The 109,936-nt window shown below is 53.2% G+C and overlaps 3 protein-coding genes, 1 long non-coding RNA gene and 1 other non-coding gene across 6 annotated transcripts; 2 read left to right on the forward strand and 3 right to left on the reverse strand.

Annotated features, from left to right (window-relative positions):
- Window positions 1–2,772: 2,772 nt before the first annotated feature.
- Window positions 2,773–23,923, reverse strand: CYGB (cytoglobin). Of its 2 annotated transcripts, XM_074160258.1 has the most exons (4): window positions 23,373–23,923; window positions 12,396–12,627; window positions 11,717–11,845; window positions 2,773–3,293 (listed from the first exon to the last, which is right to left on the reverse strand). In XM_074160258.1, the coding sequence occupies exons 1-4, from the start codon at window positions 23,513–23,515 to the stop codon at window positions 3,237–3,239; spliced, it is 561 nt and encodes a 186-aa protein (XP_074016359.1). In that variant the 5' UTR covers window positions 23,516–23,923; the 3' UTR covers window positions 2,773–3,236. The 2 variants fall into 2 exon arrangements, with proteins under 2 accessions (XP_074016359.1, XP_074016360.1); XM_074160259.1 differs by lacking the exon at window positions 2,773–3,293 and having other exon boundaries at window positions 10,352–11,845; window positions 23,373–23,907.
- Window positions 23,924–57,415: 33,492 nt separating this feature from the next.
- Window positions 57,416–61,548, forward strand: LOC141472888 (uncharacterized). Its single transcript, XR_012463546.1, has 5 exons — window positions 57,416–58,252; window positions 59,293–59,382; window positions 60,096–60,166; window positions 60,456–60,598; window positions 60,763–61,548. It is a non-coding gene; the product is annotated as an uncharacterized lncRNA (long non-coding RNA).
- LOC141473088 (small nucleolar RNA R38) lies at window positions 58,009–58,083 on the forward strand. The gene has a single exon (XR_012463552.1). It is a non-coding gene; the product is annotated as a small nucleolar RNA R38 (small nucleolar RNA).
- Window positions 61,549–61,981: 433 nt separating the features above from the next.
- ST6GALNAC2 (ST6 N-acetylgalactosaminide alpha-2,6-sialyltransferase 2) lies at window positions 61,982–73,177 on the reverse strand. The gene is made up of 10 exons (XM_074160165.1): window positions 73,053–73,177; window positions 66,908–67,000; window positions 66,729–66,786; window positions 65,905–66,079; window positions 64,978–65,143; window positions 64,755–64,893; window positions 64,486–64,589; window positions 64,241–64,324; window positions 63,555–63,654; window positions 61,982–63,300 (listed from the first exon to the last, which is right to left on the reverse strand). The coding sequence occupies exons 1-10, from the start codon at window positions 73,175–73,177 to the stop codon at window positions 63,133–63,135; spliced, it is 1,212 nt and encodes a 403-aa protein (XP_074016266.1). The 3' UTR covers window positions 61,982–63,132.
- Window positions 73,178–81,091: 7,914 nt separating this feature from the next.
- On the reverse strand, window positions 81,092–94,064 carry ST6GALNAC1 (ST6 N-acetylgalactosaminide alpha-2,6-sialyltransferase 1). Its single transcript, XM_074160271.1, has 9 exons — window positions 93,934–94,064; window positions 90,209–90,845; window positions 85,853–86,021; window positions 85,495–85,666; window positions 84,978–85,116; window positions 84,486–84,589; window positions 83,820–83,909; window positions 82,431–82,530; window positions 81,092–82,027 (listed from the first exon to the last, which is right to left on the reverse strand). The coding sequence occupies exons 1-9, from the start codon at window positions 94,062–94,064 to the stop codon at window positions 81,857–81,859; spliced, it is 1,713 nt and encodes a 570-aa protein (XP_074016372.1). The 3' UTR covers window positions 81,092–81,856.
- Between the last annotated feature and the right edge of the window lie 15,872 nt (window positions 94,065–109,936).

Genomic DNA, 109,936 nt, shown 5'->3' on the forward strand with positions numbered 1-109,936 from the left:
GGGGGAAAAACCTCGCATGGAGGGGACAGATCCTGCCCCAGCCCTCGCCACCGTTTTGGACCCTGCCATGTGCCGCTCTCACTTTGTCTTGTCTCACCCAGGGTGTGCCAGGGTGACAGCAGCCCGGTGCCGGGGCTGGCTGCCTGCAGCGCTGCCGTTCCCAGTGCGAACGGCAGAGGCCAGGCCACGGCCGCGTTCGGCACCGCCGGGAGCCGGGTGGAAGCTGTTCCCAGCGGCAGCAGAGGATGCTCGGCCTCTGCCATCACTCCTTTCCCTCTCACCTCCATCTCACCAGCCTCTGCTGCCCCGCTCACCCATCCTGTCGGTGCCACGCTGGGTGTCACAGCTGTCACCCCCTGCCCCTGCCACCCCTGAGGGACACGGGGCACCCCGGGACCACGCAAAGACAGGGGAAGTTTTATCTATCAGGCAACCTGGGAACCCAGGTCTGATTCTGTGAAGGCAGAGAAGATGGAAAAGCCCCCCCCAAAGCCTTTCCCGTGGGCATCGTGGTGCCACCCATCTGTGCAGCAGATGGAGCTTGTCACAGAGTCCTCACATGCCCATCCCTGCTGCCCCCCTGCCCTGGCCATCGAGGGGCTGGGAGATGGGGAGCGGCACCCATTGCCCACCCATGCTGTCATCTGCGTCTGCCCTGTGCTCCATCACCTTTGCAAACACAGGGATGCTCCCGCTCACCTCCACGTCCACAGCCTGGGGAGCTGGGGGACCCCAGCTCCCGTCCTCAGAGGCACTGTCACCCCCAGATCCTGACCGAGCCACCCTAGCAGCACACAGACCCCTCCAGACACAGATACTGGTGGGAAATGTGTATTTTTACCCCCTTCAAGCGCTGTGTCCTCCCCCCTTCCCTCCCTCCTCGCCCAGACTGCGGTGGGAAAGCATGAAGAACTAGGACAATATCAAATGCAATCAAAAGCAGGCTGCTGGGAGTTTGTCTTTTGGGGTTTCCTTCTCTTTTATTGCATTCCCAAAGAATAAACATTTGGGAGGGCCCTGGGGTGATTTAGTGGAGCAGGAAAGGGCAGGAGGCCGGGAGCCGCCTGCTCCCTTTGGCAAATCTCACAGGACGATGGTCTGGCCTTGGGGATTTTCCTTCCAGTAGAAATGACTGCCCAGTCAGATGATAAGGCTGGGAATAGCCTGGCTTGATGGGGAGGCTGCTTTTCCCCCCGGCACTGGGGCTGGGGTCAGCAGGAGCTGCTGGGATGGGGGACAGGAGGGAGGAGGAGAAATTGAAGCGGGTGAATCCACAGCGGTGCGGAGGAAGCGGTGACCTTTGAGAAGCAATCTTCCTCGCCTGCTGCTATTTATCCAGCCTTCCCCAGCGGCTCCTTCTGCAGAGCCAGACCCCGTACGCGCAGGCCAGGCTGGGAGATGCTGGGCTGCCCTGGTGCTGAGCCACGGCCGTCTCCGCTCCAGGGGTGGTTCCGGTTTGTGGAGCTGAATGCAACGGTTCCTGCTGGAACAGCAGCTCTGCAAGGGGATGGACCTTCCTGCCTGCCAGGTGTCCTTGGGCAGGGGAGGTCCCTTTGTCCCTGAGCATCCCCCTTGCCTTGCTGTCCTCCCTCCTGCCACTGCTTGGGCTGCGGGACGAGCTGCGCCCGGGCTCGGTGGGTCGGTTCTCAGCTGAGCGGAGGCTGCAGCACAGTGTTTACCTGCACAGTCGCCTGCATTCACCTTCCGAGAGGTGACCTGCCTGCCACCGGCACCGAGCCAAGCTGCATCCAGTGGCTGGGCTGGTGGGGAGAGCAGAGCTCCAGCTGTCTATGCACCACGGCCCCCCATCACCCCCCCAGGCCCTTTTAGCCGTGGAAGGGCTAAGACTTCAGCATCCCTGGCTGCAGGACCCCCAGGGAGACGGGTGCTTGGTACAGGGCAAGGGTGGACTGCCAAAACTGCTTCTTCCCAAGCACATCCTTGTCAGCATCCGCATCTCTGCTGGCACCATCCCTCCATAGGCACCCCAGCATCTGCAGGCAGCTCTCTCTGTCTTCACCTCGACCCCTCTGCCAGCCTCTGGTCCCAAAGTGGCATGGGTGGGTTTGCGTGGAGGGGAGGGACGGCCGCTGTCTCACTGACCCCTGGCCCATCCATCATCACTAGGGTTATTTTTAAATCAGGTTCCCGAAGCTGACACTGCAATTTCCAGGACCTGCTCCCTGCCTTTTGCACCTCCTCGTCACCTGCAGCACCGGTGCGGATGTCACCCCGTGCCCTGGCAGACGCGGGCCAGGGACACTCCGTGGCAAGGGACAGAAAACAGCTCAGCGGGAAGCGCCTGGGCACATCCTGGCAGTGGGCACGGGCAGGGCACGGGCAGGGCACAGGCAGGGCAGCCAGCCCCGGGCCCGGGGAACAGTGGCAGCACCACAGGACACATGAAGACGTGTCCCAAGCACCACCAAGACCTCAAAACACTTCTATAGGATGTAGGTATATATAAAATATATTGTTAAATCCTGAGTATAATCATAATTTCCTGGTAGCAGAACCCCAAATGATGCCCAGCTCTTGGCAGACAGATGAGACATGGGCTTTCTTAAGTTTTAAACAAACCAATTTACCTGCCCAAGCAGTGCTGGGCTTTTTGTCAAACCAATTTCTTCCTTCACCAAGAAACAATAGAATAAGTATTTGTAGTTATTCACTGAAATGTCTAAAGAAAGTAAATGAAAATCACATTATTGCTTAGAAAAGTATCCCCAAAACAAATCCCCCTGCTATATAAATATAAAACCACAACAATGTGGCAGAGCCTGATGATTATTTTATTTCAGGAGCTATTTGGAACATCAGCCTCAAAACTGATCAAACATGAACAACAGTGTCTGCGGGGCAGTTTTCTAAAGCTTTCCTTTAAAGCAAATATACTTCTCAATTAATAAAAAGGATTTGTAGGAAACAGCAGTAGATGTCCCATCAAAAAAGAAAAAAAAAAGGGATTTGTAATAAGCAGCACTAGACGTCCCGGCTGCGTGGGGACGGGAATCCTCCCAGCAGCAAAGCTGTTTGGTTCGGGTGACCTCGCGGTGTTCAATGCGCCGAGCAACGGGAATGTGCTTTTTGCTGGTTTATTCCCCAAAGAGAGGGGAGCGGGTGCTTGTTAGTGTGGGGGTGGCGATTGCCCCCGAGGTCCCAGGCTAATGTGCAGGGACCCAGCAGCGGGGGGGGGAAGGCGAGGGAGGCTCCTCTCTCGGGCTCGGTGCCGGGGTTCAGGTGTCCGGGAGCGCCCCGGTGCCTTCGGCGCTGCTGCCTCCGCCCGGGGGGTCCTGCAAAACCAGAGGGCAATTTGGCTGCGGGTCGTGTCCCCCACCAACCCCCCCCCCCGGATCCCGTCCCCAACCACCCCTGGGTCCCCGGCCAAGCACTTTTGGGCACCATGGGGTGAGCTCCTGCACATGGGGGAAATGTGGTTTTCCCAATCATTCCCACTCCCTTGGCTCCCGGTGGGGGGGAAGAGAAGGAGGAGCCAGCTTGCCCCCCCCCCGAGAGCCATCCTCCTCCTGGTCCTCTCCCCCATCCTCCCTCTGCCCTCAGCTCTGCTCTCTCTCAAAAATGCCTGAGAGAAGAGAAACCTGGCTGTAAATTAGCTGGGAGTTTTTTTCAATCTGAGATGTGCACTTTCCCCCCCGCCCCCCGCAGCAGCGCTGTTATTTCATCTCTTGGCTGCCAAACTCCCGGGAATTAATCCCGGCCGGCGCTGACAGCGTTTACATTCAGCGCTGCTCAGATAAACCATATCAGCCGGCGCAGCTGAAGAGGAGCCGGGCGCGGAAGGAAGGGCCGGCTCCTGCTCAGTGTCAGCCCCACCGGGGTGGGATGATATTTTCCTGTCTCTTTTTTTTTTTCCCTTTTTTTTTTTTTTCCCCTGGGGGTTTTGCTCTGAGCAAGGAGCCGCCGCGAACCCTCCATGGCTGAGGGTGGCCATGGGGTGGTTCATACAGCCAGGAGCTCCTGGCTCTTATCTCGGTGCAGATAATGGAGAAGAAGGGAGATGTCCTTCAAGCCGGTGGGAGCCTGCGAGCTCACCCAGCACACAAGGGAGGGCTTCTTCTCACCTCCAAGCTCCCGCAGGATGGGTTTTAATAGGTATTTGCACAGCACAATTATTGCATATTCTCTTTTTTAATCTCCCTCTTGCAGATGTATTTCTGCCTGTCCCTCGCAGTAGCCTCCTGGCTCTCCCCTTGGCTGTCACTGGGTGCCGGTGGGATATGGAGATAGGGTGGAGACGTGCTACCTCTGAGCCAAATCTGCATGGGGCTCGTGAAGCCGTAACTCCCCTCTCCCTCCTCTCCCCAGCCCCTAAAGCATCTCTGGGACCACCGAGGTGGTGTCTAAGAGCAGGATCTCCTCTGGCTCCCTCAAGCGAGGGTTGTCTCCTGGAAAACAGCATCCCCGGGCTGTGATGCTTGGAAACAGGGTGGGTGTAGCCCCACCATGGGCACAGGGAGGCAGGAGGGCGTAAGCCCATCACCCATGCACCTGGGCCAGTGTTTCAGCGTATGGTCAGCCTCATCCTCCCCCCCTGTCTCCTTTCCCCCCAGTGTTTGCAGAGCACTGGCGTGGCCGTGGGGTCCGGGTCACAGTGTGATCGTCACAGCCACTCCGAAGTGACGGGATCTGGGGGTAAATATTAGTATGAAGTGAAGGGCTGTGTACATATTTTCTCCCCGCAAGGTAATGCTGAAATTCCCAGCTCCTTTTCCACAAGCTGTTGGAAAACCCAGTCCTGCGTCAGCGCCCTCCGGCCACCGCTGGTTCTGGGTAGTCCCAGCCCAGCCTGCAAAGGTCTAAGAGCTTCAGGTCCCCACTGCGACCTCCCCACTGCTGAGCCCTTTGCTTGTGGTTTCCAAGTCAGTGTTTCCCATCTGGAGCACACCAGCGTGAGGGCTCTGCTGACCGTGCACTTCCCCCTGGAAGTGTATACAGGATGTGGTGGAGACTCCAAGGACGGCTTATTAATTGCATTAACAGCACCAAGTGGTTTTCCCCCCCTGAAGAAGATGCAGTGGGAGAAGACAGATTGAACCAGGCAGTTATTTCCCTCCCTACATGGGTTGGCCTTTGTTTCCCTTCTCCATGGCCATGGCTGGTTGGGCTTGCCTTGTCTAAGCTGTAGGGGAAGAAATAGGCTCCCCTCGCACGGTCACCCTGCTCCCTGTAGCTTAGGAACCCTGGAGCAGCTCAAGTGCCTGCCCACGCAAGAGCTACCCCACCATGTGCAGGGCTGGAGAACATCATCTTTGCCCTCAGCCCAACAGGATACAAGCCAACACCAGGCTCCCCAGGACCCTGGGCAGCCTCCAAGGCACTGATGTCTGCCCTCCTCCCTCTCAGACCCCACTGAGCACCCCCCCCAGCCTCAGACGGGGGTCCTAAGCTGGGATTGCTTCCCTTAACATTGTAGGTGGCCAGGTGCTGGTGTTTTCTACCACGCTGGTGGGATGAGCTTTCCCTTCCCTGAAAGCCATTTCCAACTTGTGCTGATGTACTTGGCATCAGCAGAGAGGAGCACAACAAAAAGGATTGCTTGGATTTCTTTTCCAAGACTTGCATCCCGAGGAAATGGGGCCTATGGGACTGTAACATGCCTCTGTCTGTCTGTGTCCATCCGCCCTCTGCCAACAACTTGGGAAAGGTTGGCCAGCATCAACCAAATTTGACAGAGGTCTCGAGTGCATCACGGGCCTGTTTTGCAAAAGAGGGAGCTGGAAAGACCCACAGAGGGAAACCACAGCATGACCCAACCGTGCTGGGACCCGTCCCACTCCAACATGATTCAGCCGCAGCGTGAGGCACAGGAGGAGCCGCGTGGGACAGAGCCACGGAAAACTTGGCTGCTTCTGCTCAGGGAGATGTTTGTTATTTTTAAAGGCTGGGAACTATCTCACAGACCTTGGAGGTCATGGTTGCTCTATCTTGTGGCCATCATCACCACCGGTTTCATGTCCAGCTCTGCCCCGCTGCCTCCTGCAGCGGAGAGGAGCCTTCATCTCAGCGCCTGCCCAGATTCGTGTGCCATGGAGGCTGTGAATCAGCCTTAGGATGCCTGTTAAGGAGAGTCCTGGGCTGATCCCATACAGGTCATCCTCCCTGTGTGCATTTTGGGCTGGTGAAGACACGGGAACAGTTCCTGATTCAGGGAAAGCCCCTGGAGGTTGGCACAATGTACCTGGAAGCCAAGGAAAGAACCTGGAGGAGGAGCAGACCTTCCCCTTCTCACTTGAGCCCGTCAGTAAAAGGCTCATCTCCTCCCTTTGCTGCTGCTTTCCAGCCACAAAGCTCCCTCCCCAGTACCCCAGAGCGAACAGGACCTCACAAACCCATCTGGCCCCAGGACAGCCCCCCACAGACCCCCCCTGCCTCGCAGCCACCCCACCACAAAGAAACCAAGAGGAGCTGGAGGGGTTTGATCGATTTATCCACTGAAGATACAAGTTTCGGTTTAATAACACCATTCTGTCCGGTTACAAACATACTAAAAACCTACAAAAAGAAAAACAAGTTACACCCATCGTACACGGAACGGCATGTATAAAACCAGCACGGAAGCGCCGAGAAACACGTACATGAACAGTATCCGCAGCAGTAACAGGAAAGACACGGAGTTACATCAGACCACGCCGGCTCATGTCTGTGGGTCATGGTGGGACTGGTTAAGACATACTAACAATTAGAGACAGCTTTAGCTACGGAAAATAATTAGCGTGGCAGTCTGTTAAATAGGTCAGACCCAGGCAGGTAGTTTTATCCCTCCCTTTCTGTACGGTGGCCCAAGGTTAGCTCCTGGGTTTCCCTTCCACCCGTCCATCCGGCATGGCCGGCGCTGGCCCCGAGCAGTCCTCGCACCAACATCGGCGCACCAGGGCGGCTTCCCCACGGCAAGGGACAGGGAAGGCTGAGCTCTGGCGCCAGGGGCCAGCCAGCCCGAATCTGGTCCCCACTGAAGTCACTGGGCACTTCACCAAAAAGCAGGGAGAGGCTGGGATCCCCTTTACTGGGGAAAACTGGAGCAAACTGGCAGAGATGCAAGAGGAGTCCCCAGGGGCTCACCTGCCTCAGGGGTTTGTCTCGCCATAAGAGAAGACAAAGGTGGTGGCACAAGGTCCTTGGGGGTTCCTTGCCTGAGTGGCTCTGGTGGCGCTGGGGTGTCTCTCTGGCTGGCCAGGTGTATATGGATCTAGACCATAAGCGTTGGCCACAGGGAGGGGAGGGACAAGGGGACAGGATCTGTATCCCATCCCAACCTAACACTTCCCATCCCCTCCAGCACTGAGCTCCCTCTGACCAAACGCAGCATTGAACTCGGGGTGGGGGGCACACAAGCCGGTTGATGTGAGTGGTGTCCCCAGAGAGAGCCAGGACGAGGTGCGCGGGGGGGACCCTGCCCCAGGGATGCCAAATCCCCCCCTCACTCACCATTCACCTGCTGCTTGCAGGGGACATAAGGACATTCCCACCCGGGTCACGGGTCCGAGCCCAGCCCTGGTGCTCATGCAGAGGCACTGACTGAGCCAGGGGCTGGATCCTGCACTGGTTCTGGGAGGGCAGCTCCCAGTTGGGCTTGGCTGGCTTGCACGGGGGTGGCCACAATGGCATGGGCACCAGAGAGGAGCAGAGCGAGGAGGAGCAGCCCTGCAGCATCCCTGGGGCAGGCGAATGGGCCTGAGGGACATGGGGGTGTCCCCCCCCAAGGACAGGGTAGAGACCAGCCGGTCCCATGGCCTGAGCCCCCAGCTTCTTCCTCCTGAATTTTGGGGGGATCACTTTGCAAGTGGGTCCCTACTTGCCACTGCCAGGGAGAGTGAAGCCGAGCCCGAAGCAGGAACGGGCAGCACCCTCATCTCAGCCCAGGAGTGCCGGGAGGAGAAATGTGTCCCAGTAGCAGGAGCTGAAGCAAAGGAGGAATAATGGGGGACAAGGGGATCCCCAGGCGGCTGCGGTGGGTTTCGGGGGGGTAACAGGGAGCAGCTGTGCTTTCATGTGCACCAGAGAGCCATGCTCAGAGCCAGGACCCGGCCTCCCTTTCTGCGCTTCCACACGGCATTTATCAGCCCTGTCACTCTGGAATGGTATTTTTTCCTTTTTCTGTTCCTTTTCATCTCTCCCCAGACGAGATTTTACCCCGATTTAAGCAATGCCTGCTCTGCTGCGGGCGGCGAAGAGGGGGCGTTCACTTTATCTCCATCTCTTTCCCCCCACGAGCTCTGCCCCGGCCGCCCTCCCTGCTTCATTTTACTTCCTACAGAGCTGGTAAAAATAAACATGTTTTCGTTTGCATATATTCGACTGGCCTGCAATTTGGCTGATGGGGGGGGAGCTCCTCAAGGGACGGCAGCTGCACGCATCTGGATTCGCTTTAGAAAAATGTGCCTGGAAAAAAAACCAAAAAACCCCGAGCCCAGCATACACACGCATGGGTGCACAAGGTCACGGGCCAGTTTTTTCTAGGGATGCAAAAAAAAGAAGAAGAAACCAAGCCCTGTTGAAAGGGGAGGTGAGGGGACACCAAAGCCAAGGCACTCGGGTGGATCAGGCATGAGCACGAGGCCTTTGCAGCCACCCCAAGATCACTTCCCTGGTGATTGCGACCAAGCCCAATTTTGGTTGTGGGAAGGGAGAAAAAGGGTTTGCACTGGAAAGTAAGAATTCCCACCTGGAGAATATTAACCTCAAAGGTTAATGCGTGAACTTTGTCTAAAGACGAAACATCCCTGTACGGAAACATCCCTGCCCCAGCATCCGCAGAGCATGGGGAGTACATGAACTCATTGAAAATATGCGCTGCTGGCCCCGAGCTTTTGGCAGAAATGGGTGAAGATCATGAGAGTCCCGTGATGTACCCCAAAAAAAAAAAAAAAAAATTTAAGAAAATCTAACAGTCTTGCTCCGAGCGATCACTCTCCAGCCTCGCACTGGAGCAAAGTCAATGACTGGACAAGTCTTTTCCCATCTGCATGGACCTAATCCTGGCACCGGCCAGCAGCCGATGTCTGAGAGATGCCTCCACCAACGGCGCAAGGGAGAGGAGCTGCTTCACCATTCGGAAGCATCAGCTGCTGGCACCTTCACGGGTGCAGGCTGGTGGGGGTGAATTCTGGGGGTGCTGACCCTAAGTGACAGCCCACCCCATCAGTGAAGCAGCATCACTTGTCACCCTGTGCCTGTCCTTTCCTTTTATAAACCCCTTGCCTTGCACACTGCCCTGCCAAGGACCGTGCCCTGAGCAGTTCTTTCCACCCAACCCTCTGTGTACACCCAGGACATGCCATTGCTCCTCTCCACCTATTTTACTGCAGGACATAGGGAGGAAAGAACTGCAAGGCCAGAGAGTGGCTGTAGTGGCATTAGTGGTGCCCTCGGGCTATTTTGGGACTATCCAGGAGTCTGCAGGAAGGTGAAGGAGTTCTGGGAAACACAGTCAAGAGGTTTAGAGCCCTCCCCAGATCCTGGGCACTGGGTGATGGCACAAACTGCAGGCTGCATCTAATCAAGCCCAGATGAACAGGAAAAGACACATCCCCTGCTGCCACTTTCAACAGTCATCCCCAGGGTCACTGCCCAAGCATGGGCTGTGCCAGCCTCTTGGCATGAGCGACGGAAGGAGCAGGGCTGGGGTTTGCCCCTCCATACAGGCTTCCACAGATCCTGAACAGAAACCTGCTGTTACAGCCAGCAGAGCAGAGGGAAAAACCCCACTGAGAGCTTTTCTGGGAGCAGGCACCCAGTGCTGGCCACCCTGACAGTGCCAGGGCTGGGGAGCCCCTGGGCATGGAAGCAAGACACCAGAAACAGGAAAAAAAAAAATCCTATTCCCTGGGGATGATTAAAAGCAGAGATGAACTGGCTGCGGGTGAGCGAAGCAGGAGTTTCTGGCTGGCTGCTCCGGAGGAGGGAGGTCAGCCCCAAGGAGAGTTACTGGTGCCCCAGTGTCCCCATGCGGAAGAGGGGATGTCCCCAGGGCAGCCGTGGGGATCCCAGCCAGGACCGTGGGCTCGCTGCCTGTCAAGCCGACATTCAGGATGGGAGCTGGTCTCCCCTGGAAAGCTGCCAGCTCCCGAGGGCAGGAGTGGAGTGAGGCCAGAGGAAATCTCACAAGGGAACCCCTTCTCCTACTTCAATAGGTAACATCGCCATTAACATCAGAGCTTTAAAAATAACAGAGACATTTTGGGAAACACTGGCTGGCGAGGATGCCAAAGCTTCCTAGCACACCTGATGCTTCATCCTCAATCCTTTGGGAATCAGTCCCCGGAGCATCCTATAAATCCAAACAGATGTGTGCAGGAGGCAATGGGGCTGCTCCTCCTCCCTTTTTTTTTTTCGTAACCAAAGGGGAAACTGAGGCAGCAAAGCCAAGCAGACTCACCCACAGCTTCAGGAGGAGTTGGTGTTGGAGGCAAGATGAGTGCTGCGAGGCCCGCAGCCACCTCTCGTTTTTGGGGGGGAGGGCCCTTTGCCAGGCACAGGTGGGAGTGCTGCCAGACCCCGAGGAAGGACACAGCTCCTGCATGGGATGGTTGCTACCAGGCACTTTATTTGAAGGAGCCCAGTTTCACCAAGAGGGCAGGAAAATGCTCTATGTAACAAGGTTATTTAGTAAATTTAACAGAGCAGGGACCTTTCTTCACACCCAGGAATCCCTCCTGCTACGTCTACTTTGTCTTTCCCCCTCCTGATCACAGCCTGAACCCCTCTTCCCCCCGAGTGGGGCAGAGCCACCCCAGCCCTGCTGCTGGACGGACAGACCTACGCACACAGGCTCCCAGGGCAATGGCACAACGTGTGCCACCCATCCCCATCCTCCTGCCCGTCCCTGCTGTCCAGGGGAGCTGAAGGGAGGCGGGTGGGCTCACCAGCTCCCTGCATCTGGCACAGGGATCCCACCTACACGCCCTACTCCGAGCCACGGGGGAGGCAGCCCAAGGGCATTCCCGCTCCTTTCTCAGTTTCTAAGGCTGGAGGAGAAATCTCTCCCACCAGCCCCAAGAGGGTTTGCAACAGCCAGCCAAGGAGAGGGACTGGGGATGGTAGGAGAGGCGAGGGGTGCTGCTGGCCCATGGTGGAGGGTGATGGACAGCTGAGAGCGGCTCTGGCCGCAGCCATCAGCCCTGCCACCCTGCCAGGTGAGCAGAGAAAGTGCAAAGCAAAGCGTTTTCGGTGCCAGCCGGCAGTCTCTGTAAGCATCGTGCCCCCAAAAGTGAGGAGCCAGGTTTACCCGGGGGCTTCACATGGAAAATGGGGGCCATGTCATTCATCAGTGAACAGGGCTGCACGTCTCTGCTGCGCAGCAGAGCCTGTGCAAGGGACTTTGAGACGGCACAAGCGAGGTGCAGGATTTGGGGGGTGGTGATGGACAGGCCAGGACAGTAAGATGGAGCCAACAACCAACGCTCTCCACTCGTGCTCTGCATCCCCTTCCAGCGTCCCCTGCAACTGCTTCACCCCGACCCACCCACGCCCTTTGTGGTTCTATTTATTTGGCTTGTTTAGATTGTTTTTAAACCCCGTGGAGATCAAATTGTGACTTGGCAGCTAACAGAGCTGGCCCTACCGGGCTCCCCAGACTGAGCGAAGATCTTGAGAAGAGACCAGAGTGAAGTCCTGGGGTGAGCGAAGCCCTCCCTGCCCTTTGCCCGGCCCCGCTGGCCGCTCACAGGGTGGCGGTGGGGTACTGCGCCCAGCCCACCTCCTTGTACGCCGCCGTCACGTGGGTGTAGATGAGGGTCTTCATCTTGGTCCAGGCACTGTGCGCCTCCGGGGTGAAGTCGTTGGCGTATTCCTCAGCGATGACCTCCAGCATGACACCAGTGAGTTTCTGGAGGGAGGCAGACAGCAAGGGGTTAATAATCTCCAAGGAGCGACTAACAGCAAATTTAGCTTTTTCCTCAGAAATCTCAATTTAATGCTGTGGTTGAATTCTGGGAATGACAACCCTTTTCAGGACAGGCAGACATTTAGGAGGCTAGGGAACACCCCAGGGAGCAGACAAGCTGGGGGAAGATGAGACCCAGCATGATGTGGTTCAAGGATCTCCCTAATTTGTGCACCTCACATTATTTAGTCCCTTCTTCCATGCTTGATTTCTAAAAGAAGGGACATGCGGCCACAGCCATGTCAGAGGGGCTGCAGGAAGATGTGTTCCTCTGGGCAGGGCGAGGTACTTGATGCTCCAGGGTTGGCTGCGTTTGGGAACGGTGGTCTGCATGGGACAGTATTGCTTTGGGACACTCTGGCCACATGGGGAGCAACCCCCACAACCAGCCAACCTTCTCCAGCTGAGGACAGGCAGCACCCACTCACCACACTCCCTAATTTCTACAGCATCCCAGAGATTCTTATTATGTTTTTTTGCTCCCATCCTTTACCTTAAAGTAGATGGGCTCCACTTTGTGCTTGAGGGCGTGGGCCTTGCCCACCAGGGCCAGGACAGAGGACACCTTTTCGGAGTCATTGAGGTTCTCCACCACAGTGTTAATGGCAGTCATGACCCGCCGAGCATGCTTACGCAGTTGCAAGCTCCTCTCCATCTCCAGCGGGTCCTCCATGTGCTTGAACTGGCTGAAGTACTGCTTGGCCGACGGGAAGTTGACAAAAAACCTTCAAGAAGGAACAGACACAAAATATCATCAGGAGGCTGAGAGGTTAAAGCAAAGCACGGAGTGATGAAGATGCTGGAAACCACCCCCTTGCACCCAACACAGCCAGGGCTGGTTTTCTCATTGAGTTCCCTGGTATCTGTGGCATTCAGCAGCCTGAAAATCATCAGGTTAATGCCTTTTTCTCCAGCCTTCCCCACCTGCTGCCGGGACATTGCAGCTGGATATTCATCTACAAACCAGAGGCAAGACTTGAGTTCTTGAGACTCCACCCAGGCGTGCCAGACACTGTACACATGCCCACATACATCAAAACACTGTGTCCTGTCTCAGAGAGCTGGACATGAGCATGAAAACCTCTCTCTATCCCACGCAGCCTCTCCCTGCCCCTCTTCTCCAGCCCCATGGGCTTTATTCCTTCATTACCACCCAAAAGAATCTCCCCCTGCCCAAGCTGCCCCTGACTTTTACAGATCAACCCCAATAGAATCTCCAGCAAGGTCACAGCCTTGAGCTCATCTGTGCCAGGACCCGTGTCCCCCAGCAGGAGGATGCCCCAAACACCCAGCCAGCCGCTCTGAAGGGCTGAGAACTCTCTTTTCTGTGGAATTAAATCAACCCCAATGAAATGCAGCTGAAGCAAATGAAGCTGCGGTCGCAGCTGACATGCAGAGCTCCCTGGGGAGTGGGAGGGCTGGAAGGGGTTTGAAGGGCACAAGGTGATGAGGTGCATGTCTGGGGCCACCAATACCAGCACCATCCATGCCAGCACCACAGCCAGTCAGTCTCAGCAGCTGGGGCTCATACTCAAGCCGTGTTAACCATCCCCTTCTACCCGATTTACTCAGAGAAAACCACATCGGCATTCGCTCCCCCCTTTCACCCAGGTCCCTCCCTCCGAGAGGGCTCTCCCTGCCTCCTCCAGGGCCTCCCTTCACCTGGACTAGTGAAGGATGCTCTAGAGGTGGCAGACGGCTCCCAGGGCTGTCCTCCATCATCCTGTGCTCCGGACAGACTGCCTCCTCCCCTCTGCCAGGCTGCTGTAACCCTCTCCCCAAACACCATCCCAAACCACGTGAACCCATCCCACCCCTTTTCCCAACTATCCCTACCTCCCTCCAGGGCCAGGTGGGATCCTCTTCCCCACTCCACTAATAAGCACAATATTGAGGACCAGGCTCATTTACCACTTCATTATCCTCCTTTTTCCCCCTCCCTTCCTTCCTTCCCCCGCTCCCTTGGCTTGTGAAACTCAGGGGCATTGCCAAGGAAGTGGCATGAAGCAGCGCCTGGAGTGCACCACCGCTTCTGTCGCTTCCCCGAGGCATCTGGGATTCATCAGGCAGCCTGAAATAGGTTTTGGAGGTGTGAAGAGTGTGCAGCGGAAAGGGTGGAGGAGGAAGGAAGGTGGAAGGGGAGACAAGGTGTTGCTTTTAAAACCTGGAGGGGACCCGTGACAAAACTCCTCTTGTTATTGTGCAGCCTTCCCCCTTCCCCCCCCCACCTCCAGCAAAGCTCCTCCTGACACATCTGGTCCCTGTCAGGAGAAATAATTTCCAGGCCCGGCTGCCTCCAGCTCCTGTCATCAGAGATGCCCAGTCCATACCTTTCAGCTCGGAGCTGTCGGAGAGGTGGTCAGGGATGGACACCGGTCCCCTGGCTAAGGACGGAGCCAGCTGGGGCCACACACATAGCACTGTTCCCAGGATTAAAGACTTCCACCCTGAGCACTTCTCAACAGAAGGACAAACGTTCCTCTCTTCTAATGGGACCATTTTTTTCCATCTGGCCCCAACATCCTTCTCCCCCTCTCCCATCTCTCTCCATCTCTGGGTAAGCTGCTGCAGTCCCTCATCCCACAGCTCCAGCAGCTTCCAGGTATTGACAGTGAACACCCCATCAAGGTTAGAGCCAAGGGTTTTGCCATCCCTGTTAGTGGATCTTTTCTCCCTCATCTCCCGGCTCCAGCAGGCATCCCCCCAGGCACTGGGAGCAGGGAGTGCTGCTGGAAGTGGGACCTGCTGCCCACAGACCCAAGTGCAGCGGATGGAGGCTGCCAGCCGGTCAGTGCGTGTCCAGGCTCTGAATCCCAAACCATCGGAAGTTCCCTGAAAAGCCCTATTTGATCTCAGCTCAAGGGCATGATACTGTGAAAACCCAGGGAATGAACTGAGAAAAATTCCTGGTTGAATCCAGGCTCTTCCAGCAGAAGAGGTACAGCAAGGGGTGATCGACCCCTGCATTCCCAGGAATCGCAGCATCCCACACACACCCAAGAAAAGGACCAGAAGGAGCCACTGGGGCCAATGCCCTTCAGGAGAAGCAGAGGCTTCACGCCTCTCCCGTGGCATCACCTCCACCTCTCTGCTGCTTTCAGTTGGCTATGCCAGGGGCAAAGATCGTTTAAACCCCCAAAAATCCCCAACCTGGGTGAGACCAGGCCAGTGAAGGATCCAAATCCTTGGTTTCTAACTTTTGCCCTCTTGGCAGACCCTCAAGGTGATGTCCTTGTGGGAGCTGAGCCCAGCAGCTTTCCTAAGGGACCTGCAAGAGGGACAGCAGTGGTTGCTGGAGGGATGTAAAACCAGCAAAACCCTGGCTAATGTGCTCAGCGCCATGAGCTGCCTGCTTTCGTTGATGGAGAACTGAAACAGGGGAGCCCAAACCATCTCTGCCTCAAGTTGAAAAGCAAATCCGTGGCCAGGCAGAGACCTGCAGCCGCCTTTCCTTGGCCAGTGCCTCTCTGAGGGCTGAACAGCAGGCGCCTGCGGCAAGAACTTCTGGCCTGGAGCAAATATTTGAGCTGTCGAACCAAGAAAAAAAGAGGGAAAGAGGCTCGCTCAGCGGTGATTGTGAATAAACAGAGAAGATTGATTTAATACAAAGGTTAAATATAACCAGAGGAAAGGAGGAACAAAAGAAAAAAAAAGAGGAAGAAATAAAATAACTCAAACAATAGCGAATTAGAAGAGGTGTCAGTTGGGGTTTTTCCATCTACAGAACATTTTTTGAGAGTTCAAACATCTCAGGCTCCGGAATTTTGTTGGCTCATTATGTGTGTGCGCTTTGCGCTCTTTTTCTTCATCAGAGTCATTAAAAAGATGATATTTACCATTGCATATCACACAAAATGATGATGGATAGAAACCAGATGCCTGCATACCGATCTCATTAAATTTCTTTTTAAACGATTCCATTCTGCACCCGCTAATTTGTACTCTGCGAGCTACATCTGGACCCAACTGACAGGATGTCAGGATTGCTTTTCCTCTCTCTTTTGCCCTTTTAACAACTTTAAGGACACAACCATTCCCAGTAGCAGAGCCAAAGGAAATAATTAAGGTGCAAAACCACTGCAGTCACTGGGAACCTGGTTTCTGTTCAGGAGGAGAGACACCACTTCTCCTCCCGTCTCCCCACCTCTCCCCAGACCCAGCAGAGCAAGCCCCACACAGAAGAAATCTTCAAGCCCATCCATCCCCTTTCTTTCCCACCTGGAAAAAGAAAGAAAGATGCTTTTTGGTCCCCCTGAGCACCAAAACTCTTGATGCTTCACTTACCCTGTTGGCAAATTGGGGGGAAAAAATACCAGCAAACCCTCAAAGCTGCTGGGGGGCTTCACCTGAACCCCCAACCAGCACTTGTAGACTTTTTTTTTTTTGCTAGATTTTCCTACCAATGCGTCCATGTTTTCTCTCGCCTCATCCCTCTATATGGGAGAAACTCAGCCTGGAGTCTCTTCGTGTCCCTTTTCAAACCTCTCCTCCCAGCTCCTTTCTGCTCGGGTGCCTACAGAGCAGCTGATAATGGGTAGGCAGGTGGTGTGTGGTGCTGCTATTCATTATGCCAAGGGCTGTCTCACCGCTTCGCCTGCACCTTCTCCCTGCTCCTCCTGGCCACCTGTAGCCCATCATCCTATTTTCAGGCTGGGGCAGGGGTGCCGGGTGCTGCCTGTGTTCACAGCTCCCAGCCCAAGGTGAAAAAGGTCTGGGCCATGTCAATGCCACCGCCAAGCGAGACAGAAAGGCAAATCTAACTGGAGTGAGAAGAGGACGGTGTCCCCACAGCACAGCTCTGCCCAGGTCCTCTCTCCGGGGGCTCACAGACCGGTGGAGAAGGTGGTAGGCAGCATCTCCAGCTCTGGTGTGGGAAGGCTGGAGGGAAAAGGGCCAAGCCCCCCATTCACACACTGATGCTAAATTCAACTCCTTCTACAGCTGAGGGAGAAGAGGTGTAGCTGGCCTTCCTCCAGGTGAAGCCCACATCCTGCTGCAAATCCTCGGGAGCAGACTCCAGCACGATGCTGAGCAGTGCTGGGAGGCTGTAACGCCCCAGGCACTGCAGAGCCCCAGGGCAGAGGGACCAGGACACCCCAGTGAGGCCAGGAGGGGGACCAGCAGCAAAGATGCAGCCAAATACATTTGGGCACAAGCTAGCAACTCCCGGGGGCACGTCCTGCTCGCTCGTGTGTGCACAGCTTACACCTCTGAGTCATCATTGCTGTTGTCTTCCCCCACCATGGATGTGGATTCAGCCCAAAGCCTCTTGGCCGCGTAGGTGAACCTTTAGGCTGTGGGTAAGGACAGCTTTCATCAGATGAATGAATTAACACTGCAAAGTGGCTTTCCCACACGCCTCTGATTTCCCATGGCCCTTGCAATCCCTTTCGCTCAGTGCCTTCATCCACAGCATCATCCTCCACACGTGTGTCCCTGCCCCTCTCTGCTGCCAAACTGCTGTCCCTGCCTGAGTCCCTGCCCGCTGGGTGCAGGCAGCACGCAGGGACAGCCGCGTTAGCCCCTTCCACCCCAACACCAGCATCTTCCCTTGACCAGGCACCCTCCCTACAGCTCTGCTGAGTGGGCTCAGCATGGCCCAGCAGGGTCCATGGGCATCAGGAAAGGATGCTAAAATGTGAGACTTGCCTCCAAGGCAGACGCACACTGAGGATGGAGCTTGCTGGAGCCCGGCTGTGTGTCCCCGACTGCCAGGCACAGTGGAGGGGTTTGGAGGCAGAAAACAACCTCCAACCAGGTGGAGGTGGGGTAACCCAGAGTCACAAGGACGTGGTGCCTGTGCTGGTGCCCGCCATCCATCCAGCAAAATCGGAAATCCGCCATTTGCTGGCGTCCACCAACACCTCTCCCTCTCCAACACACGATTTCCAGCCGCCCCGGCTCAGTGTTACGGGTGGCTCTGCCGGCCGCTCGCCCCCGGCACTGGGCTCCGGCAGGATTGCCAGGCAGCCAGCACTCCCCGTTCCCTGGCCGGGCTCGGCGCCTGCCAGCCCACCGAGGGCTGTCCTGACATTTCCCTGCCGTTAATGAGCACTGAAACTCCACAGACGGGCGCTTGCCGAGCCGCGTTCGGAGCTACAGCCCCACTCCGCTGCAGCAGCCTCATTAACAGAGGCAATTAGCAGAGTGGAGACTTGGCCCTCGCCTCCTGCTCTGGGGGAGGGATTTTCAGGGCTGGTACCAACACATCCAGGATGTCCTCAGCCACAGCCAGAGAAACCATCTGGGGACAGCCTTCGACCTCCCCTGTGCCTTTGCTTCCCTCGGCCAGGGATGTCCTTGCAGGTCTCAGGGTGTCGAGAGGGACCTTTCTAGCTCGCGAGGGATGCAAGGGCAGCCCTGGGACAGCGGATATGGGAAAGGCTCTTCTCGGGTCACCCTGAGAACTGCTGGCAGTCCCAAGGCTGAGGCTGGTGCAGGATGTGCCAAGGGGATCCCTGCGCAGCTGCCTTGGCCATAAAGCAGCCGAAAGGGCTGGTTCCAGGTGCTGTGAACGGAGAGAAAATGCCGTAAGAAAAGGGGCCGTTTCTAGACAGAGCTTGTTAAACCCGCACTCGCCCCCTTCTCTGCTCGTGGAGGGGGCTGTTGTTTTGGAAAATGTCCCTTGTGCATGTCCTTGTCAGCACAGCAGAGCCCTGCTGCTCTTGGTTTCTCCTCCTCTCCAGAAAAACATCTCTCCAGCTTGACCACAATGATTCACGAGCGTGTGACAAGCCATGGGACAGGGCCGTCCCCACACAGAAGGTCGGTCTTTTCATTGGGCCCCATTCAAAGTGAAATATGGCAACAGGGGGATCTTTCTGAGCAGCTTTGCTCTGAAATTTGCCTTTTGGCAGCCCCTTCCCTATGGACACCTCCGTGAAAAACATTGGCTCTGGGGGTAGGTGCAAAATCATTTCTTTAAATGCCATTTTTGGGTGGATTCAACCCATTATTTTTAGGTTCAGCTGGGAAAAAAAAAAAAAAAAGGGTTCTCTGCTTTGCCAGACTCATTACTCAGGCTCTTTGCTATTTTAACCTAAAACTTACAATAACGTCTGGCATCCAAGGAGTGCTTTTGTATTTCAAAGCTCTCTGCAAACTGTCTGAATCCAGGTGTGTTAGCTCAGACTAAGCAGCTGCCGAAATCCGGGTGCCTGACTCTGCGTTGGCAACCCTTTCGCTTCCCCTCCTACACCTCCTGAGAGGGAAAGAGCACATCAGGAGTGATGGAGAAGGTAAGAAATTTGGGAATTTGGAAAGCTGATGGGTCTGGAGATGGAGGCAACGGTGATGGAGAAACCCAGCGGCCGTGGCACAGCCTGCGGTGGCCGTGGCAGGTTGCATTGCCTGTGCCTGGCACAGCATTAACGTTTGGTGAGGATTTGCCTGGGAGCTAATAGAAATTATCCCTGGGTTTTTTTCCCTGATGGGATCTGTAAAGTTTTGTAGTTCCACATCCGTGCGTGTGTGTGGGTGTGGGAGCGAAGGCATGTGACGGTGGGGACAGGCTGCGGTTTTAGCCCTGGCGTCCCAGGCTTAGTCGGGGTCTGCAAAGGAGTGATGTCCCCGACCCCCCGCTGATGCTCACCCCTCTTTCCCTGAGTGCTTTGGGGCCCTGTGTGCCACAGAGGGTGGGCAGCGGGAAGGGCCGAGCCCCCCTGGAGTACTGGCACCCCCCCAGCACGGTCTCGGAGAGTGGTATATTGGCAATAAACCATTGTGAGGGTGTTGGAGAAAGGGGGATGCTTGGGGAGAGATGGCTAATTAGTGAGGGCTAATGCAGATGCCAGAGCTGCTGAAGGCTGCCCTGGTCCCCCCGCACGCCTGGGCTCCTCGGCTGGGAGCGCTCTAGTGAGGCGTGATTTTCAAAAAGGACCGATTCCTAAATTGCAGATGGGGAAACTGAGGCACAGCAGCGAGCCCAGCGACACGGGGAGGCTACGGGTGAGCTGCAGCCCGGTTACCCAAGTTGTGCTGGACAATGTGCCCGCTTGGGAGACACCCGGATGAAACACACAGCCCCAAATGTGCAGGTCGAGGGTCCAGCTCCAGCTCCAGCTCCAGCAAGGGTTAAGGTGGCCGCTGTGAGATGGAGCCCCCAGAGGCCCCCGAGCTCTGGAGGAGGAAGATGAGTGTGGCGAGGAGACTGTGCTTCCTCCGGTGCGAGGCTCCCCCACCGAGGAAATTGTCAATTAGCGACATAGTTTTAACCGCACAGCGCAGATTCCCATGATCCGGTGGCTGCTCAGCCAGAAGTCCCCATTATTCGTGTTTATGTCCCCTGGGGGCCCGGAGGCCCTGCGAGATCAGGACCCCACTGCGCTGCTGGCAGGGATTTACTATGGCTTCAAGCACCAGCAGCAGCCAGGAGGGCTGGGAACCTGATGTCCAGCTCTGTGCCTCAGTTTCCCCATCTGCAAAGCACAGAAAGGCTGGGGGTGCAGGAGGAGGTGGCAGGGCAGGGGCTGTAGGAGGGGCAGAGAGAGTTGGACTGAGCTCTTGTGGGACGCCAGCGCTGCAGCCCTCCCAATCGCTGCCTTTTGGGTGGCCATCGCTGTCTCTGCCTTCGGGGCACAGAATTGGGCCCCAGATTCACTTCAACCCTTTTTGTCCAGACCTGCTGCAAGCCCCCAGCCCTTCCCACATGGGAAAAAGTCATTCCCTGCCCTCAGCAGCTCCGAAGGGATGGAGCAGGATGGAGCAGGCAAGCACGGAGACCCTCTGCCATCAGACACAGGCACTCCCCAGTTGCAAACCTGACAACAGAAACGTGGCTGCAGATTTTCCCCAATTTTACTGGTCAGCAGCACAGCAGGGTTGCACAGAAGTGGGGCTCACAGCCGTGTATCCCCTTTCCCTCTCCCCAGCCACCCTTGTCCACACCACTTTCTGCCTCAGTTTCCCCAGCAGGGCGATGAGCAGCACCAGCCCCGTACCAGTAAAGCTGGGATGCTGGCAAAAGCGTGCTGGGCAGGTCAGCTTGCACCGCGCCGGCGGCCGCCCGCCGCCCCCTCCCCATCCTCGACCTCTGGAGCTGCTGAATCATGTCTTGGGAAGCAGCTGCCGCCTGCCCGCGCCGCCCGGGCTCCCGGCGGCCTCCACGCATGACCCACTTCTCCCGGCGGCTGATGCCAGCTGGGAAACGCAGCCGGGAGAGTGGCGGCCACCGGTGCTCCCAACCCCATCCAGGGCTGCCCTGCTTTCTCCAGCTTCCCCCGGGAGCTCAGGGTGAGCTCGTCGGAGCTCACAGGGGGAGACGGTCTCGGGGCAGCAGCACAAAGCCCTCGCTTTGGGGTTTACTGCTGGGGGGGACAGCCCAGCCACCTGAGCCACGGCACAGGGATGGAGGTGGATGGTAGCTCTCCTGAATTTCACCTTCATCCCTGGAGACACGCACCAAAAGTCCAGACCTCACTTGAAGCATCCCAGGGAAGCTCTGGCGGAGGGAGAGGGTGGTGGGTTTGGCTAGCATGTGCCAGGGCACATGGCATGGCCAAGCATGCAAAGGCTCCCAAGGAGCCCAGGGTCACCTCAGGTGCAGGCTCAGTCCTGCCCTGTTGGGACAGTGGAGGGAAACCCCTCGCTGCACTGCCACAACTCTCCCTGGAAAAAAACAAAAACTGGACCAGAAACTTCTACTGGGAAAGTTTGAATCGGGACCAGAGCTTGGCCACATGGTCCCTGCTGCCACAACTTGCTGTCCCTTGTCCCCTGCCTGGCTCCAAGCCCCACAACTGCACACAGGGACACCAAAAAGCAATATGCTGCCCTGGGTGAATCCCCCACGACATTGCCACAAGTCCCTTGGCTCTGGCTGTGGGCACTCGGCCACCCTCCCTGTGCTCGTGGGCAGGGGGCACCCGGCTGTGCTTGCAGATGGGACCATGGCATGACCTGGGTGCTGGACAATGACCTAGCTGTGCTCGGCTGCTGGCCAAGCCCTGTGCCAAAGCTCATGGGAGGGGAATTTTGCATCCCCCAGACCTCTGCCACCCAGCCCAGGTGGGTTTGGTGTCCCCAGCCATGGGGCTGTCACACCTCCCGGCCACCCTGGTTGGCTATATGGCTGTGAGGGAGCGGGCTCAGCCATCAGCTGGCTCCGAGAGAAGGAAATATTTGAGAAGGAGGCACAGAGGGGACTCAAATGTCATTTTGGATTCTCTGTGCAGGGGTCTTGCTAGGAAAATCCCGTTGCAGCGCTGGCAGCGAGCCTAGAGGGGAACCGGCTCCGCTCACCGGCACGTCCGGAGAGCCTCTGCTCTCCGCAGATTCCATGGAATCGGGCCATTAGCTCTCAGCCTCTTGGAAAACTTTTGGATGATTATTAATAAACAGCGCATCCATCCAAGGGGTTCTCCAAGCACCCGCAGTCCCCTTATGCAGGAGCAAAAGGGGAAGGACACATCTCAGCCTCCCGTCTCCTGCCGGCGTGCCTGGGGCTGGGTCCTGAGCAGGGAGAGCCCTGTGTTGCTGGTCCCCGGGATGGGTGGTGGGAGTTTGTCTCTCCCGAGAGCATCTTTGCCATTTGTCAACAGGTCAGTGCGGGCACCTCGCTTGCCCCTCTCCTTGCCTTGCCCTGCCCGTCCTCCCCCTCTTAAATAAGAGAAATGGCCTGCTGGTGCTGCACCCCACTGGTACCCCAAACTCCCGGTGTCCGTGGGACCCCATTGGATTCCTGCTCGGCGCTTTCCCTGGGTACCCGGACACGGGTACCAGACCACGCAAGAAAATCCACCCACCTCTGCTCCCCACCTCAGGAGCATCTCCCCCATTTTGCTTTCAGGCGCAGACACGGGGCTGCCCATCTCCCCCACGCAGCCCCACGCCATCAGGCGATGCTCCGCACCCCACTCCCGGGGCGGCTGGGTGCCGTCCCCCCTCTCCACTGCCCCCCTCTCCTGCCTGTGCCCCCCACACCTCCCCTTCCGCCGCCAACTTCAGCGCTCTCCTTCCCGCCGACGCTGCCGCCGGAGGGACAGATGGTGCCCTCGGAGACACACCTGCTTGGGTTTTATCTTGGCTCCCAACTTGCATTATTTCACCCGCCAGCCTGCGACGTACCGATGCCATCCACACGCAGCTAACTGGGGGGGGGGGGGGTATGTTTAAAAAAAATACCCCCCAACCCACCCGAGCCCGGTGAGTGAAGCCCGGCAATGCTCTCCCCCCGCCTCCACGGCCCCCCCGGCTCCGTCCGCGGGCTAAGGTGACCTTTGCGAGGGACGCAGCTTCCCCCAAAGTCCCCGGCAAGGCTCCCCCCGCTCCCCCCACCCGGCTCAAAGGTGTGGAAATCAGAGGAGTGCTGTGAAACCCTCCCTGCTCCCAAGCAGCGAATACACCCAGCCAGCTCCCCACTCGCTGTCATTCATCTCAGTTCAGTTATATATATTGTTCTGCCTCTTTCTCAGCTATAAAGAGCTTTAGTTGGATTTGCTGCTTCCTTTTTTTTGTTTGTTTTTTTAAATACCTGATGAGTATGGAGACCCCAACGTCCTCGCAGTTTGCATATACTCTGCTCCATGTCTCTTGAATAACCTTTTTTTCTGCGTCTGAAATCTCTTCACTTCTTTCCCATCTCTCAATCTCCATTTCTCCCTGGACTTTCTCCATGAAAAACAGCCGGCACGATCCTCCGGGAAGCCAGGAGGAGATAAAGAGAGATGTGTGTGAGCGGGTATATCCTGCGAGAAGAGACAAGGTGTTTGCTCAGCGGCCGTGCGGGTGCTGGCAGCTCTGCCGACGTGTGGATGTATATGTGTGTGTGTGCGAGCGCGGCTGCCTGTCGGCGTGTTTATATATGTAATTTAAAAAAATATCCCGGAGGTATGATGCATGCGATTAGATTTCAGATCTCCTAGTGCTGTCCATGGCTGTAGTTAGCTTCAGCTCGGCTTGGATGTGTGTGGCTGACTGATGGGGAACTGCCTAAAAGTAAAATATTCAAAGGCATTGCAAGACCAGCCTCTTTACCAACGTGTGAACGTGAGCTCACTTTCTCCTTCTCTCCTCCTCTCTCCCACTCCTCCCTCCTTCCCTTTTTTTTTTCTCCCCGAAAGGGAGGGATGAGGGAGATGTTCTGGGCAACATCAGGACAGTGCTGGGAGAGGGGGGGAGGTAAGGCTGGAAGTTTTTTTTTTCAGCCCTTGTAAACAGCTCAGAGGAAAATCAGAATCCAAAGTGCCGAGTTAAAGTTATCCCAACCGCTGGCTGTGCCGAGCTCTGCCTCGGCTCTCCCCCTTGCACTCCCCTATTTTGTGTTTTGAAGGACAGACCCTCGCTTGCCTCTGATTCTTGGGCTGCACGGAGAGTTGGGGCAAGAGGGGAGTGTGAGGTACCCCCACCCACCAGCATCTCTCTGCCACCCAAAGAGGTCATACTTTGTCCCATGGGGACTTTTTAAACGATGATAATTTGCTCTCCCTTCTTGTGGCAGGACCCAATTGTAAAGGTATCCAGAGTTAAGGCACTCACGAAATGAATACATTATTGTTGTTCTGTGATTGCATCGCCCCTGGTAGCGCCTTGGCAGGGACAAGGAGTGCAGGAACACCTCCACGCCAGGCTTCCCGCTGCCTTCGTGTGTGTGCTTTTGGGTTGTTTTTTACCCAAATGCCATTTCCAGCTCCCTGACAATCCGGCATATTAAACCCGCAGCACAGTCCATTTGCACAGAGAGAAGGAAAATACTACAGAGACTTGTAATAACCGACAATCCCCCAGAGGGGGATCAGAGACAAGAGAAGCAGCCTGGTGTGCACAGCCGCTTCCCGCACCCTGGCAGGGAAGACAAACAGACAGACGGACGGATGGACGGGCTGAGGGTGCAGCTCTGACAACCCGGGCAGGCAGGGGCTGGGGGGCAGCTGAGCCCCTTTGGGGGCTGGAGCTTTGTTATTGCAGATCTGCCGAGGCAAAAAAAGCTGTGTTTCTCCTCAAAACCAGCCTCAGTGAACAGCAGCCAGACCCACGGTGTCAGCAAATTTGCTCTTGCAGATTTAACGAGAGCTGGTGGAGAGGACGCTGCCCACCCCCACTGTGGGTCCCCCACCCAATTTGTGGTGGGATAGGCCAGGAATCCCATGCATCCGGGAACCCCTGGGCTCAGGGACACAAACCCCATCTCACCTGGGAGCTGCCAAACCCACCAGAGTGCAAACACAGCAGCGTGGCCAACCCTGCCCAGCCGGAGGTCGGGCATCATTCAGGTCCCCAATAACACCACCACCGGCTTCCAAATCATCAGATTTTCACCAGCCAGCTTAAAGTTTGGAGTTTTCCTGCTGTCCATTAGCCACTGGGATTAGCACCCGTGAGCCTGAGCTCAAATATTAACTACAACGTCCCCAGGTGGCCACCCGGCAGCAGAGAAACCCCTCTGGACCCAGGATGTCACAGCCAAGCCTATCGCCCTCCCTTAAAAACACAGAGGAGAAAGTGCTGAGCTTAGACCCAGCTTAAAACTAGAGCAAAACTGCAATGCAGCGCTAGCGCTTTCAAAAAGGGCAAAAAAACCTTAAATTCTGACAAGTATGAAAGCTTGGGCGATAATCATCGGTTAGGTTATTACTTGCTCTGTGTTTAAAGAAGAGGATTCTTTGAAGTTTTCATACCTTGTGCATTGGTTAATGCTGGGCTCAGAGCCAGGTACCTGGTTATGTGGTGAGCTTGGATGCAGCGGGAGCTTTGCCTCTCTCCCTGGCACCGGGAGTTGAAAGGTCTTGGCTCAAGAATCTCCATTTAGAAATCCTAGAATATTAGAAAATATTAGAAAAGTAAGTGAGAAATGCCCCAGCCTTTTCAAGGATTCTGCCTCCCCTCTTTGGGGACACCACATCTGGCCCTGGCAGCAGCCCAGCCCCGTTCCCACGTGCCATCCCGCTCTGCAAACAGGAGATGGTGAGCGAAGCGGCGGCGATGCTCCGCTGCCTTGGAATCCCAAACGAACCCCAACAGCCCTGAACTTCCGTGTCTCATCCCAGATGTGGGACATAAATCAGGGGCAGGAGCGCAGGCTCACACTGTCACGCACCAGCCGCCCGTTTCCATGGTTTCCCGTGACTATTGCTCTCGAGGGCTTGGGGTTAGGAGACGACTTGTTCCAGAAGGAGAAAGATGCTGTGTTGACACCATTGCTGCAAAATCCCAGCTGGGGATGGTGCTGGCAGGCAGGCGCCATTGCTCTGTGACGCCCTGCCAGCCTGTATGGTCCTGTAGTGACTCGGGTGACCCCCCCGGTCCCTTCAGTGCATGGTGCTGTGCGGAGGGAGGTGGCAGCCCTGGGAGTTGTGGTAGCATCTGCTCCCCCCGCCCAGCCCAAGCTGCCTGTGGTTGCTGCCTGCTGTCACAGAGGGGGGCTCAGCACCCTGCCCACTGCTGTGGCAGGGTGGTCCAGGGCCATGGGGACAGAGGATGTGGTCCCTATGGCCAGCATGAAGGCTGAGATGGGATCAGCCTGAGTAATCTGTGTGGAAGAAATCACTCCATCTCTCTTAGTTCCCAATTCATTTCAACACCCTGATCCCTCTCCCCTCTCCAGTCCAGCATCTCCTGCTTTCCACCTCCTTCCCATAGACCCATCCCCACAATGGAGTGTCACCATGGTGCCAGCCCTTGCACTGGGGCCCTGTCCCTGCTGAGCCCGAGCCTGATCCTCCTGCAGCTTCTCTACGGCAGGGAAAGATCAAGTGCCTGTTCAAGCCACCCTTCATTTGCACAGCCACAGGGGGTGAGGATGGGTTTCCAGGCCCCCGGAGCCTCTGATCCGTGTTCCTGCAGGGTCTGTACCCCGCTGCCGATGGCTTCTCCCACTCCCCCTGTGCGCTCCCACATCGCCTCTCCTCCTCCCCGCACGCTGGGTGCAATGAGAAATCTACTTGGCTCCCGATCCTCGAGTGGGAGGTGAAGGCAAAAAAACCCGAGACTTCAGCTCCACGGCGTGTGGGATGTGGATGATGGCAGATCCCCACCCTTGACTCCTCCACTGTCCCTGGGGTGAAGGCGGAACCCCCAAATCCAGACCCTCGAGGCTGAGTCCACCTTCCCTTGTGCGTGGGGACAGCCTTGTTATTTGGTTCCTGGAATAAAAAGGGTCACTTCTTGTGTCCCCTGCAAAACCAGCTCCCTGACACTCTCTGACAAACACGGTTAGTTGGGGTGGCCTCAGGAAGAGACCCTGCTCCCTCAGGGATTGCTCTGGGAAGGAGCTGCAAGAGCTACCCCAAGCCCTTGGTGCTGGTGTGGTGCTGGGAGTCCAGCAAGGAAGCCCTTCTTCAGACCCTCGAGACACCGACCTGGCCAGAACAGGAGCAGTCCGGAGATTTTCAGTGAAATGAGGCTGAAGGTTTTGGTGTGGCAAAGTCCAAGGCATCCAGAAAAGCAGCCCTGACTGCCCCTTTTCCCTCTGAGCTGGACGGGGCGGGAGGTGGAAGATGCTGATAGTGCTCGTTGTCATTTTTGCTCCCACTGATGTGGCCAAGGGCTCTTGCAGGACACATGTGTGTGCCAGGTTGGGTGTCCCTCCTTCATCCTCCTCCCAGAACCACTCCGGGCTGCTGCACTATCTCACCTGGATATGTTGGATTTGTCAACCCGAACATTGCCAAAGGGAAGCCCCCGGTTGCCAGCCCAGCTCACCAGCATCGCCCCCAGCGTGCAACGCCTCTCTCTCCTCCTTCCTAATCCAGCCCTGCTGCCAATTGCAAAGTCCTGGCCTGAAAAGGAATAACAAGACTTTAGAAAACAGCTTTGCAGTGCCTGCTACCCGGGGAGAGAAGGATTTAGCCTAAAGCCTGTATAAATGCTTCGTACTTATTGCAGGTTTCCTTCCCCCGGCTTCTCTGATCCCAGGAGACCCGTGCACAATCCCGATGCTCCGGCACTGTGCTGGCAGCTCCTGTGGCCTGCAAGCCGTCACTGCAGGAACAGCCTGGAAGACAACCTGCCGGGGGGCTAAAAAGGGCTACAGCCAACAGGATCTTCCCCCCGATCCAGCTGGGGTCGTGTCACTGCCTGCATCTCCATCACGTGGGGGTGCTGAGCCCATGCAGGATGTTGTGGGACCCCCAATTTAATCATGCAGCCGTTGTCCGCATTGCTGGCACGCACAGTCACTGATTTATTTGTAAAGACCAGTATTTTGGGGAAAATGGGATTCCCCCAGCTCAATGTCCTCAACATGTCTGGGAAGAGCTGGGCCAGGGAGGTGACAGCGTGGGGAGCTGCTGTCCCCCCCCCGGGACCTGGGCAGCCCCGGGGAAGTGAAACCCAGGCTGGTTGTGCAGCGCAGAGCCGGGGGCAGACATTCCTCCTCTGATTGAAACCAGACCTCAGGCGGTGCTGCCGGAGCTGGTGGGGAATGCGTATAAACCAAACCAGCCCAGGTTCTCCCTCTTACATGGAAATAGGCTTCATCTGCTCTGGGCTCGAAGTCCAACAGACACAGCTCTGTGTGGAGACCAAGGTCTGCGATGCCACAAAGAAAATCCCCCCAGTGGGACCCTGCCCCAAGCCCCCAGCTCCCAGAGGGGACCCCAAACCCTGGAGCCACGCTGACCTCTAGCTTGCCACCCCCACACATGGGAGCAGGATGGTGTGGGATGCTGGGGACGCTGCCTTGGGGACCGGGACAGCAGCAGCACCTGGGTGATGCCCAGGAAGGGACCACGGGATGAAGACACCCAGGCAGGACCCTTGGCAGCAGCGGGCAGAGGGGAGGCAGGTGGGTGAGACGGGGACAGCGCAGCCTCCCCGTGACCTTCTCAAACCTTGTGTCAGCTTTCCACCTCCCTCCCACAAAAATCCCTACCAGCCCACACCATCTAAAAAAACCCCAAGGATTAGGAAATCCAAGGAACAAAAGGAAGTGGAGAGGGGCCCTGGGAGTGGGGCTGGGTGCTGCCTGGTGCTTGCAGGCAGGGCAGGGCAGGGCAGGGCAGGGCGAGAAGCTGCTGAGGCAACCCTGGAGAGAGCTTCCCACCCAGACCAACCTGGTCCCAGCCTGGGAACGATTGCAAAAAACCCCAGTCCCACCCTGGGATTTGAGGAAACTGAAACCTTGTGATGCAACTGGGAGGGATGAAGCAAGAGGTGCTCTCTCAGGAAGCAGGTGACAGATCCAGCACCGTGGGGCTGCACGGGCAAGGCATCAGCCAGCTGCTAAACTTCCTCGGACCCTGACCAGCCTCCGGTGTCGCCACCTTCCCTTTCACCCTTCGTGCTGCGCTCTGCCACCGGCAGGAACCGGCTGCCCCCTCGAGAGCACAGCCCCTGTCATGGCCGGACCCTTCAGCCGTAAGTGAGGATGACAGGGTTATTGGGAAACAAGTCGACACTTCCAAACAGATTCTCTTTGCTGCTCTTTTCCTTCCTGAAGCTGGTCTGAGCGTGGCAGGGGTTGCTCAGGAAAGCCAGCAAGCTAATATATTCATGTCATCTTGCATTTGGTGCCAGGACATGAAGTAAACACCGTCAGGGACCTCGCTCCGGTTCAAAGACAAGCCCTGTTTCTTATTCCGATCACATTATCCATGCTCCCCGTACAGCTTCATTGATTCATATCTTAAAAAGAAAAGCCTTCAAAATCCATTAAGTCTGCCTTGCCGTTCCAGCCCTGCTCTCAAGGGCTAGGGCAAGAAGCATTAACTAATCTGCTCACATTACCTTGCCTTTGAACCGAGCATCTCTCGGCGTCAATCAAGAGTGTTTGGAAGCGATACGCTCCTGCGCGGGGTGAGTTTTGGCCAGTGAGGTCACCCAATGTCAATCGAGTGGAGGGACAGGCTCATCGGCATTGCCCTGCACCAGGCTCTCTTTGGCACCCCAGGAGCACCCAGAGCTTGTGCCCAGGTGGGAATTGTGGCGGGGGCCCAAGTTATGGTCCTCTCTTCAGTTATGGAGGACCGTAACAGTTATAAACAAGCCCATGAAGGATCAAGCTCCTGCGGCTGCTTTCTCAGGACCTCAGATGGCATCTGGGGCATGAGAGCAGGGACCTTCCCAGTGCCAGCCCCACTGGGTCTCGGCGAGGGGAGAAGGCTCTGCAAGCAGCGATGTCCTCCCAGGGATTACGAAAGCCACGCTGCCTCTTGCCAGGGAGGAGAAGGTCCTTCCAGCCTCTTGGGCTCCAGCTCAGCCAGCAGCCGCTGTTTATTTGGCTTCGATGAGTTCACAAAATACCGAAACGTGCTCCTGGGAGCCCAGCGTGCTCCAGCGTGGCCAGCCGGGACATCAGGCTCGGCCACCCCACGTGCTCCCCGGTGCCTTGCGTAAGGCGTAAGGCAGCTCCGCACCCTCTGGCCTGGCTTCCACTCAGGAAGAAATTATTCACTCTCGTTTCCATCTGGCTGCAGGAGATGCTTGAGATGTTTCTTCCACCACTTTCCCGAAAGCTTCCGTGGTGCCAGCAGCGAGGCTGGATCTGTCTCCTCTGCCCCCAGCTGGCCCCCATGTTCAGGGACGGGGACTGGATGAGTTTAGAGGTATTTGGTTTTACCGACATTTCGAACAGCTCGTGACTGCTGATTTTAGGGTTTGGAGCATTTTGAGAGGTGTATGTTGACCAAGAATGGATTAACCACAACTGTTCCAGGCCCCTGCCATGGCTGGAGTTGGGGGGTACCCAACTGGATGATGATGGAAAACCAGGCTTCCTGGAAAGCTCGGCTTTTTTTTCACTTTCAGACCCAACCAGGCATTGAACTTCAACCTATCTAGGCTGTTTGGAATGCCCAGCTTGGGGCTTTTCTCAGCTGTCCTGCCGCAGCCGGCATCCATCCCCCATCTCAGCCCCAGGGTCAAACCAGAGCAGGGGCATGGTGTAAGAAGGAGAAACCCATGGAGTTGTGTGCAGCCCCCAGGACACAGCCCCGAAGGGAGACACCTCCCTTTGGTGAGCACCAGAGTTAGACCCCCAGGGGTCTCCACAGCTCAGAGCCCACCACTGTGGTGTCATGTGGGGCAGGCAGTGCTTGGGGGGTGGGCACTGGAGGGTGTTCACCTGTGGTCCCTTGTGGCAAAACCCCACCTGCGGGCAAACCCCCATGGGAGCACTGACCCATGGGTGCCTGGGGAGCCAGTGCCTGCTGCTCTCTGCCTGCTCTGGGACTCTTCTCCGGGTCAGCACCTTCATGCATCATTAAATCTTACTTGTGTGTGTTCCTGGGCATCCATGTACACACACACGGCTGTGTTCCCCTCGCCCTCTCTCTTACAGAGGTTTCTCTCCCATTTGTTTTCCTACCCAAACCCACAAAGTCACTCGACTCCAGAAGACGTGTTTTGCATTGCAAAGGGCTGAGCTGGGACAAGTGTGTGAAGACACTTCACCATCTGTGTGCGCATCTAAGGAGCTTATAGGGGAGGGAAAGGCTTCCCTGGTGAGACACTGGAAAGGGGCACAAAGGTATGGGGGCGGACCGTGGGGCTGGAGCTGTGCCGTGGGGACAGGTGTGCGTGCCGCTGAGCGATGGGAGAGCGGGGAGGAGGAGGAGGCAAACCCAGCCTGGGTGAGGGGAGGATGCAGACAAGGTCTCAGGATCAGCTGGCTGAGATGAGTCCATGGAGAATTACAGGCAGGTCTGAGCCTGTCAGATTACTGGAGCCAGGAAGGGGGGAGCAGGCTGAGGCAGGTCTGGCAGGAGGAGGGTTACAGGAGCTGGAGAGAAAAGCAGGAGTGGGGAGAAGGTGGGCAGAGAGGGGAGGAAGGCACATGAGAAAGGGGGGAGCAGATGGGAGCACACAGCACTGGTGATGATGGGGCTGGTGGGGGCAGAAAGACAGGCTGGGGGAGCCATGGTTTGGTCCATCGCAAGTCACCCCCAGTGCCCACCTGGCCGAGGAGCGGGGCTGGAGGCCAGCTGGGGTGGGAGCAACACATGCCAAAACCAATTAAGTTCTTAAGGGGTCACAGACCAGCCACTTGGCTCCCTCCCATCCGAAGGTCAGAGAGAAGCGTCCTCATTTGTCGTCCCTTAATTATATCTGATCCTGCCCTAAATCCTCCTAAAACCAAGCCCTGAGAGCCTTCAGGTGGCTGCTGGGGAGAGGTGCCCGCCAGCGGGGTGACGGGCCAGCCGGGCACGGGTGACAGCCCCGGGCCGAGCGGTGCCTCTGGGAGGGACACGAGGGGCTGGCAGCGCTGTGTGGTGATGGAGGAAGCGCCATGTGCACCACCGTCCTGCTCCTCGGCACGCTGGTCATGATGCTGCGGCGCCGCTTCTTCAACAAAGTCGAACCGTACGTCCTCTCCCATTCCCTTCCCGTCCCCTTGGGGCCCTGGGGCTGGAAGAGTGAGGGGTGGTCCTGGGGTGGAGGATCTCGCTACTCAGCCTAAGACCCATCCTTGGAGATATTTGATTTCCTTCTAGTTTTGGTCCTCTGGGTGACACCAGGAGACATTCCCTTGTGCTGGGAAGAGGGGAGCCTTCTGTGTTGTGCTGTCACCTCCTCCTGTTGCTCCAGTGCGAGGAAGGATTGGTCCCCTGCAGGACTGGTCCCCTGTCTTCCTGGTGCAAAGGGACACAACTGAATTCCCGGGATGCTTTTACACGCACTGATCAAGGTGTTTCCCAAATGGAGCAGTCCAGCGCCCTGCTGTCCATCTAGGCAAGCAGCTTGGCTGCCTGTTTGTCTTCATGCCTCAGCTGGGGAGGAGACTGAGCGATGCTCTCGGCCGTGGGGACATCACCAGGCTGCCAATGACACCCAGCAGCACCCAGCTGAAAAAACCTTCATCTGGCATAAAATAGCCCTGGGGAGGTCCTGCTCCATCCCTGGGGTGCTGGGAGGTCAGATGAGGGTCTGGCTATGGAGGATGCTTGAGACCATCAGCTAAATGTGGCTTTCAGATGAGCCAGCAGCCACCGCCCTGCAGCCGTGGCCCTGTTGTGCCGTGCTCCGTGCCCAGGCACACACTCACACACGTCCTGGCTCCGAGGTGACGGCAGGGAGCAGATGGGAAGGGACTTACCGCAGTCCCCGCAGCAAGGCAATGACAAAGCTGCCACGGGAGCGCAGGGTCTGCTCCCGCTCGGTGCATCCCCGCCGTGCCACGGGCACAGTGCCGGCGGCTGCGGCTTCCACTACCTGCAGCTCCCCGTGTCTTTCGGGAGGGAGATTTGTTCCCGTTCAGCGTGGCGTCAGCTCGGTGGCAGTGGGGACACGCTCGCGGTGGGGCTCGGCATCGCCCTCGCTTGCTGCGCAGCCGCCTGCTCCCAACACCAGGCTCAGCTCAAGGAGGTTTCCGCTGGAGACACAAATCTATTTACCAGCGGAGACTGGAGACATCTGAAAGTGGGGAGGTCAAATTGGCACTTAATGAGCTAATTAAGTCAGGGGAGGGAGAAACAAGACTGGAAGCAGGGAAGGCATCTCCTGGCCTGCGTGCCCCCAGCCCTCCCCGTGCTACCTGCAGCACCGGCTGAATTAAGGACTCATTAAAAGCCCGAGCAAACATGTGCTCACTGCAGAGGCGGGGGCTGTCACCGGGCGGAGGGTACAGGAGTGGCTGGTGAGGCTGGCAGAGCTGGCAGCCTGCAGGTCCATCCCTCGGGGAAGCTTCACGGCGAGCAGGCAGCGCTGCCCACACGCAGGACAGGTACGTGGCTGGGGGACAGGTCACTGGGAGCAATGGCACCAGTGGTGGCAGTTCCAGCCCCAGCACAAGCCCTGCCTCTGGGAGCAGGAGAGCTGCCTTCAGGGTGGCCGGGACAGGGGCGCAGGGACAGCTTTGTGGCTCGCTTGGCTCCCTTTTAGGAGCACACAAATCGTAGAGGTGTGGGAGAAGGTGTCTGGGCTGGTTTGTGGCTCAGCCACTGTGTTCTTGCTGTTAGGAGCAAGCAATGGGGAAGCACAAAACCTTGCAGGAGGAGGTAGGATGGAGCCTGGACCCAAAAAATCTGGGGTTGGAAGGGACATGGGCTGCCCTGGCTATCTCCATTCATGGCAGCATCAGCACTCCTTCCACCACGTCTAAATCAGGGCCCGACAGCCTGGTCAGACCTCGCACCTGACTTCCATCATCACCACCATCATCATCAATGTGTAGCCAGTGAGACAGCAACGCAGCACGGGGAAGGAGTGTGCCTGGCACTGGCAGTAGTATTTGAGGCTGGACTCAGCACGAGCGATCCCCGGCACGGCATGGGACCTGGGGACCATGAGGGAGACCCACAGGTCATGGCTGGGAGAACCTTCCTCTGAACCCTGCTACAGCCTTTATATGGGTCTGGATGCAAAGAGACCAGCCAGTAGAGAAGCCATACGCCAGTAGATTAGTTCTTTTGGAAATTAATTGCTCTCACCATTAAAAGACCAGTGGCTATTAACAGGTTTTCTACTCGTTCTATTTTGGACATTCATCTACCCACCTTGCTCTGTGCTGGCATAAATCAGAGCAGTTCCACTGACAGCTTTATACCAGGAGACAATTTATCTCCAGCCTTTCATATTTTGGAAAAGAGAAGAAGCAGGAGCAAGAGAAAAAAATTGCTGTTGGCCAGAGACTGAGGAAAAGGGCTACAGGTGACAAAGGCAGAACAGACCAAGGCTTTGGATGGGCATGGCGGAGGGCAGACCTCCAGACCATGAACAGATTTGAGGCACCAGAGCCCCAATCCAGTTTTGATCTGCTTGGATTTTGGTGAGTTAGAGGACCCAGCTCAGGATGGGCAGGCACCAGGACCCCATAGAGCAACAAAGACCAGGATTTTCCATATGTGCACCGGTCTGGATGACCCCTGGATTAAAGACGTCCCTGAAAACCAGCACACAGTGAAGAGAAAGACAGGAATCCACATGTTCCACGGGATAAAGCTGCCTTGGCGCAGGAGCATCCCTCTGGCTCTGACGTCCCCATGTGCGAAGCAGAGCGTGCGTCCTGGGCAAAGGACACAAATGAACAGCACAGGCAAGATCAGATTATGTGAAATCCCCTGCTCACTTGACCTCCTTCACGTCCCATCTTCTATTTTTATGCCTTGGGGCTGCCAGGGACAGCACGAGTTGTCCTTGGCCCACACTCGCAGGGCTGGGGGGCTCAGCCGTGGTTCCGTGGGGTTAGAGTTGGCCCCTGGAGCTGGCCACCACCATCTTGAAAGGAGAGGTTTGAAGGGTTTCCTCCTAACAGCCCAACTGTGGGGTGTGTTGTGCCCCCCTCACTGGAGGTGAAAGGCAAATCGAAATGCTACCCTGGAGTAACCTCCCTGTCAAAGGACAGGAAGGTCAAGGGGGACTCCTTGGGCTTTGGTGCTTGGGTTTCCTCAACAAGCAGTGACTTATTTTTTGTTTTATGCGATATTTAATGAGAAGGTCCTGGCTGGGGGCCAGGGCTTGTTACGGATGCCTGCACTGTTTGCCTTTCTCATGTTCTTCCCCTCCAGTCCCTTCCCGGGGAGAGCTGCTCACTGCCTGCTCCCGAGCGATAGGTGGGTTTGAGGAGGTAGAGATGCTGCTGACCCAGAGTCCAGGGCTTGGCCTTGGTACCGGTCCAGCGTGGGGAAACGCAAGGCAGTGAGCATCCAAGGGAGTGCAGGAGCACCCAAAGAAACCTGCTGGGAAGAGTCAGGTCTGTGAGGGGAGACGTCCTCCATGGAAAGCTCTTGGAGAGGGATCAGGTTGGGGGCTTCATGGGGCAGGGCTGGACTATGGCAAAGCAAAGGAGGTGCTTTGCAGAAGTGAAACGTGGAGTTGCCTTTACTGCTGCTTTCTCAGCCCCCTCACAACAGGCTGGACACGAATGTCCCAGGTGCCAGAGGGGTTATTTTCCTAGGGCTGGGAGCCAGGGCCATGGGGAGAGGGTGCTTATCTCTCTCTCCATGAGGACACCCTCATTGCACCCCACACCCCGTGCTGCAAGGCAAGAACAGACCCCCTGCACCTCAGGCTGGAGAAAACAGCGCCGGTAGCTTGGCATCATCTGGATTTAACCTTCCAGCTTAGTCCCCCCTGGGAAGCAGGACGTGACCTCCTCATTTCCACCGCCCAGGCATGGCTGGCAGCGGTGGCACACAGCTCTGCATCTCCGGGCTAGAGCAATCAGAGCGCAGCAGGCATGCACAGACAAGTGTCAGCTGAATTTCTGTATGACTTTAAATACATTAGCAAGGCCACAAACACAGCTCCAAAGTGCTGCAGGCACAGCTGAGCCGATAAATAACCCCCAAACCCACCAGCAAGAAAATACCGCCCCCCCCTTTCCATGGGAGACAAGACTTAGCATCACTTTCCCCCTTCTATCCATGCAGCAGCTGAGCAGATCTGCTCTCCACCTCGCTGGGTTTGAATCCAGTACCAGAAGGGTCAATTCTGTGCCACTTCTGCGGAGTCATTATACTGTCGGTTATATAAATGTCTGGGCATGCACAAAAGGCAGTGCTGATACAGTGGCTCCGACACCAACTCTCTCCAACACCTGCTTTTCAGCTGGAGAGAAAGCCGAGCACAAGAACATCTCGAGAGCTGTCACACAGAAGGCTGCTGTCTTTCAAGCTGAATGGAGGTCTAAATAGCTCTCACTTCTCCTTTAGAATCTCATTTCTAAATGCAATTAATACTGGCACATGCATAATGAGAGACTGACGAGTGAATACAGACTCCAGCAATAAAGCAGCCAGCCCCAAGTGCTATGTAAATATTACAAATCCTCACTAGAAGCTGACCCGGGGAAGACAGCTTTCTGATGATTAAACCCAAGTGACAATACGACTGGATTCCTACATCTGTCACAATACTACCTGCTGATACATAATGAGCTACACTAAAAGAACTCGCTCTTGCTGCTCTTCAATGCAGATAAAATGTCTATTTGTAGAATGTAATTAATCTCTTCTTCAAAATCAGGAACCTTAGTGTCCTTGGTAACAACATGCCAATGACTCAGAGAGCGTCTCCAGCTTTTTCTTCTGATTTTTGAGAGAGTTATTGAAAGTGACCCCAAATTCTAGCACTGAAAAGGAGCTGTGCTTCAGAAGTGGAAAAGCCAGCTGGGTATCTGGAGGTGGGGATGGGTTTTACCCACCTCTCAGGTCTCTGCGGGGCTCCTTCGGCCGCTTGAGGAGGTTCCTGGACTTGTTTCAGCCACGTTCCCTAGGATGAGAGGAGCTCAGTCCCAAAACATGGTCCCCAACCTGTGAAACACAATTTCCCATTTACCATCGGGTGTAACCAGGCAAGGAATGATACTGAAAGCAGAGCCAGGGTGAGAATCACAGGGTGAAGCTACTCCCTCCTTTGCCAGGTTTCCACAGGCAATAAGGGCTGTGCGATGGCATTCTGTGTGTGTGTCCATGCACGCACGTGTGTGGCAACTCCCCCAGATGGCTTTCGAGCCTGCTGGCTTATTTCAGCCAAGTTTGGCAGCGGATAGAGGTTCAAAAGCATTCAGTCCCTACCAGGTAGCGAAGATGCAAAGCCCTGAGCACTGACGTGGCAGAGGGATGCAGGGAAGTATTGCAGGCAGTGCCCCTGGTCCCTTTGAGGGTTGTGCTTGGGCATCGCTTGCTCCTCCGGCCACCCCGCTCCGGGCTGGCTGAGATTCGTGCCAAAAAGGCAAAGCTGGGCTACTCAAAAGCACCCCAGGGCCATATCTGCTTTCTATGAATTTCAGTGGGAAGCAACCGCTGCAGGATGTTGCTGACTGACCCAGTTCCAAAGCCCAGGGGAAGGATGGGCCATGATGAAGGGACAGCTGGTTGGAAAGAGTGGGTGATGGATTGCACGTTTTATTTATTTCCTGGGGGGGGGAGAATTGTTGGATAAAATCAGCATATTCCAGGCTAAACTGTGCTGCAGCAATTCCTCATGGGACTTGAGCTGAGGTGTTCAGTCCCCCCACAAGGGATATTTCCCTCTACCCGCTGCACACTGCTTTGCAGAGCCAGGGGGACATGGGGAAAAGGAGGGTTTTGTTGTTTCTGAGGGCTCAGCTCCTTTGATGCAAAGCCACCCTTTCCTGCAGCGAGTTATCGCCCACGGCTTACCCCATCTCCTCTGTCCCCAGGCATCCCGAGGGAGAGGAAGAGGCCAGGAGAGAGGCTGGCTCTGACCCTCGTGCCACGTAACACTGCTTTGGAGAAAAAGCCAGGTGAGATGTAGAAGTTAGCTGGGATAGATGCAGCTTTGGGGAAACTGGGGAAAGAAAGTCCTAGCGTGGGGTAAAAAGACTGGTCTTTGCCTTTCTGTCCTGCTCACAGACCCCTCAGGCATTTTAATGGTGGTTTCTTCCTGTTTCACCCAGGATTTAGAGGTCTCTCTGCCTACTGGTGAGGCTGTGAAGGCTCTAGAAAAGTGGCTTGCTCTGGGGGAAGGAAATTAGAGCCTGAAATGGCCAGATTGGAAGGGAAAAGTCCGTTTTCCCAGAACTTTCAATAGCAGCTCAGTTCCCAGGTGGGGGCACATCCAGCCCTTCCTCTGTGTCCTCCCACCCACTGCCTGGATGCCAGGAGCATCTCATAGGGACAGCAAAGTCAGCAGAGCTGGTGGTGGTCCAGCTGGAGTGAGCATGGGTTGTATGTGACATGGGGATTTGGGACTGATGTGGCTTTGTGTCCTGCACAGTGACCCTAGGGAGTGACGGCTGGCTCCGGGCTGTCCATCTGTGACTCCCAGCAAAGGTAGGGCAACTCACACCACTGTCTTGGCCCCAGGAGGAAACCTTTGGTGTCGAGCATGAGGGAACACTGGCCTGGGCCGGGGCACATGCGTGGGGTTCGAGGGGCAACTGAGGCCAGGGTTGTCTTTCCTAATCCCCCCTCAGCCTACAAGGCACTGCTGAATGCAAGCTCAGGGACTCCCCTTGCCCTGCCTTCCCTTGGGCAGATCTCCCAAAGCTCATAATCTCATCTGTCCTGGCTCTCAGCAATCAATTAACCGTGACTCCTTCTCCTCCTGCAGCTCCCTTGTGCCCTGCAGCCGGCACCCGACACATCCTGGCCTCTGCACATGCTGAAACCCCCGGCAAAACAACCCACGACGCCTACGTACCCACACCACTCAGTTCTCCTCCTGCAGCTCGGGGTGGACCAGGAACCACGTTAAATGCTAGTGCAGAAAAGAAATTTGCCTGTCTTTAAGGCTGAGTGCTGGGAGGGGGCTGGCACCCCCATGGCCATGCTCTCTGCAGCCCCAACACCCCCCGGGGCCACCAGGCATCCTGCTCCCGACACTGGGGTTCGCACACCCTCTGCAGCTCCCCCATCTATATAAATACGTTAATAAAAGATCAGTTTGCAGACGCAGCTTGCTGTAGATGACAGCATTAGAGGCACATCTGTTTCTACTAAGCACCAGTCTCGTGCTGGTTTTATTTGGTCCGTTTGTGGCAGGGAAGCGTTGCTTTCGGCATTCAGAGATGTCTCATGTCTGGGAGAAGTCGGGGGGGAGATACATTTTTGGCTCTATTTAGCCACAAAAATTTGGTCTCAGAATAAAGAAAAATATTCCCGTTTTCTGTTTGCTGCCAAACTGAGGCAGACGATTTCTTGTGCAAGCCTTCATTTGTTTGAGAACTCGGTGTCCTGTTGGAAAAATAAATGTTCTGATGGGAAAAGTCTATCGGCAAGTATTGATCAGTCATCAGTGGGCTCGCAAACATCAGCTTCACTTTAACTGAAAAGCAGTTCCCAAAGCCTTTGCCAATACACGTGAGATAGAAGGAGACAGGTCTTTGCTTTCTTGGTGAGTGAAGTAGTTACAGAGCAGAATCCTTTCTGCGAGCACAGTTGTGCCGGCCTCAGCACAACTGGCATGGATTTTCAATGCCAAATGCACCCCTTTTTGATCCAGAACAGGCTGTTTGCTCCTTTCTGAGACCAAATCACCGCTGGAGGCCACAAACAGGACGCAGTGATGGAGGAAGGAGAGTGGCTGATCAGCCACGGTGGGGAAGAAGCTGGGGATGTGGCTCCTGCCTAGGATGCTCCCAGCTGATGGCAGCACCATCTCCCCATCCTGCGACTGCAGGGTCACCTCCCCTTGGTTCTCCTCAGTGACAATTTCACAAATGCCTACAATTTTCCTAATAGTTTTTTTTCCCCCAAAGCTTTTTCATTAAGCCTTTACAACCTTAACTCACTTTAAACATTTTTTTTTTTCCTTCTTTTTGGTAAAGGAAATACTATGATGAGGAAGAATAAAACTGCTGTTTTATCTGGAGCTGCCTTCATTTTATAGCAGATTAAAAGCAAGATGGAGAGTCAATAATGCCAGGAAGGGGGAGGTCAGGGGATGAATACAATGTACATGGGCTGACGGCAGCATAGAAGAGATTGGGGGCTGGAGAGACAAAAGCTTATCAGGATTGAAGCCTCAAAAGCAGCATCAGCTCCTCAGATGATATAAATCACCTGGGGTCCCCTGACACGCTGCTATTGCTGTAGCGTGGCTTTTATGTATTGATTTAAGGGAAAATAAAGGTTAGGGGCTTAGCTGCAGAGGAGGCATCAGGGCTGAGGCTGCTCAGCTCTGGGTGGGCAGTGATGAGCAACAAGAAGGATCTGCAAAGTCAGAAAGAGGATGGAGAGGAGACCCAAGAAAGATGCCCGGATGCTGGAGCCATGATAGCCCCAAAGACCAGAAGCAGAGCTCAGTGTAACCCACTGAGGGGAGCCAGCCGGAGCCCAAATTTGCAGGGTTAGCCCAGGCACAGTCATCCCGGGCTTAGGGAAAATCCAGATTTCAGTCTGGGCCCTACCATCAGCAATTCCGACCTTTCTCCCCATCTGGACTAGCACAGAAAAAAAATCCCAGAGAGGGCAACATGGGACCAGCTGGAAATGGTGCCTGCAAATGTCACGGTGCTGCCGGGAACAGGGTCACTGTACGGCAAACCTGGGTGTGCAAACACCGCTTGCTAAATCAACTGCACGGGGGTGTTGTAGATTTGGGGGATAAAGGTTTCCTGAGCCGCAGAAAGGCCAGCTCTCTGCCTGAGAGACCGGATTTCGTGAGAAATGTTCTTTATTTACTCAATCAGCCGCAGCCAGCAGCTGAGCTAAGAGCGGGCAAGTCTGCCTGTAGTGAGCGGCTGCGTGAGGGCTGCTGGCCACAACGAGGTGTTTGCTGTCTGTGCTGAGATTTGTGACGGTCCCGGAAGGCCCTCGGTGGGTGGGAGTGGGAATTCGTTTAACCTCATTAACCGCGTCCTCTCCGCCGGCCAAAACCACCCTCTGCTTTATGAGAAACACAGAATTGGTAGTGACAACCCTCACAGGCCAGGCATGGTGTCACCAGCGGTTCTCCAAGGGTTGGGAATGGTGATGGTCTCCTCGGGGCCAGGAGGCTGAAGGACACGGTCCCACCATCACGGTCCTGCTGTCGTGGTCCTGCTGAGGAGATGCCGTTTGTTTGAGGAGGAGGAAGGAAGGATTGTGACATGTCTGCTCTTCTTCTTTCCATCCCTGTCCCCACTAAAATATACTTTGGGAAAAACCAAAAGGGAAATGAAACGGCGAGTGGGCTACACCCAGCTGGGGGGTGGTGGAGCTGGTGTGGGACCAGCAGTCCCACACAGCCTGGAGGAGGGGGCGAAGCTGTGGGGCCCTGCTGGACCCAGCTCCCCGGGGTTTATCTGACTGTCTGTTTTCATCATTTCTCTGTGAGAAGGGAAAGGGACCACACAGCAGCAGAAAGTCCTGGAAATCTGTGAAGGAGACCGTTCCCAGCACCCTTCCTTCCGCCATTGCCCCTGTATACAATTGGCTATGGAGTATGTATGGCTCTGTATAGGCTCCAACTCAGTGAGATAACGCCTCACAATTAAATTCCTTACAGCCAGCGAGTGCACTTTCCCAGCTCTGACCCTCCTGTCTCGGTTATACACGTGGTCACTCTGACGGACCAAGCGGACCAGGGCTAGGGTCACCCCATCTTGACTGGCCTGTCTGCTCCATCCCCTCCATATCAGACACTGCTCCCACTTCTGAGGCTTCCTAAGGCTGCTTGTGCCCTATAACTTTTTCTTTTTTTCTCAAGAAAAAAAAAAATCAACTAAAAAACTACAGTAGAAGCAGGGGGAGGAAATTGCTTCAAGTCTCTTAACTATCTCATGGAACAAAAATGTTTCTTAAGGCTGTTCAGGGAAAGAGAGGGTCAAATGTTCCTCATTAACACTGATTTACTGGGAGGGCTGGGAAGTGGAAGAAGGAGACAGTCCAGCTGCTTGTCTCAGTGCTCAAGGAGCCCAGTCTGGGATCCAGGCTGGGAGGTGAGGGTTGGTCCCCCCCAGCATGGGATCGGGGTGGTGGGTATATCCAGCAGAAGGTACAGCGGGGTGCACCCTGGGCTGCCTGTCCCCCAAGAGCAGACGTGGCCTGCACTAACACAGCAGAGAAGCAGGGCAGAGCTCTCCGGCTCTTAGTAGCAATTTCAAAATTTGGTGGCTTTCCTTTGCAGGGAGACTGGTGCTGGGTCAGAGCAGCTTCCCTGCCCCAACCTCAGCCCGTGCTGCCTGTCCCCTGGCGGAGAGGAAAGGGAGAAGGCTGGCCCAGATTTGAGGGTGTAAATCAGCAGGGTTCCTCTCCAGAGAGAGCTCAATTACATTGATTTACACTTGCTGCGGATTTGGTCCATTCAACCCAATTAAAACTCCAGAGGAAGTGCAGAGAGGCAGGATGTAATTACCCACGCTGGAATCCCAGTTCAGAACAGGAGGCAGAGCTCTCCGGATCAAATTAATCCCTGGTGTAACTCTGCCGAAGTTACACCAGGGCTATAATTGGCCTGAAACATTTTAACTATCTCATTTAATGTTATTCATGCTCTGCTGGAGATGAGAATGTTTATCCTAAATGAGAGACTCTAATGCTCCGTAGCAATAATAGAGTGTGAGGTTTATGTGGTTTCTCATTTACAAGGATGCTGGGGAGGCCAGATTGTCATGGAAGATGCAGCAGATCTAGACTCCCCAAACCTTTAACCATTTCCACAGCTCCTGCGGTGGCTGGTTGTCCCATTGTCCTTCCTCCAGTGTGCCCACCATCCCCATGCTTTTCCACCTCTTGGAGATGTTGGGGGCTTGTACTCCAGATCCAGTCAGGGACAAAATTAGGAGGAGATGTAAAGTGGTAGAAGAGGGAATGGAAAGCACTAAGAGACATCTTTCAGGATTAAAGCTCCTATAAATTAGCAGAAGCGAGATTTCCCAGCAACAGACTTGCCTCCCTAGTGGTGCTAAAAGAGGGGATTTCCATCAATGAGAGCTCGCTCCACGGCCATTCTCTGTAGGTAGCAGCACACGGACTGACACAGTCCCTGCTGCCAGCTGGACATCCCCATGGATAGTGTTTCCAGCTGCCAGCCCTGGAGTATCTACCAGGATCAGAGGATGGTCCCATGGTCATTTGAGCTGCCCTCCCAGAGGAGGGCTGAGCATGGTCCCCGTGGTGGGAGGCAGCAAGGCACTGGGGATGTGCCTCAAGAACCACAATCCATCCCGTTCCTCCTCCCACAGCGATGCCATCAGCCACCCCAAGCACACATCCTGCTGCTTGGAAAGCAAAGCCTGCGGGTCACATTCTTCCCTGCCACAGCTGTACTCTGCCTGGTGGCACCCTGCCAGGGATACGATTTGGCCCCCAACCTCTGCTGCATGCCCCGCATCCTCCCTGAGCCAGCCCTGGCAGGTACTGCTCACTGCAGGCTCTGCATCGGCATCACTGGGCTTTTAGAGGATTGTGATTATCTGTCATTAAATCGTACTTCCACTCCCCAGCCAGCCAGACCGACCCCTGGTCTTTCCCTCTGCTCCTCTGCCAGTGGAAACCTCAGGAGAGGCAGATCTGTTTGTTTCAAAGCAATTTTTAATGCCCTGTAGCTTAGTAGAGGCTCGAGCATTACAATTCATTCTGGCTCCTTTCTGGTCCTCAGAGGATATTAGATCCTTCTCTTGATACCTCCTCACTCTTTGTAGATGTTACCCTAGCTTTAATTTCCAGGGCTTTTTAACAATGCTGAGCTTTCGAGTTGCTTCCTTCAAACTTTCTCCAGCCATGCTTTCCCAGAGCCTAAATAGCTTTGATTATTCCCAGATGTTTTTAGTTTGTTAACCCCAGAGTAGTATTGTGTAACAGCTTGGAAAGAAAACTGGCAGCAGGCATCTGGGGTTCTCTTTCCTGGTTCAGCCGATTACTTCCCGAGCAGAATATCCACGGGATTTATCCTACAGAATCAGTGCCATAGTACCAGGATATCTTGCTATAGAGATCGGAACTAGAGGTGTCTCAAATCCTCTTGCTGATAAAGATAACCCTCTGAAAACACAGGTCATTTTCACCACCCAGTTCCTCCTTACCCTCTCTGCTGAGATTTCTAAGCAGGATGACACATTGGGGTAACGAGCCCACAGGGAGGCCTTTGAGCAGGCATCACCAAGGCTTCCAGGCAGCTAATGGAAAAGACCTTCTTCACCTCCAGGCCAGGCTGGATTCAAGCTCTGGCCATCCCTACCCGCCAGCCACCCAGCCAAAAGCACAACAGCAGCTCTGCTCGGGCCAAATTTTCCTTGGCCAGAGAGGATGCGTGCGTGTATCCTGACCGACCGAAGTGTGGGGAGTAAGGAGTTTTCCACAACTGGCTGAGCTCCTGGCAAACCTCTGTGGCCCTCCCAACTCCAGCAATCCTGCTCCTCTCATGCTTCAGTCATTACATTGCTAAACACATATAAAAAACATCCCCATTCCCACTAGCAGAGCGCCAGGGTGTAGCCGAGCTGGCAGGAGATGCAGTTCCTCTCAACCATCCATAAATATTCCCAAGATCACCCCAAATACTCCATATTTCTTGGTGCCTCCACCCACCATGCCAGATCCTTCCACGTCTGTTTCTCAGCCCAGTGCTCAGCTCCGCAAAGCCCAAGGTTACTGGGTCGGATGTGAATACATCACATTGCGTCTCCCTCCCATATGTGGTGGGCTACAGCTGGGCAGGGCAAGGAACAACAACGAAGGAGGAGGAAAACAAGATGGGAAAAGGAGAAAAAAAGCATCACAAGATAATATTTTTTTAGCAGAGGGCTAAGCTAAGGGACAAACCAACCTGCCCCGGCGCTTCCCCATGACTGCAGTAGGTGAGAAGCAATCCAGCAGTATTAAACCCTTGTATAATCAGAGGGACCTGCTATATGAAGACCCTGCCCCAAGGAAAACGTCCCCACCTCTGCCTGGGACACAGAGCAGCCCCAGCAGCCTGCCCCACCATAGCAGGGCACAGCGCAGGACTGAGCGGGTATGCCCCAGGCCAGCTTTATCTGAGCTGGTTGGACCAGGACTTCACCCAAAGGTGCTCAGGAGAGCAGGGAGGAGGTTGAGGGAGGAGGACCAGAAAGCCAAGCTGTGAGTGAAGAGTGTCAGTGCTTGGAAAGCGCAACGAATTTGCTTTTAGTACAGTTCATGCCTCTCCAACAGTGCCTAGAATAACAAATTCCTTCCACCCTCCAAGCCTGAATGCTGGAGGAAGCTGCTGAGAAACTTAATTGATTAGCTGGATGCGTGCACAGAAAAAAATTGCCCAGCATCAAGGAAGTCACTGTCTTGACAGTTAACGCAGACACTGGTGGGAGATTAGAGAAACCAGCTGCAGCTTTTTATCACACAACCCCTTCTTTTAGCCTGGGAACAAGGCAACGTCTGTTTCGATGGGGCGACCCATTTTGCAGTGGCATCGAGGGGCTGGAGCATTAGGGCTTTGTCCACCCTGTGCTCACCACCCACCCAGGGCTGGCTGGGCAGGCACAGCTTGATCCTCACACTGGAACTTTCAGCTGATGAAGGGCAGGGAAGCAGGATCTGGGCTGCCTGCACCTCTCACCCCCCTCCTCTCCAGCCCCAGAGGTCCTATCAGCCCTGGCAGCCCCTGAGCAGCAGAAGGAGATGCCCCAAGAGCAACTTCAGCATCCAGGGTGCAGTGGATGGAGCTGAGCACATCAGAGAAGCTAAGTTGCCAGATGCCTCACAGCATCCTCCCCAGAAAAGAGGTGCCCAGCTTCCCCAGCCCCTGAAGGCCACCTCCCTGTCTCCCAGCCCCTGCCGAGGCTTTCTGCTTTGCTTTGCTCTCAGCATCTCTAGCTCTGCCCTGCCTGCCACAGGGTCACCACCTGCACCTCTGTCACCGCACAGGATCGCTTTCCCTGTTTGGCAGAAGAAAACAAGAAGCCAAAGGCCTGCAGGGGCTGTGAACTTGCCTGTCATGTGCTCTGACAGTATCAAAACCTTTTGCTGCTTGTGTTTTTCCCAAACTGTCACTGCTCGTCACACCCCTTGTTTAAACCTCTGATCCTGAAAGCTTCCCTGAGCCCTCTGGAAAACAAATGGAGAGAGCGTGGTCTGTTCTCCGAGGAGACGGGACACCACCGCAAATGCAATGAAGCTGACAATGCCAGAGCTCCCCAGAGCAGGTACAGGCAGAGCCAAGCGTGAATGCCTGCCAGAGGTGGGAGGAAGGCAACCCTCCCTCCTCTGCCTCAAATGGCTTGGCTCCTGCTTTTTGCCCCGGGGGGAGGATGGAAGGGAAAGGAAAGGGCTCGGCCCCCCTTCTGTTTGCTCTCTGCTGAGCAGAGCTCCTCTCCTGCCCCCCCTTTCCCCTAGTGCTGCTATTTGCTATTTGACCTGAGCAGCCCAGAGGAATTTTAGTCACGGTGCATTCCTAGCACAGCATCTGTTTTCTAGAGCAAAACGGGAACAGCTGCCAAGAAACAAATCTTCCCCTGATGCCTGGCACTTCTCATGGGTGGAACGAAACTTCTTGAAACCCCAGGGGAAAAAACCACCAGAGCTCAGCTGCAGAAACCCCATCCCACTCCAGCCCGTCCCCTCCAGGGATTTTTGCAGCACGAGGGGGCTCAGACAGAGACTAATGATCATCATGATAGCATCCATACGGTACCACTTTGAAAGCTTTGAGTGAAAGAGGAGCTAAAGAAAGATCTCTTCTTTAGCTGAAGGCAGAGTGCTGTGGGAAGGAGTGTACTCTGGCTGAACCCCCCAATCCCCAGCGTCCAAGCCCAACTGTGCCCAGTGTCCTCTTACCTGTCCAGGCCTGTTGTGCCCATTGTAACCAGGCAGGATAAAGTCAGGTAGATGGTGCTGATATGGCACACGCTGAGCTCACACATGGCTTGCTGTGAAAGAGCTTTTCAGGCTTGTCGGTGCTAAGTGAGGTTTGTCCCCAGGAGCTGTGAGAAAGCCTGGTGCTATCGGAGTCAGACTGGCGAGGAGGGACACACACATGGGCTGAGCTGACTCTCAGATTTCAGGTGGAGGCGTCTATGTCCATGAGATTGCTGCGTGCTTGAATAGCAGAGCTGACAGATGTACATAACCCCTTTCCCCATGAGGGTTAATATCTCCCCCAGGTATTAACCCAGTGCAGGACAGGGCCTGCAACAGTCTCTCTGCTATGCCTGGGGGTTTCTTCTCAGATTGCTGGGGCTCAGCAGGTTTTTTCAATGGAGGCTAAAGATCAATGTACAGAGTCTCTGGTTACTGGAAAGAGTAAGGAGCAGAGCAGCTCGGGTAGTCAGGCAGAGCTCCAGCAATGCTTCAGGAGCAAGGAGGTAGTCAGAGATAGCCAGAAAAGAATTAGGAAAGACTTTCTGGAGGCCTGGGACCAGCTGAGACGCACGAGCAGCCTCGGAGCACATGGTTTCTTGGCCCTTCCAGCTGAAGGAACAACACTTGCTCTGTGTTGGCTCACATCTTGAACACGATAGATAGAATAAGGTCAGAAATACTGGTAACCCAGTTTCTTGGAGGGCTTATACCAGCTGATACCTGTTTTTGCTGATAACCAGGTTCCACCCTCAGTCACAATGCAGAAGGCAGTCTTCAGGCAATATCAAGGCAATATGCTTTTTCTTGTTCACCTTGATTGAGGTTAATCTTGAAAGTACCCATTGCATTTTAGTGCTCAGCACCCTCAGTCTGACAGCAATGGGCCTAATGGAGGTTCAGCTTCACCTTCTCAGTGCATCAATTTAGCAGGATATGCTGGAAAAGGCTCAGTCAGCAGTACCAGCCAATAACTCACACCTTCTCAGTGGTTCACTCAAGCAGGTGCACTGTTCTTCCGACCATGAAGATTTTTAGGCACGAAGCATGTAAAGTTCACACCTAGGACAGAACGTAACACTGATCCACTAAAGCCTTAGGCAGTAACACCAGGTTAACCCCAGTTAAGACGCATTTAGGTTTTCTGTGAAGGTAACATGAAGTTCACATTGCAACACACATCACATCCTCAGTCATCAAAAGCCCCAGGAGATTGCTGTGAATGCTGTGGAGTGACCTCAGGCAAGTCATGTCAGCATTTTAGCTTTTAAGTTGAAGACAGCAGAAAAGTCTGTTCCTTGAAAAAGGAGGAGTCCATTTGTGATCCAGGCTTTCAGGCCAGGTTTACAAAGCAAGCCAGTCTCAGCAAGACCAGAATGCAGCTTCTCCTTCCGATTCTTGGCTAGACCAGGCCGTTCTGTTATAACAACACAAGCAAAGTCCACCGTCGCAAGCACCATCTGCTGAAGAGGAGGAAGGTTTCATGCTGTGTCAGTCTCTTTTATCTCAGTGTAGGTTCTGTACAGGAGCTGGCTGGAGTTGGAAAAGCAACAGAGACCCCAGCAACAGCTTTTCCTGGTGCTGTCTGTGGGCAGTTACTGACTTGACCAGAACAGGACCAGTCACTCACATCACTCTTCAGGCTTTGGCTGAAAGTAGTATCAGGATTTTCCCCCACCAAACTGTGTGAAACTCCAGGCAGCAGAAGGTGCCCTGCTCAAGAGCTAAGTCAGCCCAGCTGAGCTCAATCTTTCTGCTTTGGATCTTCCAGCAACAGAAGCAGCAATGGCAAATCTGGAACTGGCTGTACGATGAACCACTACACACATCTTCCGTCCCATACCTATGCAGAGGTAGGGCCACACACAAGTCAGTAGCAGCAAGGCTGGCTTCTTAAGCCACTCAACAGGTATTGGAGCTTCTCTGGAAACAGCATCTTCAGACCACAACTCAGCATCATCGTCAGATTGAACAGCTGAAGCAGGAGCATCATTCTAGAGAGCGTAGAGCAAATACAGCAGACCAGAACACATTTCTATAGCAATGCAGGTTGCACACACCAGCCAAAGCAACTCACGGCAGAAAGCAGCTACCCACTTATGGATGCTGAGGTGATATATACCCCACAGCTCACATGGGGCCGAGCAGCATTGGGCCAGAGGGAGACCAGGGCAAACACAAGGTTGGGCAGGAGCACAAGTCCTTTCCCTGGTTGGGCAGAAGCAGAGCAGGTGAGACTGGGCAGAAACGAGCCCTAACTGGGGGCTGTCTACCAGCTGAGACCTCAGACAGGTTGGTGGGGAGTACAGTCCTCTTCTGCTCCCCAGGGACCTTGTTCTCATATGTCCTTCTCACCGATGCACCCTTATTTTCCCAGCCCAAAGTCTCCCCCGCGCTGGCCCCCTTCTCCTGAGATCCCACACAGATGATGGTCCTGCTCCAGGACTCAGGATCTGGGACCCAGAGCATCAGATCTACATGGAGAATGGAGGGCAGCCACTGATCTCCAGCAGCCTGCGATACCCAGAGCTTCAGATCAAGTCCCTCTCAGCCTGGAGCCAAACTAGGATACAGCTCCAGCTCTTCAACAGGAAAATGCTGATTTAGTTAAAGTCATGTTGCCAGCTGTGCATTTAAACAGGAATTACATAGGGTTTCTGCTGTGGTAATGCACCAGGTGCCGGCAGTGCTACCGAGGCAGATGAGGAAGGAGGGGCAGTGGGCTGGGAACTGGGAGCCCCCATCTCCTGAGAGAGATGCTACGGGGAAAGGGTCTCCTGATTCCTGCCCTGCTCACACGCAGGAAAGGTACCCCAGGGGTCAGCCAGCCTGCAGCACCTTGTTCCTCTGAGCTCCCTGGCTCCTGCTGAGCTTTAACCACCATAAACCTTAAATCTGGGAAAGAGAAACACCGTCAGGAGCACTCACAGCCACTGACTCCTAACAGAGATGCCCTGGCCATGAACTGGGCTCCTGCGGCACGGGGTGGTCGCCAAATGCAAACATCAAAGGGTGGTGCCTGTGCCAAACTGCAGCCTCTTGGAGGAATATGTTAGGGAAGCGATTATGAATTTGGAGCCTTGCAAAAAGCGTTGGCAGCTGGATCCTCTGGATGAATAAAACCCTGCCAAAAAATTAAGATCTGTTTCTGCAAAGCTGAAACAGCAAACTTGTTTGTCTTTCCTCCTTCCCCTCCCAACCATGTTGTTGTTTTAAACATTTACAGAGACCTTTATACTGTTTAAATAATGATTTTGGAAGGGGGGAGATTGTTTTCACTTTTTTACCAGCTGCTCCAAGTCAGCAGCACTTCACACACAACTTCTGGTAAATCAGGTGCTGTGGTTTGAGACATTTGACCCCCACTGTCCTGGTTACCCCTGCCTGTTTGCCTGCCCCACTGCTGGTCTGGCAGAAGGAACCCCCGGGACCCCCCCTAAGCCTCAGCTATGCCCCCCCACCAGCTACCAGGGAAGGGGGTCACCCAGAGACCAGCGAGATGCAGCAGCTCCCTCTCCACAGGCTCTGCTGTGTGTCTGCAGGAGGAACGCCAGAGAGTGCAGCCCCCAGTTTGCTAGATAAAGGGGTGTTATGTCCAGCTTCCATCACACAACCCCCCCTCAAACCCTCCAGCAGCACTCCCCAAGCCACAGAGCTCGCACACTGGTGCTGGGCAGCCACGGTGGGGCTTTCTCCCCCTAAGGTGGCAAGGAGAGGTGGAGGAGGAGGATGCTGCGGCAGCGGCTGAGTTCTCCCATCCCTGAGTACAAGTGCTAGGGAAGATCAGCCATCTCCCGCGGTGCGTGTTCTCCCGCCCACCTCCTTCAGCAGCGAGGCTGCTCGCGATGACAGCTGAAGGGAGACAGGAGAGCACTCAAAATGTGCAGGGGGAGAGATGGCTGAAGACAGACCGACCTTTATGCCACAACAGAAGCATTAGGTCAACAGCAAAGCAGCAGCACACGTGTTGGTAGTTAAACTGGAAAGGCACATGAGTGTCTCCATCATGGGCAGGTCTCCAAGAATTTGGGGGTCCTGTTGGGCTGATTGAGTTTTATTTGCAACCCGGCAGAGGCTGGGGAGAAAAGGAGTGAGGAAGGCTGTCGAGGAGAGCTGCAGGATGTTTGGACTGAGCGAAAGGACAGAGGAGCGAGTACGAGACACACTGTGGAAGCAGGATGTGGGATAGAGAAAAATGTTTATACAGTCAACCGTGGGCTAATCCATGGGAGGCTTTAGAGACCATAAAAGCCATCTGCAAGTGGATAGATCCCATTCTCTAGGAAACTGGTGGTTTAAAACAATGCTACCCTCACTCTTTGAACTATTCTGAAGAGATCAGACGTGGGGGCCTGAAGAGAAGGGAAGGATAAGTAGATCCATAAGTTCTGCCCACACGGGCAGGACTATTCATGGTCTCTTCCTGTACAAGAACTTGGGGCCATCATAAAAAATAACTAACAGGAGCCAGACACAGAACAAATGAAAGGAAGCCGGTCACCCTCACAGCACAAGCTGACTCGTGCAAGTCCTCCCCACTGGAGGGAACAGCTGTTCACAAGGGCATTGGGCAAGTTCATGGAAAAGAAAGGTACTGAAATCTCCATTCCAGAGAAAACCCGTTAGTGGAGGGGCTGAACCACCATCTGGGTCTCGAAGGTCGCACCCCTCAAATGGCTGGTGGGGTACTGGAGATGTATCATATGTAACCACCCTACTCTTGCACTTTCCTAGGCATCCATTTGGGACATCTCTTGGAAAAATGACATTGGTCTGGATGGCCCTTGGTCTGATGCCCTGCAGCAGGGCTCCCTCAAGGACATGTCACCTGGAGGCTGCCCTCAATATATCTTCTTACAGGCAGCAGGAGGAATAACTGCAGGCCTTTAACTTGCCCTCTGTAATCTAGTGAGATCTCAAGTTACCACTTTGAACTGGGTCAAATTAGGCATTGGGCCTGCTTTCCACGCATAAGGGCAAGAAAAATTACCCAACGGGACCTGAATAACATGACCTTTCATTATTTAAACACATTCTTTCCCACTAAGCGACAAACGTAGCAGAGATGCTATTCTTAAAAGTACCTCAAAACAATTATCTCCTCCTTCTGGTATAAACGGTGGGAAGCAAGAGGTGAGCCAGAGATATGGCATCTGCAATTCTCCATTTTCAGTCTCCAATAGGAAGAAATGTTGGCAATTCGTATTGTGCTCTGACACAACCGCTTGACCTCGGTGCAGCTTATGCTAATTACTTGCAAGAAAATGCTTGTTCGCTCCATGCGTGCCTGGCATATTCCTTGTATCTAAGCTCGATAGATGAAATATGGCTTATATGACATATATGGCTTATATGACTGGGTTGACTGAAGCAAAGGCTGGTTGGCCGAGTAATCCAGGCAAACAGAAATACCCTATTTGTGATAAAAGAGGGCCTGAGAAGTTCCTCATTAATATTGCCTAGATATTTTTATACCAACTCACTCCCTTCCTGCTTACCATGCTTTTAATCTCTCAGGCAGACACAGAAAATAGAGAGGATTCATCTCTTTGCCCGAAGCAAAGTGAAGTCTCAGTTCCTGGCAATTTTTTTAACTAGCTTGGCCTTAAAGACCTTCTGTGATGGAAATCTTACTCCTGGTTTCACTAGCCTTACAGCGTTAAGTTTTCCCCACCATCTTTGAGTGCATTTGTGTAGCTGTATACACGTTCCCCATCCCTGGAAGTGTTTAAGGCCAGGCTGGATGGGGCTTTGAGCAACCTGCTCTAGTGAAGGTGTCCCTGCCCATGACAGGGGGGTTGGAACTCCATGATCTCTAAGGTCCCTTCCAACTCTAACCATTCTGTGATTCTGTGATGTATACCCATCTCTGGGTATGCTCTGAGGATATATATTTTAAATTGAACTTATTTGTCCGTGAAGAAGCTGGATTCCTACTGCTATTGTTCAACAAGTGCATATGTTTGGACCCAGGTTTTAACCATGCACGCACTGCAATCGGAACAGTTTGTTGTGTGCTCTCTGTTCTGATCGGCTCCTCCAAGGAAGGAAGCTGTGAATGCAATCTGGCTTGCTTTGACAAGATGGTCACTTGGCCTAGCTGGGACATCAGACCTGAAGTGATCAAGTCGGTGGTTGAAGATGCTGTTTCTTCTGCCGTTCAGCACCATCGGGAGGAGAAAAGGGAACCTCTTCTGTTCTTCACCTGCAGGAATCCATACCATAGCCCCGCCTGCAGATACCACCACACTCACAGAAAAGCCACCCCTTGGTCGCACAGATATTCTGTAAAATAAAGGTCTTGTTATTCAATGTACAAGGTTCAGGCTTTAGAGAGGCCTCAGTTACAGCAGAGCATTTCTGAGCCTGCTAAAATTCTACGTAAGCACACAGGACATGCTGAGGAGGAAGGGGTTTAAGCGTGTATTTAACATTAAATGGAGGCTTAAGAGCTTTGCCGCTGGGAGAAGGGAAGGACGTTTCGTTTGCAGCGTGCCTTGTCCTCTGTGGGAAGATGTTGCCTGTCTGCTACCGAGCTCCAAAGAGTCTCTCTGGTATTTCTTGGGACTGATTTGAAGCAGCAGACACCAGGATCTGGGACCTCGTGGCAGGCGCTTTTTTTAACACTACAGATCTTTTCTCTCTGAAGTCTGGCACCTGAAATACCAGCAAGCGATCTCCAGCCGTACCCCAGGGGATGGTTCTTTGTGCACCGCTGTGCACACAGCACATGTAACAGAGACAAGCATCAATCCAGCCACCCCCTGCACCTCGGCGTCTCCTCGCGCTTCCTATCTTCAAGCCACGCAGGGGGCTGGTGCCTGCCAGACACGGTTAGCAATGGGGGACTCGCTTTTTAATGTCTTCAAATACCCTAGTTTCTTCCCCCGGCCATATGTCGAAGATGATAACCACAGCGGGGCGGCTCTGGATGAACGGATGCTTTGTTTCTCCAGGCGTTGTGGAACCCTCTCTGCAGGGTGGGACCGGGACAGGCAGAGGGGGATATCAAAAGGAAATCAAGTTGCTGTCAGCAAGTACAGGGAGTTTCTCCCTGGGGGGACTTACAGGCAGCCAAGAGGGGAAATGGGTGGGAAATTGGGAGGAGATCTTGTCCTTCAGTTTAAGCGTGGGATCAAAGCCCAGCTGAAGTTGGAGAGGTTCTGTCATTGATTTCCGTTTGTCTTTCCGCCTTTCCCTTCTCTGTCACATATTCTGCTCATTCTCCTATTATCTGCTCTAGGGATAACCAAATATCCTGTTGCAGAGCTCAGACTTCTTTGTAGAGGGTATTGCTGCGGCTTTGCAGGACAGATACTGAAGTGCCTTGAGAAAGCAGAAAGATGGGGGCTTAATGTAGCATATGATTTGCTGGAGGAAGAAATCCCCTCCAGATCCTCTGTCACAAAGTTGAGCGCAACCCCTAAACATCCACACGTAGGAGATCTCTGTGCCCTTTTAATAGCTTTCCTTCCTTGCTCAACATAAACAGAAGTAATTTCAAAGACAGGAGGAAGAAAGTACTGATGGAGATGAGCCACAGGTAATCTATCAAAATTATGTCCTAATTGCCTTTGGGACAGCATTGCAACTGCCTGAGGAAGGAGAATATGTTCAATCAGAACTGTTCAAACCAGAACCGTACCTCCCTTCGCATCCCTAGGAAGGTTCACAGACGCTTCCGAAGGGCGACCATGTTCTGCTGACCTCTGGGAGGCTTTGCCTTGTACTGCAGCTCCCGGGTGAAGTTCGCACGCCAAAGATGTGTGTGACATGGACGCCCTCTAAAGGCAACTGTCGAGAAAACTTGATTCGAAGTTGCAGAGATTTAAGAAAGCATGGGCATGGGTGAGGAGATGACCAGCTCCCTTCATCCAGGGTCGTCCAGCCTCTAAAATATGCTTGGAAACATTATCTATGCCCTGCACCCATGAATAACGACAGCCAATCTACTGCTCACTTAGTTCATGCTAGTCTCCTGAGCTTTTAATTGTTGACTCAGTTCATTACTTGGTACCTTGCAGAGCTCATCCATTTATAGGCACAGTAGACAGTTACTTTATGGTCTGAGCAGCTTCCACCCCAAAATGAAGATGGTGGCAAAACCCTCAGCACATGAGAGTCTACATCTTCTTTCCTTCCAGGATCTGAACTCTGCCCAAGGGAGGATTTTAGTTGCTTTGTTTAATTTTAAAAACCTTATGTCCTTTGGAGACTTAAAGTGCTAATTCTAGTTGCAGGGTTTTATATATTTACCTGTTCGGAAAGCTAAAAGTAGTCAGGCAGATTGCCAGCCACATCTTCACAGAGCAAAGGCCACTGCAATGAAGGCTGCATTAATTACTACAATCCTGTATCATCACCCGCCTTCCCACCAGGCCAAACACCCGTGCAACAGGCTCCTGCAGGGCAGGAAGGCGCTGAAGATCTCCAATGTCCTCTCACCAGAGCATGGGACTGGCTGCAGGCTGCTGCCTCCAGGCTTCTGCCCAACCTACCAGGCTTCCTGCAGCTACCAAAGGGCACGGAGGGCTGGGGAAGACCTCGTCTTCGGCCACTTGTGTTGGAAGCCGCTTATTTTTAACAGCGGGTTGGCATCTCTTTACAGCCTTCTTGCACCACTGTAAAAAAAAAAAAAAAAAAATATGCCTCTTGCAGTCTGTTGATGTTTAGAGAGACTTTTAAGAAACAATATGGGCCATTCCGGAGAGCAAAGGACTCGTGAATTGGGTTTAATCTATGCTGTGGAGAAAAAAACACCACAACCATCAGGTTCTAAAATAGAAGCAAAGCCAGGAGGATCCAGGCACTAAAAATAAACATGAAGTCACACTGCCTTTCCCTGGGAACTTGACTGCCTTGCCTGGAGAGGGGCCTCCTGGAGTGCAGGGATGGTGTGGGCAGCAGCGTGGAGCCATCTCCTTGCCCTTGGAGGGAATCCAGGAGCAGAGAGACATCCAGCTCCTTGGCAGCGCTTCCTCCAGCTCACAGCGCTCTGCTCTTCGGGGTAACACAAGGTGTTGCTTTCACAGACACAGGCCACCAGGTCAGAGGAGTTGGCCACACTGTTCACCAGCATCGAGAGCTCACTCCTGCTATGGCTGCGGGGAACCAGGCAGCTTTCCACGAGCACATCTTCGATTCAAACGCCCCAAGGGACTGTGAATCCCCCACTTCTCAGACATTTCAGGGGTGACACGTTAAATGTGGGGCTTTCACCTGTACTCAGACTTCTCTGCTTTCAGACTCGGATTTGTCTGCTTTTCAGTCACTTTTCACCACAAGCGTGGATAAAGCTTTAGGGCAAGAAAGTGGGTATTAGTTATTCTTATTTTTCCTCCCCTTGGTTCCATTTGCACTTCGTTATTGTTCATAAGCTAAACAGGATCCTACAGATTTTATGGAGTTTTTAACAGCAAAGGACAATCATAGCACATACTGGAAGCATCACATATTCAAAGCACGGCACATACATTTACTAACTAATCTCTGACTAATCCCCAACCTCCAGCTAATTAGTCTTTTTGAAGTGTGCTCCTTCCTACATGAGCTAATGCTTGTTCAAGCCTTTTGAAGCATTTAGCGTGCTAAGTACAATCATGCGTGTCTCCCTAGTAAACAGGCCACACGAAGAATGAATAAATGCAATTAACGAGCAGCATGATGGTGCAAAAGCTCTGTGTATGGAGCCCGGGCCCAGCTCTGGGCTCATGAACTCATATCGCCAGGGCTGAAGGGGGTCTACAAGAAAGCTGTGGAAGGACTTTGTAAAAAGTCATGTAGTGATAGAATGAGGGGTAATGGCTTCAAACTGGAAGAGGGGAGATTTAGATTAGCTATCAGGAAGAAATTCTTTGCTGTGAGGGTGGTGAGACCCTGGCCCAGGTTGCCCAGAGAAGCTGTGGCTGCCCCATCCCTGGAGGGGTTCAAGGCCAGGCTGGATGGGGCTTTGAGCAACCTGGTCTGGTGGGAGGTGTCCCTGCCCAGGGCACGGGGTGGAACTGGGTGACCTTTAAGGTCCCTTCCAACCCAAACCACTCAGTGATTCCATGCATCCGACCCCATCCACCTCCACAGCTTCCCTGTAGAGGCTGCTGAGCTCTCAAGCGAGGCGACAGCGGCAGAAGCAGCCTCTGGAAGATGTATTTCTTTGCCTTCCTCTTATTTGGCATCTGCAGCCAGCAGAGGATGGAGCGAAGGAGCCGGCCCCGCTCCTGTCAGAGGAGCCCTGTCCCCCAGACACCCGCTGTCACACCCCAGCCCGGCGGGATTGAGGGAGGCCGGCGATGGCGGCCGCCACCCCCCGCTGAGGGAAGGGACTACACTTCCCATCAGCCCCCGCGCCTCTCGCGAGACTTGGCGGGCGCAGCCGGCGCGCGCGGCCAGCCCCCTTTCCTCTCCGTGGTGGGTTGGGGACGGTATGGCGGCCGGGCCGAGTGCGGTGAGTGGGGCGGGCCGCCATCGGCAGCCATCCGCGGGCACGGCGGCCCCGAGCGGCGCGGGGACGGCGGGAAGGGGAGGGGGACGCTCTTGCGCGATGCTGTGGGTGTCTCTAGGGGTGCCGCGAGGCCTCGATATCTGCCTGTGGGGATGCCATGGTGGCCCCCCCAAACACACACCCGCCATGGTCGGTGGAGGGAGGCAAGGCCCCGCTGCGCTGGGCCCCGCGGCTCCTGCTCGCCGCCTGGACGGAGCTCCAGCCTTCTCCGTGTGGGGGCTGCTCCCGGCAGCACAGCCTGGCCCGGGGGATGCTCTGCTCGCAGGTTTTAACTACGCTTGTACCGATTCTTCCCCAGTTGCGGGAGAGTATTTAACACAGCGGCCGGTATCGCTCAGCCCCGGCGTGGCTTGATGGCGCAGACCTAGGGCACCCTGCAAGCCGTGGGGCTCATGCCGAGCCAGCGTTACCCATCACACTTGACCGAGTGCCCAGGCAGAAGGAGGTGCGTGGAGCGAGTTGTCCCCAGGTGTGGTTGCTGCCCGGGTGAGGAGCACCCGAACCAGAGAGGCAGGAACAGGCCTGAGCTTTTGGGAAGGCCCCACGTGGTGCAGGTTTGGCTGCTCTGGAAGCTGAGCTAGTGATGATAAAGTTATCCCTGTCTGAAATTAATCTTTCCTCTGTGGAAGCGTGACTCTGAGGCTCAGCATTAAAGACACAAAGGTAAAAGGACAGTCTGTTACGTGAATTAACTGTCTGTCCCCTTTCTCTGTTCCAGAGCATGGCTTGGTATCGAGCAAGGGTAAAACCACTCACCTGCTTGGGAAGCAGCTGCCGTCCCTGCACTGACACCAAACCCGCACCAGCTGCGCGATGGTGAGAAACATCAGCATTTATCTTGTCACAGTCTAATTTTCTCCTCTTGCTGGGCTATGGAAGTAAGACTCAATCGTGTCACATGATATCCTTCTGTGTCCCTGGGGCTACTGGGAGGGGATATAAAAGCCCAATGGCTTGATTAGCGTAATTAAGGCAATCGAGGCTGTGGCTTTGTTGCAGCTGCCACCTGAGTGTGCAGCCTTTTGCTGCCATGGAGCACAAGTTGAAAGGCGGCACAGAATGAATGGGAATTTTACTGTTGGTGGCCGGCAGAGCACCTGCTTGTCAGCGTGGTCAAAGATGAGCAAGAGCAGAAGGGATTACAAGTAGGAGGGATTGGATGACAGCCCATTATGGATACACTTGACACACAGCTCATCTCATAACTGTATTTGTCACAGAAAGAGACCTAGTGAAAGAGTAATTGTTCTGTTTTGCCTTCCTGGAGGTGCTCTGGGCCAGTTTCAAATGCATCAGGTTGCTGGGGGCGGGGAGGTGCGGTTCACAGACACCAAAGGGTCGACCTAGACAGGACACACCCTGAGGAATCCTTCTCCAGAAGGGATGTGTCTGTCTTACTGCCTAAATGCATTTAAATGCATTAACCTATAGACGATTTACATCCTGAAGGAATGGATTATTCTTGTGTGTGAGGAGGGAGTTGCATTAAGACGTTTCTGTGTGACGATGAGGAAGATGTCTGCTTGAAACAGCGGAAAAGGATCTAAACCACCAAAGTCTCAGAGCTGGTGGTTTGTTTGGGTTTTTTTTCCAAGCAAGGATTTAAATAGCATCCACCTCCCAAAGTTTCTTTTCTCTGAGCGAGACAGCTCGCTGGCAAACATGTTCCTTTGTCTTTTTCTGCTGTGCTAAGTTTGTGAGACAAAAATTGCTTCTCTCTGAATAGAAAACTTCCTCTCTTTAATTCCTGCTCTGTGACCCAGGGCTGTTTTTTGTCGGAAGGGGTGGAGAAGGAAAGAGCAGACAGACTATTTGAAGTACTGTTGCTAACGGTGTTCAATGCAACTTCTATTTAGGAGGAAATCGCCCTGCAGAATCCTGGGGTTGTGCTGTGGCCCAAAGACAGCTTTGGCAAGACGGCAGTTGCTAAGCTGGGCTTCAGGCTGGTAAGAGAACGCTTCAGTATTGCATGCCGCTCGTTTTTAATTCATCTGTCGGATCCATGGGCAGCGTGACTCATCTGCTGGCAGATAAGCTATCTTTGAATGCTTCCCAGGAAAAATACTAGTCATCAGGAAGAACACTGGTTATCAGCACGTCGGCATCTGGGTGTCTGTGCTGCGTGTGATTCTGTAGAATTGGGGAGTTCCTGTAGCCGAGGGCAGGAGAGGAGCTGAGCCTGTGATGTGCTGTTATCCCTGTCTGAAAACTCAGCTGTGAGGGAGAAACAACTTCCACTGAGGCTTGTGTGTGTCCTCTTAGTGGGTCTCCTACCATTTGCAAAGACTCAGGTGACACGAGTGGCACCAGCAGGGCAAAAGCAGTGTGCCTGCACTTGCCACATGCGACTGCAGCACAACACTGTCCCAGACACAGGCTGTCGGCCAGCCCAAATACAGCATGGCTCCGTACAGGGAATAAAGCACCGGCTGCTGTTGCCATAGCAAAGTTTGGATCCCTGAAGAGCTTTTAAGTTGTGTATCCAAACAGTGAGGCATAGCGGCGGGTTAAAGGGCAGAAAGAAATGCGTTTTTATCTCACTTGATGTACAGTCACTGAATACACACGCTGGAACGGCACTTTGTTTCCGGGGAGCTGACAGCTGCATTCTGCTAAATAATTTCACGCTTTATTTAACAGAATTTGTATTTGTTTGCAGAAGATCAATAACATTGGCTGACAGGCTGAGCCAGCAAACTTGATGACAGTGGACTTCCTTAAGAAATCAAGGTTGGTGTGCGAAAGGGGAGGGAATGGTGCTACAAACCAGCAGTCAAGTGGTTGCTCTGTCAATAGACCTGTGTTCCAAGTGGGACCAGTCACTGGGAAGAGCATGTGGGGCTTCTGGGTGCCAAGGAATAAGGGGGGGGGGAAAGTGAAGAGGCTGAAGAGGTGGCCTGGTGATAAATAGGGAAAGTAAAAGCTACTCAGGGCTTTGAGAATGGAGAGGAGCAGGAATTGTTTCAGATTTAACTTGTTTAGGAAAGCAGTTACGGCATTGCTTTGTGGTGTCTCCCAGCTCTAGAAGCAGTGGAGGGAAGATTGTTCTGGAGCAGGTCTCACAAGTGGCCACCGAGACATCATTCAGAAGGGTGTAAAACGGCCACCTGTGTGTGACTGCGGGCTCCTCGCTGCTCGGGGGTTGCTGCAACCGCATCCTGGGTGAGTTCCCGGTAAAGCCAGAGAGGATTTTGGTACTGGTGTCGTTGGCTTGGGAGGGAGCAAGTTTTTGTTTCCTGAGACCTGTACTCTCCATGAAATAGTGCAAACTGGGAAGTTCCCAGGTGGCAGCTGCTTTGCTCTGACACTTACCTTTTTTCCTCTAGGACCTGATCTACAGCTGGCTGGAGGAAAAAATGGTTCCCTGCATTCTTCTGTTCCAGAATAAAATAAGTTATGGAAAATCTTGGGAGCTGAAGTTGGGTTTTTGTGTTGTTTTTTTTTTTTGTAAAGGTTGTCTATTTGTGCAGGTAGAAAGGATTTTGCGTTAAAACGCTTTCTGAAATTCAAGCAGTTGTGAGCTTACCCTTCACAGCAAAACCTGCTGCTCCCCGATACCTAAAGACTTGAGTGTCTGCAGACACTGAAAGTTGAAGACAAGCAATTCGTGGTAACAGTCTGACAAAACTACTGATGGCTAAGACGGGACCGGTGACAGAAGTGGTTCTAGTGGTGTGCTTGGAAGCTGAGAGGGAGAAGTGAGAGGCAGCAGGTTCTTTTTCTGGTAAGCGCTTAAAAAGGAGTATGTTTAATTCCGGGGCTGGGCTACACCCTTGGCTGGAAAAACATCCCTTTTTGAAAAGGGGAAGGAGGGTGTGCGTCGTGGTTCCCTGTGTGTGCAAACAGCTCTGCCCACGGGCTGGACGGGGTTCCTGGCAGGATGCTGCGCTCGTTTTCCAGACCTGTTCGTTTTGCCCTCTGCATCGAGGTGCTGCCGATGGCCACGTTCAAAGTCACCTGCAATGGGCTGTGCCAGAGCTGGTTTGAGGAGGTTTTGGTGCCGTCTGGGTCGGGTGACGGGAGGATCAGGCTCATTCTTGTCATGAAAGAGGTTTTCCTGAGTGTTCCTGAATAAAAAAAACAGGCCTAACAGGCTGCCTCGGTACCATTGTAAGGTGGCTCTGATGTGAACAAAAGTTGAGACCTGGGAACTCCAACCTGGAGATTACATTTGAAAGATTAGAAGCTAATCTTCGTAATGCTCATTTGAACTGGCTGGAAGCAGTCTGAGGGGGTTTGAGGTTCCCTGGCTCAGGGCCAGGCTATCTCTAGCAGTAAATCGCTCCTCCCTGGCTGACCCACAGCAAACCAGCATCCCAAGCGGAAAAAGGGCTGGGCTGGGAGCTGCTCCCAGAGCTCCAGCACAGTGCCAGCCACCAGGTCCCCCTGCCAGCTCGTCTCCACCCTTTAACCCTGCTCCCATCCCCACCTCTGGGGCTGTTCCCCAGTTGAGGGGTTCAACTACCACATGCTGCAGCTCCTCTGCTGCGGGAAGTGTTGGGGTCTCACCCCCACCCCTGTCACCGAAACAACAGGAACAGGCATAAAAGAAAACAATCATTCAACATTTATGTAATTACACAAAGTGGGGAAGTGTCTCAGGTGACACGGCTCCCACTGCTGTGACAATGTCAACCCTCCGGCCACCACCAGCTGGAGTAGCTTCCCCAGCGTGTCTTCCTCAGCAGCACTGGCTTACTCAGGATGGCTGAAGGGTGCAAGAACTTCACCTCCCTCGGGGTTTTTGAGGGGAAAATAATGATGATCACTTAAAGCCGCCCAACGAGCTAGCAGGCCCCCTCACCCACCTGCCTTGGGGCTGCCTTCTTAAAGCACGTTGAGGGCACCACACGGTCCCTGGGCATGAAAAACCCAACAGATCCAGTAACACATGGGTGGGCTGTGGGCCAGCTCCCATCTCCCGGATGCCTGAAGACCAACCACGTTTCTGGTGGCCCAGCTGAGCTGCAGTATCCCTACTCTCCTTTGATGGCTTTAAACTCTTCCTTGTTTGAAAACGCCACATCCTAGGAAGGGGAAAATGACAGGACACACTATGTGTCTGTCACAGGAGAGGGCAGCTGGGCTGCTGGCTTTCCCATCAATCATGGAGACGAACAGATCCTTCTGGAAAGTGGCACACATCAACCTGGCCGGAGTTCGGGCTTTCTGGGGACTGGGAGGGAGATGTTCTCCAAACACACCACCTTCCCATTACCAGGATGATCTAGTCTCCAGTGCAGGGATTTCTCATGCTTATTGTGGTCCCACCACGGTGATGAACATTTGAGCTGGGGCATGATGGCATGGTGAAGGGCATTCTTCCAGCCAGAGGCTGCCCCACACACACATCTCCAGCATCCTCTTCCAGCCCCTTCTGTGCTTTCCAGACATGTTCATGGGGCTGAGAGGTCACAGCCACATGCCTCGGTGCTTCTTGGTGCCCCAAAGGCCACGTTCAATCACATTGAGCCATGAAACGTTGCCGGAGATCCCTGAGGAAACGCAACATTTCTCTACCAGCTTCGGCTTGCCCCTGACCATCACACCACCACTGGCTGCGGTGTGGAGGGCCTGCTCCTTGGGCTGGCTGGCCAGCTGGGGAGAGCCCTCAACAAGGGAGAAGGTGGCCTTCAGGAAAGAGGAGAAGAGCCACAGGAGTCCTTGGACTTGCCCTGGTGGGCAACTGGCCAGCCTCACCGCTGGTAGAGGGTGATGATCCCCGCTCGGTGCAGTCTCCTCCACAGTGCCGCCTCCAGCATCATGTCGTGGTTGGCGTAAAACACCAGCGGCTTCTTCTCCAGCTCGTAGTAGTGGTCTGAGAACTGCTCGTAGTTGGAGGTGATGAACCCGTAGGCACTGACCTGCAGAGAGGGAGGTGGGACAGACACACAAGAGACGGAGTCAGGGTTCCACCTCGGGTGGTCCATGCACTACCACTACCCCCTCCAGGGACAGGGGGTGGCAGATGTAGGACAGCCACCAGGACATGCTGGTCCCCACCAGTAAGTCACAAGGCCCCAGCAGCTAAAGGGGGAGGTCCCCAGGGGGAAGATGACCCCATGGCCTCTTACCAGCAGCTAAAGGGGGGGTCCGCAGGGGGCAGGTGGCCTCTTACCTGGTCACAGGCGTGGAGCGCGGTGAGGAGCATGAGGGCACCGGTGCTGGGCATGTAGAGCGAGCCGTACTGCGTGTTCAGGAGCTCCGACCTCAGGAACCTGCCGGGGGACATGGCTGGTTGGGGGGGGGGGGGCTCACGGCTGGCACAGCACTGTGGCCCCCAGCACCCATCCAGCCCCAACCCTGCGCTCAGTAAGGCAGGAGCACCGAGTGAAACGCAGTGCTCATGTGGATTCTCTGCTGGCTGCTACTAAGGTTCAGCTCATTCGCTGCAGGTTGCTGAAAGGCACCCGCCTGCTGTTTAAAATCCCCCCCAACCCACCCACCCGCTTCCGTGAAAGGTAGGAAATGACAATCCCTTTGGGCCCCACCTCTGCTCCTGTGAGACTAGGTCAAAAATTAATTTGTTGTGGGAAATGGGAGGCGAGGTGAGCACGGTGAGGCTGTGGGAGCCTCCCTGCCAGGAAGGGACGTCAGCTGTGCTGCCATGAATGGGAATGGCGGGGGACAAATCTCTCTGCTCTGTCTGCAGAGAACAGGACAGAGGTGGTTCCAGTGCCCAGGGAGGACTGGGACTGTGCTTTGATGCTGGGCAGGCACCGAGAGAGCAGTGGCGGGAGGCAGGCGGTCTGCGCCCAGCCCAGAGCAGAGCCGAGCAACAGCCGTGGTCCTCATCATCCTCACCTCACTGTCAGGTACTGCAAGAAATCAGGATGCAGCAGCTTGAACTTCTCTGCAGATGCCTCTGGTCCAAAATACTTCTGTGGCCTATAGTGGGGTGAAGAGAAGGGCAGAATTCACGTCACGGGGAGTCTTGGGGCTACTTGGGGTTTATCCCACCAGGGACAGAGATGGGGTGAGCACGGGCGAGTCATGCTCCCTCTGGTGAATCACCAAAGGTGCTGGGGGGATCTTGGGGGGTTACTCACTCGTCCCCCTTGTCTGAGCCCTCGGGGACTGGGCTGCCCTGGATGGCTGACTTCAGCATCACGTAGTCACGGACGTCCGAGGGGATGAAGATGTACCTCAGGTCCTGCAGCGGGGACACACATGTGGGACTTGTGGGGACTTTGGGGCACTGCCCACACCAGCAGGGCAAGGACTGAGGGCTCCTGAGATGGGGAGAAGGTTTGGGGGGCAAGACCAGCCTCAGAGGACAATTTGAGGTCACCTTCCCAACAAGCCCTTGGGGTCTCACCCTGGCCTGGGGTATCTGGGTGAAGCCATACTCCTCGTAGGCGATGAGGGAGTTCTTCATGGTGTTGACTGTGAAGCCATAGAAGGAGATCTTGGTCCCAACGTCCTCCTCGAAGCCTTTGATCACGGCACCGTTGAGCCTGTGGGAAAAGCGCAAGACGTGTGTCCAGGGCTGGCCTCTCCCCACCACCTATGGCCCCATCCTGCCCGGGACCCAACCCCACCTGAAGACCAGGTCGTGTGCGTCGATGGCCTTGCCCTGCCGTGAGCCGTTGAGGATGCCGCCGTTGCCCACCACGGCGCAGCGGACGCAGCCCCCGGGGAAGGCATCCCTGTCAAAGACGCGCCTGTTGGCGGAGGCGTTGAGGAGCCGGAGGGTGCTGCCCACCACTGGAACGGAGCAGGATGGGACCAGTCAGCAGGGGAAAGGTGTGTGTCAGCCCACACGAGCACTTGCACGCTTAAGTGTGCAACAGCACGCACAGACAAGCTTGCACAAGAGCACATCCAGGAGCAGCACATGAGAAAACTCACACCATCCTCACGCAGGAGAGGAGTCTACAGGTGGGACGGGAGAACACCAGCCGGTCCCATCTCTCCCAAAGCTTGGTGTCACCCCCTCACAGCCCCCACCTTCCTAAGCCTGCTCCCAACAGCGGCCACCTGAGGCCGTGCAAGGCACGGGGACGCATCCGAACATCTCCAGCCCCAGCCCTGTGGGTGCTGCTGCCCGCACTGGCCACCTCCCCTCCTGACAATGTCTCCTTGCAAATGCCACCGGTCTGCCCCCCAACCCCCGCCGTCCCCAGCACTTCCCAGCCCAGGGACTGAAGCCAGCGGCTGTCAGAGAGCAGGGAGTGGGTTTGGGGTGGGAAGGGAAACAATCTCCATCCACAACAATGGAGCGGGTTGTCCGAGCCCCTCCGGTCCCAGTTAATAATCATGCACACACTGGAGCTTTTATTCGGGGAAAATGTCACAAGATGCAGCAAACAGCGTTTGCAAAGCCGTCCCTTCCGCCCCGCGCCCTGGGAAGCAGAGTGGGAAGAGACCGAGGTCCCTGGCTCCTCTGCCTGCCCCACATCTCCACACCCTCCCATCGCCCCCCTCCGCCCTATCTCCTGCCACCCCCATCCCGGTTGGTTTCGTACCTGTGTGGGACAAGCCTTGCCAGCCGTAGGGGACATGTCGTGTCTTCAGCCTGTCCCAGGTCTCCGGGGTGAAGTGCTGGTCCCACATCAGCATGGGGGTGTCGAAGCGGAAGATCTCCCCAAACTTGGGGTCTGCCTTTGCTCTGGCCACCACTGAGCGGGGGCACCTGCTTGGCTGGGAAGGGAGGAGGACCTCGGTTCAGTCTCCAGCCTGGGTCTACCTTCTGTCTGACATCTCCACCCCTCAGCAGGCACTGAGGAGAGGACAAATCCAGGGACAGAAATGCTCCTTGTGCACCACATGTTCTGCTACGTCCTCCAGGGAGGTCACTGCCTCATGCCTCGGTTTCCTGGTGCAAAACACCCTTTGGCACCCAGCTCACCAAGGCTGGGAGGACCAGGGCTTACAGAGTCACCTGAGAGCATAAATCCCATAAAAGATTTGGCACCTTCTAGAGTGGGCACCCCGCAAAAGGCTTCTGCTGTACAACAACAGCCCCAGTGCCCAGGACCGGTCCCTCCCAGAGCCTGGGTTCGTCCTCATGAGTCTTCAGCCTAGGCTGGTGGCCCAGGTGTTGCGGGGTTGGAGGGAATGGGTGATGCTGGCTCCAGCCTCCACATTGGGGAATTGCTCAGGGAGGGGCTGCAACCACAGCAGGGCGGCCTGGGGAGACCCACGTGTATGGACGGAGGAGGTTGTTCCTCCGCACACACACACAAAACCCCTTCTAGATGCTGCTGCTCCTCCTCAGCTTCCCCACACAGACCTTCAACCCTGCAAGGAGGGGGACTGGGGACACTGATGGCGCTGTGCTAATGATTACCTGCTTTTTGCTGGCCTTGGGCTCCTCCAGCTCAGCGGAAGGCTTGAAGGACTTCCCACTGGAAAGGGGGAAACACATAGCAGAGTTAAAAATCCATCCCTTGGGCACTGCGGAACCCCACAGTGGGCAGGAGGCTCCCAGCTCATGCCAGGGCCGCTGCACCCACCTTCCTCCCTTACCTCTCTAAGCCACCTTCAAGGTTCCATCTGCGGCTGCCAGCTTGGCGCGATGTCCCCGGCGGACCCAGGACCAGAGGCTCTGGCTGCAGCAGGCTGGGAGAAGAAGCCAGTAGGGGGTCAGCTGGAGAGGTGACACTGAGCCACGGCACCCTGACATCTCCCCTGCCTGTGAGAGCCACCCAGCAGGAATGGGTCACCTCCACTCAGCTCCCCTCTGCCGCTGCCTGCACCCACCCACCCCCATCTGCATGTGTTTTGCAAGCGAAGGGCCACAGATTGGCAAAATACAGAGTTTAAACAGAGAGCAGCCACCGTCTCCTGGTGGTCGCACCTCCAGGACCCCCATGTACCAAAAACCGCACCCAAGCCAGCCTGCAGCCTTGGGGGGACCCTGCCGAGACCTCCTCAGTTCTTCTCACCATTCTATCCCCTTCCCGAGCCCGAGGGGGCTGGGGCTGGGAAGAACTGGGCTGGCCAGCAAGACATTTAGTTGTTCCAGTGGAGAAGCAACTGGCAACAGAGATCTGGAGGTTCTTGGGGTCTACAGGACACCCCCCTCTGCCCTGGGGCCAGCTGGGACACGGCCTGATCCTTCATTTAGCACTGGGGGACAGAGATAGAGAGCTTCCCACCCTGAGCATCTCAGGGTGCCCTGAGCCCCACGGGGTGAGGCAGAGCAGACCCGGCCTCTCAAGGGAGGATGTGGGGCTGGGGGCCAGGGGAGGGCAGGGTCACAGCCTGGCGAGCAGGAGGTGGGAGCCCACCGGAGGGGAACAGGCTCCCATTCATCCCTGCACAGAAGGGCCCTTCAGAGCCCCCCCTGGCGCTGCCTCCAGCCCAGCCGGCAGGTGCTCAGGCCAGAAGGGGGGTATTGTGGAGGAGACAAGGGCCCCCTTGTTACGGGATCTCTGCTTGGGAGCCCGGGGACAGGTAGAGGCAGGTGGGGAGCGGAGCTCTGCCTCCTCCCCGGAGCAGTGGGCATTGGGTTTCCATCCCCACCACAGTCCCTGTCAACACCAGCAGCGCCCACAGCCCTGCCTGGGTGTGGATCCAGACCTGTTTGCCACCCGAACCCCGCTCCGTGCCACCCCGGGGGTACGGCATGACGTGGCAGGACAGCCCAGCACCTTGCCTGGTGCTGGCACTGGGGCTGGAGCATCTCCCTGCACAGAGAGCCAGGGCCACACAGGCTTTAGTCCCAGCGCTCTCCTTGCACCATCCCAGCACTGCCAGCTCCGGGCAGGGGGTGCTGAGGGCAAAGGTGCCCCCCACCCCCCTGAGCACCACCAGTGGAGCAGGGCAGCTTTTTAAATTGAGCCAGCACATCTTGCCTCGGTGTCCCATAAAAAGGCAGCTCCCCAGCAAGAGCTGCTGCCCTGCAGAGCCCCCACCATCTGAAACACACACACTCCAGCCCAGAGGCAAGGTCCCCGGCATAGCCCTGCCCCGTGGCCACATCCTGCCCTTCAAACACATGCGAAGAGCCGTCCTGCTACATACAGGAGTGCTGGCCCCAGAGCCAGGGAGAGGCGTCGGGCACTGCGCTGGCATCACCTCCCCTTGCAGCCACCAGCTCATCCCGGGAGCACCAGAGCTGGCGAGAGGAGGGAGGGCAAATCCCCATGAGAGTCCACCAAGGTGGGACCGAGCCATCCCAGGTTGATGCTGGAGCCGCAGCTTTCTGCAGGGCCTCTCTGGTGTTATCACTGTGAGCATCTAAATAAACCCAGCCTGACCAAACTTGCCTGTTCCCTCGGCTCGTGGACGGGAGGGGAGCTGCCCTGGCAGGTTCCGTGCACAGTGAGACTCCAGCTGGGAAAGGCCATCCAAAGGCTGTACAAGACCTCGTGGATATGCTGGAGGCTGTTCTTTCAGCCCATCTCTGCCGGGTACAGGCAGCACACGCCGGTCGGAGCAGAGCTCACCTGTGCAAGAGTCTCACAGCAGCTACGAGGAGAGCTCTGCACGCTTACCTAGCTTAGCTCGCCCCCGGCGAGCCGCCCCAGCCCTGCTTGCTTCCTCCATCTCACAACCCAGGAGATCTCCAGCCCGTGTGCCTTGTGAGCAGGAGCTTATCAATGTTACCAGCAGCTGAACAATGGACCAGGGACTGATGAAACCCTCCTGCTCCAAACCCAGAGCCAGAACCAGCTCCTGCAAAGCACTGAGCTCCCTGGAGCTGCACACACCCCTGCACCCAAAGCTCCCGGTTTGGCCACCCACCCTTTTTCTGGCCATGGAGGTGCAACCCACCACCAAACCCCAAAAGCCCTTACCTTCTCACACCATAGCCAGGCTCCTGCTGCCCAGGAGCCACGCACAAACAGCCTCTCCCAGCCCTGCTGCCTCCTCAGCCCTCTACCCTCAGGCTCACGAGCCCCAGCTGCACATCCCTCAGCCACCCAGCCCTCCAAGCTCTCCCTTGTTTCTTGGTTCAGACCCTTTCCTTTTCCCCTCCCCAGCTTGTCCCAACACCTGCAGGACAAGGCAAAGTCCCAGGCGCTGGCAGCGGGAGGGTGCTGTGCTCCTTTCCAAACTGCCTGGGATGCTGCGGGAGCACCTGGGACAGGACGGGGGGCTCAGGGTGGCTGGAGGGAGGTGGCCACAGGTAGCCCAGCAGGTTGGCTCCTGCTGACGTTCAGTGGGCGCTGGGAGCCACCTCCAGCTGTGGCCAGACACGGTGTGTGGCACATGCTCATCCCCAGGGGTTGTGCTGACCTGATCAAACCAATCTGTGTGTCAGCACCTCCTTGCACTCGCATCCCAGCCTCCTCCCCAGCGTCGCGGCACCCGTCCTGGCTGTGCCCGTTGCTCAAACCCTGCCGGGGAGGGTGTGGGGTGGCCGCCCCCACCCCCAGCTCAACAGCTGCTCAGCTGCGCATCGGGGAGCCAAATGCTTTGACGTCACCCGCCAGGATGTGGCGAAGCACCTCGTGATGCTTGGTTGACTCAGAAGATGACAACCCTCCCCAGGACCGGCTGATGCACAATGGGGCTCCGGGGAAGGAGTGGCCCGTGGCTGCACGGGCACTGGCTGCAGCAGCGGAGCCAGCCAAGCCTGGGTACGTTCTCTCACTGCCGTGGCATTCACAAATATGACGACTCTGGTCCATGGCCTCCTCCCGTTTCCGGAAGATAACACCGTTTACGAGTGTTGTGAGCATACGCTCCGGCCTTATCTCCCACAAACACTCCCAGGGCCCTGCAGAGCCATTTGAAGGAGCCGAAGCAGCAACGTGAACACACTCTCAGAAGCCATTTGCTCCATCTCACCGCGAAGGGCTGAGCTCCAGGAAGCATCTTCCCCCAGCACAGAGCCAGAGCGGCACGGCGAGGCTGGGCACAGCTCTGTGCTCATCCCATCTGCCCTAATAAAAAAGCCAGGAGCAGTCCCAGCAGCTCACCGGCGGGGATTCAGAGGGATGGATAGGCAAGGAGCGGGATGGGGCTGTGCCCAGCCCAACCTGGGGGCTCTGGGGACTTGGCTCCCTGCAGCCTCACCGGCCACAGGGTGGCTGGATCTGCGGGGACAGGGGCATTTCACCCATCGCCGTTGAGTCCTCACTGCTGCCACCAGCTTTGTGCTGGAGCGGGACTTGGCATTAGGTATCTTTGCATTAAAAGCAGCACGGCCAGCAGGGCCAGGGAGGGGATTCTGCCCCCTCTGCTCTGCTCTGATGAGACCCCCCTGCAGTGCTGTCTCCAGCTCTGGGGCCCCCAACATCAGAAGGACATGGACCTGTTGGAGCGGGTCCAGAGGAGGCCACGGAGATGTTCAGAGGGCTGGAGCCCCTCTGCTGTGAGGACAGGCTGAGAGAGTTGGGGGTGTTCAGCCTGGAGAAGAGAAGGCTCCGGGGAGACCTTATTGTCGCCTTTCAATACTTAAAGGGGGGTTATAAGAAAGAGGGGACAAACATTTTAGCGGGGCCTGTTGTGATACAAGGGGTAATGGCTTTAAGTTAAAAAAGGGAAGATTTAAACCAGATATAAGAAAGAAATTTTTTATGCTGAGGGTGGTGAGACCCTGGCCCAGGTTGCCCAGAGAAGCTGTGGCTGCCCCATCCCTGGAGGGGTTCAAGGCCAGGCTGGATGGGGCTTTGAGCAGCCTGGTCTGGTGGGAAGTGTCCCTGCCCAGGGCAGGGGGGTTGGGCTAGACAACCTTTAAAAGTCCCTTCCAACCCCAACCATTCTGTGATTTTTATCTAGCCTTCAGGTGATTTCGTGCTGGCAGCAGCTAGCATTAGTGGGAGGGGGGTGGGGGGGGTGTCAGCTTCCTCCTGGCCCCCTTCGTCCCTCCATAAATCTGCATGGAGACAGGCTGCATGCACGCACAAACCTCCCTGCCGCAACGTGTCTCCCTGCACCGACGGGTGGGCGTCCCTGCCCCGCCACGTTCTGCCCCGACGGTGGGCAGAGCCGGAGCCGTGACGGCACATCAGCCATGCGAAGGCTGTCCCGGCTTCACCTCCGGACCGGGCCCCGCATCCGTGGGCAGGGCAGCGCCGATCCCTGCGGGTGCACAGTTAGGGCCGGACAAGCCACAATCACGGGGCAGCGTGTTTGTAAACCCGGGGAATCGGAGCAAGCAGGACTCGCTCTGGTTTGGGTCTGGCTTTAGCGGTTGGATTAAATCCAAGAGAAGAAGCCCAGGAGAGCTTTGGAGCACAGCTCAGCTCCCTGTTACCTTGCCCTGGGCTCCTCTCTGGGGCTGGGTGAAAGGATGGGACCCTCGGTCCTATCGGTTGTGGGGCAGGAGCCTGGGCTGGCTCAGTGGTGGAGGGACCCAGGGCTGCAGCAAGTCCAGGCAGGGTTAGGCAGTGGCTGCCATGGTGGTGGGGAGAACCTGCTCCCGGCTCCCATTCCATGGGTCTCCTCCACACCCCGCTCCTGGGATGGGCCATGGACCCTGTGCCAGGGCTGGTTTCCATTCCCAGCTCCAGCGTGGTCCTTGGGCACGTCCTGCTGCCCTCATGGGCCTTAGTTTCCCCTTTCATGGACATCAAACTCTTTGCGGGGAGCTAGTCCAGCCAACCTCCACCCTGGATGCTGGGGATATTCCTGCTCCGCAAGCCCGGCACAGAGATCTCTGCCTTGGCCAGGACAGGAGGGAGCAAGGGGAGCCCCCGGCTCCCAGCTGGAGAAGAGAGAGCACCTGGAGCCCTGGCAGCTGCATCCCCAGCAACTCCCAGCGTAAATCTGGCTGCGCTCAGATCACCCCGTGCACGACCAGCTCTGGTCCCCACAGCATCCTCCATTCCCGAGCAGCGCCCAGGCAGCTGGGCTCTGTCACACCGACGGCACCCAGGAGCACCCAGCGTGGAAGCCAGGGACACCCGTAGGACACTCCTGATGCTCAGACGAGAGGAAGCTCCCTCACACCCTGCCCGCTCAGCTGCGTTCCCCCAGGGCTCCCCAGGGCTCCTTGGGTGACCCCAGCACCCTCGCCTGCCTGGCACTGGAGAGACTCAGGAAGAGCTTTGGGAGGTTGGAGGATGCAGGGAAGGCAGATGGGACCGCGAAGGGGGGAGATGCAAATTGCTAGAGTTTGGGAAATGCTGCAGCCCCTGGGAGTCTGGAAGCTGCGGGGGGGCAACCGTAGGGATCCCCCTCTCAGGGGGATAGCCATGTCCTATCCCTGTAGTGGAGGGGGATCAGTGCAGCTCCATGGGGGGACAAACCTCCACCGAGGACAACCAGCCGGCTCCGATGCTAACCCAGCCCAGGGGGGACACGGGGGACCCGCGGCGGGTCTGGCCGCCTGCCCAAGCGGGTTTGAAACTGCCGGGGGCTGAGCAGCCTCAGCCGTCCCTGGACCCAGCAATGGTTTCTTTGCCCTCTGGTGGGCTGAACCCCCGCGGGGACCCCTGCAGCCCCCCATGGCCCAGGGTCCCATTCTGGGCACCCCTGGGCTCGGCTGGTGGCCACGGGCAGCACCCGGTGGCCAGGACGCCTTGGGGTGGGGGGGCAGAGCCTGCTGCAAGCACATTTCTCAAACCAGCCAACACCGGGGGGTACAGCTGGGATAACCTGCACTACGGGGCTCACACCGGCACCCCAATTCCCCCTCCCCATCCCAGTGCATGGTAACTCATGCTGGATTTGCACATCCCTGCCTCTCACCCCCCTCTCCCCGTCCCCCCCTTACCTGGCTATGATCCTCTGGCTGGTGGGCGACTCCACCGTCGCATAGTAGTGGGTGTAGAGGAGCAGGGAAGATGTTAAACCTGCCAGGAGCAAAAAGCAGAGTCGTTTCCAGTGCGGGGATCCCATCCCAGTCGCTTCCACCGCTGGAGCAGCGCAGGCAAGCGGGAGCGTGGGAGCCCACGCTGCCTGCACCGGACACGCTGCCGTCCCGCCGGGGCCCTGCAAACTTTCTGGCCCCTCGTTTCTCCCCGCTCGGTGGGTGCCGACACCGCTCCAGCCCGGCTCCGTCCTGCCCTGGGTGCCCAGCTGCACCTTGGAGCAGGCTGGGATATTCCTCCGGAGCGGTGGGAGGGAGGGTGTGAGCCAGAGGGAGGAGGCACCAGGCTGACTGGTTCAGACTTGCTGAGAAAAAAAGCACTTTGAGCTGCTTTTTCTCTGAGCTGGGGATTAAACGTTTACTCAAACCAGCAGGGAAATGCGTTTTGGGGCGTTTTTTGGTTTTTTTTTTTTTTTTTTTGTTGTTGGTGATAGTTTTATTTTTGCCTCCTTTTCATGTCACCCACCCACAGCTCACAAAGCACGGAGCTTCCCCCTTTCTGCAACTTTCTTGTTCAGCTAAAACACGCGCTTTCGCCACCGGCTGCTTCACCACCGGCCAGCACGTACAGCCCACGCCAACACCCGGTGACCCCACGGTGTGGCCTCCGTTGGGCGACCGCTGTTTATTATAAGTTTATCAGAAACTCCAGGCTCCAAGGTTGAAGCCGGACTCCTGCCCTGGGGTGTCTGATAACAGCACCGTGGCACGTACCCACACCGAGCGCAGGCAAAACCCACCGCCACGGGAAGGAAATCTGGTGTAAAGAGAGAGAAATGGGGGGGGGGGGACACGAGACACACAGATGACGGCGTTGGGGTGCTGCCTCCGGGTTCCTGCCCGCTTCCTGGCTGAAGACATCGCTCCCCCACAACGTGGTTTTGCAGCAAACAAAACCGTTCAGGGCTTTGTGCCGAGTTCAACAAATGGTTTGGGCTGGGGCTGGGGGGGGGGGGGGGAAGAAAAAACGGGTTCGGGGGGTTTTATGGGAAATTCAAATGAAGCATTTTAATATTTTCAGAAGGGAAGTGCTTCAGTTTCTTTTTTTAAAGAGTATTTCGAGATAACTTTAAACTCACCTAAACAAAGGAAACAGCCCAGCGAACTAAAGGATATGCATACCAAAATGTTTGTTACAGCGGGGGAAGGGACTGCAAAGAAAACAAGCCTTTGCGGTCGATCTGCAGTGATTTTGGGGAGGGGTGTGTGTGGATTTTTAGGAAGCCACCAGACTCGTGGAGCGGCAGCATGGTGAGCCCCGCTCCATCCAAACCCTCAGCCCTGCACCCACCGCTCCCTGAGCACCCATGATATGTCACCCCAGGGTGTCACCCACCTCCAGCCCCTCCCCAAATACCCCCCCGGTCGTTACTCAGATCCAGAAAATGGGGCCAAACCCCATCCCTGCTCCTGAGTCCCGCTCGTGCACCCCCAGGCCGGTGTATTCACGGCTGCGGTTTCCCCAACTCTCCTTATCCCCCCAGATCCAACCGCCCCCCACTTCCACTCCTCCCGTTTCCAATGATGCTGCTCGTTCAAAGGAAGATAAATGCAAAAAACATTTCATAGGAGTTTGTTCCCATCTCCATTTGCCTGCATTTCTGCAAGTCCCCCAAGCTGCCAGCCCTGGTCCTCCGGGAATTTTGGCGGTGAGGGAGTGTCACTGTCCTGGCATCCACGAAGTGCCCAGGTTGCGTCGGTGGCAATGTCCGGGTGCGAACACGGGAGCAAGGCTGTGACCCAAGGCTGGCAGTGGTGGCAGCGCTGGCCTCGTCCCACTGGGAGAGCGGACGTTGGACGTGGGTCACCAGGAGGGGATGGTGGCCAGGCTGATTTTAAAGAAAACTTACAGAGAAGAAGCCCTGCCGTTACACGGTGGCCGAAGGGCTTGGCTGGGCACGGGGTGCCTTGGGGAAGGAGAGAGCAGGCAAGAAGCAGAACGGACAGGCCAGAGCATCATCGCTTGGACGCACAGGGATGAAATCGTGTCTAAAGCCCAGCTGGAGCTAAAAGTACAAAAGAAGGGCAGAAAGAAGGAGATAACACGTACCCCAGTAGCAAAAGGCAGCTCAGAGAAAACGAGGGTGCAGTGATGGAAGAGTTTGATGCTTTTTGCCTCTGCATCCACCAGCAAAGCCTGTTCCCAGCCCCTGGGGGTACTGGCACAGGCTGGGGGAGACTCAGGGCCAGTGGAGGGGGTACAAGAGTCTGGGGTCCTGCTCAAAGGTCCCCCAGCCTGGAGCCTGTCTCCACCCAGCGGGCCTCAGTGATCCGTCTTGTCCGCTCTGACCCGATGGATTCGCTCCCTGCGACCCAGCTCACGTGCTCTTGACTATGGCCCTTCGTTAATCATGGCTAATTATTACCAACTGTTCTAGCAAGTCACAAGGGACATACCAAGGCTTGACCCCGGGGGTGGACAACTGATGGTCTGGAGCGAGTGGCCTGGAGAAAGTAAGGAATTTGCCATTTGGAGACATTTATAGCCCAATTATACAAATGCTGGTGGGGTGGCAGCTTTGGAGCATTTGCCCAGAGGGATGGAGGATCTGGTTTCTCCACATGGCTCTCATCTCTCTGTTTCCATGATATCTGGTTTTTTGCTGCTGCTTTTTTTTTTTTTTTTTTTTATCAAAGGGGTGAAAATGAGATGCACGGTTCTTCATCTGCTCTACTTGTTTTGTGCTACAACGCATTTTGGCCCAAGCCCCAAAATTAAGTGGTGCTTAATTTAGAAGTTAAATAAGTGTGAAAACCTTTTAGGATGAGAGTTGCCAAATAAAGATTAGGAAAAGAACACAAAAGAAATTACAATGAAAACCAGCAGTATCATTTTTAGCCTGGGCTTTTCATTCCAGTGATTGATTACTTCTTGGAAACAAAACCCAAGCCATCCACACGGCTAGAGAGAGCGAGGGGAAAATAAGCGCATTTTGCACCAGCTGGCTCTTGGCCACCGGTTGGTGGAGGAAAAGTCTTGTGGTCCTTGCCACGATGAACTGTCCAGCTGGGAGAAAGAGATCTCCAAAAACCTCCTGGAGGATTTATACATCCCAATTTGCTCAGCACAGGTCAGAGATGCATTTAAGAAAATGCCAAAAATCTGCTAATAGGAAATTTCCCTGAAATGCGAAGTCTGGACCCAGGAATGTGCTGCTTTGTCGGCCCCGCTGGAGAACACGAGGCCATATGGCTGCCTGCGGAGGCAAGGCTATCGCATAATGAAAAACTCATAATGAAAAACTTGTCAGCAGATGTCTCAGGAGGCTGACGCATGGCCCCTTCCCGACAGAGCGGGGAGAGCAGCGAGAGCCTCGGCCAAACCTCCTCTTGCCAGGTCCCCTGCAGAATCGGGGTCAGGCAAAGCTCCTGCCTGCGCTAATGCTGCCCGGGCGGTGCTGTGGATGCTCCCTCATCATCTTTGCTCAGATTTTTAGGTGTCACTGCAGCCGAAGTCAGGAGGCGAGAGGGGAAGTGACCGCACAGAGGATGCTTAGACATGGGGACCTCCGTGCCCATGTAACGGTAGTGCGGTGGCAGCATCTGCTGCAGGTCCAGAGATGCTCAGGGCCGTGCTCAGCACCTCCCCATGGCAGCTCGGAGCACTGGGCTCTGCCTTTCTGCCTTGGGGTAGGGAAAGGGGATCAGGGGGTGCAGCTGTGCCGTCAAACTGAGCTGATGTGCCCCATCTTTGTGCCAATCTAGCAGGATGTGGCCCGCCGGGGAAACACAGCCTTTTAGTCCCCTCATTGCAAAAGCAGGAAGGTTGTGGGGACGAGCCATGGGCTGTGGTGGCAGGTCAGGACCTCACATGCCATGTGGCTTATGTTGGCTGGGCGCTGCTGGGGCTCAGCCCGGCTCTTAGCGCAGAGACGTCTGCGCACTGCGGAGCCGTTCGTCAGCCCCAGACACCATTGACCGCGGCCAAGATAAGCTGAACACACAGTCCGAAGGCCATCCCCTCTCTGCCAGGCATGAGGCAACCTCTGAGGCTCTGGGTTATGCCCTGGAGGGGTGGAGAGCTGGTACAAATCCTTGAGAAATTAGGGTGACACAACACAAACAACTGCCTGCCTCTCTCTTGGCTGCTCTGGACCCGGCAGGGCAGACGAGGACCGATCCTGCCCTGTTCTCAGCAGAGCAGACATCCCTGAGATCTGCTGAAAAAGGGGAGCCTCACAGCCACAGGGCCGGGTTCTATCCCCAGAGCACAAAGCTGGGGAGAGCGGACACCATGGGTTGGTTCCAGCCCCTTGCCCGCCTGCACAGTCCCCACCTGGTATGCCATGACTGCCGTGGGAGGGATGGAGGGAACCTTGGGATGTTCCCAGGACTCAGCAAGTGTCTTTCCAGGATTTACCACCCCAAAGGCTGGGTCAAGCCAAGCCCAGAAAGCCCTGCAGCACCCAGGGTCCTGCTGCTCAGCTTGGCAGAGAAGCCCAGACACAGTCCCTTGGCTGGCAACCAGGGGCCCCACACCCAGAGATCAGGGCTTGCTGCAGGGGAGGCCCTCGGAGGTCATCTGGTGGGTTTTGCACAATAAAGCCATGGGCTGCTCTTTTATCTCGTTCTCCCTCCCCTATGATCAATAGTTTTTCTGGTCCAACTGGATTTCCCTGCTGCCACATCCCCAACAAGAGCGAAGGTCCCCACAGCACAGATGAGGAGGGTGTGCCTGCCCCAAACCTCTCTCCACTTGGGGAACGTAAATAGCATCTGGTTGGTCACCAGCAGAAAGGCTTTTGTGCTGACCCGGAGCCAGCACAAGCCTCTGCTACACACCCAGGGCACCCGGTCAACCATGGCTGCTTGAGAGCGATGCACCTGGAGGAAGCACGTGCTCCGTGCTGGGAAGCTGGGCGCTGGTGTCCAGCTCTGCCTGCTCCGCGCCTCAGTTTCTTGCCTAGGAACAAGAGAGACAGAAGTGACAATCTGGATGTGCCACCATGGCACAAGGCTGCCTTGGAGCCACCTGTGGTACACACAGTGGCTCCCTTTGGCACCTGGTTGGGTTTGGTCTTGACACCCCAAGCCCCCAGGAGACGGCGCAGAGCCCATCTCATCCCCACTCTTGGTCAGCCCAACCTTTCAGGCTCTGGAGGGCAGGGTTGGGCTGATCAGGAGCAGGGACCAGATGGGCTCTGCACTGCCCACTTGTCCCCAAGGTGCATTCCCATCCCCAAGCCCAGCAAGTCCCACCCATCTTCTTTCTCCTGCTTCAGCCCCAGCCCCAGCCATGGAACTACATGCCTGTGAACGTGCAGTGGGACACGGGCCCCGCTTCCCTCTGCTAGACCTGCAGCCACACCACAAAAGGGGAAGAGGTGGAAACCAAACAAAAGATTCAAAGTCCTGCCAGGCAGGTGACGCCGCGAGAGCTGCTGGGTGATGAAGGGATTTGTTTCCCACAACCTGGCAGGAAATATTTAGAGGTTGTTAACTTCTGGGGAATCCAAGGAGGAGTCGGGCACGGCTGTACCAACGGCTTGTGGTACTCACCGACAGCTTCGCAAAAAAGCAGGGTGGATTCTACCGCAGCTTCCAGGCACCCTGAAGCAGAGTCATGTGTTTCTTCATCAAATCAGGGATCTCTGCTCAAATCCATCAGACCCGGAGATCCTGGCTGGCAGTGGGGACAGACACTGCTGGTCGCTGGCACTGGGTGTCGTGCCCACGTAGGAGGAGGAGTCGCTGTGCCTGAGGCATCTCTCAGGATGCCAGATCCGGTCTCGCCGTTGGTCCCTCCAGCACTGTGCCACGTCGCACAAGCCAAGGCTGCACCTCTTCCACGCATCTCCCCAAGGAGCTTCTGGGCCATCAACCCTATGGGCAGATGGGTGCTACAAAGTGAGGGACGCTGGGGGACAACGGTCTGGTGCAACATGGGCAGCTCCAGGACATGGCACTCGGACGCGGCCTGTGCCAAACCTGGATGTGCCAGACATCACAGGATGCTGACAGGTCCCTGAACAAGAGCTGCCACCTGGTGGCACTGGGACAATGCTGCTGGCCCGCCAGCTACGAGGAGCTGGATGGGGACATTTGGGGTGGCATGGACTGTTGAGCCATGCTAGGGAGGCTGGGGCTACTCCGGCACAGCCCGGCCTTGCCACTTTTGCCCTGGGACACTCACCCAGTGGGGGACTCACCCAAGCCCTTGATCCTGGCTGGGAAATGCCACCTCCAGATGTCCTCAACTTTCTGCAGCCGCTCCGGACCCGATGCCGCAAGGTTAGGTGGCTCTGGTGGGACACAGCTGGACTTGTGCTCCAGGGGACGTGTCCCCGTGTGTGTCACACCTCGGCCAGCCCATGGTGGATGGGATGCCTCGGTGCAGGGGGGACAGGAGCAAAGGGAGGAGGCAAAAGGGACTGTCAGGTCAGAGCTGCTTTTCTGGGGCCAGAGAGGACATGGTTTAGAGCTTGCTGGGGAACTCCAGACCACAGCAAAGGGCCTTCTCCAGCCAAGATTATCCCGGGTAACACCAAACTGTCAGTTGTGCTGAGGGGACAGCCTGGAGGGAACAGGCTCTGCTGGTGGAGAAAGCCTCCTGGGAAGTTTCCTTCCCTTGACTCTGGGAAGCCTCAGCCACAAAGAGGAGCTGGGCGCCAGGGGAAAGCATGGGCTGGGGGCTGCCAGCCCATCTCCAAAGCTTCTTCCTCACCCACCCCGTTCCTTTCCCTCAGCGGGACACAGACCCATCCCGCTTCCCAGAGGAGAGGAAAACAAAAGAGGAGGAGGGGGAAGGAAAGGGTCTAAGAGAAACTTCTTCCAACTTCTGGGAAAGAGAAAAGCCCTATTCAGGCAGGAAGAATACCCGGTCACTAAGCAACCCACAGCAATTTGGTACGGCCCAACACATGGGCAAGGAACAAAGCTGCCTCACTGCCCACCGAGAGCCTGGGGACAGGGGACACCAGCTGTACACAGCCACCATGAGGGGCTGAGACACCCAGTGGAGTCCAAAGCTCCTGGGTGCAGGAGTTTGTCCTCGGTCAGCTCCATCGGGCTTTCCCTTCACGGGGAGGCCATTTCCTGCTCAGGAAGGATTTCTGGTCTGCTTCAAATCCTGTGGCTCCCCATGGATCTGGTGTTCACATACATCATTCCCAACAGAGGCACAGAGCATTTTGGATGACTCCCTGCTCCCAGGGACACTGCAGGGCGTGCATGGGCAGAGCAGCCAAAGGCAAACTATACCCCTCTCCCAGATAAGCCAAATTCTTTGTGTAGATTATCAATGCGGGGGGGGGGGGGGCGTTGTTCCTTGCAAACAATTTTAGTGAAACATGAGAAACTGCTTGGCCTCTCTGCAGCACATGGAAAAAAAGGGACAAAGGAAATCGGGCCTGGCAAACGCTGCTGACAATCCCTGCTGAAATGCCTCCCTTGGAGCCCGGGGGGTCCCTGGAGACGCTGCTGCCCCCAACAGAAATGCTGCACAAAAGGAAAGCCACTAGCAGCCAGCGCAGGTCTACTGGGACCAGTCAGTATGCAGCTGGGCCCCAGTTCAGAGCGTGATGAGCCCGGGTAGATGGGCTGGACCTGCCTGAAAATGGCATTTCACCTGTGTAGTGTCACGAGGAAAACATCCAACCCTCCACGCATTTCCCTCCAGCATTTGATATGCCCAGAGAGCAGTTGCTGGGACAAGGATAAACTCTCCAGGTGCTTACCCACCTCCTCAGGGAGGTGTTTGGCCAGCTCTGGCTGGCCCCATCATCATCCCCGTCCTGTGACAGCAAGATGAACAAGTAGGGGATGCACAGGGGTGTCCACACAAGCTGCAGAGCATCTGCAGATGGAGATATTCTCATTAACACTCAGTTCCTGCCCTTTCCTGGCTTCATCATCCACTATCTCAGCCTTTAAGCAACTGCTCTGGATGCACATTCAATAACCACATCCCATGGGGTTGCAATGAAAACTCAGCTTGGCCAAAGCAGTGCCATTTATTTTATTTATTTATTCACACGTCCTGCAGCCAGGGGAGCCCCAGAGCAAAAGGCACCAAGCCCAGCATGCCTGCTGCACCACAAAGAGCATTTATTTGCCCTTGAGCTGAAGGGTGGTGCTCCTTCGGAGGTGTCATGATGAGGCCACACTGGGAAGCAGAAATGAGACTCACCCTCTCTCAAATTAGTCACCTGGAAACGTCCGGTCCATCCATTTTATCTGCAGGGAACAAACTGGAGCAGCACCTCCAGGAATTAAGTCAACCTGAGACAGGATCTGTGTCCACCTCTGTCCACTGACTGCAGAGGGAACTTCCCTTAGACAATACACCCAGCTCCTAGATGGGCACCACTAATGGAGAGGATCCACCCAGAACAGAAGTAACCCCAGCCTGAGGAGCGTCTCCTTGCAAAGAAGGAAAAACCTGGATGAAGATGTGGGACACCAGACCACATGCTACCCAGATGCATCCTGGATTCTCCTCTCCCACTACAACCATCAGCAAGTCTTGCAGCATGGCCAGATGGGACAACCTCATTGCCGTGCTGCATTTTCTTGCTGTTCTTCTCCTGGTCTGTAGCATTTGCACATTTGTAGAAACGTTGTGAGAGAATAAAGGTGCTGAAAGAGGGAAGTATCTTTGTGGGGATGAAATGTGCCTGGAAATCCAGAGCTAACCTTGGCTCTGGTGGTCCTCTTCTGTTCCCAGTGAGGGTGTTGAGATTTCCCAGGCAATGGCCCTTGCCATACAATCACGACCTCTGGTAAAGCTTCATGATATTCTCGTCGTGAAGCTTTTTCCACACCTGCTTCTCCAGGTTGAAATCGTGGTTAGTGTAGAAAATCAGACGTTTCCAGTTCTTGTCATAGTAGTGATCTGAGTACTTCTCATGACCCTCCGTGATGTAGCCATAGGCACTCACCTGGGAAAGATGGAGGGCTCACTGGGGAGAGGGACCAAGGACGGAGGGAGCAAAGTGAAATACAAGACACAGTTCCCAAACAAGGAGGGAGCACAGGACAGGGATGCCAGTCAGGGCTCCTCCAAGTGACCCTGCATGTGTGTCCAGAAGGACCAGACTGTGGATGCCAGATCCAGAGAGCCTGCTCTCCTCTCGCTGCCTCCCTGGGAGACAGGATGGTTCTCAGGCCACAGCAGGCTTCACAACCTCTATGTGAACTATTTGGGGCTGTTTCTCTTGTCTTCAGTCTGCTCCCTCACAGCTGACAAAGAACCCACACACACTCAAGGCAGATGTCAGGCAGGGCCGGAGCCACCCTTGCTCCTCCTGTCATCCTACATCCCTTCCAGACAAGTGTCCTTACCCGGTCACAGAGATGGAGGGCAGTCAGCAGCAGGAAGGCCCCCGTTGTTGGCCTGTACAGCCGCCAGTAGGGCTTTTCCAGAGTTTTAGATTTTAAAAACCTGCAGCAGGAGAGAAGAAAGCACAGAGCAGTTGCTGGGTGCGGTGGTTCAAGCTGGGCACACCTTGTCCCCCTGTGGCCTGTGTGGCATCTTCCCTGCCTGCAGCAGTTTGTGGCCACAGGAGGCATTTCAGACAAGCCATGAGTATGTCCACGTGTGTGGGTACCGCCGCGTGCTCAGTAAAGCACCAGGCCAGCCCAGAATTCTCCATCACCTGCACCACAACCTAAGCCCGGCTCTGCTCCAGCTTTATGGAAGTGGTAGTTCTTGAGGCAGTGGGGATAAAGAAGGGGTGGATTAAAGGATCTAGTACATTAAAGCCCACTCTTAAATCTCTCCTTTGCCTCACAGCACAGAAATGGCTTTGAAGCTCCCTGGTATATTTTGTTCCTCATCCACATTTAGGAGTGAAACAAGACATAGCAAAAGTACAGAGGAGGGTCACAAAACTCGGTGGGTGCTGCAGTGTTTTATGCCAGCAGTTGTTCGGAAGGTAGGAGTCCACACCAGGAAAAAATAGCATTTGAGCCCTCTTGGCCTTGGAAAGGACCCAAGTCAGAGGGGAGACGGCAGAACAAGCAGGGAGGTACAAGCCATCTGGCACTGCATTTGACTTCTCTCAGAGAAGGAATAACTCAGCTCTCAAGGAGACCGAAATGTAAACACAGCCGAAGCAGGGCACAACAAGAGCTCTTCTTCCTACATCTCTTGGTCATGTGTGGCCCAGGATTGGCACATCTTACAGTGACAGTGTCCAGCAGGCTTGTGAAAGGATTAGAGAGGCAAAGAAGAGCAGCCAGGCCAGGCAAATGCGATACTGAAGAAGTGCCTATTATCGTGTTTAAGGAAACAACCAACATCCCGAATCAAGAAGGGATCTTGAGAGAGAAGAGCTGTTACCGAGCCTTCCTCCAAGATGATAAGCAACAGGGAACGTGAAAGGTTGGTCCCAAACTAGATCAACTATTCTGGCACTTTGGCAACATTCTTCCCATATCTATAGTTGTCATTTGCCCAGGAGACCTCCTTTGGATGCAGAAAGCCAAACTGTCCAACGGGTGTCGCTTCTCCAGGTCACAGATGCGGGATGTCCACCCACCGCTAACATCCACTGCAGCACCACAGAGAATGTGAACTGACTGCACACTGATGAAGCTTACCCTCAGTCTGCTGGGGCGGCTGAACTGCGGTTGTAAGGGAGTGAGCTGGGAGGAGAGAGCCCAGAGACAGAGATGGTGCTGGTGGTGCAGAAAAAAGAAGCCCGATAGAGCACATAACCCCCAGCTCACCTGTTTTTCATGTATCTGAGGAAATCAGGGTGAACCACCAGGTATCTGTCCATCGTGAAATCTTCATCGAATCTCTCCCGAGGCTTCTGCCTAAGGACAGGAATGGGAAACTCAAGACAAGCTCTTATATTTCATCACAGCTGGAAAGCAACAGCCCTGATGCACTTGGTGACAAGAGAAGAACCACAAACACTGTTAAGTTATTCTGCAACACTTCCCAGCTTATGACAAAGCCTCCATAACCTGTGTACGTTGCAGAGGAAGAGACCAGGGAGGAGAGGAAACAACAGGAAACATAAATAGCAAAAGCATGTTTGTGTATAGACAAGAATTGGTGAGCCCAGGCCTTCGTCCATAAGTAGGCCACCACAAACAGACCAGACAGCAGCATGTGGTCATCCCAGAAGGCCACAAAGCTTTCTCCAAGCTCTGGCCACACATCATTGAAATCAGCTACTTCTGGGAAGGAGGTGTATTTGTCACAGCAACGCTCAGAGCTGAGGACGAAATAAGACGATTTTCCACACAAATCTGCAAGGGGAGGGAGGCTTTAACCTGGCTTTACCCTGGCCTGCAATTCAGCAGGGCTGAGCAGTGGGGAGGGAAAGAGAGCACAGCAGAGATGCCCAAACCGAAGGGTGTACAGATGGGGCCAGTTTGTTTTACACGTACTCGTTCAAGAATCCTTTCCTGATGTTCTTGTTCAGCAGAAGAGCCTTCAGCCACTCGTAGTCTCTAGCTCCCTCCAGGAAGTGAATGTATCTGACATGCTAAGAAAAAAAGTGAGTGTTAAAAGAACAGCACAAGAGAGACACTTCCTTTAAAAACAAAAAGCAAGCAGGCATCTGGGCTCACTGAGTTTCTTGGACACACATCTTCAGTCTGCAGTTTTAACTATCCCACAGAAGTAGCATGGAGGTAACACCTAACGTGCAGCTACTTCTACGGCCCAAATAGCTGGGGTAGGACTGACGCAGTTGCTACTGCAAATACTCACTGCGAGCCAAGCCAACGCAAGTTCCCTCACTAAGGGTAATTAATGATAAAGCACCACCTCAGCGCCTTTGCTCCTCATGCATGGCAAGATCAGAACTGAAGGCCACAGGCTAAGAGCATCCCATCAAAGCTACGCACGCATACAGCGTGGACCGGACTTACTTTTCCCCGTGGAATGTTGCTGAACCCTCTGTGTCCCAAGATCTGGAGAGAGGACACCAGGGAGAAGGCTGTGAATCCATAAAAGGAGGTTTTTGTTCCCACATCTTTTTCGTAACCTTTGATTACAGCCCCGCTCACCCTGGCCATGGAAATCAAACAGAGGAGCAGACTTAGCAGGTGACCATTGAAAACCCTCGCGTTCATATTTATAACAGAAAAAGACAGTGTTAGTCTGGTGGAATGGAAGATTAGGCCCATTTGAGCTACATCTCTTGATCTGCTGGAGAGCCACTTTCCCCTGCTTTGGAGATGGCTCTTTATGGCTCCTTTTTGAACCCAGGCTCTTCCTAGGTGTTAGGAACTTTCCGATTCCTTTTTGGTTTTTCATCTCCTCCTGCATCAGTTATTTTGGCACTTCAGAGTCCGTGCAATACTAGAAGATGTGAAGTTATCCAGCTGTAATGATCTGCCAGCCAGAATAAGCTAACTTATCTTCTAAGAAGGAAGCCTGCCTTACCGGAAGACGTAGTCATGGGAGTCAATCTCCTGGCCCATGCCAGAGTTATTCAGTATTCCGCCATTCCCCACAACAGCACAGCTGATGCATGTTGGTGTGCTGTGGTTGCTGTTGGCCAGGAGCAGCTGCTGGTGGGGTTTTGGGGGCAGCAGGGACATGACCTCCTTCACTACTGTAAAGCAAACACAGTAGAGAGTTAGCATCAAAAGCCTTTGGGATGGACAGAGTGAAACCACCACAGTTTCCATCACGAGATCCATCTAGCCTGATGCCTTTGACATAGAGATGCTGCAAACGTCCAGCTACTGGACATAAGGGAGTTTGATGGTCCCATCCTGACATGCCCTGAGGGACTCACGTGAATAATTCAGCTCCATGAAGCCATAGGGAGGTGCAAAATGCTCCAGGCGGTTCCACTCGCTGTCATTGAAGTACCTCTTGTCTGTGAAGAGCATGATGTTGGGCAGGAAAAGATCCCGCAGCCAGTCAGACTTGGCAGCTTTGGCCTTCACTGATTCAGAGCAAGTCTTGAAAAACAAAAAGAAAACAATAAGGGCTGATTAGCAGGGAGCTGATAAACCTGACTGAGTGCCAGTGCTTGTGTGCCTGTGTATGAGAGTATCAGAAAGCAGCACAGAAACTCCAGTGGTACATCATCTATCCCCTTCAGTGTCCCCATCACCATGTACATGAGGCATAATTTCAACGCTACATCAATAGTAGCTGGTGGAAAGTCACCTACAAGGAAGCCAGGGTGACTCCAGGTCTCTGAGACTTTCCTCTTCAGAACAACAGGCGTACAATGGTCAAATGTTTTACTGGTTTAAGGCCTCATTAAATGATGAAAATTAATACCTGTAATTGGTCTAACCTAAACACACCCAAGAAGGCCAGGAGTCCTGGTTGGCAATGCATCTCACAAGGTCCTGACCTCAGACCGCACATAAACAAACACACCAAGGAACATGTGATGTCAGATCACCATTATCACTCCCTTTAAAGATAAGAGAAAGCATGTGAACAACTCATTCAACATCATAAATGTTGAATCATAGAGAAGAGTGCGGCTGAGAGGGGAATCCAGCTTATCCTAACAAGAGGGGTCACGCTGCAGCTGGCAAGAGTCAGGCTGTGTGTGCAGATGGAGAGCAAACAACTCCACTGCACTGCATTTCCCACTGAGTCAATTTGGGGTCTACTTTCTTAGACATCTTCCACAAATACCTACTGAGAGACAAAACGGGAGACCAAGTAGACCTACATGCCCGGCTCAAATCCCCAGCAGTGACCAGACTGCTCTGCCAAAGCCATGTTGTGTGCTCCACAGCTGAGCTGGGCGCTCTGCTAGGGATGAGGATGACAACCCAGTCACAGCCTGAGGAGACAGCCCTCATTCTGCCTGTCACAACAGGAGTGCAACCAGAATAACACTGTGGAGGTTTCATGTTGGCATCATTTCTCTTGCAGCACATTCCATGTCCAGAGACAGGGACATTCCCTTCCTGCTCAAGCTGTACTTTGTACTGTCCAAGGCTTGGTGTGGACTTCTTGTCCACAAGGACTTCTTGTGCCTCCCCAGCTAGAGTGGGTCAACACCAGAGGAAATAGGGAAAAGTCTGATCATGTAGGAAATGAAGGAGTTGGGAGTGCTTCTAGTCACTCCCTCTCTCTGCAGAATTAGGGATCAGGTTTGGGAGGGAGACCCAGCACGCGACATCTGGATCCACATTTTCACTGAAGACCCTTCTGCATGCATTTTCCCCTCTCTTCCCTACTGAGGAAGGGTTTTCTCCAGTCTCAGCTGTTCTGCACATCCAGATGCTTTGCAGCCCCAGTTACAGGGGAAGAAGTTTTCAGCTTCCTGCTGTGACCTGTTGTCTCCCATTTCTCTGCCAGCTCCTGCTCTGCTCTTCTGAGATGGCTGCACGTGCTCTGCAGCTCATCAGATGAGAAGACAAGAGCATCTGGTAGTTGATGAGCAGGATCCCAGCAACCAAACCCCACTGTGTCTACAGGCGGTAACACTGGGCAGGAAGGGTGAGGTACTGTCTCATATGGCATATGCACTCTTAGCCACGCAATTCGCCCGCTCTCATTTGTATTCAGGGTGCCTCGAGACCACAGGGAGCCCAAGAAGGATGCACATCCTGCACCACAGACTGGATCATCTGCCAGGCCCTTCCACTGCGACTCAGTCCGGCTGGGCCAGCATGTGAGCTCAAGCATTTAACAGCCAAGTTCCACGTTTAACAAATAGTCACAGATCTTTGGATAACAGAGGTATCTTTGGGGCCAGCTGCTCCTCTCAAGTGACTCAATGCCACACTGAAGAGCACATACCATCAGCAAAGGAATGGCTCGCCCTGCCAGAAGGGGCAACAGGGAACAACATCAAAATGCCACAAGGGAGAGAGACCTCAAAAATAAAACATTAAAAATAACAAAAGTCACCCTAGGGTTTTTTATCAGCCCAGTTCTTCTACCTCTGCTCTCTGCATGTCTCCCAGGACATCCTGGGCACGTTAGGGTTGGGGAATAGGATTAATTCTTTCCAAGAGCAGCCCCTGCTCCACCGGGTGAGGTTTGAGCTGAACAACAGGGTGCCTGAAGCCCTGACAGTCCCCCAGAGCAACATCTACATTCCCCCTAATACCACCAAAATGACACATGGCAATGGTGGAAGACTGCAGCACCGAGACTTTAAATAGGCAAATGGCTCATCTAAGACCACCGAACTAGAACAAGCACTCCCGTTCTACACCTTCCTTCCTCCCTGAGCATGAGAGCAGTGTATAAAGGCCACTTACACCCATGTATTATAAAGACCTTTCCCACTCTAGAGAGGTTACCTGCCTGTCCAAGCCTTCCAGCAGCAGGGGTGTCAGGGAAAACTGCTCTGGGTAAGCTTTGTAAAGAGTTACCAGCATAAGATGGGGGACAGAGACAGTATTGTGCACCACAACCTGCCCCATCTGCTTGCTGAAAACTTTGCTATGGCTTACAACTTTCCTAAAAGGCCCTGTTCTTGGACCTGAATAATTATGAGATGCTCAAATTTAATTTTAAATTCTTTCCAAATCCTCATAGCTACAAAGGAAAGGTCAAGAATATGGTCAGAACAAGAGTTCAGTGCAAAACAGAAAAGAAAAAGACAGGTTTTCAATTCCACAGCTGTTAAGACAATCTGATGGTGGGCACCAGACTTAATGTTTCAGAAGATCACATCAGTAATATGATGTACACAAGCAGAGGTGATTGTGAGAACTAACCTTCAGAACAACGCGCCCAAAAACAGGATCTACAAGAAAAAGTTTGAAGTTGAAACTGTGCAAGTGCTACCGCCTTGAGGGCACAACTGTATCATTTGAGATTCTCATCTTCACCTCTACCAAAATACTTCACCTGTGCTGACCAGGCATACAGTTGTTCCTCTTTAACAAAGAGGACCAAAGCAAGACTAGTTGAACGCCAGCTCTGTTACGAATTATTTGCTCTGCTGTGATGATGGTTCAATGCATAGCAAGAAAATCCTAGACAGCAAGCCAGCATGCTGGGACCATCTGAGGCATGGAGCTCTGAACGGGTAAAGAATCTGCCTGCTCACTAACAAGTGTGTACATAAAGTGTGGAAAAGGTGAATTGACAACACCTGGGATATACTCTCCTCTCGTTGATAATAAACCACGAGAACAGTAAAAATGTTACTTTTTAACCATCATTTCTCCAATGGGGCACACATACATATAGTTGAATTTTCGCCAATATTGACAGAAAACCTTAAATATGGGAGTGGTCCCCACCCTACTGTCTCCAAAGCAGGCAGGTACATGCTTATCAAGCCTCATCTAACCCTTTTTCTTTGACCTTAGCTTTAATACCAGCAACTAACAAAGGCTCCATTCTTGTGCACTAAGACCCTCCTCACCATCACTGCCAGCATCATTCTTCACAGCCCAGCCCAGCACAAGCATCACTGCTGCCCCACTGCTGCCAAAGCTTCTGACTTCCTTTGGTACATACGTGCTTGCATGAACAGGCACACGGAGACATTCCTATTCCTGATCCCTCACCATGACCCCACCTGTTTTCTTTGGCTGGGCTGCATAAAACAAAGAGCAAGGCAAATCTGGGGATTGTAAACCCAAGTCTTCATAGGAACGCAGATGTTTGGTTTCCCAAGAGATGGGGTGAGAAATGGGACACCTGTATGAAGACTGCCATTTAGTGCCAGACCCCTAATGCCTGCCCATGGGCATCGCAAGACCAGGTGTGACTCAACTTACCTTATGGTGCCATGTCACAGGGAACACACATGCTGCACTGTGTGCCTAAGTCCCCTATGCAATATATCAAGGCACCTAAGAGTGGGACCACATCGTAGCACACCTAGAAGGAGAGATATTTTCTCCAGCTTCTGATGCACCTGAGCTCCAGAAAGGGCTGCTCAGGCTGACTTTCAAAGGAACCCACGGAAATGCGTACAGCTACAGTAAGTTCCCATGCTGGAGCATGGTGAACAACTGGACAGGCTGAGTCGTACATTCTGGTCTCCCTCTCTGGGTCCCAGCAGCATCCGCATATACCAGTGAGTTGAGACCTACCACCTTGGAGATCATCCTCAACTGCAAAGGGCACACAAGCCCAGGGGACAGCAGACAAGGAGGTCAACAGGGAGGCATCGTTCTTGGTGAACACACATGGTCATCACACCTACCGATGGTGGAGATGAGTTGTCCAGCAGGTACTTGTCCTCAAAATCCCATCGTGGCTCAGACTTGAAGTCAGCAGCCCTCAGTTTCTTCTTTTCTGTCACTGAAGCAGCCCGCGGAACAGAGGTTACAGTTTTCAGTGGTGCAGGAGGCTCTTTTGGCTTTGTTTGCTCTTTGGACACGTTGTTTTCATGAGCTCCCTTCACCCCAGAGGATGGTTTCACTGTTGTCTTCTCCTTTGCTCCCTCCACCCTGGGAAGTGGTTTCACTATTGTCTTTTCCTTGGCTTCTTCCACCCCTGGGGCTGGTCTCACTGTTGTTTTCTCCTTGTTTCCCTGCACCCCAGGGACTGTTTTCGCTGTTGTCTTCTTGACTCCCTCGAACCTGGGGGTTGGTTTCACAGTCATGTTCTCCTTGGCTTCCTCCACTCTGGCAACTGGTTTCATCATTTTCTTCTGCTCCTCCTTTCCTTCCCATTTTGGTGTTCTCTCAAGCATATCTTGTTTGAGTTTTGTGATGTCCCTCCCCAAAGCCACCTTTAAGAAGTTCCTTGAGTTCCCATTATCAGAATAGTTTAGACCCTGTTGCTCTTGGGTGTCCATTTGTAGCACATCTGGGGCATGTTGGAAAATGCTCAATTGCCTGAATGCAACCAAAGGAAAAGCAGACACATCACACACACTTTCCATTTAACACTGAACACCCTCCAGCCCATTTCTCTAGACTCTGAGTCCCTCCCTGCTCCAGAGCAACCGCTGCATACGACCACCACGCTCAGAGGACTTGCCTTGGCAACTGCCACTGAGTTTCTGCAGGATGCTGTATGAATTCAATTCCATTTTCAACTTCACCACCAAAGTGTTGTTCAACTTCCCACACCGTTCTGGCCCAAATGCCGCTTACCTCCCCAGTAAGCAAATCCCAGAGGCTACACAGTTCCCTTCAGCACTTGGCTCATGGAACATTCACACTGGCAGCAACTGCAAACCAGCACGAACAGCTTTGCCCTGCACCGGGGCAGGACCCCTGGCAATGTCCCCAGACTCACTGCAGGAGATCCTGAGTTGAGAACATGGCACGCACCATGGAGGCAGCCATCTGGCTCTCTCCTTTGCCAGCGGAGCCAAGAGCTTCAGTGACAGAGCATGAAGATCTTCCAGAATTCAGTCAGGGAAGTCTAATAAGAAGCGAAACTCACCCCTTTACCATACATCACTTCTCAAGCATTTGGGGCCACAAGGCGCTTTCTCCTGTCCTCCTCCCCCTTGGCCAACTAATACACTCAGCAGGTACCCATGTCTTAAGACAGGCACTTTGATGCTATTAAAATACACTCTGAAGCTTAAAAATGTAAAATCTCTGCATTTTCAGCAATCGCCTCTAACATTGCTGCTGTCCCATTGCCTGACTCAGAGGACAGGCAGGTACAGGGATGTCACAGGAGGATACAGCTGCCAACAGCAGAAGAGCCACCTGCAATGAGACCGGGCTGAAACCCAGAAAAAAAAAAAATCAAGGCAGAAGTGGTGGGGTTTTGTCCCAGACATTCGTTCTTATTGGCACACGGCTGGAGGGTGGAACAGGAAAAAGGAAAGTGAAAAATTTCTGCAGCTGAGCTTTTATGTACAGCAAAGCTTTTCAGGATAAACCAGCGTAGTTGAGGCAGCCTGATTTCACACTCACACTCACCCTGTGCATGATGCTTTTGTTTCGGAGAGCTGTGGATTGCTTCCGAGGTGATAAACGGGAAAAAACCACCTCTGCAGATAGCAGGCTGTAGATAACAGCTCGATCACTGCTGAAGCTTCAGAGTGGTATGGCATTCATTAAAGTGACTAGGAAATTATCAACTAAGGAAGCTTTTAAAAATCATTTTGTATCGGGTAAATACTTGAACCTTTCCAGCGCTGTTTCTAAGTAAAAAAGGTAAATGGTGGTAAATGGCCTATCAGCTCTTAATCTACCTTCCCTCATAATCATTAGCCAGATTCAATGAAGAATGCAGCGGTTGCTTCATGTACAAACTTGTGTTACTGTTTACTGTCTGGTAAGAGGAAAGATTTTATATATACACTGTAAGAAAGGAGAAATTTAGTAAGATAACTCAGGCAGATCTTAAATCCTTGGAGGATTTTCTGTTGTATTTTTAAGATGATGTTTAAAATTTTGAAATTAAAGGGCACAGAACAAATGAAACAGGACAGTATGAGAAGCCCTCCCCGCCCCAGACCTTCCGCATTCGCTGTCTCGCAGGGCACAGATTCCATCCCAGCTCTATTACACTTTAATTTCAAATACTGTGCCAAACATACAGAGACCAAAATGTCCTTTCACATCCAAAACCTTGCTCCCTGCGGTTAGACCCACATGGCCAGGCACTTGTGCCTACACAGGATCCTGCTCTCCTGACCAGCATTTTAAATGCAAACAACTGGTCAAAGCAGCTCATCAAATTTCAGGCTCTGGAGTCCAGCTGCCAAACAACTGCAGAAGCTCAATGATATTTAGTCTCATCTTCCTCTGCATTTACAACACCCTAGAACAAATAGAGTATAAAGCCATGAAAATGCTGCTTTGTGTATTTTACATTGCATACAAAAGATAAGGAAATGGAACTGACACACAGATAACCACATACAGTTCATGCCTAGTTGTGTTTTACTTAAGTTGCAAAAATATGGACATTTCCATTACGTGAAGCTACAACAGAATGGAATGGCTTCAAGCAGCTGGGCATGGAAAGCTAGTTCTTGCCCCAGCTCTGCAATCAAGGACAACTGACTTCACTTCTCTACGCCTTTCCCTTCTCCTCACCTCCCGTGTGCAGACTCCAATCTCTCCAAATTGAGAGCTGTCTTCAAGGTGTGGTCTCAAGTCGCTGAAGCCGAGTTAAACTGATGCTACCTCCAGAAGAGATGTTCCCAGCCTCACCACTCTTGCCTGCCCCCACAGCATCAGCCCAGAGAGGTCCAGCTGAAAATTAATCCCACCAAGACCAGGCAGACGAGCTCACTGGGAGATTTGGGAACTCAAGAGGAGTGGTAGGGAGGCTGGAGAGCGATGTTTCCTATGCAAAGCACAGGCCACCAACATCTGAGCGAGCCACGCTTTTAGTAGGAAAGGCTCAGATACCGGCTGTGCTTATGCAAGGAACTGCTTCCTGACAACGATGCTAGAGGCACTTCGCTGCAGTCTACGCTGCAAGTCCCTCTACAACCTTTCTTGTAGGATTTACTTGACCATTTATATAAAAAAATAATATATATCTTGTTCCTGTCTGCATGACATTGGTCTCCCAGTACACAGCATATCTGTATTAGGACTCAGATGCTAAACTCACTGTAAATTCAAGGGTATCCCACCAAGTTGAATGTCCAGCAATGCAATCTGGGCTGAATAACGTCCCTCTGGGAGCCACCAGGAAAAAACAAATACTATGTAATGCCGAAGTATGAAAACAGGTAGCATTAGTAATGCAAAAGCTGCTTTCTTAAGCTGCTACACAAGGAAACACTAGAAACTAGCGATCCAGCAGGAACAAGGTTTTGACTGTGGATCTTCCAACACCGTGCTTTGATTGTACACAACATGGTCTGCTAAAGCAAAGCGGTCATCTGACTCAGAGCAGAATTGCGAGGTTCAGGTTGAAAAGACACAGAGAGAGAAGGAAAGCGAGCACAGACCCTCTATCCTGACAGCATGTATCACAAGGAAGCAGCAGGTCTCTTACCTTAAAATCCTTGTCTTTGACAAGCCAAACAAGAAGTTGAAATTAGCAATGAAAATGCAAAAGTTTATTAAAACAATGAGCCAAATGAGGGCTCTGGGAACTTTAGGAAGCCTTCTCCTGAAAAACCACATGGTGAGATGCCTGAGAGCAACAGAGACACTGCTGCTGCTGCCCAGAGGTGCTCGCCAAGCAGTGCTTTCCAAAGGTGTGTTGAAGGAGTGGGCTGGTCTCCTCTCCAGATTTCCCTACACGAATGTGCACACCCTCTCTCACAACATTCTCAGACACTCCGCACACAGACCCAATTTCTCAGAAAAGACAGCAGCTTTGCACTGTTCCCATCTATCACCCAAAGGTTATTGCAACACAGAGTTGGAAAAGAAACACCTTTTACAGCAAACATTGGAGTTCCCTACATTTTCCTTAATGAGGTCCGGTGTAAGAAGGAAATCCTTTAATCTGGTGTAAGCATCACCGGGAACATTTGTGTGAATTATAGAAGCAGCCATAGTTACAGTCAAAGAAAGTAGCTTTCAGACCACTACCTGTCCAAGGGCTCAGGCAAGATCCTTGGCATAACCATAAACAGATCTTTATTTTCTTGTTCATGCAGTACTCGCTTGTAGCTCCAATCCAGAAGCAATCCCTGCCCCCAAAAGCTGATGGCTAGATACACATCTGTTTCACCTTGTCATTGCTTTGAAACAAGTCAAAGTAAGACTCCTTGGAAATCCACCATAGACCAAAGGAGTTTGAGTTTAAAGGCAGATTAGTGCTTGGGTAAAGCATTAGAGGACAGGGCTTAGAGTCAGACAGTGTCGTCCCCCCCCCCAATAAAGCTGACCTGCCTTTAGGGCAACTGGAAAAAATTCAATTCAGCAGTCCGCTTCTCTGAAAGATGCCAACTCCATCACCATCCAACCCTGCTATTGCTGACAAACTTGTTACACAGGCCTGCCTGCAGCTCAGGTTCCCCAGCTGGCTCAGGAGCCACTTCAGCGCTGAGCTGCCTGCACCGATAGCACCAACATACACTCTTCAGCTGCTCTTCTCTGTGACCTCTCAATCAAGCTTCCTCCAGCACCAACTCTTGGACTGGTGTTTTACTTTTGGCTTTTGAACTCTTGCTCCATCACTTCACAGGGATCACTGAGCGGCCAGGAGATGACAGCTATGTCAGTTCACCACCAAAACAGGACATGGATGGATTTGAACCTGTGGCTAGCTGTAGGATTTAAAAGAACTGTATCACCCTGGTAAACCCCGCAGTACAGCACCTTCAAATTCAGTTTGTTTCAAGGAAGCACCTCATATATCCAAATTTTTATTCCATGTACCACGCCACCATGGACGGAGGATTGCCTTCTATACCACTGCCCTTAGTGCCCAGTATGTTACTTATTTGGGTTTGGTTTTGAGTAAAGCCTGTACAAATGTCAGTTAAAAGAAAGCTTCGCTAATGCCATGTACAAATGAAAGGCTCCTAGGGCAATGAATCTCTGCCGCAACCCTAGGGGTTCGCACTACACTTGATTTGAGCCACGAGCATATTCAGACCTGGGATACGTTGCTTCTCATTGACAGGCAGCGCCTGACAATCTCCCTCCCCGTCCTGAGTTCCACAATATGCATCTCATCCTCTCCTCTTGATGACAATTAGTGGTCTGCCTGGAGACTGATCTCGGGCAGCCCAGAACACATCTCCCCACCAGCAGAAGGAAAGGTTAGCAGAGAGGAACACCACAGCCAGCGAAACACCTGTGTCAGAGATGTAGTTTTACATGCTACAGCAAAGGTCTACTTTAACTCATGGGGAGCCGTTAAATATTAACCCTGACAGTTCAAGGGGAGATGGTCACATTGCTTCTTACAACATAGGCTGCTTTTGCACAGCTCTTCTAAGAAATTAAGCTCAGATATTAAAAAAAAAAAAGCTTTTGATGACAATATCACAAATCTCAGAAGCCAGCACCCACACTGCTACTGACCACCCAGAGAACTGAAGATATTTGCTCTAAGTAACAGGAAAGCCAGTTTCACACCTACCTTATACCCCTCCACACAGCACAGCAAAAAGCTGTACAAGGCCCAGCAGTGTTTCTTTAGTGTCCACACTTCCTGACAAGTTACTCTGTCTGGATTTAAGTGGGTTATCAGAGGACCTAGGAGAGAAAAATGAAAACAATAACACAGGTTTGAAAGCTCCTTGAGGGGAGGTTATTAGTCCAGGGTAAAACCCTGCCTCCATCTACAGCAAAACTTTTCACTATTACTTAAACTGAGCTCAGGATCAAAGGAGATCTGTTGAATCATAGAATGGTTCGAGTTGGAAGGGACCTTAAAGATCACTGAGTTCCAACCCCCCTGGCCTGGGCAGGGACACCTCCACTAGAGCAGGTTGCTCAAAGCCCCATCCAGCCTGGCCTTGAACACTTCCAGGGACGGGGCATCCACAACTTCCCTGGGCAACCTGGGCCAGTGCCTCACCACCCTCACAGTAAAGAACTTCCTCCTAATATCTAATCTAAATCTCCCCTCTTCCAATTCAAAACCGTTACCCCTTGTCCTGTCACTACATTTCCTGACAGAGTCCCTCTCCCTCTGTTGAACAATTACAGGCACTGAGAAAGGGATCAACCAAAGGTATCGCCATATTCCAGGGCAGCCCCCATTAGCTCCAGGCAATTCTAGAGAGGTGGGCAACAGGTCTGGGTCTGCAGCAGGCAAGTAGCAACTCTGCACCCACAAGATCTCCAACAGGACATTCTTACGGGCGCAAGTATCAGTCCCAAAGCACTGATACACACCATACACAGCAACGGCCTCATTTCAGCCTCTTCTTTCAAGGCCTTCAGGCACACCACTTGGAAGAAGCTGCTTGTGTGCGACTACGAGGTTTTTTTTGTTAATAGGATCTCAAAGGGAAATTCGAGAGGGAGCAAACATTTTCCTTCAACCTCCTCCACCTAACATTACTGTGCAACCTAGAGCCACAAGGGATAGCAAGATTCCTCCAAGCAGAAAAAGACAGCTTTCCTTGATTTTAAGGAACTGTGCTGGCAATTGAGGAGAACATCTGTAGTACTCTGTGTTCAGGAAAGACTGTGCTTGGGGGAATATCCAAATCTCTGGCAAGCATATTTGCCAAAGCAGCCTTGCTATGCACAACACACAGCTTTTCACCTTCATGGTTTAAGAAAAGAAAACCTAAAAAACCCTATCAGGGTACTGCCTTTCACTTTCTTGGAGTACTATTTCATCATCCTCCACTGCTGGAATCAGTCTGTCAGAGCTCAGGCAGCCAGGCTGCTTAGCTCAAACACGAGGTCAGATTGGGAAATGGGGATGTACAGGAACTCCTCAGGGATGGCCTGGTGCAAACCAAGGCTGAGAGCAGAGCTCCTCCCCTGTAAAGCTCTGTAAGAAGTATGATTCCTGGGATACACAGGCCTCCCAGCCCACTGACAGGAAGATAGTAAGTGAAGGCTGCACCTAACGGGGGTTGGCAACCTCTCAAGGGCCACAGGCCAGGCGCCAGCCTCCCTTTCCAAAGGAGAGCTTTTTCATGTTTCTCTGGCAATCCTATGGGCAATCCCAGGAAATGTTGCTTCTCTCATGGTGCAGAGACCCTGAGTCCAGCACTGCTGCTCCGTGTTCAGTGTGTCCAGCTACCAACATCAATGCCCAAACCAGAACTTCTTTACTGCTGTGAAAACAAGACCTGTTTTTTTTTAAGCAAACTCCACCTGAGACCATCAACTGAAGATGGTTATCTGGTAGTTCTTTTCCATCTCTAACAGTCCATTTAATTCCACATCAACTTAATTACATCCTTAGTTACATCCTGGACAGATAAAAGGCAGATTTGCCTTTCTGCTTTTTGTTCATAAACAAACGTTATCTCCCTTACATCTTATGCTGTGTGTGTTGTGGGTGTTGGCTAGAGCCTGAAGTATGCCAATGATTTATCTGCATGCATGTTCTCCAGAAGGCTGTGTATCACATCTTGCTTACCTGCCCATGCCCTGTGTGTGCTTTCCACTCTCCCATGACTCTGGGCTGGGGAACAGGGCATCACAAGGATAGAGCTGTTCTACGAATTGATCAAGATTCATCCGAGGACAAACTTGTCTTTCAGTGACGTCCACAACATACCAAACCAGTACTTGACTGGAAGCCCGTAGAATAAGGACCTGGTGATGAAGCTGGGGATGTTTGGACCTGTTCACACTATTACTTGATGATATAAGAACTGAGCGAATTACAACTGGGAGAGAAAAAGAATGGCATTGCCTGCAGCATGCGACTGCTCAGTGGTCATGCCTGTGAGTTAGTGAAGGCTTGGCTTGGAAATGTTAGGTTCTTTCCTTCCCCTCCCAGTTCAGTAGTCATCCTCAGAAGCATGTGCTTTCAGGTTAGGAATCCAGGAAGGAAAGAGATTACAAGAGCAAACTCTGCACAGCTATTTGTCTTGCTTTCACCAAAAAAATCTGACAGCCCAACAGCTCCCAAGTTTGCCTTAATTGCACACTCACTGGCCATTTTCCAGCAAGTCCCTTCCCTTCTGTACCAAACCTTCTCTCAAAAACACTAAATAAACACCCAGAGACAACAGCATTTATTTGGGCAAAACCCCCACCTCTTCTACTGCTGCATTTGCAAGAATACCCACAGTTTTGTCACAGAGCAAAGCCTCGGAGAACTGTGCCAGGAGGTGGGGAACAACTTAGTGAACCAACTGGTCTGTGTTCTCCATGGGCTGAAATGCCCCAGGAGAGAAAGAGACAGCAGCTTTCACGGTTGAACGCTAGCAAGCTCCTCCTCAGTGTTCACACAGCACACTTGCAGAGAATAGAAAACTTGTTGGCTTTTTATTAGTGCTGTTTGGTGTCCAGCCCCACCCAGCTAAAGCCCCAGTAAAGAAACTGCCCTGAATCTATGTTGTAACAGCAGATGATATGGGTCTAAACTGGAATATTTCTCCCTCTCTCACATGGTAATGGGAACATAAGCAGGGTCCTGCAGCCAGCTCCCATGCACCAGGGAAAGTCCTTGCCTGGAGCAATCACTGGGAAATGGGGTATAAGCACTCTGAATTTGGCCATATTGCAGCTTCTGGTCATTGGAACTTGTTTTAGTTCTTTCTGCAAGCACAGTGACTACTTAGCTATTGAGCATGTTCCCCACGGCCACACCTATAGGTGTTAACTTCTCTGTACCAAATGAAGCAGACCAAATCTTCCATCATGCTGCTCTTCTGCTTCTTGAGCTCTTCACCGTTCACCCCATCCCGCTTAAGATGTGACACTGAAATTGCTCTGGTCCCAGCATTCCTTTCTCGGATACACAAAGCTGAGAAGACTGATGAGCCACTTCATATGAGAGAATTAAAAAAAAACAAACCATAAAAATACACTCCTGGCAACAATGGCTGGAAACGTCAGCTGGAGTTACAGAGGCTGGAAAGAACCAGCACTCCTTTATCCAAATGCCTCCCTCAATAGCCTTTTGTCTGTGCCATCCCAGCAGGAAGCCCAGCATATCACCCCAGAGCTGACAGACAGAGAGACAAAACTGACACCACTTCAGGGCTGATTTAGGTTGTGGTTTTTTTTTTCCCTTTTAAAATCTATTTGATGGAAAGGAAGAAAATATTCTGACCCTTGACTAGGAATCTCTCAGACAGCCGCTGCATGAAGGAGCAGGGCACTACTGCAGACAGGTGAGGAGGTAATTTATTAAACCCATGGCTAGCTGGCCCCCCATCAGAAAAGCAGCCTCTCCAGCTCCTGTCCCTGGCAGCTGCCAAGAGCAGGAGAGTTCCAGAATCCTCTACTGCCACAGAGAGAGAAACATAAGAATAACAAAGCCCAAATTCCTCTTCATACCCCTGGCAAAAAATGCAGGCATGTTATCTCAGCGCTTCACATCTGGCTGCAAAAATCTGTCTGCACAGATATGAATTACAGAATCACATCTATGAGGGGGTCTACTAATTTTAGAGACAGAAGCGGAATACTTCTTTGCTAAAGGTCTTTCCCATACTCTTCCCACTGACTTAACATCAGAAACCATCCCTCTTGACATCTGGCAGGACAAATATGCCATTTGGCATCCTTTGGGGTGAAAAGTGCTACAGGAATGCAAGATGTAAGCCTGCTTCTTGAGGGGTATAAATCATTGTGTCCCCGACTTACGCTTGGAAAAACGTGGCCTCGCGGTGCCTTCCTCTCTGTTCCTGACTGACAGATGCATTGGAGAAGTGCAGTCACATTTTAGCTGCAAAAGCAGCACAGCCACAGGGTCCTGTGAGAAGAAGCAAGATGGATTTACTGCTGGAAACCACATGCTGCTTTTCCCCTCTCTCTCTTTTGTCTATTGTCTTCTGTTTAACAGCTCTTCATTTAGATACCTACAGGGTTCTGTGCTACTTATCTCCATCCTCCTCCTATTAACTTGACAGAGGCTTTTGCCAGCCATGGAGAGAAGGTAATTCTTTGCAACCCCAGTTGCACAACACCTATCAACCTCATACTGGGAAAACCCCAGGCAAAGTAATTGCTGGGCAGGAGAGCAGCACACTGGGCTATTGTAGTGGAAATGTGAGATCCTGGCGCTCAGGAAGGTCATGCCATTCTCTCCTGGTTCCCCGGGAGCTGCTTAGCATCTGTTCAATCAGGGTTTGTCTCACAGGCCTTAGATGTCTGGGAAGGACACTCCTGTTGCACAGTCTCAGCCAGGACCAGGAGGATCAGCCTGTCTGTTTCTAATAATACTGCGCAATTACATTATTCATCTCCTCCTGTGAGCTGCACTTCCTAAAGATGGGCTTTTCACTCCAGTGCAAAGCATGGCACAGAGAAGTCAGGCAGGACACACATCGAGTGTGTTTGTTCCTAGCTCTGCAGCTTGCACCTCAACCCTTGTGTCCCCATTTTTAGTCATCAAATGAGAACGATCAGGCCTACAACAGGAACAGTCTAAACTGTGCTGTTAACAGGATTATGTCAAATTCAGGTAGTGTCCAGCCCTTGTGCTAATCCCCACCAGCCTGCCCTTACAGCTCTCTGCTCCCTATGCAGGGATTTTGCACTCACTGAAACACCACCCATTCATCTAGAATGAGTTCCATGAAAAGCCACAGCAACAAAGACTGGAAGAGACATCTTGAAAGGTCATCTCATGCAGCTCCAAGTTTCAGCGATATCTAAACCAATCCTGTGATTGCAAGCTGAGGCTAGTTGGGGCTTGTCTATCTTTCACACTTGCGGTTTCCCTCCCTCTCCCTAAGCAATCTGTGTGTCATACTCCACTGACCATTATCAAGCGCACGCACCCCTTTTCTCCACCCCATCTTTCAGCTTGGTCAGTGTTTGAGTTCATATTTACCCCTTGATATTGTAACCGTAAGTAAACACAAGCCCAGTTAACTAAAATAATTACTATCTTCAGAATAAATGCACAAAAAAAAAAAAAAAAAATCAAGAGAAAAGGATACTGAAAACCCTATAGAAAAATAAGGACTGTGGGAAATTACTCTTCTGGTGGTTTAACTACGTGTGCTACTCTGTGAAACCATACAGTAAAGCACTCTGAGCATCCAAGAGCAAATAACAAGCCCTTGGGTTTGTAAACTTTATGTAATTTACCCTAAAGCACTTGCAAATTACCCTACTGTGTTTCCTCCAGTTGATACTAAAAGGCTGAGATGAATACCCTGAGCCATGCTATGGAAGCACACTTTTCCAGACAGAAGGTCTCTGAAATAAATAGAAAGGAGGCAGAGCGGTAAAAGGCAGTTAATCACATGATTTAACCAGGATGGTGCCAACAGTCCTGCTTTTGCCCAGAGCTACATGGATATCTTTCTGTTTTCAGCTTCATCTAGACACTGGTGGCTCCATCACAACGTCTGTAGAACCCTGATGGCCAAAGTCACCACACTCCAGCAGCTCAGGAGCTTAATCTATTAAAAACATTTGGATATATCAAGTGTCCCACAAACACATTCAAATAACTACATTGTTTCACGGATGGAAGTTCAGATCCTCCCTAAAATACAACTTGTTTTGAGAATTAGCTTTATCTCACTCGTAACTTGCATGTACAAAACGCACATTGTCTCTTTCGCTTTCAAGATAAATAGGTGGCATTTTACTTGTGGAATTTCACGTGGTTGGCTATCTAATCTATCCAGGAAAAAAAATATTCCCATCTTGTCATGTGAGTAGTCTTCGGGTTCTCCATAATCCTGTAAAACAATTTATTGCCTAGGGATTGCAGCTAAAATCAAGGCAGTTTTTCTAGAAGGCCAGTTCCTTCAGTTGTTTACTGTTCCCTGTAGAACGCTGCATTCAGCCAGCCTCTCGCGTCTCTTAATATCAGCATTTGACAAGGTCTGGCCTTACAACTTCAAGTAAACCAGAAGCCTGCAGTTCCATTTCTGCATAAATAAACAGTGCATGCTTCACTAAAAAGCCCATTCACTGTATATACCCCAAGAGCAAGTTTATCTGCTACTAACTTTGAAGCGCACCACCGGTCTGGAAAGTCAACACAAATGGTACCTTAAGGCTGCCTGCTCTTGTGCCGGGGACTCTGGCACAGTCACAGATACGCTCAGTCACAGATACCTGTCCTACCTGCCCGATCTGCTAACTGTGCCCCAAGTGCCAAAATCAAGACAGGCTTGGTGGTCACCAACACTACCAGGGTTTTCCTGCAGGCTAAAGCGAGTCAACTCATGCCTGCAAACCCTTGGTCATCAGTTTTATTAACCTGGTTTGACTCAGAGCAGAGTCCAGGTCATCAAATTTTGTTTCAATGCTGCAACTGCAAGTGGAATTGATGCACAAAGAAGAGATGAACAGAACTGGCAAAGAACAGACCATCCTTACACCATCCCTTCCTACGTGCACTGAAACACGATTTTAAACAACACACCATCAGCTAAGTGACCCGAGGAGCACACTCTCAGTACCCCAGCCACCTCTTTCTCCAAAACTAGCTGTACACATGGCTATTTTGTGATATTTTGTGCTCATAAAGAAGGAAAAAGAATGTCCTGTCCTCTGGTGGATTTCTTTAGAGAGCGAAAGAAGGTTTGTACAAGGTGGTCTTAGATCATGGCTCTGCTCTCCCACCTTAGGACAACGTGGTGGATCACTGTTGGGCTCCTAGACCCTAACCCAAGTGTCTGCATGTGTGAGCCCCCCCCAGACGTTGAAACAATCACTTTTTCTCAGCCAAGTCAGTCACTGGGACTGCAGAGGGCAGGGTAAAGCCCACCATACTTTGATACAATCAGCAAGAAGGTCTCTGCCTCATCTCTCGTTGCAGAAAGGTGAGCAGGGACAACACCACCATTGTCTTGGGCTTGTCAGTATAAATATTATCAAACGATGCAGATCATTCCTGCGTACAGAATATCCGTGTACAAACAAGGATAACTCATCCTTTACTAAGAAACCATTTGCCACAAAAGGCTATAGAAGGAGCTGGCAAAAAGGACAGTGGGAGCCAGAGAGATCAGGAGATGCTCCCACAGCTCCACAGGATCCCACCCAGACAGGCAACGTCACTCAGCTGCAAAGAAAGACCTTGGTCATGAAGGATCCTGGGAATGGAGGGGCTTCCCAAGACAGCACTTCTGCTGGAAACCAGTATAAGGGTACTGGATGCAGGTCCATCACCTTCTCTGCCTGTGCACCCCAAGTTTTGCAGCGATACAGATGCCACTCCTCACCAGTACCAGCAGTGGAGCAGCTCCATTAGCATCCCAACACAGATTAAGGGGCTTGTCATAAACCTGCAGCATCTCTGCCGAGACAACCGCTGAGCTGCGGGGGAAATAGCAAAGTGCAGAAGGAGAGGGACCATCCTAGATTTTCTTTGCACAAGTTCTCAGCCCTCAGAACAGGAAACCACTTGCTAACACCACATTTAGCAGGATCTTCATAGGCCCAGCTGCATATCCTCAGCATAACATTTCAGAGGTGAAAGCTTCCTAGGAGGCACTTCCTCATGGTCAACACACAGGTTGACCACGGCACCAAGAGCCACTGGTGCGGGGTTTTCCTTTTTATGTCTGTATCACACAGGATTTCCTCCCTGCTGCAATAAATTACATTCTCAGTTACACTAACATCAGATTTTCTCCCCTAGTTTTGCTCTCTGATGCGGATGTTCACCTGTGAGAACAGATACTGGGGAAAGCTCGGGACCAGAGTCCCTTTGCAGATCTCAGGGACAGCACAAAGGGCTGCTGGATCTTCCAGCTGCCTGAACGGTGTCTTAAATCAAGACGGTGCTGACAGGAGTTTCAAAAAAAAAAAAAAAAAAACAAACCATAACAAAAACCAAACCAAAAAAGGTGTGTAGGACAGTGTGCAATTTCCTTGGAACATTTTAGGGAACCATCTCATCAACCCACTGGCAGCGCTGCCAATTTAACAGTGCAACTGTAGGGCTGTTGAAACCATCACGGTCTACACGCAAACCGAGAGTAAACGACCGAGGCCCAACACTCTTGGGTGTTCATGGGCAGCTTGAAAAATAACTAGAAGATAAAATCCCCCCTTAAAACCAAAGTTTTCAGAATGCCTCTGTTCCTGTCTCAGGATCACTGGGTGGTACTCCCCTTCTTCGCCAAGGTCATCCAGCTCCATTCTGCCACAAGGACAGCGGATGAGACGCAGAAATCCTTTACTGCAGGACAAAGGAACACAGCCCGTACAGGAGAAAGAACGGGCAATACCCAACCTACAATTTTCATGCAGTGCTGCCTGAAATAAAGTCTTCTTGCTCATGCCAAAAGCCAAACTTCACCACTACAAAGTTGATTTAAGTGTGTGGGTGTGAAAATTTTACCATAGTCTATACAGAGAAAAGCTGGGGTTTCTATTTTCTCCATGCGGTTCCCACTGGTCTTTCTATTGCTAATATGCAGGTAACACCCAGCGTTATACACTCATCCAATAGCTTCACATCACAGTGGAAAAACAAACAAAAGAGGAACAAACAAAACAAACAAGACCATGGAAGAGGAACAGACAACACCTACCCAGGCCCATCAAAACTGAAGCGCATAAACACACACAGAGGAGATCTTTTAACAAAAAGCCAAACCAAACAGAAAGCTGAGAGATCAATAGGTGTGAGTCTGTCTCTCAGCCACCCTCACTCCACAGACTACATCTTGGAAGTATCCAGAAACTAGAACTCCGTTTTGCAAAAGACATAGCTCTGACTTTTAGGACAAACGTCAGATGCTGGGACAAGCCCAGGCAGTTAGTCATTCCACCTCCCTCCAGATCTCCTTCCCCTGGCAGTCTGGCTTTATCCACCCAGTCACATTTTCAGTAAGTCCCTCTTCCCTCAAAAGGTCATGGTCATCTTTGTTACCTGCTGGGCTATAACGTCTCTCCTCCAAAATGAAACAGCTGGATTTTCAAATGGTCCTCGCTGACATGAAAGGACACACTCCACACAAATGGAGTGGCAGCTAAAGGGAATTCAGGGTGGCAGGAGGGATTAGAAAGATCTTGTGCTTCAATGGGGAACTGCTACCCTGAGTCTAAAACAGCTTACAATAAAATGAGAAATTAAGGCATGAATCTGATGCTGTTATTCATCTGAAGTCAGGACTTGCTTCATGTATGAACCACTGGCTTCCTTAAAGTAAGGAACTATCTCTTCTGACCTCTGCTTTCCCCCCACATTTGCAGCAGCCAGTCTCTAGACCCTGGTCAGTCACCCCCATGCAGATGTCCCACCAGATCAGCCTTCGATCAGCTCAGACACGGGCGCTACAGGAACATGGGGACCGACCAAAGCCTTGCCAGGGACACAAAACACAATGCTCTGTGCTCAACCACTGCCATCACATAGGGGGTTTCTACCTGGACTCCACAGACCAGCAACAATCGGCAGAAACATCTACTGCGGTTTTCTCTGCAAAGTTCTCCTCTGCTACCAGAATTGAGGGTATCTGGAAACTGAACGAAGGTAACAGACAGCCCTATGAAGCTGAAAGGCACCAAAAATTCAAAGTATCACATTTCAGAAGAGCTACTGGACCAATGTGGCCATCTTCACTTACTACAAACTAAACACTTTCACCACTTCTTTTCCCACCCTCCCATTTCCTTAAAACCAGCATCTTGAGTTAATTTCTACTTCCATCAATTATCAGTAGCAGAATGACAACAACTTGAGTCACAGGCAGAGCTTGCAAAACAATCTCTCACACCACACAGGCTACTGTTCTTTGTTTCCTTTCCAATAAAAGGCTGTAAGTGTTGACAAGGAAGCCAAATTACAGAGGCAATGATCCACAAAGTCCTCTCCTTCATAAGGATTACAGCTATATCTTTAAGAGGGAGTTATAAAACAATACAATAAAAAGTTACAAGGACGTTGGAACAATGCCAACTAAGTTGCAAATACCCACTCCAGATCTTATCTCATGCTAGGCGAGCTGATGCTACCGGCAGGCAAACAAAATTAAAACTTAAGTCTTGGCCTCTGAAAAGGTGGTTTCATCAGAGGAACGTGTCTTCTCTTCCTCACAATGAAGTATAATCACAAACCCAGAAAACGAGCTTTTCCTCCAGCGACTCCTACCCAGCTTACCGCACTTCCCTGAGCCAACAAATACTCATCCCACAGCTGAAGCTGCTTAAGTTTTGGGGACTGGAGGATTAAAGGAAGTTTTAAATGAGATTTTTTTAAGAAAAATTCTGTTGCTGATCAAGAGGAATTGCCCAGAATATATGAGTTTTCCCATCCGCAGTCATAAGCTGAGTTTAACCAGTCTGAGGAATGCTGGATAAAAGGCGGATCACAACATATAGGATTTGTGAAAGATCTCCTAAGGAGAAAAGGACTGTGCACTTAATTCTCCTTCTTAATTCTCCCTGAAGCAAAACAGTACTTGAAGTCTTCAGCCGGAGTTCTGCAGGACCTCTCTACTGTTTGTATAAAACAACAGCACCACCCAGTGGATCAACACCACTTGCTCTTCCTCTCCCACCACCTCACGTTTACCTACATTTACCTACAGAAAACGCAGCATATGAACTTTCTTCCCATTCTGAGAGCTTTAAGGTTTCATTTACCTTAGTCTTGGGTTAGAAAAGGTGAGACATTTCAGGAGAGCATTAAAAAATAGCTCCAAAAAGAACCATACTTTGTAGTGCCAGGCAGCTTTGTCAGCAGCAGTGTCTCTCGCCGAGGGTTACCTTTCCTTGCACCAGGGCTGCAACCTCTTAACCACTGCGGAGGCGGAAAAAATTGAACCCAACAGAGTTAAGGACTCATCCCTGGGATTTTACCACTGGCAACAAGCTCGCAGCCAGACGTGCTGCAGAGAACCCACATGTGACCACAGGGAGAAGACACACAACTTCCCCTACCACGTTTGGCCCAGTTCACACTGCCAATTTTGGAGCTGTGCTGAGGCTGCTTAGGATTCCCCAGGACGATGTCTGTTGGCTGTTTCATCTCTTTCTATAGCTGCGTCCCTAACAATTCGGTTTAACATGTGAAAACAGTCACAAGCCTCACAGTAGCTATACCACCACCCTCTCATGGAAAACAAGATCAATTATCCTCTTTCTTTGAGACAAATGAAGATGAAACAAACTACATAATACCTCCTCTTTGCTAGTTTATTGTTCCCAATACAATTCAGTAGTTAACAAACGGGAGCAGTACACAGCATTCCCAACAGCTCATCTCAGCATGACTCACTCCCTACACATACATATCTCAATGGCTGCATTCCTGACCTACTTTGGGAATTAAGAAACTGTTTCAGACAAGAGATTTTCCCCTTTAGAATAAGGAGTGTCCCGCTGCTATTCCAGAGCTGTCGGCTGAGATCCAGCAATCAGATGTGTTTGAAGCACAGTAGATATATTTAAAGTTTAAAAAAAATAATCACAAAGACTTCCATGTTTCACTCTGTTCCTGTCCTAGCAGAAAGCCAGGTCCATATCCATGGTACTAGCACTCCACCCTCATCTCCCCAGCTTATCACAGAATCATAGAATGGTTTGGGTTGGAAGGGACCTTAAAGATCATCTCGTTCCAACCCCCCTGCCATGGGCAGGGACACCTCCCACAAAACATAAAATTATATTTTATTATATTAACAGCTTATCTTTAGGAATTCTCACCGTCTAGTGCTGCTTCACGTACTCATAGATAAGAATCTCTGCCACTTCGCTAGACATTTAGAGAGGACTCACAAGAAGGATCACATTCCTGGGACATGTCAAAAACCCTATAAAAACTCCCCTTTGTGAGAAATGCTTTAGTTGTATCGGAGAAAGGAGACTAAATTAAAATACCAGTCACTTGCCACAAACAGAAGGTAGCGCTGTTCATTTTCCACCACCTCTGAGGTTATTTTTCTCTTCCAGAGAAACGCAGGTGGAAACGGCTACAATATAAAGGGGTTTATAGAGATTTCTCTTTGACCCCTTTTTATATAGTCCTTATATCAAAACACGATTCACCAACAAAAGCGTGGGTGATAATGAAGGTGAAGCTGCCTTCTTAAGACAGGAGATATTTACGCCACACATTCACTGCTCGGTTACTACATAAATTCCTTATAGTCACCACTTATTGCAAATTTCAGAACTGGGTATTTCATTCTTCAGAGAAAATCATATTCTTTAAAATGGACTGTTATCTATAACATAACTTTTGACTTTTGTTCTTACTATTCTTATGGGAATAAACCCAGTCTATTACAAATGCAGATACTGTGGATTTAATTCCCAGTCAAATGCACGTAGCCCAGATACAGTGATTCAGAGACATGAGGGACTGGGGTGGGAGCGGGAAGGAGTGGGGTTTTTTAGTGTTACGATAACTCCAAAGCTGGTCTGGAAACTCCTACTTGTTCTCCTCTGGCAGATATTAACGAGGACCTTTGCCTTTGATTCATTCTCAGAAATGCCCCAGAGGAATTTATTCAAAATATTTGAAATAGCTGGCAAAAATCCCCTAACTCCCCTTAACAGCAGGGAAGGCAACATACAATGGAAAATAACCTTGTAGGTGCAAAAAGCAAAGGGTTCATGGTGCGCATGGGGCCACCCTCTTTCCCATCTATAACTACTCCCATTTCCTTCAAAAGAAAGGACAGTAGAAGCCCACCTCTTCTCTGTCAGGTACACTCGACAACTTCATTGGCACAATTCCTCATGCTGCTGGCACCGCCATCCACTTTGTCGACACTGCTAATGAACTGGGCTGAGCCTCATTTACATAACTTACACCAGCTCTAGAGTGCAAAGCAGATGCTATCGCATCACGAAGCATCAGGTTTAGCAATTCCAGAGGCAACCTATGCAAAGCAGCTCATTTAAAAGCTCCGTAGACTCTCCAAACCTGAAATCCCCCTCAAAGCTATCTACAGAGCCAGAGGAGAGGGATTCTGCTTTCTCTTTTTCCTGCCTTCACCTCCCCCACCTACTAAAGCTCCTTAACTAAATCATTCCAGACTTTTTTTAAACTTGGATCTGGTGCTCAAAGACTGCCTGAGCTTGAATGAGAAGTGAAACATGTCCAATAACACTGAAGATGTGGCACAAATCACTCTCATTCTCTGATCTACGCAAGATTAGATCAAGACATGATCTATTCCTCATCTGCAGGATCAAGAGTCGTAACACTGGATTACACTAAAGCGTGTTTAGCGGGATCTCAGGAATACACATAAATAACAGCATCATAATAAACGTGGCCACAAAATATCTTGGCAAAGATCTACGATGAACCATTCTTGCCAAGCATGCCAGTGGGGGCAGCAGCACACACTTCGCATCGCTTTGGGCACTTTTAGATGGACAGAAGATTCACTTCCCAAGGCACCAGCACAGGCAGATCCCAAGACCATCACTGAACGTGGACTTACTGAAAAACAGTATAAATCATGGTCACCTTGGCTTATCTCACTGAACTCCCACTCCAAACTTGCTGCAACGAA

Source organism: Numenius arquata, chromosome 17 (genome assembly GCF_964106895.1).
Source record: "Numenius arquata chromosome 17, bNumArq3.hap1.1, whole genome shotgun sequence".
Classification (NCBI taxonomy): domain Eukaryota; kingdom Metazoa; phylum Chordata; class Aves; order Charadriiformes; family Scolopacidae; genus Numenius; species Numenius arquata.

What these genes read in the sequence shown, in the direction of transcription:
- CYGB (XM_074160258.1), bottom strand. Translation starts at nt 23,515, where the DNA reads ATGGAGAAAGTCCAGGGAGAAATGGAGATTGAGAGATGGGAAAGAAGT. An exon ending in GGGGTCTCCATACTCATCAG is followed by an intron (nt 12,628 to 23,372) that starts GTATTTAAAAAA and finishes TCCTTCTTGAAG; the next exon opens with GTTTTTTGTCAACTTCCCGT. An exon ending in TGGAGCCCATCTACTTTAAG is followed by an intron (nt 11,846 to 12,395) that starts GTAAAGGATGGG and finishes GCCTCCCTCCAG; the next exon opens with AAACTCACTGGTGTCATGCT.
- ST6GALNAC2 (XM_074160165.1), bottom strand. Translation starts at nt 73,177, where the DNA reads ATGGGATCCCCGCACTGGAAACGACTCTGCTTTTTGCTCCTGGCAGGT. An exon ending in CTTGAAGGTGGCTTAGAGAG is followed by an intron (nt 66,787 to 66,907) that starts GTAAGGGAGGAA and finishes CCCCCTTTCCAG; the next exon opens with TGGGAAGTCCTTCAAGCCTT. An exon ending in GCAAGGCTTGTCCCACACAG is followed by an intron (nt 65,144 to 65,904) that starts GTACGAAACCAA and finishes GCTCCGTTCCAG; the next exon opens with TGGTGGGCAGCACCCTCCGG.
- ST6GALNAC1 (XM_074160271.1), bottom strand. Translation starts at nt 94,064, where the DNA reads ATGTGGTTTTTCAGGAGAAGGCTTCCTAAAGTTCCCAGAGCCCTCATT. An exon ending in CATGGAGCTGAATTATTCAC is followed by an intron (nt 85,667 to 85,852) that starts GTGAGTCCCTCA and finishes TTTGCTTTACAG; the next exon opens with TAGTGAAGGAGGTCATGTCC. An exon ending in CTCAGATACATGAAAAACAG is followed by an intron (nt 82,531 to 83,819) that starts GTGAGCTGGGGG and finishes CTCCTGCTGCAG; the next exon opens with GTTTTTAAAATCTAAAACTC.